The 106,975-nt window shown below is 30.2% G+C and overlaps 4 protein-coding genes and 1 long non-coding RNA gene across 5 annotated transcripts; 3 read left to right on the top strand and 2 right to left on the bottom strand.

The window, feature by feature from the left end:
• The first annotated feature begins 3,370 nt into the window (after positions 1 to 3,370).
• LOC111708204 (uncharacterized) lies at positions 3,371 to 5,749 on the top strand. The gene is made up of 6 exons (XM_023481508.1): positions 3,371 to 3,430; positions 3,654 to 3,714; positions 3,995 to 4,046; positions 4,458 to 4,540; positions 5,074 to 5,173; positions 5,571 to 5,749. The coding sequence occupies exons 1-6, from the start codon at positions 3,371 to 3,373 to the stop codon at positions 5,722 to 5,724; spliced, it is 510 nt and encodes a 169-aa protein (XP_023337276.1). The 3' UTR covers positions 5,725 to 5,749.
• A 2,184-nt stretch (positions 5,750 to 7,933) lies between these two features.
• On the top strand, positions 7,934 to 11,744 carry LOC111708210 (uncharacterized). Its single transcript, XR_002766606.1, has 3 exons — positions 7,934 to 8,128; positions 9,686 to 9,737; positions 11,589 to 11,744. It is a non-coding gene; the product is annotated as an uncharacterized LOC111708210 (long non-coding RNA).
• Positions 11,745 to 12,719: 975 nt separating this feature from the next.
• On the top strand, positions 12,720 to 16,886 carry LOC111708207 (uncharacterized). The gene is made up of 4 exons (XM_023481511.1): positions 12,720 to 12,791; positions 13,469 to 13,598; positions 14,607 to 14,673; positions 16,177 to 16,886. The coding sequence occupies exons 2-4, from the start codon at positions 13,478 to 13,480 to the stop codon at positions 16,367 to 16,369; spliced, it is 381 nt and encodes a 126-aa protein (XP_023337279.1). The 5' UTR covers positions 12,720 to 12,791; positions 13,469 to 13,477; the 3' UTR covers positions 16,370 to 16,886.
• Positions 16,887 to 21,186: 4,300 nt separating this feature from the next.
• Positions 21,187 to 41,156, bottom strand: LOC111708203 (probable G-protein coupled receptor Mth-like 14). Its single transcript, XM_023481507.1, has 24 exons — positions 41,036 to 41,156; positions 40,765 to 40,825; positions 39,662 to 39,769; positions 35,497 to 35,576; positions 35,198 to 35,243; positions 34,937 to 35,011; positions 33,810 to 33,869; positions 33,237 to 33,279; positions 32,829 to 32,880; positions 31,865 to 31,919; positions 31,638 to 31,684; positions 31,345 to 31,377; positions 30,752 to 30,782; positions 30,210 to 30,307; positions 29,436 to 29,471; positions 29,195 to 29,268; positions 28,345 to 28,490; positions 26,508 to 26,626; positions 26,247 to 26,306; positions 25,659 to 25,739; positions 24,878 to 24,942; positions 23,890 to 23,990; positions 23,665 to 23,767; positions 21,187 to 22,138 (listed from the first exon to the last, which is right to left on the bottom strand). The coding sequence occupies exons 1-24, from the start codon at positions 41,119 to 41,121 to the stop codon at positions 21,921 to 21,923; spliced, it is 1,878 nt and encodes a 625-aa protein (XP_023337275.1). The 5' UTR covers positions 41,122 to 41,156; the 3' UTR covers positions 21,187 to 21,920.
• Positions 41,157 to 64,402: 23,246 nt separating this feature from the next.
• LOC111708202 (MAM domain-containing glycosylphosphatidylinositol anchor protein 2) lies at positions 64,403 to 96,832 on the bottom strand (the record flags this gene model as incomplete). Its single annotated transcript, XM_023481505.1, has 13 exons — positions 64,403 to 64,741; positions 66,137 to 66,184; positions 69,633 to 69,709; positions 70,586 to 70,645; positions 71,753 to 71,802; positions 74,946 to 75,076; positions 75,238 to 75,310; positions 77,282 to 77,386; positions 79,675 to 79,772; positions 82,816 to 82,932; positions 87,727 to 87,772; positions 92,790 to 92,849; positions 96,720 to 96,832. Coding segments are annotated over 13 exons (1,070 nt in total), but the record flags the coding sequence as incomplete, so codon positions are not given.
• Between the last annotated feature and the right edge of the window lie 10,143 nt (positions 96,833 to 106,975).

Genomic DNA, 106,975 nt, shown 5'->3' with positions numbered 1-106,975 from the left:
GGGGGGGTGGGGCTATTTTTAATATTTGATCACTTTGCCATGGTGAAAAATGAAAAAAAAACATAATTTTCCAAAACAGAAATAAGAACTGTGTTTTTATTTTACATCTTCTCCTATTTTGCAAGCAATAAAGCGATGTAAGTTCAAATAATAGACGAACAATGAGGAATAGGGGAATAGGGTATATTGGTTCGATGGAGAGGGAAGGGGAGTTGGAGGGGGGGGGGTAGAAGAGAGAAGGGGGAGATTAGAGGGAATCAATTAAAAATTGAAAAGATGAGAACGGTACAAAAAGAATTATATTGCGTTAGAGTGCGTATCAAAGAATATGAAAAATGTTAATCGCAAATTCAGAAGGTTGGTTTAAACCCAGTTTTGAATTCTTTTCTTTTTTTTGTTCAATGTTTAAAAGTTTTGTGAGGGGGGGTGAAAGGGCTATTTATTGATCTATTTCTTGTTGCGTCTATGGCTCGTACCTTATCGAAGTTTAAGGGGAAAAAAAACCACACGGAACCATCGTCAAATTGTGTACTGGAGATTAATATGACTATCTTCCCCCCCATAAAAAAAACATAAATCTAGGGAAGAGTAGAGGTTTCGTGATTGTAACTGAAGAGGTTTTGTGATTAATTTGATTAATATTTTTTTTTTAAATTAATACTTAGGGTCGTATCTGGGTTGATGCAGTATTATTGATGAACACGGATTTCTAGAGCGAGTTGCATCTATACGATACATCCAGACGAATATAGAGATTGTATCACGGTTGATTGATACTTGAGAATACAGTACATCTGGATTGGTATAGTCGAGAACTTGATGGAGTAGGACATTTGCTACGAACATATAAAAAAGATATCTGCTATTTCAATATAAAGTAATTGAAACAGCAGATATCTTTTTTGAAGTCCTTCTCTTTTTACTTTTAATAAGCTTTAAATACAAATCTTCACTTACTAAGCTTTCGGTACTTACAGTAGTGATCTGCTGTACACTAACCTGCAGTACACTAACCTGCAGTACACTAACCTGCAGTAAACTACCCTGCAGTACAATAACCTGCAGTACATTAACCTTCAGTACACTAACCTGCAATACATTAACCTTCAATACATTAACCTTCAGTACACTAACCTGCAGTACACTAACCTGCAGTACACTAACCTGCAGTACACTAACCTGCAGTAAACTAACCTTCAGTACACTAACCTGCAGTACACTAACCTGCAGTACACTAACCTGCAGGAAACTAACCTTCAGTACACTAACAAAATGAATTGTGGGTTTTAATAGAGAGTGAGGACTGACTTAAATGTTTGATAAATTCTTTATTACTTCACAAAGCAACATTTTCCAATTCAACTGAAAAGATATTTTAAGATCTGCACATGTTCCTATTCAAAATCAGAGCTGCTAAAATGTGTGCAATAAACTAAACCCCGATTGAGCAAATATTACTCAAAAATATCGCAAGGGAGTTGAGTGGTGTTTCATGCAACATTTGCAAACTTTGAACATCTGCCCTTCCTCATTTACCCTCTCTAAACCTGGAAACATCCTTGTTTTTCAACAACATAATTGATTAATAATATTTTTCCTTTAAAAACTTCGACTTTGTTTTCTGAAAAATCTTTAAAAATCTGCTGTTTTGTGTAAACAATTGAATACTTTTAACGATTTTCTGAAATCCTGGACCTGTTAATATGAACAGCCAATCCTGTACACGTAAATCTTACTGGTTTTTATTATACCTCAACCTTTGAAGAGCCAGAGAAGAATTTTTTTGAATTTCTCATAAATTTGCTTTTCTCTTGCGTAAAATAAAAACTAGAGGAGGTCACAAAGTCGTACTAGCAATGTTGCATAAATTTGACTTTCACCCACTGCAGTCTAATTTGCAGTGTTTGCGTACTACCCCCCCCCTCCCCCTCCCCCTACCCTGAGTGTTTGAAATTGAGAAATGTAAACCTAACATCCAAAACACTGAAAAAGTAATAAAGGAATTGAGTCTTTGACACAAACTCTGATTTTCTAATCCTTATATCTCTGCAACCCGATGTCGTAGACCTTAGATATTTCAAACTATGAATTCTGTTACATAAAATTATCTTAGTTTGAAATATCAAAAGTCTACAACATCAGGTTCCATAGATATATGGATTAGAAAATTTAAGTTTGTGGCAAAGACTAAATCCTTTGCAAGCAATGTAAGTTCAATATTCACTTGTTTCTGTTTTTTTTCTATAAAACCCAACATAATTAGTTAAACAATATAGAAAACCATTAAATACTATTTCTAATAAACATGGCCCACCTCCCCCCCCCCCCCATTTAACCTTGCTTGTCTAAATACTTCCCCCTCCCCTCCCCTACCTCCCTAACGACGTCAGCCTAAAGCAATTACGTTCTTAAGTTTTTTTTTCTTAGCAGAAGTATGTTGATTCCCAAGCTAGTGACTTATATTTCTTTCATATATTGTAGTTTATTACAAATCCTACTTTTAAATCTTTAAAGGCAGTGTTCACAAAGTGTAAGGGGTATAGGCTGAACCGGAATCAAATTTGTATTAGATCGCTTCTAATTTTACTTTATTTACAACCAATTTCAACCATTTACTTCCTATAGACTAATAATGATCAAATCCAAATTTTATACGGATTCAGCCTATTCCCCATGTCATTTTTCGGGAACACTCCCTTTAAATAAATTTTCTGGCTTAAATTCAAATGATTTAAATGAAAAGTTTTCATTCGCAATAGAGACCCTTATTAATGATTAATGGCACAATGTATCTATGCTGGATACTGGTGATTTTTATTCAGTCGAACTAACTGAGTTGACAAAATCGGTTTGATTTATCTTTGCATTTTATGAAGCAGTTTATTTAAAATGTTTCTTATTAAATACTTTGCTCAGTAAAATTAAACGTTGAAAATTTTTTTGGTTCAATTTTCACAAATCTTTTCATCATTAAAAATTCGATATATTTAAATTAAATTAATTTGTAAAAACTGATTTGAGCTATCTATGTTCTCCAGCTGCAAAAGTTTTACATTTTTTGATTGTACATATCTTCCTAGAATATCTGTTTTAAACAATATTTGTATTAAACAAAAAAAGAAAATTTAAAACTTTTCTCTTATTATCACATTCATTTTTAAGAAGGGAATGATTGCTTATGGGGAAATGTCCCGTTTTACCGTCCTGGTGTCCGAATTTTACCGTCCCGTGGAGTCCGAATTTTACCGTCCCATGGAGTCCGAATTTACCGTCCTGGAGTACGAATTTACCGTCCTGGAGTCCGAATTTTACAGTCCTGGAATCCGAATTTTACGTCCTGGAGTCCGAATACTTTTTAGATTTGTCTAAAATGTCTGATTGCGTAAATATGCTTGGTTTATGTCTCCCAACAGATATGTGGTTTAACCAGGCAGAAAAAAAAGAAAAAAGTTACAAAAATTAACATTCTCTAATTCTTTTTATTTCAAAAAATTAACCATGCACAAATTCTGGACACATAAATCACTTTAAATTGTTATGTAACGGACATTCATTTAATCGCTTAAACAGTTTATTATTGTAAAGATATTTGTTTTTTTTGGGGCCACATTTTTTTTATGGATTCGTTTTTTACTTTTTTTTGTAATGATAAGCCATTGTATCCGCCACACAAATATACATTAGCTGCCAACAAATCTTACACTCTCTGGGAAGGTAAAAAAATACTCATTTTCACGTTTGAATATGCGAAGAAACTCGAAGTTCTTGCTATAAACCCAAAATTTTAATCCCAATTTCTTTGCAATATGATGGATTAATATTTCAAACTGAGACTATATAGTGGAACAGAATTCTTGAAATATTAAAGGTCTACGATATCGGGTTGCAAAGATATAGGGATTAACAAATTATAGTTTGTGGCAAGAACTCAGTTCCTTTCATTTTGAATAATCAAGATCAAAGTTGAATTCACAAACTATCTTCTCACTTTAAGGACCTGGGATTTGGGCTTTGAGAGAAATACTTAAACGCTCATCACAAAACAGGTTTTTTTTACTTTTTTAATATTTAAAAAACATTGAAGTAAAAAACGGCAAAATTTTAATTGCATTACACTTGCACAATGTTCATTTATAGGGAAAATCATTTTACGTTTACTTGTTCAAATTGTGCAAGTATAATGCATTTTTGGAGCAAAAATATTGAAAGTTTTAGTTTGAATCTGATTTGAATTATAAATTTTTTTTTTCTATTTTTGTATTTTTTTTATGAATTGTGATCAAAAATATTTACAGTTTTAGTTTGAATCTGATTTGATTAGAAATTTTTTTTGCATTTTTTTTTATTAATTGTCATGAAAAATGTTTCTTTGTAATTTTTAAACGCAACTTTCGTGTGCAGTGTTAATAATCTTTAATATGCTTAATGAAACGTGTTCTTAATTTTAATAAATTTAGAAGTTGTTTGAGCATAAATGAAAATCTTGTGAGTTCTCCTGGGTATCATCCAATACTCAACACAATAAGACTAGGAGCTGCAGGTATAATACAGGGTTATCCACAAAGGATCATAACTTCAATGACGACCTGAAACCATTTGAATCGGAGAAACTTGACCTGAAGGTTGATTTTCCTGAAATACAGGATGTCAACGGTATTCACGTCAAACTAAACTAAACTGCACAAAAAATTGTTATCTTAGATATATTTTATCATAATTTCTTTTATAGGAGAGCTATTGAGAAGAATAACATGTTTTTGAATTGCTAATATGTAACCGAGTAATTTTTATTCTTCTACTTGTGAGTAAAATCAGAACTAGAGAAGCAACGAGATCACAAAGTCATACGAATAATGTCAATTAAATGTGACCTTTCTTCTATGGTAATCCTGGTTTTCAACTGGATACCAGACTTGGAACAAAGGATTTAGTGACTATATTGACCTTTTTACGTGACATTGAATTATCTAGCCTTAATAATAGATTTTTCTTGACCTCTTCCTTTTTCTAAATTCTTATCAGACTTGCACGAACCTTGTCTACGATGATCATTTAAATGTTTCATGTTTTAAGATGTTGCTCCGCTTGATGTTGTTTATTCTTGGAACCGATTTCAATACCTTGACTACAGTTATCCCTCCAGCTACTCTGAGATGGTCATCATTTCTAAAAAGTAAAAAAGAGAATAATAGTCGAATATTTTTTTTACTCAGAAATTAATTATATAACTCTCTAATTTTTAATTTGACGCTATCCCTACAAAGGTTTTTCCCTCAGTCCACTAACAAAGTTTTATGTCTAGTTAAAAAATTGCTATAACCTAAAACGATAATTCTTCCATGAAACTTAAACATTTCTTAGAAAAATGAAAGCACTGAGATAATTTTTTCATTTTTGAGTTTTCAATTTTGGTTCTCTCACGTCGACAAATGTTTAGAATATTTGGCAAGCTCATATTTTCCGAGTATTGAGTTTTGGATATTTCGCGTTAAAAGATTGTAGGGTACACTGTGTGTAATTGAAATAGATAAAAATATTAAACAATCTCTTTAAATTCCTTCCTGATTAAGGACGACCTCCAGTATCTCAGGAAACATTCTCACTAGCGTTGCTGATCTTTACAGTAGTATTTTCTTCTTAATCATTCCCATCCTTCTCATTCTTCTCTCCTGTCTGGCAAACAAGGTAAATAAACATTGCGCCACAAAAAAAACAAAGAAATAACGGGAAATTTGACAATTTATGTTTATGATTGAGTTTGATAAAATTTGTCTACGTCATTTTTGGAGACAATGAAAAACAACTGATTTTGACAGATTATTATGAAAACTGTTAAAAAAGAAAAAAAATCTGATATTTTTACTATATTTTTTATTTCAATAAGTATAAAGCCTACCATTATGTAGTCGGCATAGATCTTTAAAAGCTTGAAATACATAGATACCTTCCAGATTATAATCTGGTTCAATGTTTGTAGATGACAGAATTATATTTTCTATTAATTTAGGGAGCAGAAATACAAAATATCTCAATGATTACAATTTTCTTAACAATATTCAGTATTCTCATAGGACAAGGGGTGTCTTCTAGGTTTCAGGTAAGAAAAAATTACTGCAATTTCAAGGACGATGATTTTTAGAAAAACTGAAAGGGTTTAAGATTTAAAATGGGGTGTACCTAAGACCTAAGATAAGAAATATCCATAAGCCAGATTTGTTGTTGTTGTGAAAATCATAGTTGCAAATTTCCATTTCAATTTATGACAAATTGAACGCAATTATATCGTGGTATTTAAAGAACTACAGATAGTTATCAAAGTCTCTTTGTGGGTAACCCGTAACCTTTCAGTCTCTAGAGTACTTTAAGTTATATCTAAACTCTAGAGTACTTAAAGTTATATCTAAACTCTAGAGTACTTAAAGTTATATAAACTCTAGAGTACTTAAAGTTATATATAAACTCTAGAGTACTTAAAGTTATATCTAAACTCTAGAGTACTATAAGTTATATCTAAACTCTAGAGTACTTAAAGTTAAATCTAAACTCTAGAGTACTTAAAGTTATATCTAAACTCTAGAGTACTTAAAGTTATATCTAAGCTCTAGAGTATTTAAAGTTAAATCTAAACTCTAGAGTACTTAAAGTTATATCTAAACTCTAGAGTACTTAAAGTTATATCTAAACTCTAGAGTATTTAAAGTTAAATCTAAACTCTAGAGTACTTAAAGTTATATCTGAACTTTAGAGTACTTTAAGTTATATCTAAACTCTAAAGTACTTAAAGTTATATCTAAACTCTAGAGTATTTAAAGTTATATCTAAACTTTAGAGTACTTAAAGTTAAATCTAAACTCTAGAGTACTTTAAGTTATATCTAAATGCTAAAAATGTTCTAGTTACCGTTGAAAAAATCTGGAAAATTCCTGGTGATTATCACAACTATCACTGGATTCTTCTTTACAACTCTGTAGGTTATCTTCATACAGTGGTAACCAGAAAACAATGGAATGATCATCTTAATTTTTTAAAAGTCTCAGGAATCGATTTATTTCTAAATATGTGTCATTCCTGAGTTGGAAACTTTTGTTGGATCTCGAGATTAAGCAGTGGCCATGCATCTTATAGCAAACTTAAACAGATTAACTTTATTCTTCTCCGATATCCCACGGTGGTCATGCCCTACATGGATAACTTAGATCAAATTGCTCCTCAAATTAACAATTGTCCACATTAAATATCGTGATCCATGAACCGTCAAGATCAAAGATCATCCACACAAACATTTCGATCTTTGAACATTTAAAAAATTTATCAGTTATCAAAACAAAATATTTCAAAATCATCATGATTTCTTAATCTAATAATCGAAAAAGACGACAATCATTACTTTCCTGGTTTTATGAATCGAGAGTTTTGGAAATAAGTAATTGACTTATAAAACATTATATTTTAGATATGGTAGTGTTATTATTTCCAATCTAATGGTGAAGGCTAAGAAACCAAATATCGATACTTTAGGCAAAAGAAGCATCAATTAAAAAACAAACTAAGACGACATTCAAACACAACTGTTACAGAAGTAAACCGTTAACCTTCAGTCTTATTATTTAAAAAAATACCGATGCTGATTTTTTTTAGAACAACTGCTAGGTTTTCATATTTTAAAAATTACAAATGTCAAAAAAACAAGAGATATTTCAAATTTTTTAAAACGCAACAATTTTTAATAGAGTGAGTTCGCCAAGAACTCTCAAAGGTTTTATCAAGGTCAATTTTGAATTTTTCAAAATTTTAGTTGTCACAAAGGATGTTATGTTTGAATTGGGGCAATTTAATCTGTTGAATTAAAAATATCAACTCAAGAATTTATTTCAAAACTGTGCTTTCTTTACCTTCTATAGAATTGATATATGAATTGGGCCTATATATTTCGTAGCATATATATAAATAAGTAACATTAACCCCATATCCAAAAATTCGAACCTATCCCTTGAGTAAAATAATCCATTTAAAAATTTCAAAAGAATATGATATAAAGGTACACATCACAGCATAATAATCAATAAAGGAAACTTTGTGGAGGATTTCTTTAACAACAGTTTGAACCCGAACCTAGCAGCATTGAAAGGTAGTAGTATGGATTCTACTTGTGCCTTGAAAAATTAAAATTAGATTTCAAAATTTATACTTTAAGCTTTTACTGAAGATCTTTAAGGATCCTACAACTTATATTTCTAGTGCTTGATCCTATCATCTAGTGCTACTTTAGCGATTACACCTATCAGTGCCATTTCCAGTGCTTGATCCTATCAGCTAGTGCTACTTCTAGTGCCTAAACCGATCAGTGCTATTACTAGCGCTTGATCCTATAAGTTCTATTTCAAGAGCTTGATCCCATCATTGCTATTTCTAGTTCTTGATCCTATCATTTCTATTTCTAGTGCTTGATCCTATCAGTGCTATTTCTAGTGCTTTATCCTATCTGTTATAGTTTGCAAAACGTCGGACTGTGGTTGAGTTTCAAAAAAAGCCCATTGCTATAAGAAATAAATTAAAAATCACTCACTTAATGTGATAAAAATCAAATCCAACTAAATAAAGTCTCAGTTTAAGGTTGAAAGTATTAACTAGGGTAATACCATTACCAGGTTGAAAAGATATAGGGATGATTATATTTGAATTAGTGGCAAGAACTCAATACATTTAGGTAGATAACAAAATCTTAAAATTCAAATAATTTTTTTCCTTAGTCCGACGTTTGTTCTGGTCTGACGTTTGTACCAGTCCGAAGTTTGTACCAGTCCGACGTTTGTACCAGTCCGAAGTTTGTACTAGTCCGACGTTTGTCCTGGTCCGACGTTTGTCTGCTAAGACTTACGTTTGTACCGTCCGACGTTATGACTAGTACCATTTTTAGTGCTTGATCCTATCAGTTCTATTTCTAGTGCTTGATGCTATCAGTTCTATTTCTAGTCCTTGATCCTATCAGTTCTATTTCTAGTTCTTGATCCTATCAGTTCGATTTCTAGTCCTTGATCCTATCGGTTCTATTTCTAGTGCTTGATCCTATCAGTTCTATTTCTAGTTCTTGATCCTATCAGTTCTATTTCTAGTGCTTGATCTTATCAGTTCTATTTCTAGAGCTTGATCCTATCAGTTCTATTTCTAGTGCTTGATCTTATCAGTTCTATTTATAGTGCTTGATCCTATCAGTTCTATTTATAGAGATTGATCCTATCAGTTCTATTTCTAGCGCTTGATCCTATCAGTTCTATTTCTAGTGCTTGATCCTATCAGTTCTATTTCTAGTGCTTGATCCTATCAGTTCTATTTTTAGAACTTGATCCTATCAGTTCTATTTATAGAGCTTGATCCTATTAGTTCTATTTCTAGAGCTTGATCCTATCAGTTCTATTTCTAGTCCTTGATCCTATCAGTTCTATTTCTAGTACTTGTTCCTATCAGTTCTATTTCTAGTGCTTGATCCTATCAGTTCTATTTCTAGTGCTTGATCCTATCAGTTCTATTTCTAGTGCTTGATCCTATCAGTTATATTTATAGAGTTTGATCTTACCAGTCCTATTTCTAGAGTTTGATCCTACCAGTCCTATTTCTAAAGCTTTATTTTAAATTCTAGTTCTTAATCCTACGAGTATATATATTCTTATTATATCTATCCATACAGATCGACTGGATATACGAGAACATCTTCCAGAAGCTGAGGATCACAAAGACAGGTTAGTCATCATAATTAAAATCTTGTTTAAAAAATATATATTAATCGACACACGTAACGTTTTTATATTTTTTCTTTTTTAAAGTTTTAAATGTTTATTTAGTAAAATGGAGAAAACAGAAAGTAATAAATATAGAATTACAAGGTTTAAAAGAAAATACATGGTGAAAACAGGCAATTGGTCTCGTTTTTTCGGGCATATTGAACAATTTTTTTTTCTCGCTACAATACTCAAAAATAGTGACAGGGAGTACTGCAGCAGAAGGAGGTTTACTTGATCCAGGAGAAAAGGGGCGTAATTTATGGAAAGAGTTTGATCTGCCCAGCTGAGGGATTGGAGATTCCAAGGTTGCTTTTTCGGACTTGGAGTGGTCTCCCCATTTTTTCCTGTATTGAATACAACACTTGGGGTTCCTAAAAATGGGGAACCTAAGTCAGAGGTTCCTTTTGCAGAGGATCCAGCACTAGTATTTTCTTTCGAAGATTTGGCTCCTGCTTTTCAGGAACCAGCACTGCAGAGTCCTCTGTTTTGAAAGGAAACCGCGCTAGAGGTTTAAGCTTGGTAGGAACCAACCCTTAGGGCTCCTGAACCTACTCTGGGAACTTCTGATCCTAAGGAATCAGCTTTGAGGGATCCTGATCCTTAGGCACCTTCTTTGTGGGCTCCTGATCCTAAGGAACCTGCTTTGAGGGCTCCTTCACCTGTGGACCCAACTCTGGGGACTTCTTCTGCAGAACCTGTGTTCGTACCTCCTACCCCTGAGGAATCTTCCCCATGGGTTCTAGTTCCAGGGAAACCCGCAGCAAGGTGTTCTTTTCAATCTTTTCTCCTTCTCCTCAGGTTTCTCTCCTGTGTTGTTGGTCTTTGGTTCTTTTGGTTCCATTCTGACACAGGATATGTGTAAGAGAGAAGAACTCCTGGCACCCCCTGAACCACAGCTTTAGTTTAACTCTCCATTGAGACCGGTGTGACAGCAGCGTTTGTATAAATCAAGAACTACAGCCGGCATAAGACATGTTGACAAGAGCAGAGTTAATGGCTTTTCAAAAATGTTAATTTTAGATCTGTAGCATAAATAATGAATTATTTGAAGAAAAACAAATGTACACACCGACTGGCCTTTCGACCGCTCTGTATCCTACCCTTTGCATTGAAAAAAAAATCACAAAAATCCTTTAAACCACTATTTCTTAAAAGTAAAAGAAATCTTAATGTTTTAGTTTCAAAACTGAGAGTGTTAAGGCAGAAAAACTTGAAAGTGGGAACCAAACGTCCCCTCCCCTCCGCCACAGCCTGTTTAGGGTTAATAATGTAACCGCCCCCTCCCCTCCGCCACAGCCTGTTTAGGGTTAATAATTTAACCGGCCCCCTCCCCTCCGCCACTGCCTGTTTAGGGTTAATAATTTATCCGCCCCCTCCCTCCGCCACAGCCGGTTTAGGGTTTATAATGTAACCTCCCCCTCCCCTCCGCTACAGCCTGTTTAGAGTTAATAATGTAACCGCCCCATCCCCTGCGCCACAGCCTGTTTAGGGTTAATAATTTAACTGCCCCATCCCCTGCACCACAGCCTGTCTAGGGTTAATAATGTAACCGCCCCCTCCCCTTCGCCACAGCCTGTTTAGGGTTAATAATGTATCCGTCCCCTCCCCTCCGCCACGGTCTGTTTAGGGCTAATAATGTAACGCATATTATAAAACAATATACAACTTAAAGGAACAATAAATCCCATTATAACTTATTGAGCAGAAGATATTTTTGCTATTTTGATTTTTTGAAAGGTAGCTGAAACTATTCGTCTAGTTTTAGTATTTTACTCTGCTTGGTAAACAATTAATGGATTATATTTTCAGGCAGAAGGCGATACTGGACGATATATTGTCCGACGATTATGTCCATGTGGACGATTTACCGAATTTTGGATTCCTCCTTAACTCTTTAGGTTTAGGAGTTACAAGACAGGAATCAAATCAAAAATATTATATTTACCATTTTTTTCTATTTGATATAAGCTGAACAAAAATACAGGGTTTTCCACTAAACATAATAATTTATGAATGTTTTGAAATTTCATTTTTATGGTTTCATTTGCAATACAAAAAATATTTTCAATCATAATTGTGATTTCAAAGCCAATGCATATTATGAATGAAAGGCCGTTATTTTCTGTATTTCCTTTTCTAAGTGAACTGTGCAATTGTCACAAACTCTTATTTCTTAACATAATAGCTTTTTTATCCGTCGTATAGAACTTTAATATTTCATTCTATGAATACTGCCAAAGTTTAAACTATCATACCTTCAAGTTGCAAAGATATTAGAAAATTTAAGATGTGAGAGAAGGTTTTATGTGTATAAACATTAAAAGATGAGAATAAATAACGAACCATTTAAATATTGTTATTCATAATATAATCTTTAGAAGACAGGACCTATATCCTATATATTTATTATCAGGTTTAGTAAAATCTTTTAGCAATTTTCATTGGCAAAGATGAAGAATAACAGTTGTCAATTGTAATGCTTTGAAAATGTTTTACTTAGAATGTTTGAAGTGCATTTTACAAAATATTAAAGATTTTCGTTAAATTTTTTTTAGCAAATTTCTGCATTCTCTATTTTAAAATTTCTGACATTGTAGCTTTAAGCAAAGGCTAAAAAACAAATGATTTCTTCGATCAAGATAAGAGTAAGGGGTTTCCAGTCCAGATTTTGACTTAGAATTAATAGCTAATCATTCAAAAATGATAAATAATACATTTCGGGATGTCTATATCGAAGAAACATTGTAAGTGGAATGGCTTTATACTGCATAAGTTATAAGTATTATATAGTCATATATATTTAACTGTCTCTGAAGTATTCGAACCCGTTCTTAAATATTTGTTTAACTCAGTAACCTCTCTCTAATCTGAGACTATGGATGAAACAATCTTGTGTTGTTCTTCAAGTCATGTTTATATTCTTATAAAATTAAATTTTATTTGACGGCTATCTAGAATTTTCATATTTCTACCTGGAGTGATAGTAAGCCCTCAGGCTGGATATTCCCTAAGGTGAAGATTTTTTTAAATGCTTTGTAAATGATTGAAAGGAGAGAGAGCTCCTCTCTATATTTAAGTTTTATTAGAAAATTGTTTGTTTAAATGGACTGTCGTTGCATTTTTTAGCTTAAAAAGTGTTTAATTCTGATATCTCCCTTCCATTGTTAATGCAAGAAAATTCTGTAGAGAAACCACAATTTAAAATAATGAATTGTTAAATGCTTCTCTTCTTCATTCTTGATCAAACAAAGCTTTAAAGAGAACCGTTGGGAATCAGACATTTTGTGTACAGTCCCTTTACCTTGAAAAGAAGTAGTTTAATGTTGTACAGTCCCTTTAACTTGTAAACAAGTAGTTTAATGTTGTACAGTCCCTTTAACTTGAAAACAAATAGTTTAATATTGTACAGTCCCTTTAACTTGAAAACAAGTAGTTTAATGTTGTACAGTCCCTTTAACTTGTAAAGAAGTAGTTTAATGTTGTACAGTCCCTTTAACTTGTAAAGAAGTAGTTTAATGTTGTACAGTCCCTTTAACTTGTAAAGAAGTAGTTTAATGTTGTACAGTCCCTTTAACTTGAAAAGAAGTAGTTTAATGTTGTACAGTCCCTTTAACTTGAAAACAAGTACTTTAATGTTGTACAGTCCCTTTAACTTGAAAACAAGTAGATTTATATTTACCAAATTTCAGAATCGAAGCATGGTTCAGGATGCTCAGGTGAGAAGGATAAACACAGGACTCCTTCGGCTCATGTCTACCGGGATACTGGAGTTTATGAGGAAAACTGTCTGGGACAGGGTCTACAGAGAGTTCCATACAGGTATTATATGTACATTGTACATCCCTATATATATACTTTGCTTTTGTGTCCGGGTGTTTTTTGTTTGTTTCTATCCGACACACGTCAAATCGGCTGAATCAAATCTACGGGGTTCAAATTTGTGTGGGACCTCACATGACCCCAGGGAAGGTGGATGCTCATAATCACAACACAAAATTATAAATCCGCAAAATTTTATTATTGTTTCATCAAAGAGAAAATCAGATGGTCCCTTTATAACCTTTATTAGCTTTGTCTCTGATCAAGTATGAATTAGAAATCAATGTTTATAATTCGGGAAAAAAAGTGACTTGCGCTATTCTACTGCAGGAAAACAAACATATAGAAATTGTCAAAATTAAACACTTTTAAGCCTAGAAAAATATCAATATCTTCCATATTATTTATCAGATTATAGTTTCAAGGGTATCGTTGCAAATCGGGTAATGCTTCGCGCCCTTTTTCAAGTAACAAGGTTGTTAAGCTTATTACTAGAACATAAAATAAATAAATAAAATGTATATTTATAAATAAATATGTAAACTTAATAAATTACAAAGATAAATTTTTCGCCAAAAAAAAATTATTTTTACACTTAATAACGAACGAGTCTTCTTGAGATGGGATTTTGTCTGCCAACTTTCTACCTTAGAAATGAATATATTTAATTATGTTTAATGTTTAAAGAAAAGACGATTTCTCGGCAGAAATAACTGTTCTTAAAGATATTCACAAGGGATCTGAAAATACCACAGAATAAAATTGCGACAAAGTAAAATATATCTTAATATGAAAAGTGGTAATCTCTGTTTGTCTATCTATCTGCGTGTCCGATCATAAACCCCCAGACCAAGTTGCTTCGAATTTAGCTCAAAGTACTTGATAGAACCAAGGGAACGTCTTATTCATGAGTTCTAAGTTTAATGGTTTGACATTTAAATAGAAAAATTTAATTCCAGCCAAAGCTAAGTTCCCGAGCTAGCTTACATATTTATAATACATGTCTAGGTTTGATAACTGAAAGGGTAGAGAAGAAATGTAGTGGATATTTGAAGGACAGATCTGTATCCATCAGGTTTATCTAAAATTATCATTTTTTGCAACGATTTTGGGCTGTATTAGAATATCCTCTTTTACATTGAAAGTTAAATATAAAGTTCTTGTATTTAAAAATAGCGCTTTTTGCCTTGTAATTTGAAACAGGTTTTCTCTCAGGCAACATGCTCTGATTTAGAAAATGTACAGGGTTTCTCAAAAGGATGAGACGGTAAAGACGAATTGAAACTCTTGAATATTGTGATCCCAAGTAACTTAAGTTTTCTACCATAGTATTTTCATGACTTTTTTAATAATAATTAAATAATTTTGCGTAGCATGAATAATGACACTAAATCAATAGTTATTTAGTAGATTCCAATTGACTGTGGAGTTATTGGGTTTAACATTCACTTTTTTATGTTGATACTGCTGCGTTCAACGTAGGGTTGTTATTCGTTTTTAAAAACGATAGTTTTTTTTCGTTTTTCAATCATTTTCAAAAGCGATCGTTTCGTTTTCGGAAAAACGATAGTTTTTAAAAACGACCCACTCGCTTTGAACTTTTAGAAAACGAATAACGATCATTTCTGAAAACGATTGTTTTAAAAAAAACGACCGCTTTTAAAAAACGACCATTTTTGAAAAAAAAAATTATCGACAATCATGTTTTTCGTCGTCGTTTTCATTTCAAAAAAATGAAAACATTAACATCCCAACTGCGTTCATAAAGATAAATATAAATTTTCATATTTATTTGAGCTCTCTGTATTGTACAGGGTTTCCCTCTTCATATTAGATAGTTTAGTTTATAGTTGTAAATTGTAAATTAAGGGAAAATTTTAAAAGAATAAATAATTTTTTTTTAAATGTTCAAGGCTTATATATTTTTTTTGCAGAAAATACCAGGTATTTTAGTATTATATCTGCGTATTTTGGCATTAAAGCTTGGAGATAATCCAATATGATAGAGCATAAAGTATATATTAGAGGGGAATTTAGAGAATCTCTCGGTATGATTTTTTTCAGTCCCTTTCAGCCTCAAAGGGAGTTCAAAGTGTACAAATCATGTAAATGTTCACAAATTATATGCAGTAGAGTACATTAATAAATATGTTCCCTAGACTATCCATTTTAATTTCAAATTTGTAAAGCTGTTAAATAAACTTTATAAAATGAATTATAGGTGAATAAAAAACATCATTTGATTTATAATTATAACGGAAAATCATCGTTTGTAAAGTGAAAGGCATAAATTCTATGTGAAATGATCATTGGTCAATTATGAAACTGCAGCCTATTTCATAAATTGATTTTCTTTTAATATTAATTTTAGATTTTCTATATAATGATATTCCAGGGCCCAAAAGGTTATATAGCATAAATATGTGAAGTACACCTACAGTATGGAAACAGTAAAACAAAATGGCCGTTTTACACTTTTTTCTAGTAAATTCCCCTCTAATATATATTCTATTCTCTTTGTGCTCTGTATTTTTAGCTCTGCCTAATTGTTAATGATTGATTAATAAACTTGTTTTAGGTTTATGCAACCTTTAGGTAAACCCAAACCCCTTGATCAAACAATAGTTCTAGATTTCAAACCAAACCAACAGAAACTATCATTAAACCATCTGGCATTTGCATTCATGCTACTGGCAGGTAATTCATTTTTTCAATCTTTTCACCAAAATTATTCATCCTTGTTTCCCCTAAGTTCCTTAACTATCCCTTGAGACAATTAAGTAAAAAACATCCCGTTCTGCAAAGTTTTCTCCAAATCCAAAGACGATGCAATTGTGTACACTCTTTTTCGGAAAATTACCAATTTTACTTTAAAAGTGAAAATTACGAACGTTTTGCCAGAATTTGTCTCACACATTTGTACAGGACAAAACTTAGGGTTCAGAAAAATTGTTCACAAGATTTAAAACTTACAGTTTTTCAATCATAGCTCAGTCTTCTTTTTGAAGAAGGACAAAATGTGTTGAATATATCCAATATGTTACTAGTTAAATTTGTTTCGCACATACTTGTCCGTGAAATCAAAACCAAAGGAGACACGATATGTGTAAACCATACAAATTGAGGTGTAATTTCCTTAATCATGCATGTGATGTCTTGATTTAGTAAATAATGTGAGTTCTAGCCACAAAACAAAATCTATGAAACCCCATGCTGTAGAATTTTGATATTCTGTTAGGTCAAATAGTTTTAACTATTATAGAGTCTAAAACTAAAGAATACGCGAATTTTAAGTTCGAGGTTAAAAGTTCTGTAAAATAATGAATAGCTACTTAAATATTAAACTTTCTTAATTTAAAATTTGAATTTCCCTGGAAAAATCTGAACCAATCAGAGAAAAGGATTTACGGAGAATATTACATAACCATCGCTAATCAGCTGTTATTACGTAACCGAAAACAAAACATATTTCGAGTTACAAGTTACAACCGTGTTTTGGGTTTACATGCAAAAATTAATTTATCTAAAACGTGAAATTTTTTTAACAAGGTTTTCACTTTTAAATTTATCGTAAAGTTGAATGATTCACCGCTTTCTCAGCTGAATAATGATTGAATAATAGACAAATAGGGAAAATGCAGGATTTCAAGATTTTAATCCTGTGTTTAAATATTTAACTCGTCGATATCGGCGAGTTAAATATTTAACCACAGGGTTAAATATTTAACCTCACGGTTAAAGTTCAGGTTTAAATTTAGTCAGAAGTGGCATTTAACCATGAACTTAAAATTTAAGTCAAAACTTTTCGTTCTTTAGTTTTAGACTCTGGTTACACCTTTAAGTTGCAAACTGTAACCTTTAGAGAAGTAATTTTGCGTACTGTACGTTTTGCCGTCTCTAGTCTTACGAGGAGTTGGTACAGTACTTCAAATAAACCGGAGTTTTCAGTTCAGGTCAAGGATATCCCGGGGGGGGGGGGGACATTTCTTAGATCGCCGAACATTTTTACTTGTAAATATAAATAATATAAATTTAATGAAAATATCTTGTTCACAGTTAGGTACATACTACATACAATGTGTCTAATTAAGAATGTTAAAGGGACTGTAAGTGTAATTTCAAGTGACCCTCCATGCAAAGATGACAATGCCCGATTTGCAACGGAACCTTTGAAATCCTTAAAACCTGCTCAAAAATGTGGAAAAGACACTATACCGTTTTTCTGATTTAAAAGGTGTTTATTTCTGTAGGTTTCTCCAGTGCGCTTCCTATAAGCAATAATGCGAAGTCACTTTCACATAGAAACCGCATTGAAAATAAAATTTAAAGAGAAGAAAAACATTGATAGTTTGATTAAAGGTGGTGTCTGTATGTAACTCATTTTAATAAAGGTTGTGCGAAATGTATTCAAGTCTTAATTGTTTAATATCATGAGACCATTGATAACATGGAGCGTTTTATTCTTATTTTATTTTAGAAGAAATTATTTTAGAAGTAAGTATTTTTAGGAAAGCTCCAAAGTTCCGCGGTCATATTTTTTATACGAACTTTATCCCATGGACTATTACAATTATAGACAGGGTTAACTACAAAAGATGTGGCTTCAATGACGACCTGGTTCCATTTAGAAACATAAATTTAAAGGTTGAAGTTGGTAATTAGTAAGCCTTACGTTTCCAGCTGCAGGTAAGAATTTATTTAGAAACAATTTACAGTCATGTCTCTGAAGTATCATCCTTTGTGGATAACCAAGGAGTAGTCTATGTTAAAGCTCAATCAGAATTGAATTGAACGTTTACATTCAAACCCTAAATACAAACAGATAATGAAGGATCAGTAAAAATCGAGTAATTTCAGTTGTAGAATCTGGTATTGTTTGTGAAAATATCAAAAAATATAATTTTAAAACTTTACCGAGATTAATACTAATTAATATTTTGTTTAGTTGCTTATGGAGCAGGGTTTCTTGTTCTTCTACTGGAAATATTCATTAGTAAAGGAAACCCGCAGGTTTAGCTGATATCAGTGAGATGTAAAATGTATGAATAAAAACTACAACCAAATATAAATATGGTTATATATAAGCATGCTGACTTAAGGCTTCGTGAGAATATTGGTTAAATTTGTAAACCAGAACCCTAGATAAATTAGACTAATTCTTCTAAGTTTCAATACTTGAAGTTATCTTAACCCAACTGATCTCCGGGTTCTATTGATTTATCCACCCGGCGTCTGGAATGGTCTGACACGATCCAAAAGCGTTCAAATTTGTATATACTCAACAAAGCCAATTGTGCCATTTAATTTAAAATCGTTAACAAAAATTAACGGTTTATTAAAAATAACAAACGAATGTGTTTCTAAATCCCAGCGACTTTTGTTAATTTGTTATGTTAACATTGCACGAAACTTAAATAAAATAAAAAATAGGTTCATATATTTTGACGCGATTGAATTTTGTCTTCAAGATTTTCTGAAACTGATTTATGAAATATCTTCCTTTAACGAACGAAAAAAATGAGATCGTTGACGAACGAAAACTTCAAACTCATAAAGATGATGGAAAATATGGCGAATAAACAAAATGTTCCGTTCCTGCCTAAATAAAAAACGGCTGCCAGAATTTTTTAACGATTATAATTTATAATCGTAATTAGTAAAGTACATATTAATTCTCGAAATGAATATATCGGGAAAATATGTGTAAGGATATGTGCGATACAACCATGTCCAATCTGATTGGATAATTTAAATACTTTCAAATTGATTTAAAATTCGTTATAATAACCATCAAAATCGATGTTAAAAACCATAAGAAAATAAAAAAAAATAAAAATTGAACAAATGGACAAAAGGGAAACGAACTCGGATCATGAGATGGACAAAAATAATTTGCAAATATTCACTTTTTAAAGAATGTTTTAAGAAAATCATTATTCATTGAGATTGCTTCTGCCCAATGAAGATTAAAAACTAACTAGTTTATATGTAAAGTGTTTAAAGTGGTGGTGGGGGTCGATCTAATTAACGAACTTTTACGTAAATCAGGGGCGGGGCGGCTTTTTAACCCTTTTCAAGGATTGGAGACAAAAATACTCTCTTTTTTCTTAAAAAATACTGAATTACAGTTTACAATTAAATAAAAACTATTTTTTCTGTTCATTTCTGTGAGATCAGTCATAAAATCTCTGATGTATTTAGATTCTCGTACTTAAAGTAAATTTCACAAAACAAGGTCCCAAACCTTCTCAAGTACGCTAACTTTTAGATGATCGAGTTCATGTCCAGGAAGGTTAAATGTTCTCCTATAGGCTGGTTTGTATGGAGGTTTCGCTAATTAGGCGTAATCATTGCAACATTTTGCAAAATTACTTTAGTAGAAATTACGCGAAATTACAGAGCAATTTTGCGAAATCAAAGTTTCGCTAATTATGCGTAATTATTACAAAAATTGTAGTTTCGACAATTTTACGTGAAATCCTGCGAAATTACACGAAATGAAAATTATTTCGCGTAACTGCAAGTAATTTTGCGTAAGTAAATAATCTAATACGTTGGAAACCCTAATTATAATCAACCTTTGACGAGGGGCTTGAAAAAAGTCTACGAGCTCATTGCATGGAAACATTGAAATCTAGCCAAGATATCCCGAGGAAACGGGACATTTAGCAAAAATTTTATTAGGCAGCGCGTTGGGTTGATGGCTACCTGAAAGTGAATACATTTAATTTGGCATTTATATGCGTTGTCACTGGCAAAGATCGGATGGAATAGGTAAAAATATCAAATTTACAGGTTTCATTTTGTTTTGTTAATGATAGGTAATCAAGATAATTAATTTAAGTTAATCCGATTAATATCAAATCTCACTTGGAACTGATTTCCTCAAGTTGTATGAGTTAGAAAATACGATTTACAATACAGAGATACTCACAATTCACATACACATACAAGCATTTCTAAACTTTTTGAAAGTCATTTAAAATTTACAAATTGAGGATGCATGAAAATTTTGTTTGATATTTTTACGGACGACTTTTTTTGCCAAAAAAGAAAGGAACTAAAACTTGACTTAAATAATTTTTTAACTCCATATTTTGTTTATATTCAATCTTAATTCACCTAGCAGAACTCTTACTTTGAAATATCAAAGTCTGTAGCATCAGGTTGTAAAGATATAGGAAATAAAACATTACATTTTTGGACAAGTATACAGTTCCTTTATAATAGAAATAATTTGAAATTCTACTAAACGATATGTTATAGGTATAAACAATTTAGATAATAGTATACAGTATTTTCAAATTATTGTTGAGGGACAAAGCACGTGACTTTCACCGTTCTTTGCATATATATATTATACTTTTTTTAAATGATAATTTGTACAACAGAGAATATATGGCAATTTATGTACATACAGATCAAGTGCATTTTGTATTCTTAAAACTACGAAAATTATTAAAGAAATTGTTATTGATAATGATTTTGTTTGGTTCTCATATCTAAAAAAAGAGTGTTCATGAAATTAGCAGAAAAAGGTTTAGGACTGATCCCAAACTGAAGGGTACCTACAAAATTTTCGCTCGAATTTTTTTTTTTTTGCAGAAAATTTCGCATTAATTCTAATTTCGTTCGTAGGAAAAAAAGTGAATGTCGCGTTTTTTTTTCACGAAATTCCTCATCGTTTTCGCGTCCTTTCCTAAAATTCAATTTCGTGAAAAAATTTTCGTAAAATATTAAAGAAAATTTTCCCGAAAGTTTTAGTTCGCTGGAAACCCATAGTGTGGCGTCAAATACAACTCATCAGAATTTAATCAGAACTTGTGAATTTGCCTCTTTCTATGACAAATTAAATAGTACACAACCAAAAGCCTATTTTTTCTTGCAAGATAAATGACTGATCGAGAAAATAATCATTCTAGTCTTATGGTTTTGGGTAACCCTGTAAGTAAAATATGTCCCTTGAAATAAAGAAGGTCAGACAACCCCCTCCCCTCCCCTATATATATTTGAAGTTCATGAGCACCTTTTTTGAATATTCAGAATTCATATGACGAATCTGACAAGACAAAAAAATAAACAATTGAATAAAATATGAATATAAAAACATATATGAATCCAAATTATATACACAATTACTGAAATTATTCATAACCGTACACTCTAAACTTTAATCCACATAAAAGTGACAAATTTAGAACCACTGCTTTTTTTTTAGAAAGGTAAATAAAATTCCGTTGTGGCTTTAACACTTCTGGCAGTATCAGCAGAAATATGTCAGCTAATCAACTAGGGCTGGCAGGGAGGTGTCAGCTATTCTAGTTACGGGAATGTCAGCTGGTTAGAGGCTGTTAGGGGGGGTGTCAGCTGTTTAACAGATTGGTTACACATGTCAGTTGTTTTTGAGCCTGCAGTGTCAGCTGTTTTAGAGGCTGTTAGGGAGGTGTCAGCTGTTCTTGAGGTTGGTAGGGAAGTGTCAGCTGTTCTAGAGGTCAAAATAGATTCTACCGATTTCTTTCTCAACCACATAGCAAATCCTTCTAAAATGTAATGTTGAAAGGGACTGATCTAAGTTTTAAATTGTACTATAGTTGTGGTCGAATTACAAATATGCCGAACACAAATGGCATAACATAACGTACAAGGGATGCAACCGGCTTAGGTCAAAACTTCGAAGATATTAAAAGAATTTCTAAATATTATCTTGACAATTTGTCAATGGGTTGTATAATTTAATAACTAAATCTCATTAATTCTAAAAATAAAAAAATAGCCAGGAAAAATGCGGGAACAGTTTTAAAGAGATCCAAATAAAAATTCAATTAAAAAACTTAACACCTGCTGCATTCCATTATTAGTAGGTTTTGAAAACGACATTTTATAAATTGTTTCGATGTCTCCAAAGTTCTAGGTTAAACTGTATGTAAAGTGTGTTTGATTTGCATGCTTAACAACAATATTTCACTTATAGAATCCCTTATAACCATTTTCTATGAAATAGTTTTTTGAATGTCAAAAAAAGGTTTTTGTTTGGTAAAGTAGTATATTAAAAACTACCTGAAGTTGTTGATGATGATGATGTCAANACTACCTGAAGTTGTTGATGTTGATGATGTCAATAAAGAACTACCTGAAGTTGTTGATGTTGATGATGTCAATAAAGAACTACCTGAAGTTGTTGATGTTGATGATGTCAATAAAGAACTACCTGAAGTTGTTGATGTTGATGATGTCAATAAAGAACTACCTGAAGTTGTTGATGTTGATGATGTCAATAAAGAACTACCTGAAGTTGTTGATGTTGATGATGTCAATAAAGAACTACCTGAAGTTGTTGATGTTGATGATGTCAATAAAGAACTACCTGAAGTTGTTGATGTTGATGATGTCAATAAAGAACTACCTGAAGTTGTTGATGTTGATGATGTCAATAAAGAACTACCTGAAGTTGTTGATGTTGATGATGTCAATAAAGAACTACCTGAAGTTGTTGATGTTGATGATGTCAATAAAGAACTACCTGAAGTTGTTGATGTTGATGATGTCAATAAAGAACTACCTGAAGTTGTTGATGTTGATGATGTCAATAAAGAACTACCTGAAGTTGTTGATGTTGATGATGTCAATAAAGAACTACCTGAAGTTGTTGATGTTGATGATGTCAATAAAGAACTACCTGAAGTTGTTGATGTTGATGATGTCAATAAAGAACTACCTGAAGTTGTTGATGTTGATGATGTCAATAAAGAACTACCTGAAGTTGTTGATGTTGATGATGTCAATAAAGAACTACCTGAAGTTGTTGATGTTGATGATGTCAATAAAGAACTACCTGAAGTTGTTGATGTTGATGATGTCAATAAAGAACTACCTGAAGTTGTTGATGTTGATGATGTCAATAAAGAACTACCTGAAGTTGTTGATGTTGATGATGTCAATAAAGAACTACCTGAAGTTGTTGATGTTGATGATGTCAATAAAGAACTACCTGAAGTTGTTGATGTTGATGATGTCAATAAAGAACTACCTGAAGTTGTTGATGTTGATGATGTCAATAAAGAACTACCTGAAGTTGTTGATGTTGATGATGTCAATAAAGAACTGAATTTATTTTTCAATTGATCATAAATCGTCTTTTTCACAACCAGTGTCACAAATAGGCTGATTCCCTGCAGAGAGATAAAAGTAAATTTAAGTAATTTAAACCACACCATTAATTAATGAATATATTGTGTTATATTATATGTAAATAAAAGTTTTTATAAAAAAATAATCAGGTTTCTAGTCCTACCGTAAACAGATTAATAACATCCAGTGTAATTACGATTCCACTTCTATTGTCCTGATTATGTTCCAGAAAAGCGCTTATGATCATAAATATCCAGGGCACACCTAAACAAATATTTATAAAGTAAAAGTTAGATAAAATTATAAAATTTTATAATTATCACCTTTTTTTTAAATATTGTTGAAAATAATTTGAATTTAGTTTAAATGGATGGTTTAGGTACAAAACAGTAGAAAGAGGGATCATTCAATAAACAAGATCTTAATAAGCCCGCAATTTAAATATAATTGAGCAAACAAAAGTATCTTTCCAAACCTTTAAAATAATTGCTTAGTCTGCTTAACACTTTATTACTTCAATAAAATAGAAATTGAAATTGAAACCGTTCACATCCTTGCACATTAAATTAGAGATAAACTTCATGAAACCATTTTATTCTTGAAATTGAGTTTTTGCCATAAGAACTATTGTACTTAGTACTAGAAACTGTGTACTTTGTACATGGTACTAGAAACATTGCACTTTTAACTCAGTAGATGTATTGAAGAAACATTGTACTTAGAACTCAGTACATGGTACTTCAACTATTGTATTTGGAACACAGTATTGAGTACCAAAAACTTTGTACCTGCAGCAGCTCAGAACATAGATCTAGAAGCAGTGTAATTAGAGCTTAGTATTTGGTACTAGAAACTTTGTTCTTGGAACTCAGTACTTGGTACTAGAAACATTGTACTCGTAAATTATAACTTTGTGGCATGAACTCAGAATTTTGTACTAAAAACTCAAAATATTGTACTCGAAATTAAACTTAGCACTTGATAATAAGATTGTTGTACTTTGATCTCAGTATTTGGTACTATAAAAACATTGCACTTAATAGGGGGTACTTTTAATTTTGCAATAAGCACATTTAGATGAAGTACTTTTAACTTGTTATTTTGTATTTGTTACATGGCATTTTATTTTCTCTTTGAAATGATTTACTTACCCATGATAATGAGGAACCGAAGCACTAACTTCACTCGCTCAATTGCCTTGTTATTGTCATTGGAACTAGGAAATTAATAATTGTTAATTTTATCTATGAGCAAGATTTTGGCTTATTCCTATTTTTTTAAATCGATTAATATAGTGCAATACATATTTTGGTAAAAATTCATCTTTAAATGGAATGTTTGTGAATGATGAAATATATATAATTTATTTAATATACTATTTAATATTCAATGGTGATTGCCACTAATATTACTTATATCTGTTGCGTATATAAGGAGAAAATTGTTAAAAACGACTGATACCGAAGAACGTAACGTCCAGACAAATTTAGAAAGTAGCAATATTCATCTCGGATCGTAAAAAAATCAATATAATTCCCAACAAATCATTCAGATATTTGAACCAATAATCATCGATAATTTTTGACGCATTCGTATATAGTTGATATTTCATAATATTCTTTATTTGTTTTAAATATGATGCAATTTAAACGACATTGTTTCATTAATGCATTTATTATAAAACAAATAAAAAATGTCAAGAAACACAAGTATCAGCTGTGTTGAGGTCGTACATCGCGTTATAAAGGGATTCGATTTGTTTTAATATACTTAAACAAAGAGTTCTCTTTACTCGATGACCCGTCATATGTTTTAAAGGCAATGAAGGGTCACTTAAAATTACTCTTATGTCGACCTGAAACGAATGGATTAAGCAATAATCTTATCTTTCCTTTCCAAGACTTTATAGAAATTATAGTTTAAAGTATAAACCTCATAACTCTATTTCTAGACAAATTTCGCCAGTGTTTCATCAAGGATCCAATAGTTATCAGAAAACAGGAACAGTTCAAACTAAAATAGTTTCCTTTTAAAAAAAACTTTGTTATTTATCAAACTATTTTTTTTAATTGTCAACGTTAAGAAAGTTTTACTGACTATTTTAAATAAACAAAATATTTTAGCTTTAATGAAATATGGCTGACTTTACAATTCTTTTATTTGAAATATTTTAATAGAACTCAATATTCTTTTCCACATTTTTGGAATTATATAGCGAAACTTTAAGGTACAGGGTTACTCACAAAAGATGAGACTTCAGAGTCGACTGTACGAAATGTATACTGTCTGTTTCATCATATTCATTATTCCCATCAACTGTAAAATTGTTTCTTACTTTTCCAAATAATTTAATAAGTCATTTCAAGACTTCATCCGAGCCAAAAGACTTAACTTAACCAAATGGGATGGTCATATCTTAAAAGTTTCAAGTCGTCTTAAAAATTCCATCCTTTGTGGGTTACCCTGTCAATATGAAGGAATATTTAGATTAAACTATTTATAATTTATAAATTTACACACCAGATGAGGAAAAGTACGATCCCATGAAAGTAAACAAACTCAGCAGTTTGGTAGAAACTTCTAGAAAAAAATCCAGGGTTTTAACAAAACTTATACAAATAAAATAGTCTCTTCCTCGTTTATCAAAGTTTAAATTAACTAAATATATGATAACAATGCAGGCTATAGTGAGGGTAAGACTAAAGAGGGAGAAGGGAGGTCTCAAAAAATAATAAATACTTAAAATTCAAATTTAAATTAAAGAATTTAACCCTAGGTTTCCTGCCATCTTTTTCTGATCCAAGGAAGCAGCGAAACTCCGCCATATAGGGTAGAATAGCAGAACAGCTGCCATAGCTGTCCATCAGGGCTGTCACAATACAGACGACAGCTGGACAACCCTTCATTTAACAGATGAAAACCAGCTGATAATTAATTAAAAACAAATAAGCTACTAATAAACTACTAATTAACTACTAATAAACTACTAATAAACTACTAATAAACTACTAATAAACCAATAATAAACTAATAATAGACTAAAAATAAACTACTAATAAACTACTAATAAACTACTAATAAACTACTAATAAACTAACGATAAACTAATAATAAACTAAAAATAAACTACAAATAAACTACAAATAAACTACTAATAAACTACTTATAGATTACTAATAAACTACTAATAAACTACTAATTAACTACTTATTAACTACTAATAAACTACAAATAAACTACTAATTAACTAATAATAAACTAATAATAGACTAAAAATAAACTGAAAATAAACTACTAATAAACTACTAATAAACTACTAATAAACTAATGATAATCTAATAATAAACTAAAAATAAACTAAAAATAAACTACAAATAAACTATTAATAAACTACTAATAGATTACTAATAGATTACTAATAAACTACTAATAAACTACTAATAAACTACTAATAAACTAATAATAAACTAAAAATTAATAAACTAATAATGAACTAATAATTAACTAAAAATAAAATACTAATTAACTACTAATTACTACTTATTAACTACTAATTAACTACTAATAAACTACTAATTAACTACTAATAAACTGCTAATAAACTACTAATAAACTGTTAATAAACTACTAATAAACTACTAATAAACTTCTAATAAATTACTATAAAAACTACTAATAAACTTCAAAATACATTGTATTTTGATAAACAAGAAATTTGTTCGTGCTTCCAAGACTTTTATGATTTTTAGACTTTAAAAAAACATCACAAAATACTGTGAAGGTTCCAACATTGATTAAAATAACAGATATCGTCTTTTAAAGATTTACGTGTGGTTCGTTCACAATAACCCAGAGGCAGAAGCCCAAAAGAGTTACGCGTAGTCGGCGTAGACATGCTCTCTGTAGAATTACAAGACAGAGAAAGAGCCTTGTTCTACACCGACTACGCTTAACTCATTTGGGCTCTTGCCTCACGGTTATTGTGAACGAAACACACATAAATATTAAAAAAACGACATCTAGTGACCTATCTTTTATTTTAATTAATTTGTTTCAACATTTAAAAACTGTATTCTGTAAAAGTTAATTTGTATCCTCATGGGAAAGAAAGATCAGAAACGAACCAAAACGATCGTTTCTGGTATGTTATTTGTATAATTTACTTTAGTTAGGGCCAGAGAAGCAAATGGGTAAACAATTTTAAAATTTAAAAGACGTCTTTAACTTTTTAAAACTTTTTCAAATCTTCAACAATTCTTAGAAATAAAACCAAAAAACTAGGTATAGCTAACTGTATTAAAGAATTTAGTAAATTTACTTCACATACCAGGAATAATTTCTGGGGAAGTTAATTCTAATTTTTCCATCAATTTCAGTTTTATTATAAATCATTTCATAAAATTTTTTAAATAAGCACGGCGAGCTGTAATTGTGTACACCGACACAACAACTAATTTCCTTTTCTTTTCTTACAGTTTAAAATTTTTTATAATTTTTGAAAATTAAAATGGTGCGAGGCAAAGCTAACAATTTCAAATGTTCATTCTTTTTCTAATCTTGCGCAAAAATTTCTATTGTATTGTATATATTGATTTTTGACACATAAAATAAAACCTACTTGAGCAATAAGGACGCAAATATAGAAATGCTTGTTGTTTGATGCCTGATTAGGGGTCTGCACTACAAGAACCATTTTCGTGATATCCAGAGCCATTGCTGTTATCCAGAAGAAGATGGACAGAAATGTGTACTGTACCATATATCCTTTATAAACAGATTTATTAGATACATTGCTGTTAACCAGAAGAAGATGGACAGAAATGTGTACTGAACCATATATCCTTTATAAACAGATGTATTAGATACATTGCTGTTAACCAGAAGAAGATGGACAGAAATGTGTACTGAACCATCTATCCTTTATAAACAGATGTATTAGATACATTGCTGTTATCCAGAAGAAGATGGACAGAAATGTGTACTGTACCATATATCCTATATAAACAGATGTATTAGATACATTGCTGTTATCCAGAAGAAGATGGACAGAAATGTGTACTGAACCATATATCCTTTATAAACAGATCTATAAGATACATTGCTGTTATCCAGAAGAAGATGGACAGACTGTAACTGTAACTGTAACTGGAACTGTAACTGTAGTTACAAGTAACCCTCCATTAATAAAGCCGCATCCCCGGTTAAAGGGTATCGTTGTGAATTGGGCAAGTGACGAATATAGGTCCTTTTGGAAATGATTTAAAATGTCTGTCATTGAAATTGCTTGTGGTCCTCAACTTAGAAAGAGGGCCTTGCCCAATTCATAACAGTGCCCTTGAACCTTTATCTGATAAATAATGTGGAAGATGTTCTCGTTTTTCTAGATTTAAAATTGTTTAATTCTCAAAACATTCGTTATTGTTACTTTAACAAGAAATCCGCTTGAACTATATTGATTAATATCTTACCAATAAAAGCGCAAGGAGTTGTGTAAAGGTAGGCCTCGGTTGGAATTACCCATTGAATGAACAGAAAGAGATAACTGAATAAAAACAGTTAGAAAATTTGAATTGAAAATAAAATCAAAAGCGAATAAAGTCAGAAATAAATACAATGACATGTGTTGTCAAATAAATCAAAATTTAAAAAAATCAACGTTATTAAGCCGATAAGTAAAACTGAATTAAAAACAAATTCCTTTTTTTTTACCTGATAAATGAGCTGATTAGGAATCCCAGTGTATTTCTAAAGAAAAACAAATGTTATTAAAATCATGATGATAGCGAAATTAAAATTGTTATTATTAGCCATGATATTTGTGCCTATTGCCTATTGCTTGTATATGTTCAAGTACTTTTTATGGTACAGTATTAGGTAAAGAATGATGATGACTTTTTCATTTAAGTTTTGATTGTTGAGCTTTTTCGTATTTATACAAATTTAGAAGTAATCAAAGAGAAGCTTTTTAAATAGACAGCTTCTCTTAACTTCTATGTTTGTGTAATTGTGCTTGTAAAGTGTACATGTCCATGTATTACCTATGGTAGTTGTGCCTGTACAGTGTACAGTGTACATGTTCAAACATTACCTTATGTAGTTGTGCCTGTACAGTGTACAGGTCCAAGTATTACCTATTGTAGTTGTTCCTGTACGGAGTACATGTCAAATAATTACAATGGTAAAATTGTGTCTGTACATTGTACATATCCAAGTATTATAACCTATGGTAGTTGTGTCTCTACATTGTACATGTCCAAGGATTATTACCTATTGTAGTTGTGTCTGTACATTGTACTTGTCCAAGGATTATTACCTATGGTAGTTGTGTTTGTACATTGTACATGTCCAAGTATTATTACCTATGGTAGTTGTGTCTGTATATTGTACATGTCCAAGGATTATTACCTATGGTAGTTGTGTCTGTACATGTCCAAGGATTATTACCTATGGTAGTTGTGTCTGTACATGTTCAAGGATTATTACCTGTGGTAGTTGTGTTTGTACATGCCCAAGAAGATATAGATGAAGATAGTGAGGAGCATAAACATTGCGGAAATGAACAAGGATACAGGATAAAACCTCTTCAAATATCCTTTCCAATAATTCAAACTAATACTAATCTATAACTGTTGCATATCTTGAACATCTTTGTACAGCGCTTCCCCCCAAAAAAATGGAAATTGAGTGAGAATTTTGACATCGTCTTAATTAATTGAATTGCTATTATTTTGATTGATCACCGCAGTTATATGGTAAAATAAAAATAAATAAAATATAGTTCACGGTTTATCTAGAAGAAATATACAGTCTTGTGAAATAGCAAACGAACCTATTTTCTATGCATTTAGGACACCGTTTAACATGTGCCATACAAATCTAGTAGGTATTTGTTTTTAAAATCGTGGGTATAAACAACATAATACAAATACCAATAAAATTAGTTGTTTCCTAAAAGTAAGGGTCAACAACATTTTCGTTAGCAGTCCCTAAAAGGAGATCATTCTGGAGAACTATTTAAAGGATTCCTTGACAAACTCGGAGTCCCCAGTAGTCTCACTAAAACAGTAACAGAAAATAGTATTTTTTGAGTGTTCTAGTATTTCCATTATGCATGATAAAAATCTAAAAAACTATATTCCTTTTACGGAAATATAATTTCAATGAAGTTTATAGATTTTTCAAACTTTTTTATTTCCAATTCCCGAAATAAACATGATTTCGAGATAGTTTGTCAATTTTGAGTTCAAGATAGTCCCAGAAGTTATTAAGCTGGAAGGGTTGAACTCTTGGATCAATGAATTGAACTATTTTTTTTAGTTTCGTTAAATCAACAAAAATTGACTTTTTACAAATACTTAATTCCTTGTTTTATAAGGGACTGTCAGCGTTATTTTAAGTGTTACTCCATGCAAAGATAGTATTTACAATATTACCCTTGAAACCTTAATCGTTTGAAACTCAAACCACAAATGAAAATAAACAGTTACCGGTCCGTTGTAAATCGGACATTGTTATCTTTGCATGGAGGGTTACTTGAAATTACGCTTACAGTTCCTTTACTGATGTAAAAATGATGTAAAAATGATGTAAAAAATAATCTGTTTTGATTATAGATTACCTGGAGCACACTAAGAATTCAGAGGTTACTTCTCTAAAAATTAATATTTTTGAATTCCAACGGTTAAATTTTTTTTATTTGCCTCATTTACACATTTTTTTTACTAGAAACCCGTTTGCTTTGCGGGCCATTTTTATTTTACGTAAATCGTAATAATTCAACAACAGCAAATCCAATGCTTCCGAAAAAAGTACTAAATGATTTTTTTTTCTGAAAAAAACTTTTAAATTTTCTAGGACAATTAAAAAATTAAAATAAGTAATTTCCACGAAAGTATTTTTGTTAAACCTTACCCATTATCTTCAAGTATGTGCCCTAAGCAAAATTCTGAATTATGAACCTGAAAAGGGTAATTTTTAAAAATAAGCAAATCACTTTTCTTCAAAAAATATAAATTTTAGATTTTTTAATTTTAGATTTTAATATTTTTAAATTTAAAATCACAGAAAAACTTATGGCAACCTACATCAAACGTCTATTTTTTACTTGAAGTAAGTCTGCAAAAACACACAATATTTACCGAATTGTTTAGAAATCCATCATTAAGCAGTTCCAGATGCCCGTCTTTGTTGAATCTACAAGTAAAGATGAAACATTTAGCAACCGCATGCATCGGTCGGAGGCGAACACGATTTAGATACAAAATTTAGGAAATTCAGGAACTTTCCAAGGTTTTTCATATTTGACGACACTTTCCCAGAAATAAAAACTGTTGTGTAAAATGGCGCTAATTTACAACGCTTGATCTTGATATCCACGGACAGCTTTAAAATGCTTTATCAATAGATTTCATTAATCCCTGCAAGGTACATTGATATACGGAATATCCAGGAATATAAATCTGTTCAATGGAGACGAATGCTTGAACCCGAGATTCACAGCAATGAGTTCTTACCTCTGGACAAGTCCATATTTTAACAACAAGATCTTGGCGAATATTTTGGAAAGGGGTGCGGACTTTATTTCTTAGAAACGTCGGTTGACTATTATCTTTAAACACATTTAAATACCTATTATCCGGTCATACCGCATCATATGTAAAAAAACAATTAAAAAATCTACAAATTCAAAAAGAATTGGAATAAAGTACCCCATGCGTATCAACATGTGTGTTCAAATGCCATATTATTTAGGCATTCTTCAAGTTCAAGTAAAAAATATTCATTTTTCATTCAAAATTAAGCATTTAAAGGATGGATGTCAAAAACATTTACTTTATATACCAGGTTGAACAATGTTGATTATTTTCTAAACTTTGTGTGTTATTGTTAGAAAATAAAGCAATTATATTTTACAATTATAATTTTTCATGCCTTTATTGAAAAACACTTGTCTGTAGTAGTTAAAAATTAAATCAAACAAAGACATGTTTTGAAAAATATAAAAATTATTGTTTCGATTTGTTTGCAAAGATCAATAATTTCATTTACAGGGTCAAAAGTTTGATAAACATTAGAAAAAATTGATTTCTTTATTTTTTTCACCTGCTAGTTTCGGGTTGAAAACCAAAAAAAAGTTCTTGCGATAAGAATTGTCCTAAAATACGAAGGAACCTATATAACTGTGGAATAGGAAGACGACTGTAAGGTTTAAGTTGTGAGTTGTGAGTTTTATGAGTCCCACTGTAAAGTTTGAATTAGCATATTTAATAAACTTATCATAAGCACTACCTATAATGTTAAAATTTTTTAAATAAGTATAAATCAAAGTATATCTTGTTTTAATGATAAAAAGACTGCTTTGTACAATGTGGAGAATTATTTATGCTTCATGTTTTCCTGTCGTTAATTTTTTATCATTTTTTGTTAATTTTTGTTAATTTTTGTTGCTAACGCAGTTTGAACAATTTCTCCGAATAACGAGCGATTATTTTAATTGCACACATTTTTTACCTGTAGGACAAGTAAACTTTTGAAAACCGAGAACTTCAAATTCCTAAAAATTGCATGAGTAGAAAAAGTAAATTGTGTATAAAATGAAAAAAATATTATTTTTTAAAAAACAATTGAATACTTTTTCCTATTTGACATTAACATCATGTTTATTCTACAGAGTATAACGACAAAGAGTGTAATAAAAAATATTATACGTCATATTTTCTTCTCAAAATGTGATCTTTTCTCTTCTAAATTCTAAAATCAACTGAGATACAAAATGTCAAAATCTTGAAAAGTTTCCTAACATCTCCGTCGATTTTGGAGACATGAAAGTGACAGACCACCTTTGGAAAATACTATTTCTGATGGTAATCGGTGCATAAAGTTTTGACTGAAAAGAAAAAAATACCACGTAGAGCAAAGAACATGTTTATTAGGACACCATAAGAAAGAATTTTATTCATAAACGTTTCAAAGAAGTTTATAAACGCGTTATCGACATCTACGTAGAAATAAATCTACTTAAAAATCCCTAAAATTCAATATGGGATTAGTTTAGTTATTAAAAAATGTGAGAATTATTATAACCTCAGTGTTTTGAATTGGATATCGGGGATCTGGAACACACTTTTTGGATGGGTAAAATTCCTAAATATTAAATTATTATTATTAGTGATAAAAGTTCTTTTTTATTTAAAAGTGATCTCTATGATATTTTTAACGTTAAACATTTGTTTTTTTTTGTTTAAATTATGAATTATGATAGACCTTTTGGGAATATTTTTGCATGTCTAAGGTTTAGACCAACAGGTTTCAAACATAAAAGGATTAGAATTAGAAAATGAGGACTTTACGCAAGCGTTCAGTTTCTTCTGATGCAATTTTTCATCCTAATTTTACATATACAACCTCTCAGTTTATGTTGAAATCAAAAAAATGATTAGGGGCTCAGTTTCACCAACCACAATATGTTTGCCGAAGAACGTAACGTTCATGCAAATTCAGAAAATTGCAACATTCAACTCGGTTCATAAAAAAACAGTTTTATTCCAAACAATTATTCAGATATTACGACCTAAAATCATCAATAATTTTTCGACGCATTCGTATAAAGTTGATATTTCATAATATTTTTAATTAAAAAATAATAATACAACTTTTTTTCACGGTAGGCGCTGGATTTTCTATACCATTCCTGGAAAATATGAAAATGTCGTCTTCACTCTAAAAACGAAACAGGAATAAATGTTTTCAAAAGCAACTTTTGAATCATAAATTTTTTATATATTATGTAAAAATCAACTGTATATGAATGCGTCGAAAAAATGTCGATGATTATAGGTTGTAATATCTTAATGATTTGTTTGGAATTAAATGGATTTTTTTTACGATCCGAGTCAAATGTTGCAACTTTCTGAATCTGGATGGACACTACGTTCTTCGTTATGTGTCATTTTTAACAATATTCATAGTCATATCTAAGGTTTACGATATTGGGCTGCACAGATCTAGGGATTAGAAAAACAGAGCTTTTGTTCTTTGCTATAATTACGAAAGCATGACACGTAAGCAACAAAAGTTTCATAAAAAATACCAGCGCGGCCAATATGACATATTTTGGCCTTATTTTAGCTCCGCTCTACAATCTAATACATTCCCTTATCTTTGTGTGATCTTTTTTGAGGGTTGTTTAATTTGAAAAAATGCAAACTGACCAAGCCTTCCGCAAGTAGTTCCTCTTTGGTACATCTGTTGTGATCCGTACTGTTTCGAACACTTTTCAGAGAGGTCTAGAGAGTTAAAAATAATATTATTCCATCAAAAATGTATATTTATGACTGTTCATTTTGGTAGTTTACTATCAACTTTTACTTCATACATCAAACATGTGATCTTATTCATATTGTTTTTTTAAAGGGAGAAGAAATTTGGAATTTTTATTTTAGTTCAAAACAAAAATAAAAATAAAAAAATACCTGAAAAATGTGGCCCACGGGACAACATAACTCGACGCAGGCAGAACTAAAGAACAGAAAAAAATTAATCATTTTTTAAGAATCTCTATTTTTAACAAAACAACCCTACCTTCTAATTGCACGAACATTTTTAGAAAAAAACTCATTAAAACCCAGTCTTGGGATATATGAATCTTTTGCTTCTGTTAAAGCTGTTAATTAGTGTTGATATTGAACGTTTTCTAGACGACTTTTTCGTCAGCAATTTGAATGCAATTTCCGGAAAAAATTTTATCTGAAAAAAAACTCCTAAAATTTACCTCTTACAAGGACTACAGCCAACTGCATAGTTTATCCTGTTCAGAGTTAGAGTACAGAACTGATCTATACTCTGATTATACTGGAATACAGAACTTTTATTAATATATCCTATTCATGATTAGAGTACAGAACTGATCTATACTCTGAATATACTGGAGTACAGAACTTTTATTAATATATCCTATTCATGATTAGAGTACAGAACTGATCTATAATCTGAATATACTAGAGTACAGAACTTTTATTAATATATCCTATTCATGATTAGAGTACAGAACTGATCTATACTCTGATTATACTAGAATACAGAACTTTTATTAATATATCCTATTCATGATTAGAGTACAGAACTGATCTATACTCTGATTAAACTAGAATAAAGAACTTTTTTTAATATATCCTATTCATGATTAGTAGAGTACAGAACTGATCTATACTCTGAGACTTTAATTAAAATGGAGTACAGAGCCAATATTTCTCTATCATATGATCAGTTACGTAGTAAGACCCGGAATCTATGGCTGACATAAGCCAAGTTTAAACCATATAGTTAGGATATCCAGTGGCCTGGATGGAATTCATGAGACGGAAAACTAAAATTTGCACTTCATCAAAAATTCAAAAGTTGTCAGTGCAGGTTGTCGAGATTAGACAATGTTGATTAAATCTATCACAAACAAAAGTGTTCACATCTGTTAAAGGGAGTGTTTAAGAAAACCGAAAGGGGGTATATATAGGCTGATGTCAGATTGAATTCGATATTGATCGCTACTTTTATCTGTTAAGTCTATAAGGAGAAAATTTTAAAAACGTCTTATACCTAAGGAAGTAGCGTGCATATAAATTCACAGATTTGCATTATTGCATCAAATCGTAAATATTTCTATTAAATTTTAAAGGAATCATTCAGATATTAAAAACCACAATTATTGAATTCAATTTAATGCATTTGTAAAAAGTTCAGATTTAATGATATTTTTTATTTGTTTCAGAGCGACACATGCGACCAAAAAAATCATCATTTATAGTGCATCGTATAAAAAACAAATAAAACTATTATGAAATATGAACTATAAATGAATGTATCGAATTGAATTCGATACTTATAGGTTGCAATATCTGAATGTTTTAGTTAAATATTTAATTAAATCATTTGCGATCGAGTGGAATAATGCAACTCTGTAAAGGAATTGAGTCTTTGCCACAAACTTGAATATTCCATTTACTTTATCTTTGCGAGCTGGCTGTGTAAATCTTTGATATTTCAAACTTACATTACTTGATCTAACAGAGTTTATAGTTTGAAATATCTTAGGTCTACGACATTGGGTTGCAAAGAAACAGGGTTTAAAATATCAGAGTCTGTGTGGAAAACTCAATTCCTTTGTACAACGATACGCTCTGAGGTATACAACGTTTTTTACCTATTTCCCCTTATGGTAACGCAACACATAAAAGTAAAATTAGTAGCTATCGATATTGAGTTTAATTGGATTTGAGCCTTTACTCCCTTTAAGAGATCTGATCTAAATAAATCTCTTTAGGCATAAATATCTTTTAAAGGAGTTAGGATTTCAATAAATATATATCTCACATGTGTCTCATGAAAATAAAGATTTTATATTTATATCTTTCTGTTTTCTAAATCTCTGAATTTGCTATTGTGAAGTGAAGGACAAAAACAAATTGAATTTCAGACTCCTGAGACATGCAACACAACTCATGTTTGAAAATAAACGAATCGTTAAACAAAAAATAACGCGAGGATACCATACAAGATGGTTGATTCAAGATAAAACATATTGTTTAATAATATTTTGAACAATAATATACCTAAAACGATTTTAAATAATAGTTGTTTAATAAACTTGGAAAAAGGGGGAAAACGCATTGAAATGTATTTTATCATCATTATACGTCAATTAGATTATTTGCTGTTGAGGAAGGGTGAAGGTATAATGGGGGGGAGGAATATAGATGAAATTAGGAAACTTTACAATACAATTGGGAGTAGAACGGGGGAAGGGGAACAATAAAATATTTTATTTAGAATGAATTGATTGTATTTCTTTACTTTAATTAGTTTGCTTTTTAATACTTTCTTGGGAAGGTTTTAACATGAAAATTAAAAAATTGTCAATTATTTCGAAAAACATCAAAAATAAATATTAATGGCTAAAGTTCTTTATTGTTTAGATGTTTTTCAAAAAGTTAAAAGTTTCAAAATGCTTGTTTTTTTAAATCTCGAATGACGATGTGTTAATGTGTTAATCGACTATTTTATTTATAATAGGCTACTTTTAATCTTTCATGATGACATTATAATAATCAAAAAAATAACAAATTTTATGTTTAATTTAAAGACTTATACAGTACTAGGCTTTTAGGGCGCTTCGCGCCCATCTTCTATTTCAACTTTTAATTGTGGCTTTATCTCTGAACATTTTCTCTTTGTACAGTATAAAACAAAAACAAAAAAAGTTTGCGGATTTCATAATATTTTTTTTGCGCATTTTCAAAATTTTTCAAAAAATTTTGATCATTCATAAACCTTCCCTGGGGTCACGTGAGGTCCCACAAAAAAATTGGACCCAATCGGTTCAGCCGTTTTGACGTTTATTGGATACAAACAAACAGACAAACAGACAAACACCAAGACAAGCCAAATTTATATATAGATTGACGTATATCAGGGAAATCTAATAAATAAAGTTTAAATTAAATTGTCCTATTTGTTATCATCTGCAGTTTAAACTCATCTTAAGAAAGTTTAAATTTTTCCCCACAAGGTATTGCGAATGAAAATAGTATCGGCTCTTGCGCGAGAAACTGAACTATTTTTTGAGAATAAAACTAAAAATTTAGTATTTTGTATATGGATTAACTTTTAACACCTTGTCAAATCTATCCTCGATCACACCTTAACTTTATTAAAAAGCTTCCAGGGAAAATTATTTGATCTTTTTAAAAAAAAGGAATACAATTGACAAAATTGAAAGGGATAAAAAGTTGAATTTCGATTAAATTGTCCCTTTTCTTTCCCTACTTTTTACATATACTTTCTACAATAATATGAGGGCGTATTTACTATGTATGTTGAATAGTGCATGGCAACTTTAATATCTATTTATATAAAATAGTAGTCTTTATTGCTTTGTTTTCTGTTGGTGTTTGTTTGTTTGTGTGTTCGATCATAACTTAGGAAACCCTTTCACAGATTTGCCTCAAAGGAATTGAGTCTTTGTCACAAATTCAGTTTTTGTAAAACCTATATCATTGCAACCTTATGATGTAAACCTTTAATATTTCAAACTTACATTATTTTATCTAATAGCATTTATAGTTTAAGATATTAATGGTCTACGACATTGGGTTGCAACGATATTAAAATTAGAAAATCAGAGTTTGTGACAAAAACTCAATTCCTTTTCCAAAAAAGAGCTCGGTTTAATTGAAAACTTTTAAGTTGAGTTGGTCGACTTACATTCCCAACAATGCATAACATAATAATCTCTGTTTAGTTGTTTGTATGTCAGATCATAACTTCGGTACCCCTTGACCAATTTGCATTATTTTTTTTGGAGAACACGGTAGTTTATCTTCCAGGTAAATCTGGGTTCCCAAGCTAGTAATTGTTTGTCTGTATGTCCAATCATTATTGATAAAACCCTTGACTGATTTATCACAAAATTTGATTTGGGAAATTGTTAGTTATGAGAAAGTTTTGATTTTCCGGCCAAGCTAGGTTGCCAAGGTGGTTTAAAGTTGTAGGGGGGGGGGTTAATACATTTTAATTGTTTAAAATATTTGGGGTTACTGATTTGACACGATAATTTCAGGATTTACAAGTTTTGATTGGTGTTGAACTATTTAAAACTTTATAATTTAGTTGGAATACTATTTCAGTTTACAAGTCTGCTATACTACACAACATTCAATATGTTATATATCAGCTTTTATTATGTTAAATAGGATTTCAAAAATGTTGTACTCATAAGTTGAAAAATATATTTAAATTATTAAATATATTAAATATATAAAATTCGAAGCATCTTTATACATAACTCTGATCGGCTTAAAATTGAATATGCGGTAAACCATGTCATCTGAGAAAAAAGAAGAAATAAAAAATTATTAAATCTTGTTAGTAAAAGGTATTCCTGCCTTATGAGAGAAAAGCCTCAGTTTTCCCTGATTCTCCTTTATACTTGTATTATGCTTTAAAGGGAATAATTCCTTTCTACGGCAGGGTACCTCGCTATCACTTATCAACTAATTTATAAAAAATTAACATTTCAAACTTTTCTTATGATTGGAGGAATGCTGTATACTACAGTTTAGCCCAGTACTTCGGAGACATTGAAAGAATTTATAAATATAGTTTTTTTTTTAAACCCAATGATACTGGAATACTGAAATTATTTAGTTTTTTTTAATTGAATACTTATATAAAGCTCTTTTAAACTGTGTCCCTATGATGCACTCCTCATATTTCATGACTATTTCTTTATTTTACAAATACCGAGATTCAGATATAATAGTATAAATTCTACTGAAAAATTGTCAAGACGACATATTATAATTTTTTCTGATTTCTTTGTAGTTATGGGTTAAGCTTACATGCTGTAAGTTGTAAAAGGGGTAACCAATGCTTGTAAAACGTGCAAAATAAAGTACAGTGAACAGTGTAGCGTACAGTGTAGTGTACAGTGTACAGTGTATTGTACAGTATACAGTGTAGTGTACAGTGTACAGAGTAGTGTACAGTGTACAGTGTAGTGTACAGTGTACAGTGTAGTGTACAGTATACAGTGTAGTGTACAATGTACAGTATAGTGTATATTGTACAGTGTAGTGTATATTGTACAGTGTAGTGTACAGTGTACAGTGTAGTGTACAGTGTACAGTGTAGTGTACAGTGTACAGAGTAGTGTACAGTGTACAGTGTAGTATACCGAGCACAATGTAGTGTAAAGTGTACAGTGTAGTGTACAATTTACAGTGTACAGTGTACAGAGTATAACAGTGTACATTGTACAGTGTACAGTGTACAATGTACAGTGTAGTGTACAGAGCACAGTGTACATTGTACAGTGTAAAGTGTACAGTTCATAGTGTATACAGTGTACAGTGTACAGAGTACAGTGTACAGTGTACAGTTAACAGTGTATACAGTGAACATCTTCTTTGAAAGTTTAATATAAAATGTAAACCTGATCCCCTTGTTTTCAGCCTATAAAAAAGGCAATAAAGTTTGAAATGTTTTCCTGCGTTATTTCAAGAATAGATATTTTGTCCAGACTGGTTATATTCCTCTCTTGCATCAACCTTTACCGGAGATAAAGAATTTAATATTAAAAACGTAGTATTAAGCTTCTTTTATAAAACGATATTTTTGCCGAAAAAAAATCACATCCAACAATATGAACTTTAGATACTTTTACTCTAACCTAAAAGGTTTTTAAAAATCAAAATGTCACTATTCTCGAAATCAATTTTTGTGAATTTTTAAAAATAGTGATTTCTATATCTCCGCTCCTGTCACACTGGCCATTTCTGCAGCAGTCAAGTGCTAATACCCGTGCTTGCAAAAAAATGATTAAGAATACAATAAACATAAACATGATGCACAGTTTACACTTCTGGTACAGCTTACATTGTCTCTGAAATATAAAAAAATATACGTACCACTGTCAATAATTCATTTTTCAGAAATGAAATGAATATTTGTTTCATATCTAAATTCCGAGTCCAATTATATCTTTACAACATCATTGACTGATTGAACATGCAGAACTCATAATTTGAAATATCAGAGTTTTTCACGATTAATTTGCTAAGATGTATTAGAAAAATAAGAATAATGGCAAGTAAAATAAATTTTAGCATTATTCTCATCTTTTTGAAGAGCTACTGTGAGAAACAGATTAAGATAACTAATTTGCAAAGAGAAGTGTAATTAAATCGTGTTATGTAAATAAACAAGTGCAAATATTTTTAGGATTGGCAATGCGGAAAATACACAACCTGGTTATTATATATTAAACTTATATATATAGAATGATAGAATCCCTGAGTTGTCCAAAAAACTGCAAATCAGTTCAGTTACCGGAAGCATGAAAATATAGCGATTTTTACAAAGTCATTATTTCATGCCGGGTTGATAATATCTAATATGAGAGAAATTGATACATTAGGAAACTGTTCATAAAGCTTACAACCATTATTATTTCAGAATAACCTAACCATTGGGAAGTTGCCACTTGGAAAATTTTCACTCGGGAAAAATACCTTTGGGAAATTGTACCTAACACCTCCAGGTAGTGGCTGAGCTCCAATAGCCCCCCCCCCCCGTATACGCCCCTCCTAACCATGTAGTGACTCACTTAGTCTGGCAATCCTGGTTTTTTTCAAAAAGGGGAGGGGACGGGATTGGTGGGGGTGGGGTTGCATCTTCAAATAGATGTACAGCTCTACAGCTAAAATTTAATTGGCTTTGTAAAAAATGTAAACGAAAAAACATTTTGCTAACGGAAATTTTGTCGGCTTTAAAAACTTCGGTTATTACTTCACGTAGCCATATTTTTTTACCATGTTCGTTTATTGGAATCAAATGTAGATTTCAAGCAAACAATTTACACAATTATAATCTCAACTTTATCCCCCACTCTACATAATGAAAACTTAGAAACAGAAGATAAATTTTTTCATCCTTTAAATGTATTTTACTTGTAAAAAATATTATTAAGATGTTGTGAATCTAAGCCTTCTATGTTGCTCGTTAGCTTGTAGAATAAGTTTGAGTTAGCTTTCATTTGCATTATAATTATTATTCAGTACTTTTATGAAATATGTTATAAACTAAATAGTTGAAAAATAATGTGAATTAGTTTAATTAAAATGCATTAAGCTTGTTTCAATTATGCAAATATAAAAAATGTTCCAATATAATCAAACACAATCAAATCAGTAACTTTTTGCCCTATGCCCATACCTTGCTGAATGTCTAGTTGCGCGCCTTCCTTTCAAACAAGAAGCTTCTCTTTAAATTGCTATTGTTAAAAAGAACGAAAACCTCTTTACAGGTTCTTTAATTCTTACTGCAATGTAAACATGTACTGTTTGATTGTACATTGTAGACTTTTACTGTACTTACTGTATACACAGTGACCCTTAAACAAAGAAGGACAAGATTGTATTACGAGAAAATGCAGTTCATAATCTGGAGAAAATTTGTATTTTGAATTATATATAGGATATGTGTATTGAATTATAGTGAAGGATATAATGAGGATATCTGTATTGTTTTGTAAAAGATTTCATTAGGATATGTGTATAGTATAGTGAAGGATATCCTGTGGATATGTGCATTGTATAGTAAAGGATATCCTGAGGATATGTGTATTGTAAATTAAAAGATATCCAGCCTAAGTATATGTGTATTGTATAGTGAAGGATATTCTGAGGGGGTTTGTATTTTATAGTGTAGAGTAATGTGTATTGTATAGTTAGGTGGATATGTGTAATGTATAGTAAGAAATGGATCGTTTCCATTTTTTTTTTAAAACGATCGTTTCGTTTTAAAACGACGTAGAAAAAAACGAAACTATCTTTTTAAAAACGAAACGATCATTTTTTCGATCGTTTTTCTATAAAACAATTAACTACCCTATATTGAAGGATATTCTGAGGATATGTGTATTGTATAGTGAAGGATATCATGAGGACGTGTATTGTATTTTGAAGGATATCATGAGGACGTGTATTGTATAGTGAAGGATATCATGAGGACGTGTATTGTATAGTGAAGGATATCATGAGGACGTGTATTGTATAGTGAAGGATATCATGAGGATATGTGTATTGTATAGTGAAGGATATTCTGAGGATATGTGTATTGTTTAGTGAAGGATATCATGAGGACGTGTATTGTATAGTGAAGGATATCATGAGACCGTGTATTGTATAGTGAAGGATATCATGAGGACGTGTATTGTATTTTGAAGGATATCATGAGGACGTGTATTGTATAGTGAAGGATATCATGAGGACGTGTATTGTTTAGTGAAGGATATCATGAGGATATGTGTATTGTTTAGTGAAGGATATCCTTATGATATGTGTATTGTATATTGTCAAGTGAAGTGTATCTCAAGGGTGTTTAGCTATTCAAAACCATTTTTGTGTTTTCACATGTTCACTGCTTAGTTCCGGGTCTAAAACTGAAGGAATCGAGCCTGGTATTTTAATTTCTTATAGGTTTTCATGCACTGGGCAGTGCGTAACGGGCTTTCCTAATCCTGTCTTGCGCCCTACTATACCAATACTAGGATTTACAGAAAATGCTAAAACTGGTTCTATGCGCACAAACCATGCAATATGTTGTAATGAGTGCAGGGGAGGGCAGACATAGATCATCCGAAGTTGTGACCCGCAATATTTTGTTTTTAAGCTTAATTTCCTCTCGAAAATAAAGTCAATCCCCGAAAAAAAACGTTGCGTATCGAAAGCGCAAATCCATTTTGTGACGTCAATTGCGGGTCGGAAGCATAGAGAATAGAATATATATTAGAGGGGAAATTAAAGAATCTCTCGGTATGAATTTTTTCAGTCCCTTTCAGCCTGAACGGGAGTTCAAAGTGTAGAAATCATGTAAATGTTCACAAATTATATGCAGTTATGAGTACAATAATACAGTATGTTCCCTAGACTATTCATTTCAATTTTGTTAAATAAACTTTATAATGAATTAGGTGAATAAAAACATCATTTGATTCATAGTTATAACGGAAAATCGTCGTTTGCAAAGTTGAAGGCATAGAGTCTATGTGAAATGATAATTGGTCAATTATGAAACCAGCCTATCTCATGATTTGGTTTTCTTTTAACAATAATTTTAGATTTTCTATAAAATGATATCCCAGGGCCCAAAAGGTTATATAGCATAAATATGTGAAGTACACCTGCAGTATGGAAACAGTACAACAAAATGGCCGTTTTACACTTTTTTCTTTAGTAAACTCCCCTCTAATATTTATTCTCTTCTCATAGAAAAGGTTTTATTAGTTCGGAGATTATGACTCCAAGCTTCCTGATATCTCATAGGACGATGAAGCTGTTAAAATTGTTTCACTTTTCTTAAATATTCCCACTAATAGGCTGAACGTTGGGTATAACAACTGCCTTAATTTTCAATCTCCCATGCACCTATCCTGCCTTGATAGGCTTTATGCCAAACTTAATCTCTCATCAAAGCTGGGAAATTTTGTAAATTGGATTCTCTGACTCATAATCCAGATCTATTTATCTCGATTTACACTGCAGGCACAATTTTGAGGATCAATGCTTTATCTCTTCATTTCAATTATCCCTTTAGGGTATGCAGTTTGTAAAAGAACTGCTAGGATATAGAATAAAGATTGTTATACTATGCAGATTAACAAAAGACGAGATCAACCATGGATCTCGTTATCTGCACCAAAATTCAATACTCAGATGAATTTTGTGTTATTTCATCGTTTTCTAGAAAGCCTAAAAATTATTAAAAATCAAATTGCTTAAATCTAAGGAATTACGAATTTTGCGAAGTTTTTGCTTTCACTCGGAATTGTTTTACAAAAAATGAAACAACACTGTAAGAAAATCCGGGGTAATTTATTTTAAATTGTATGACCAGAGGCGTATTCAGGGGGGGGGGTATGGACCAGTGAAATCTATTGATTTTAGGGGGTTTTCAGGCCCCAACGGATGCTGAGCCCCTCCCTGGAAAGAGAACAAAATTTAAGCCCGCCCCCCCTGGACAAATTCCTGAATACGCCCCTGTGTATGACCTTCTCTTTTGCTCGTTGAATAAAACCTCAACGTACGGTCGAGAACTGTTCAATAATATACATATGATCTCTCATTTTGTGTGTGTTTTTTTGCACCATTTTTGCTTAAAACTAGATATCGTAAACAATATTCAGATTCTTTCAAATTTTCAATTATTTTGTCGCAGATTCTTGAAAAAGGGCTTTCAAAAACACGTTAAGGTTGATAAGACAAAGGTTTAAAGGGTAAATTTTCCACCTTACAGTCGTAGGGTCTCTTGGCATTACGTCTACTAGGCTCTTTAACAAAACAAGTCTTGAAGAATTTTTGCATATTCATCATTCTTTACGATTACGATTACAATTACGATTAAGAAAGAATAATGTTGATCAACACATTGTTATTGAGTGCCAAAGTATTTCGAAGATACCTGTATAGCACTCTTTAATTTTAGAAACAGTACTTAAGCTTTCATAACTCAGCGAAATTTTACTGTAAGTTAATGCACGTTTCAAACCCTAAGCATTCAAGCTAACTCTCCAAGGTGTTCTAAGGAGAAATTAATAATAATTAATTATTAATAATGATTAATAATCATTTTTTATTCAAGTTATAAAAAACCTCCATAGGTTTTATCTTCTCTTATGTTTTCTTAATAATGTTTGCTTGCAGTTATATACTTGGCATTTTAACAAGAAAAAAACTGTTTAACTTTACAGCTATGGCGAATTCATTTACTTTGTCCAGGAGCATACATTTTTTATTTCTAGGGATGAGGGGGGGGGCTTAGTACCCTTTGAGGCCTGAAAACCCCCTTGGAAACTATAGATTCTACTCTGATACAGAGGTGTGCATGCCACTTACGCCTGAGATCAACTTAAAAAAGAGAAGATGATACACAGGTAGTTCAACTAATTGTCTCCAATTCATCTAGTCGTTACTGCTTCAACTAGTCGTTCCAAGTTCAACTTCTTCGCAATATTCATTATTTCCAACTCCTAGATACATTAGCGTAGATTGTTGTGCGCATAAAGGTTAAAATGCAAGCACAGTTATTTTAGAGGTGTACGCATCTTTTGTACTCCATCTTTTACATAAAAAATCAATGAAATATTCTTGTCATAGGAAACTATTATGTGAATTATCAAAATTATCAAAATTATATGCTTTTATCCTTCATCGTCCGTGGATACTAAACGAACACTGATGCATCTATTCTTGTTTACAAATTCCGTCCTGAGAAAACTGGTTTAAATTTGTGCGCAGAGTATACGCAACTTTAATTAATTTTCCTTGCATTATAACCTTGGTTTATGCCGACTAAAAAGCAGAAAATTGTAACAACCCCTTGTACATCATAAACTCGTCATACAAAAAGGTCAATGATACGTTTTACTTCTCGGGGTCAATCTGTAGAAAACAAATTTAACAGATCAGTATCATCTAGTATCTTCTTATTCTGAATTGCGTGCATTAATGGTTCTCTAAAGAAAACAAAACACCCCATACATTTGTACGGAGTACAAGCAATACTTGCCGCAAGGCAATAATGCAAAGAAAGTTAATTGCAGTTGGGTATACTCTGCGTACATATTGGAACCAGTTCTCTCTGGGCGGAATTTGTAAACAAGAATAGATGCATTAGTGTTCGTTTAGTAGTACATCCGTCTTGTGTTTACATAACCACCCAGAGGCAGTACACTGCAGTACAAAAGATCCGTAACCTCTGAAATAGCTTTCCTTGCATTATAACCTTGACTTACCGCAACTCTTTTTATTCATTCAATGTACTCTATAGACGTAGGTAGAACAGAGCTAAATTAATATTTTCAATTTCAGCTGCATCACTCCGGTAAGGTGAAGACGACGAAGAAGATAGATAGCTCATATCTAGGTTCCAACTGCACCGTTTGGCCAAGATTTTCTTAAACACTGTTCTTAACAATCTTTTCAGGACAAAATCGATAACGAAGTTTGCAAACGATGCACTGCTCTACTCTCGTTGTATAAATTCTCAGTAGGAAGCCCTTTGCATTCTCAGATCCATTCAGACCCATTCAAAGCATTCCCAGCCTTGACAGATGTTGAAAGGATCCGTCCATATAGAATCCTAATTGTTAAAGTGTAGAGTAGAATATATGGATGAGATTGCTGAGTACAAAAATATTTATTCTTTGGGAATGTAAACTATTTTTGGCTGAAAAGATTTAGAGTATTAGCAGGTATTCATTCTATAAAAGTATTCTCAATGCAGTATAAAATACTCGAGCTTTAGCAATATACTCTTGTTCTGACATATATTTCAAATATCTTTCTAATCTCAATCTTCACATATAAACTTGTCTTCCAAGCTGACCTGATTGGGCTCAATTTTTCTTTAAACCCGAAAATATATAAGAAACTGAAACCCTAATAGCATTATGATGGTGTAAACCATTGATATTTCAAACCTTGAGTATTCAATCTTCACAGATTTCTTTCGACTAAACAACGGAGAACATTATGAGAATTAAATACTTCTTTAGCAAAATATTTGACAACATCTTCATTATGAATCGGGTATTGACCTCTTTAATGAAGCCTCCCTTAAAATACCAACAACAGTCCCTTTAAGTGCTTTCTTTCTATCGTTTCCTAAACGTGGCGGATATGTTCATATATTAAGTAAAAATTCGGGTTTTAAATTCAAACATTTCTTATTTTAATTTAAGTCGGAGAAGAGATAAAAATCAACTAAAATGTCCGCTAAAAAATTATTAATCTTAGCCGAAGTAAATTATTAATATGATGGCGTCATATCTGATGAGTTTCAGTATAATTTGTGACTAAAATGTCAGAGGAATCTGTATTTTCATAATTCAATTTAAACCAGAAATGCGTATAATTACAAATACTAATTTTTACATTTTGTTTAGAATCATTGTCTGTAAAATTCCGTGAAGTTTAGTGTTGACGTATTTCCATTACTACTGTGACAGTGGTTTATCTTGTTTAATAAATCAGAATTGTTAGACACTAATTATCATTAATATCCCTCAATAAATTTAATAATTACCCAAACACCATAATTAGGACATAAATTAATAAACCTTGTTTCATGTGTCGTCTCGTAAAACCAAAATTAATCAAATAAAACGTAAAATGAGAATGTAAACTCTTAAAAAAAGAAAATAGAAAAGTTTTAGTTTGAATGTTTGCAGTTTGAGTTAGTGGTTAACTGCACATAAATCTGTTGGAATGAGTTTTCTATGGCTTACCTTGTAAAATGTTGCAACTTTTACTTTATTTATTCTTTTTTATGTAATGATTCCGGAAATGAATATCTTATTTTTTGCTGGCTAGTTTGTTGAAAAAGAGTAGTAACTGTTGTTGGCCTTTAGTAAACAGTTTAGTGATACAATATTTTATTTCACCGAAAGACTGCTCTTAAAAATTAAACTTTAAACATTTTTAATCAAGTCCTAATTTGAAATTGTGAGAATTTTAATTTAATTTATTTAATTAAGAGAACAGTTTAAAAATAATAAAAGTTAGTTGTTTTGCAAAAAATGAAAATTTAATGAAGTGTTTTCTTAATTTTAACATTAATTTTACGAAACAAATTTAAAAAATATTCTAAAATGTTTCACAAATGCATAGAATACCGATTTTCTATCAATATAGTCACTAATTTCACCATTTGACCCTATGCTTGCGATGCAAGCTGGCATTTTCCAACTTCAATTCAATTTGATCTATAACCGGTTTGCGTATCCTGGTTTTCAAGTACCCCAGCGGGGATAGGGTTAAGGGAATATGATCTTAATGAATATATGACATACGCGTGGACTCTGATCTTACAAAATTACCATCAAATTCCCACAATTGGAAAAAATATGAAGTTTGATCTTAAACCTAATTTTCAAATAACAACATATTTTCTTGAAAAGTGTAGGTTTCAGGTAGGGTTTCTAATTGGAATTCCGTTGCACGAAATTGCGTGCAACTGTGCGAAATTCCGCGCAACTGTTCTTGAATTGCACTCAATTGTGCGGAATTATACGGAATTGCACGGGAATAGCAGAGCTCGCAATTGCGCGCAAGTAAAATCCACTTGCGTCAGAAACCCTATAGTTTTAGGTTAAATATATTAAGAGGGCTTAAGCTCAGGTTAATTAAGAACTCTTTTCAATCTAAACCTGATCTCTACCCTTATACCAACTCTATCCTGAACCCTACTCATCTCTGCCCCAAACCCTACTCATCCTTTTCCGGAGCCTACTTATCTCTTCCCTTAAACCTTTTTATCTCTACCCTGAACCCTACCTATCTTATTTATGGTCTGAACCTTACATATTTTGTGAACTTTTAAATCAAATATTATTACTCAAATTATCAAATTTTAGTTTTTTCTTTTTAGATAAATTCTATAAAATTGAAAATAAAATTCCGAATTTATTGTAGTTTTCTAAATGTTATTTGAAAAGGTAATAGACCTAAAATATTTCAAACTATGAATTTTGTTAGATCACATAATCAGATTTTGAAATACTAAAGAATTACACAATCAGGTTTGAATTCAAATTTGAATTTGTGACAGACCCTCAATTCCTTTGCATAAACCAAATCGATTTTTGAATAAAAAAAAAGTTAGATCAGATTCTACATATTTTAGATCAATTTTCTTTTTTTTTCGGTCAAGTGTAGACTTAGACGTACCTAAACAATTAATTTAGATCAATCTATACATCTTTCTATAGATCAGAATATTCTTAGATAAAATTCTCTCTATGATCGAAAGGTTCATAGATTAGATTCATAAACAGCTGATTTAAAGAAAGTGTTATTGATTTATAAAAGAGGGTTAGTGTAATTAATCTATTGATGTAAGTATATAGCAAGTGGTACATTTTTTCTTTTCAAGTTGTTTATGTATATTAAATACTATATAATCCAGCTTTCACGTAGCCAAACACTCAATTTATCTCGAAATATTTGCATACCTGACGAAATATTATTTAAATTTCTATATATCTCTTTGGTATTCAAGCATAGTAAATTATTATACTGTTCATACCTAGCCTGAGAGTTATAGCGTTAACTCCAATAGAATTTGTTTCCACTATATTACAAGTTTAAACAGAAGTAAAGTATATGCTGATCTAACTAGTTAGATCTATTTCAAAAGTTGAATATTCCTGCATTGCATTGTGAATGCTCAAAACCATTCTACAAATCAATGAATTCTTCAAGCTGAAAATGTTGAGATCGGAAACTAAAATATTAAGATATTTACGCTAAGATTTATCAGGGTTTTGCCATACATGCCATAGACCGTAGCTATTTTAAACTACCTATGAATAGAGTTGTTAATCGTTTTTGAAAATCATTTTAAACTTTTCGAACGATTTGTGACCGTTTTTATACGATTGTTTTTTAAAAACGATCGCTTTTGGAAAAACGATCGTTTTTGAAAAAAAAAAATTATTGACAATTTTGTTAACGATCGTTAACGAAGGGCCGTCGTTAACGATCGTCAACGAAGGGTTGTTGTTAACGATCGTTAACGAAACGACGAACTTTATAAAAACGATCGTTTTTGAAAAACAAATTACATGCAACTTTATTGAATGTCGTCATGCATGAAGTTAAAAGTTGTGAGGGAGCTAAAACTTCTTGATATTTTCTTAAAAACTACTCAATGATAAGTACAGTTTCCTTATTCATTAAGGTTCGTCGTTAACGATCGTTAACGAAACTACGATTTTTATAAAAACGATCGTTTCTAAAAACGACCATTTAAAAAAAACGATCGTTTCGCTTTCGATTTTTCATCGTCGTTTTCATAACGAAACAATTGTTTTTCAAAAAAAATGAAAACGTTAACATCCCTACCTCTGAATTCTGAAATGTCTGAAATATCAAAAGCTTACACCATCAGGTTGCGAAAAGATATTGGAATGATAAATTTAAGTTTGTAACAAAGACTGAATTCTTTTGTGACATATGTTTATAAATCTATTGAAAAATAACTTTAGTGTAGGATAGACTATAACTTTAATACTTGACTAACAAATATCTTTACCATCAATGCAACCCTATAGATTAGAGATGTCAACGTTTTGATTTTTCTATATTTTAGCTTTCGTTACGATAGTGTTAATCAAAAGTATAAACGTTTGAAACGTTACGTTTCCCATTATGAAATTTTATGGCATAGTGTAACGTTACGTAATGAATTTTCTGCACTTGAATACCTTATACAACGTTAAGCTTTAGTAAATGTTAGCAAAAAAAAAGTAAGCTCCGTTACACTTTTGCATTTCCTGTTTTAAAAAACTTTCCCAACGTTGCGTTAAAGCTTTAGTAATATAACCACAATTTTCTAACGTTCCACTTTCATGCAAGGTAAATTTTTTTAGAGACCTTATGTTACACTTTCACTTGATTTGAAAACTAATAGGTGACAAACGTTTTGCTTTCATAAAACTTCATTTGGGCATAACTTTGTACGTTGCAATGCATTTCTGTGCAAAGAATATTTTTTGTTAATGTTACGTTTTATCTTAACTTTTCCAATATAAACTCTTTTAATTACGTTAAGAAAATTTACTAAAACTTTTCTTACGTTACGATTTATCGAAACGTTATTGTGAAAACTTTTTTGTTACACTTTTTTACAACTGACAATCAAAACTGTTTATTCGTTTCGTTTCTAAGAAAGATTTGAAAAAATGCTCTATACGTTGCGTTGTATTTAAATGTTCAGGCCTTAACGTTTCTTACGTTACACTTCATTAAAAATAACAATTCTTTATGAAAGCATTACAAGATTTTTTCCGTGATAATTACATTCCTACTTTAGTATTTTTCATCCTAAATCATGAACCATGCAAAAAAAATTGTGTTTCCAGTTACCTTCCATTTATGGAGTGGCATGTCCAGCATACATTTAGAAAATAGGAAAACGCTGGTATTTTCAAATCATCAATAAGGTATGCACATTACCATTGGGAATCGAGCATGGCCCTCTTTAAATGGAGGATCACTTGAAATTATCATCGTGTATTTGGCGAGCTTAAAAAATAGACATTTTTGGGACACTTCATAAAATGAATTAAAATTTGGCAAGTTAAACCACTTTTGCAAAAATTGTAGAGATTAGGAAATTATAATTTGTGGCGAATTTTTAGTTTATTTTTGTGTTTTTTTATGTTACTTACAAAGGGAGTAAAAAAGCGGCATTAGCTTTAGTTTACAAACCACGAAAAGAATGTTTTCAGTGTTCATGTTTGGGGTTAAAAAATATCAAATAAAGTTAGACAAATGCTAAATCTTTTTTAACACAAACAACGCGAAATAAAATATAATAATTTTTTTTTCTTTTTTTAACAAATCGATTAAAAAATCAGTTTTTTATTCTTTTCTAAAGTTTCATAAAAATCTATTGATGAATAAAACATAACACGCAGTTTCCAATTGATAAAATATTTTTGCATTTAAGTAAGTATCTACATTTCTAAATTTTTCAACCTAAAACATGAACCATGCCAACTGAAGTTATGATTTCAATTAGTCAAATAAATATGAAACCCAGCAATTGTGTTTGTTCACAGACCCGTTCCACTTAATAAGTTCATTTTTTTGCTATTAGTAAATCATTTGCTTTATAACAGAAAATGCAAATGTATAATTTCTTAAATGTCGTCTTCCTTTTCCGGAGTTTTAGTGGGTTTCATTTAACAATGGCAAATCAAAAACCTTTAATATCCAAGAAACATTTATAAGATTTGAATTATCACTAATAGAATGTTACAAAAAAACTTGTTTACACTTTAGAAAGGAACTAAGTTTTTTTTTCAAATATACTTATCCTTATAGTCTTTCCAACCTGATGGTTTAAACCTTTTTTTATTTCAATACTTATGGTCTACGACATCAGGTTTCAAAGATATAGAAAATGTTTTTAGAGTTTGTGGCATAAACTCATTTCCTTTAAACTTGAAATAAGAAACCGTTAATTATCATTTTAATCTCTTACATTGATAGACTAGAGACGTTTTGAAATGTTTTGATTGGCTGAATTATTGTTACACTTTTGAAATTAAAACTCAGCCCTCATAGCCTAACGTTTTATGAACAACATTTTCATAAGACATATATCTAACGTTAGACTAATCAATTTAGTATTCAGAGAAAACTTATGAAACTTATGATTTACAGAATTACATCTGTTAAATGTTATACGTTACATTATCAAAATTTATACGCTGTATAAAAAAACTTTCGTTTCCTGATTATTAAAATAATAACCCATTTCTAAAACGTTGAACTTTTCATTATACTATAAGGGAAAACGTTTCAAAACGTTTTCATAAAAAGTAAGGCATTTTTCATTTATACAACGTTACACTTTTTTTAAAGTTGAACTTTGAAATAGAAATCCTTTCATTACGATATGCAATAAAATCACAATTAATGTTTCAAACGTTAGACTTTCCAGCTCCCCATGGAAACAAAACATTTCTTAACGTTATGGTCAAACAAGTTGTAGATATTAGAAAAATAACGTTACATTACCACAAAACGCTAACTTTGGGGGTATGTTCATCTAACGTTAATGTTTAACGTTAACGTTAGGTATGAGCTCCTATAACGTTAACGTTTAACGTTCACGTTATATAGAATATATCCAAACGTTTCATATTATTGTAACGTAACGTACAAAAACGTACATTTTACGTTACGTTACACTATCGTTGACATCTCTACTATAGATCATGTTGAAGAACCTCTAACAAGAGGTTGAAACTTTTAAATGATGCAGCGCTAACATACAATATCTGAATTCCCAATGATTATTTTGAAGCAATTATACATGCTTAATCCGACAAAACAGCAGATTCGTATTTTTAAAAACTCATATTTGACGATACCAGATTTTAGTGGTCTTTAATTTGTCTTGTTTGTTTAAATCATTGAACTAGCAAAAAGGAATTAACTTCTGTTGGACCAAAATAGTGATAAAAGAGTAAAAAAAGCTGAAGCTTATATTTTTAATCTATTTTTACCCGATAGATAAAAATTGTTTTGTGTTTTTCAGGATTATAAAATTTTAATTTAGACAAACATATCATCCAACACATGCTGATACAATGTCTTTAGTTTTTAAAAAATGCAATAAATATTTTTATCTGAAAGCTGATCATTTAATAACTTGTATGATCAGCAGAATCTAGCAGAAAAAAAAGAAGAAATGAAACAAATAAAGTTACTAACGAAAGAACCTTAAATAGGAAAACTTTGAAATGTTTTCATCTCAGGAGGGGCTTCATTCAATATTTTAGTTGTGGGGGGTATTTTTTATGTAATTGTTTAAGAACTAGTTTATAATTATGATTGCAAACATTTCTCTACTTTTAAAGAAACCTAGCGATTTAGAATTGTGTTATATTAGTAAAACTGCCGATCGATTCACTGTGGAACATATTGTAATTAACTATTTTTATTTGTTTTGAGTCTTGTTTAATTGTTTTAGTGACTGACAGTATTAATTTGTCAAGACAATAAACTACCATTAACTGTTGATAGGTTTCAATCATTTATAGCTAAACCCCGTGTTTGATTGCAACTGCAAAAACAACGATTTATAAAAACTTTAAATTAGAAATCAAGTTTGAACTAATTCTAAAATTAGTTTATTGGAAGACAAACATACACTACAATATCCATTCCAATATATATATTATATATAAATATATATATATTTACATTTTATTATTCTGTCGCCATGAGTCCCCCAAAAATGTTCTTCAAAGCGTAAGATTTGCAGAATATCCTACGAACAATGAAGGAAAAAAGGAAAGGTTTTTTTATTTTACAAGACTGCACTCATGTTAAAGAGTATTTGATTTGATAAAAAAACATGATACTTGGAATTGAGTCCTTGCCAAAAATTCTGATTTTCTAATCCCTATATTTTGGAAACCCGATGTCATAAACCTTTGATATTTCAAAATTATATTATTTGATCTAACACACGCACCTCTTCCTCTTTAGTAAAAGTAAATTCAACATATATGAAGCATAAAGTCTGACCGCGTCAACCTTGTTGCACCGGCTAGTACTGTTGATTGTCTGCTTAATTAAGCCAATTTCCGTGCGGTACAGTACAAACTGGGCCCGGAAAGGTTGACCCGGCTCGGAAATTCAATTGTACTACGGCTGCCCGTGAACAGAAGTCATAGTTTGAAATATTAATGGTCTACTACATTGGAGTCCAAAGATATAGAGATTAGAAAATCAGAGTTTATGACATTTCAATGTCCTTTACAGGAAAATTGGCCATGGCATCAACTACACCCGGTATGATAAATATTGCTTATTATTGAGAAGACACCTTGCAGATCTAAGATTTGTATTTAAAAAAACGCTCAGTGCAGAACATTTAATTTATGTGAGAATACAATTTGTAAGTGCTTCTCATATCATTATAGGTATACTTTCTCTAAAGACTAAAACAGGGTGTCCTTTGTGTGTATATCCATTATACAAAACAGATTGTAGGTCTCATAGTTGTTCCAAAAATATTTTAGTGTTTCGATATTTCTTCCAAGAGAATTTAGATTTGATTAGATAACTTGAAATCTGGAAACAAATTTCTACAATCAAGAAAAATTGCTCTGCAGATCAACTTAGTATTCTAGGACATTAATTTGACTATATAAAGTTCACACCACTGCCACTTTGTTGAAAAAAATAGATTTCTTTTTAATTTTAAGGTCTAAAACTTAGTTATTTATAAAATACCCAGGAGACTAGAACTTTCGGACCCCCTATTGGCTGCAAACTTGGAAAAGTATTTTTGGACAACCCTACAGACTATACAGTATACACTAAGTATTTTTGGACAACCCTACAGACTATACAGTATACACTAAGAGAGAGTCTAATGGCATCCCATTCTTTAGTCCACACATAAAAAGAAAAAACTTTTTCTATGAAACTTTTCAGATTCTAGCAAATATATAGATAACATACTTTATTGATTTCGACCATATTGCCTAGTTTAGTACAGCAACAGCATGAATAGTTTGGGAAGATCTTAATTTCATATTTTAGTTTTAAATACTTGACATATCTACATATATACAGTGAGATTCATAAAAATGTAGAATATAATATAATAAACTAGAATATAGTATTATTAGTATTACATTTTTAAAGTTTTTAGAACTTATTTAGCAAGGAATTTTTAACATTTCTTAAATGAATTATTTCAAGTTTCTAGTAATTATATCTATTAAACATTCAAGCAGTCACATTTTATAAGAATTTTGGAATCAGAACTGTACTATGTACAGTAAGAAAAGAGTTAAAAGGCTTTAGTTTTTATTTTTTTTCTTCAATATTTACATTATCGGGAAAAAGACTGCAAGTAGCAACTGTTAATTCTTGTATATTTCTCAAAATGTTTAAGGCACAATTTTAAAAATAAATTAATCAAAAAAACTCTGCAGGTCAAAACAATTAAAAGAAAAAAACAGAAAACTGTATGTTTGTTGCTTCTGTACATAAAACTTGTGATCTACACCTGTAAACTTTATCAAACACTTTATCAAAGAAAAAAATGTTCTTTTTTATATTGTTTGTGCAAAAAATTTGTTAAAATTAAAATTGAATTTAAATTATTTCGTAATGTTTAAAAATAAAAAAAATAATTGTCAATGCACATTGTAAATATGCTAATGCTTAATTTTGAGATGAAAGTTCACGTTTTTATTAAATAACTTTGGTTTCTCCTTATATCAGAATATCTTCTTCGAACCACAAGTTGGTCCGGTTTAATTATAGTTGTTAATAATATTGTTTTCACTTTCAAAATTATTTTTTTTTCCCTGTGTTTTATAAGCTTTTAATCCTATAATCAAAGACTAAACTGGTTTTCTTTTTAATATATATATATATATATATATTTCAGTTTTTAACTTCACATTTTTTATTAAAAAAGAATTATACTAAACATAATGTTTCACGCCTATCATGAAGATCCTCAGTAGTTACAATTCTTTGAACAACTCTAAATATATATGTATATTATAATCTGAACAAATTTCTCAATGTTACCGTCAATATGCAAGACCACATTTTTTAAATCACAAAACTTTTAAAGATTTAATGACTGGAATTCTACTAAAATGTTTTCATGGATCAGGGACGGCAATAATTCCCTTATATATTGGGACACCGTGTATATACTAAATAAAAAAAGTGAGGATGACCCCCCCCCCCCCCCCTCGGGGGAAATTACAGACCAAGAACTAAAGAACTATGGTTTAACTAAACTTAATAAACTGCAAGAGCTTACACCATAGATCATATAGTTAGGACAACTGATGTTATTGCAATACAGGAACCTGTGATCATAAATGACCTAAAATCTTGTCCAGATTGTCAAAATAAACATAAAAATCAAGAAAAGAAAATCTTGGTATATTTTCGATAGTTAATGAAGAGTAAGGATTGATCGAGTGTAAGAAAAAGGTGTGTGTGAGATTTTTAATGCCTTCTTTGTGTCTTTAAAATGTACTGGGACAATATGTGTTTAACCAATTTGATTTTTTAATTACATTTAACAAATTGGATTCTTGATATTTTCTTAAATTTTAAAATCACAAAATAAGCAACCTCCATTTTGAACATTTCTAAAGTGTTACTATTTAGTTTTAATTGTTCTAAAAGTCCACATAAAACTCCACCAATCTTTAATAATAATTTTATATTTTGTATTCTAAAAAACTTTAACTCCTCAAAACTTGAGTGCAGTCAATCTCTTTAATCTATGGTTTACACATTACTCATGTCTAAACTCTGGCACTGTTCATCTATCAACTCACAACTTTAAACCAAGATTTTCTCGCCTTTTCTTTATCTTTTTAATAAAGCCAAGATTTCTTATTTATATTAAAACTGATGCACGGGCAGCCGTATATACATTTGAATTTCCGAGCAGGGTCAAATTTTCCGGTCCCAGTTTGTACTGTACCTAGCTCTATGGACAGGACTAGCCGGTGCAATAAGGTTGGCGCGGTCAGACTTTATGCTTTACATAGGTTGAATTTACTTTTACTATAGGGGCAGAGGTGCGTGGAAGCTCAATGTTCTAGGATAATATCCCATGTTTGAAAAGCACTGCTGACATCAATCCCATCATATTCTAGAGAATCCTGGCTAAATGGAAAACACAAATGCATTTTCAACTTTTTGCAATTCTGAGTAAAAATGCTCGAAACAGAAATCTGATCAGAGGTTGGAACTTTTGAACTTTGATAAAGCGCTAAACTGTTTTCTTGTGAACCAACGGGTTAAGTTAATTCACTTTCAATAGCCTAAGGATTCAATCAATTAAAGTTTTGTCTCTAGAGTTCAAATTTAATAAATTTATGTCACGTCTCAAATCTGCCAGAAACCGGCTTCAGTTGAGCGCCGGCTTAAATCTTGAAACATTGAATACAATTTTAAGTGGAACCAACCATATTTGATCCGCGTCTCAAATTTAAGCCGCGCTCAAAATTATTCGAAATTTACAAGAGCTTATTTTTCAGACAGAGCTCTTTCATTGGTCAAATCAGAACCAATTAGAATCATTGGGTCTAATTGTAGACCCTAGGGAATACCAGAGCTTAAAGAAAACTAAACAATGGGGTTTCCTTTTAAAATCTCAGCTCATAAATCATTCACCAATCGAAAAGAAAGCATTCTGTTTTAGGTCAACAAGTGATCACAAATATATGGTCAACATTTTTTCGCGGATTTGGCACTGAATCACTTAAAAATGAACATTTGTTGTATATCGAGTCCTCTGGTGTTAGAGATTAGCGCCATTTAATCAAAAGTTCCAACCTGAATTTTCCAGTAAAAAGTTCAGCGAGACAGTTTGGTGCAGTAATTCTTTTTAACTTAAAATAATTGTAAAAAAATCTTAAAACATCGTTTCATTAATACCTTTCAATTTTTACTGCACTCGAGAGTGAATTTTTTTTGGACAATGGAATAAAAAATATTTAAAAAAAACATGATAATTATAAACAAATAATCAGTTTTCTTTTTATTTGGAGTTTTTCGGAAGATTATTAAAATAATTTAAGTTTATAATTTCAATTAAATTGACTATCGTCGTGACCTTCAGTGATCTTTCATTTAAAGAGGGTCATGCCCGGTTCACAACGGTACCCTTGTACCCATTGTCTGATAAAACATGATGTAGAGAACCTCTAGTTGAAAATATACCCTTGTACCCATTATCTGATAAAACTTGATGTAGAGAACCTCTAGTTGAAAATAATCAGTTTTTAAGATTACTAGCCTTAGAGGGCGCTTCGCGCCCATCTTCTAAATTAATTGTGAACATGTTCTCTTTGTGTACATCGTAAAACAAAACAAAAATAATTCGCGGATTTTCACAAAAAATTTCGTGGATTTTCAAAATTTTCAAAAATTTAATGAAGATCGAATTTTGATGGAGACAAATATTTAAAATTTTGATCATTCATATACCTTCCCTGGGGTCCCTAGATGTCCCACAAAAAATTTGGGCCCGATCGGTTCAGCCGTTTTGACGTTTATTGGATACAAACAAACAGACAGACAAACAAACAAACACCAAGACAAGCCAAATTTATATATAGATAAACATATGAACATCATATTCATTTTTGATAGTATATAGAGTTTTTAAGGCCGGGTACTGTTATGAATTGTACATGCAGCAACTTATAATTACGCGCACCTACAGTTCTTTTAATACAACAAGTTTATTAGTTATTATTTGGCAAAGTTTAATCTGGAAATTGTTTGTTATAAAGCCAAAATTTAAATTTAAAAAAACCTTTCACATTTTACTTTATAAAAAATTGGTATTTCTTAAGTTATATTTAAATGTTTTATAGTGAAACAAAACTGTAGAAAGGAGTTGAGTTTTTGCCACAAACTCTTATTTTCTAATCTCTATAGCTCTGTAACCCAATGTTAGGGTTGTTAATCGTTTTTGTAAACGATCGTTAAACGATCGTTTTTTGTTTCGTTTTCAAAAACAATCGTTTCGTTTTCAGAAAAAAAACGATCGTTTGTTAACGATCGTTAACAAAACGACGAATTTTATAAAAACGATCGTTTTGAAAAACGATCGTTTTTAAAAACGAGCGTTTTGAAAAACTATCGTTTTAAAAACGACCATTTTTAAAAAAACGAACTTTTTAAAAAACGATCGTTTTTAAAAACGATCGTTTCGTTTTCGATTTTTCGTCGTCGTTTTCATAACGAAACGATCGTTTTTCTGAAAAATGAAAACGTTAACATCCCTACCCAATGTCATAGACCTTAGATATTTCAAACTAGTAATAATTATAGATAAATTAATTTAAGTTTGAAATATCAAAAGTTTGAACCATCAGGTTGCAAAGATATTGGGATCAGAAGATTTGAGTGTGTGGCAAAAAACCTTCCTTTTTTCAATTCATTTTCGTTTGTCACACATGAAATGTTAAAATTTAACAACCAAAATTTGGTCCGTTTGTTTGGGATAAGTGAAATAAGACGTAGAATATTCTTTTAAAAACTTACTCTTATATTACCCATTCTTTATGAGAAAAATGGTAAAGAAAAGAAAACTAAATGAATTTGATATTAGCTGATTAAAGGTTATATTGAATCAAAAGAAAGGAAGTCTTCTACGAAACAAAGAGTTATTAGAACAGAATAAAATTCATTGATAAGTTTATAAAGATGTGAATGAAAATGGACCCTAATCGTCCTGAAAGGTTAGGTTTAGGAAGAAGCCTAAAATTTATGTTTGATTAAATTACTTTGAGTTGGACAACTTGGAATTGATACCTAGAGATAGAACTGGAAGCACATTCGTAAAAATAGAAAATTAAAGTTTCCGACAAAGTATTTCTTAGAAGATAATAATATTTGTTAAAACATAATTAAAAACTCATCATAATTTTGTAAGTTTTGTAAACCAATACATTACATCAATATTCTTTTTACAATAGATGTAATTTAGTGATGTGCTCGATTCTTTCTCCTTAAAAGTATTATGTAAAAATCATGGCTTAGGACTAGGTTAGATATTGGTCTTCAATATTCCATTCTTTAATTTTCTTTCTTTTCCATTAAAATAATGACAAAACTTTATCCTCAGGGAATTAAAGATTTAAACTTCACGAAAATTTTATTAATAAACATCATGAGCATAATCTTTTAAAATATAAAAGCGAAAGCTTTGAATTATTTGACAAAACTGCTTAAGTAAGTTTATGCTCTTGCCCAAACTCTGCGCTCTTTAAAGATGAATTTTAAATGCATTTTGAACGGATCAAATTAATTCCAAAAATACCGTCTATGGATATCTTTTTTTAAAAAAGAATTGAACCACGTTATATTGTTTACAGACAATGGTTTCATTTTTTGACAAAACAAAAGGCGTGATTTTCGATAAAGGAACTGATTAATTGCCACATTTTCTATTTTTTCTAATCCTTGTAATTAAAATGTTGTACTGTGTATTTTGGGATTTAATGCATTGACGATTTTCCTAATATTGCCAGCCAGTCGTTTTTAGCCTTTTTATTCGAGAGAGAGAGAGAGAGAATCAAAACCTGTAGAACCCAAGTCTGGCTGTCACTACATAATCATGTGATATAGCCACTTGTAGAATTCTCTGTCCACACTTTCATTTCACCTTTTCAATAGTTTGCAAAACTGTGTGCAAATTAATAAGTATAAATTGTCTAAGGAAATTGTGGTAAATCTAATATTAATAAGGGATGGGGGCAGATTGACAGGTTCTTCTCTCTTCAGATTCAACTAATGGATTAAAGACCACAGTTCTCATTAGATATTCTCATAGTTCTCCTCTTCATACAACATATCAGAGCTCAAAGTCTAAAAGCCCCATTTTTTTAAAAACCGGTTTTAAGACCCTGATCTGGAGATGATCCCAGCTTTTACTCGGGTCAAGTGCAGATCAAAATTTAATACGGTTGGTACTGATATTTAATATCCAGATAGGTCACTACTCACTACAAATACATTGCAGAGCCAAGGTTAGAAACCAGATTTAATGAATAGCAGGAAGTAGGTGAACCGTGCAAGCGTAGTTCAGCAATTGCTCTTGTGCGCTGGTTCAAGTAACACATCATTATATTTTGTGTTGTTTCTTTTTTTCTAAATCTTGTAAAATTTTAACTTTTGTAATTTGACCATTTTTATAAATTCTGCCTCTTTTACACTAGGAAGTCGAACACATGTTTCCTTAATATTGAAAACCTTAAAAAAGGATTTTAAATTCTTAAGTTTGTCCTTTGATGGACGGTAGTTTAAACTGGGGAAGTTTGAAACTTGTTTGAAAAGTTAGTTTTCAGTTTCATGAAAAAAGTAGAAAATATTTCATCTTGTAATAAAATTAGTGACATATTTCAGATTATTTTCAGCTTACTAAATATACCGTAATCTTTTTCAAACTTAAAGTGATTCAAACCTAAAAAGGGGGGGGGGGGGGGGGGGCAAACGGCGCTCCCGAAATTTTTTGGAATTTAGACCTAATTTAAAGTGACTTCTTTTTTTGAGTGCCATGTACAATTCCCAACGTTCTAGTATAATTAACTAAAAACTACCAAATAACAATTTCCTGGGCTAGAAATCTTATCCCCGAAGGTCAAACAAATGTTGGATACAGTTCTGTAGGATGAAAGTCTGAATCAAATGTGTTGGTAGGCTATTATACAGATACAGGAATTTAAAAAACGCTCTTTTAGGTACAACAACTCTCATCTTAGCTCAATTTTTACATTTTAGGACATTTTCAAGATCTACTTATCATTTCCAATTAGTTGACACCAATTATAGGGTTTTTAGCACTATAAGATTAAGAAAGTTTTCACCATTTTAAGTTTACCATTTTGGCTTGGTTGAACGTGTTTTTTAATTATCTTCGTTTTTTAAACATATTCTGTGATATTTTAATCTTAAACTAAAAATAGCCAAGAATAATCCTGTGTAATGATAATCATAATAACAAGATGTTGGTCCTTAATAAAACAAAGGAATTGAGTCTTTGCCACAAACTCTGATTTTCTAATCACTATATCTTTGGAACCAAATCTTGTAGATCTTAGATATTTCAAACTATGAATTCTGATTAATCTGATTTTGAAATATCAAAGGTTTACAACATCGGGTTCTAATGATATTGAGATTTAAATATTTGATTTTGTTTCGCAAAGACTCAATGCCAATCAAAACATATTTATAATATTAAAAAAACCGAAAACAAGTTTGTTAGGAATTTCTTCTAGCTAAATCTAAAGAAAACAGTTTACCTGGAATTTGAAAATTAAAATAAACTCTTTTGTCAATTTTAGATGAGCATTCAGAAACACACAAACATTATACTTTCTACAGAAATTGCATAAAAAAATACTTTATCAAATAATTGTAAACAATTCATGTATTCCATGGATACCTTGGTACAAAATCAACAACATCTTTCACACATTTTCATATTTTTTTTATCAAATATATAACTTTGGAAAAAAATTAATGTTTTCTTAATTTTAAAAGGGAAAATTGAACGTACCATGACAGGATTTTTTGTATACGGAAATCTGAAATTGTAGCAAACAGTAGAAATGCGCAAGTAACTTTTTGCAGAGAAGCCCCAATTAAAATAATGTTTTTTTTTTTAAAGAGTTGAACATGGATATCTCCTTTATTCTCGATGAGTCATAGCATATGAGGGTATAGAGATAACATAAAGCATTCAACACAGTTATAGTTATATTGTCAACAAAGAATAAAGTATTTTTCTCATATTTTTGTATCACATCAGAACAATCAGAACAGGTTTTAGGTTAACAAATTGCGATAAACTGTTAATATGCGACGTTACATTCTCGCGCTTTCAAACAATTGGAAGGTTTTTTCGGAAACATTGAAAAATATAATTACAAGATACATATACACATTTTCAACTTTGTATATTCTTAAAGGGAATGTAGGCAACTTTCAAATGCCCCTCCATGCAAAGATTACAATTTCCGATTCACATTAAGACATTAATGTTTATAATTTCAAAACTGATTATTTTCTATTGTGGTTTCCAAACAAAAGTGACTTGCGCATTTCTACTTCATGAAACTTATAGGACCCAATTATCAGAATAAAAAACTTTAAAAACTAAAAAACAGACTTTATTTTTGTATCTTTGCATGCTGGGTCATTTGAAATTACACTTTCAGTCTCTTTAACAAAACTGTTAAGGGTAAAATTATATTAGTTATTGATTAGTTCGATAAACAAACTAAAATCTGAGAAGGAAGGAGAAGAGTAGAGAGAAGAGAGAAGAGAAGAGAGAGGAATGAGAAACTGGAGATTGGTCTGAAGTGAGAGGAGCTGAAACATTAACAAATATCAAATATCAAATTGTGAAATAATAAAGGTATTATACCAACAGATAGCAAAGGTCTGGTTCACCGACAGAGGGTCAAACGACAAACGGTCAAAAAAGTGACAAAGGGTCAAAATAAAAAGAATATTCATTTTGTATTATATCGGGGCTAGGTTAAATAAGACAATTTCTGGGAGGAGTGCTGCGGCAAGAACAAACTAGGGACCGAGCGCCGCAGCTAGGACAGGCTAGAGATCCTGGCGGGTCGGCCACATGTCTAACTTTGAACAATACAAATTTCGAAATTTTATAAACAAAATGTAACCTTTTTAGTTATAAATAAAGCTAATATTTTTTTTTGGCCATTTTGTCGCAATTGTTGACCCTATATATTTTACCCAAGGTCGTTTCACCCTTTGCTGTGTGTTTGACCCTATATTATTTTACCCCATCAAGTTTGACCCTATGGCATTTGACGCTACTTCCCTAGGTCGTTTGACCAAGGGTTTTAGAGTAAAATGTGAAAATTTATCCGACATTTTCAGAAATTTCCTGTAAAAGGGTACTTCAAAACCGAAAATTGAAAAAAAGGGTCCGCTACCCCTTTTCTAGTGTCTTTGTTTAGATATCTGGAGGGGAAAAATCACAAATTTCAGTCCAAGTAGCCTGTTGCGATAATAGAGTTTTGATAAGCATAACTGACGCCACTTTGTTTAGCTTATACATTAAACATTATTGGTAAGTGTAAACAACATGTAAGCTAAATACATAAAGGTTTTATTTAAGCTGGTATAATACATCTCAGTATGTTAATATGTTAATATGCCATCTCATTTCCAAGTTTTTTTTCGAAAAAAATCCCAATATTCGCCTAAAAAAATCTTAAATTAATTTTTGCCATTAAAAAATGCGTTTTATTCAACAGTCACAAAACAAAAATTGTCCTATGTCAAATTTAGAGCCTTCTAGAAAAATCATCAAATTATTGAGATATCTGAGGAAAACTATGTTTTTTTATAATAAAATAATGGGAGCAATTCCAAAACCCTAAGAGCAGCCAACCCTCCCTCTTGGATCCTTTGTCAGCGAATCAAAGATCTTGGGATTAGAAAATTTAAGTTTGTGACAAAGACTTAAAAACTAAAGCTTAAAGCAGGTGCTTTTTAGTTCTAAAATATACATGTCTAAGGCTTTTAAAAAAGATTACAACTATTTATTGAAAAGTTTAAAACATACATTTTTTAAAGCCTCCCAAGCACCTTAACCAGAAAAGTTAGCAATCAGATTTTTTAATAGTTGACTGACAAATTTAGTTTTTTCGTTTAAAGTACTTTTTTAGCCTTTTTAGGGTTAAGCCTAAAAAAAGTAAAAACTGCTAGTGTGGGAAAAGTGCGTTTTACCGTTTTTTTCGACAGTTTTGGATTCCTTGATCTCCATTGGTAGTTTCTCTAAAATAAAATATTTATGTTTTTAAAAATAGTTAAAAATAATTATTTAACATGATACAGGAAAATCTTAGAAAGAATGCAAGAAGATATACAAATATTATTTTTCTAATTTCCTTTCTTTATATATAGATATCTGTATATATATTTATATAATTTATATAAAAAGAAACTATATCAATATCAATGTTGATTACAAATAAGTTTTAATAAATATTAAACTAATACAAATACGAAAACGTTTGCTTTTCAAGATTTTGTATTCTTCATTTCTAACTAAAAGCACTCTGAACAAGATAAAAGAAAAAGATCAAAGTTAAGCGGCATTATTTTACCGACTTTGAGACCTCGTAGCTCCTTCAGTTTTGAATCCTATCCGATTATATGTTAGAAATTTTTGTTTTTTTTTCAACAGCTTTGCAAGAAGAGAGAAGTCATGATTGAAAACATGTAACATTTTAATCTAACCTTTTAATTTAGTTTTGTAAAAGACTTGAACAGTTGAATATTAAATACACTTGCATCAAGCTTTACATTTTTAATCCTTATATCTCTGCAATCTTCAAGTGTAAACCTTTGATATTTTAGACTTTGACTATTTGATCAAACAAAATTCAAAGTTTGAAATATTAAAGGTCTACGACATCAGAGCTGGGATCTTTTGAATGGTGAATATCGGGATCATGATGCTTGATCCACTCTCTTTCTAAATCTCAAGATTAAATAATGCTTGTTCTCCTTTTAATAACCAATCAGTGGCCGAATTTAAAGAATTTGAGCGGCGGTTTAAATTTAAGCCGCGGTTTAAATATGTTTGGTTCCACTTAAAATTGTATCAAATGTTTCAAGATTTAAGCCGGCGCTAAATTTAAACCGGGTTTTGGCGGATTAAAACCACGGCTCAAATTCTTTAAATTCCATCTCGGGATTAAGGATATCGCAATCTTAAGTTTTCAGCTCTGGTACATTAATAGATTAATAATGAGAGTTTGCCACAAGTTCTTTATTCATTTTATCAATGAGGACAATTGTCCCCATTTAGAAATTCGTATTTCAAATAGTCGGAAAATGTCTAACCGGGAGAACATAAGCCGACGAACCCAGATCCCAAATTATATATGCAATTTGCGGAAAAATGAGAATATATTCTGAACTGGAAAAAGTGTCAATGAATACACCACCATGGAAGTTCAAATTAAACTTAATATATTTCTTTTTGAAAAATCCTTGAATTTAAAGTTTAAATTAGATTTAAAGAATCCTTCTTAAGCAGACATTTTCTAAAAAATATTTTAAAATTAATACAAAGACATTTATCAAACCTGGGAAGCAAATAAGTAAAAGTGTAATCTGTTTATAATAAGATTAACGCAATCAATTTACTTAATCAAGTTCGGGAAAAAAAGCAATCAATCCACATGTTTACAAATTATGTTTTAAGTACTTGATTTGAAATCTATTTGCAATAATAGATATCCAGAGCTGGGAACTTTAGAATGGATAACCTTTATTCCCAACTACTTAATCCAAATATCCACTGTAGAAACTTTTAATTTTAGTCCTTAATCCACTCATTTCTCTCTCTTTGGATATCCGTACATTGTTTTTTCCAATGAGAGTGCATGCATGTAATAGATTCTGTATCAAGTATAATGCTATCTATGTTATCTGTAAATATCTTAATTATCTGTTCATTGACCCTGCCGGGAAAGCCCGGTCAGTTTATCCACCTGTATATAAATAAAACTAGTTCAATAGAATTCTTTGATTTATACAGACGTATATAGAGCCTAGAGTTTGGCTGAGAATAGAGAGCCTTGAGTTTTGGCTAGAGATAGAGAATAGTGTGTTCTTTATTAGACTTGGAGTATAGTAATCGCGTCTAGATTGGGGGATTTTGTAATAGATTCTGTATCAAGTATAATGCTATCTATGTTATTTGTAAATATCTTAATTATCTGTTCATTGACCCTGCCGGGATAGCCCGGTCAGTTTATCCACCTGTATATAAATAAAACTAGTTCAATAGAATTCTTTGATTTATACAGACGTATATAGAGCCTAGAGTTTGGCTGAGAATAGAGAGCCTTGAGTTTTGGCTAGAGATAGAGAATAGTGTGTTCTTTATTAGACTTGGAGTATAGTAATCGCGTCTAGATCTGTTACATGCAGGAATATAGTTCGTAAATTGTATTGACCAATGACAGCCTTGAAAATAAATTCTATCCCATGAGAGAAATCCACAATTTCTAACAAATAAAGAATTTCTTGTCGGCCATTTTGTAAATTTATCCGCGAAGAGGAATATTTGATAATACGTTTGAGATTCTTTTTAAACCAATTTCAACTAATGTATTAATAAATAAATGGGTGAAAAATTAAGTGAAGACCCTTCCAGTCAAGAAAACCAACAAATCTGGCATTCCTATAATCAAATTTGTTGAAATACTTAATCTCGAGACTAACATAATCTCGAGATTATGTTAGTCTCAAGATTAGCAAAAAGAGAGGATTAAGCATTAATCCTGATATTCACCATTCTTAAGTTCCCAGCTCAGGAGTACGGGAAGAAATCATAATCATTGAAGTACTACTGGAGACCCCCATATTTTCATTTCTCATTTTCTGGGTGTCTCAATTGAAAATCTGGGGGTCTCTAATAAAAGGGGGTCTCTAATAGTACCCAATGATGATGATTTCATCCCAGGCTCTGAATTTTATTTTGCTTGTTTCACTAAGGAACTGAGTTGTTGCTGCAAACTCAAATTTTCTAATCCCTTTTTCTTTAAAACCTGATGGTTTAAACTTTTCATATTTCAAACTTAGGTTTTCATTAATCATAGAATTCATAGTTTGAAATAGCAAAGATCTACGAAATCAGGTTGCACAGATGTAGCGATTATAATTTTGGAGTTTGTGGCAAAAACTCATTTCCTTTTTTTATTATTCAACTTTTTATTATCAAAAACGGATCCTTTTACTCTAACATTTTTTTTATTTATTTGGTGAAGAATTTAATTCTGAACAATCCCTTTAGATTTGTTAAGGATGTAAATTGTTTATGGCTTACAACTACGTGAATGTTTTAATGTTTCAACTCTTGAATCTGAGGAGAGGGAAAATGGAAAAGGATTTTATTTCTCGGCTCAGCGCAGAAAAGTGATCAAAAGGTTGAAAGCTATCACATAAAAATTGATGAGGATTTACTTGATTGTTTTATTTATTAAATGTTCAAATTAGTATTACTCTACAGGAAAAGTGAGTTTTTGTGATTTAAATCAAAGACCTTGCTGGCGTTACGCCACTTTAAATCGTCCCTGCAGTGTTGAAATTTAATGAAACTTTTTATAGTAGTCTGAATCTAAGTGCACAGGTTTAAATGAAATTATAGCTGTGAACGGTTAACGGTTCACAACGACAGGGCCAAATAAAATACCGTTAATATATTTACCTCTCGGGAACATATAAAATGTAAATACAGAAGAGTAGGGTCCCCAACCAAACTCATTCTTACTCTTCACTCGTACTCTACACAAACAAAATGATTTGTATTAAAATTTGAATTTTTGCTAATATTACATCAAATAGAAGACATTTTGCCTCTTTTGATTTTTTTTTCCTAATATTACATCAAAGAGAAGACATTTCGTCTCTTTTATTGCTTTTTTCCCTAATATTACATCAAATAGAAGACATTTTGCCTCTTTTATTGCTTTTTTCCCTATTATTACATCAAATAGAAGACATTTTGCCTCTTTTATTGCTTTTTTTTGATAACATTACATCAAATAGAAGACATTTTGCCTCTTTTATTGATTTTTCGCTAATATTACATCAAATAGAAGATATTTTGACTCTTTTATTGCTTTTTTGCTAATATTACAACAAATAGAAGACATTTTGCCTCTTTAATTGCTTTTTTTTTGCTAATATTACATCAAATAGAAGACATTTTGCCTCTTTTATTGCTTTTTTTGCTAATATTACATCAAATAGAAGACATTTTGCCTTTTTTATTGCTTTTTTTGCTGCATTTATTTATTTAAAACATGCAAACCCTGATATCACACTGAACTAGACAGAAGGAGAAATTTATGCAAAAGTACTGGTTAGACTTTGTGACCTTGTAATTTCCCCTTTTTTACATAAAGAGATAAATTTATCCAGTTACATGTTAGAAATTCAATATCACTTCAATATACAGGAGTTATGATTGAAAACAAATATATCCGGAATTACGCATTTACTTTTGTTTTTCAAAATAAATTTTCATTGTTATCATTAATTAACACAAATGTATTAAATATTGATGAGCACTTCCACCAGTGAAAACTAATTTTAAATCACAATCTTTTAAATTTTTGTCGTAAAAATAGAAAATTTAAATTATTTTGTTAAGTTTTCCTGAATGTTCCATTATTCTTGAGTCCCTTGAAGTTGTAGCTAAAGGGTGGATCTCCCCCACTGAAATACAAGCTGGTCATCTTTTGATTGAGTACGCAGTAATTAATTGATAATTGATTTAAAAATGACTTAATTAATTAAATAATTAATTAAATGATTAGTTGGTTAATTTATTAAATAATTAATTGATTAATTGATTTATTGATTAATTGATTAATTGATTAATTGATTAATTGATTAATTCATTAATTGATTAATTGATTAATTGATTAATTGATTAATTGATTTATTGATTAATTGATTAATTGATTAATTGATTAATCATTTAATAAAACAATCAACTAATCAATTAATTAATCAATCAATTTTTCAAGTTTTGATTTTCTAAATTAATTGATAATTGATCAAATGATTAACTGACTAACTGATCAAATGATCAATTGATTAAATTATGAAGTGATTACTGATTGATGTTTTAAATAAATGCGAAATTTATTGATAACTTTAATTTAATTACTCTGATATTGGTTTATAAAGAAAACATTATAGCAGTACTTATGTGTATTAACGCTGTTACATAGCAAATTATTTTATTAGACACTTATTAAATAAATACTTTATAATGATATGGGTCTGTTTAAACTGCACAACTATTGTGATCTTATGCTCATTGTACTTTTTAAGTTATTACTGGATTCTAAAAGTCTGCATGGTTATCACTGTATAAACATGATTTTGACAAATTTAATCTTTAAAATATTAATTTTATTTTATTTTATTTAATTATTTAATATTAATTTTACTCGTCAACGGATACAACTTTAATAAATTAATTTAAACTTTAAAACTGAATGCAAGCAAAGTTTAAAACCTTATTATTTATCTTTATATTTGAATATTAGTGAACATTTGTTTTATATAAACAATATCAGTTTTCCCCTGAAATAATATTTCTCTGCAAATTTTCCACTTGTCTTTATTTTTGCACAAGTCGAGAATATCTTTTCTCAATAGCTTTCTCAATGCTTTATTTAAATAAGAAAACATTTTTTAAATTTACAAGAAAAAAAAATGCACAAATCACTCAACATGATGCCGATTTGAAATAATAATTGCAAAAATAAATACAAATTCTTTTTTAAAATTGAAAATGATTTAGAAACCTACCTTAACTTTATTCTTTTAACCTCCTCCTCTCCTGATCCACTCTCATTAAACTAAACAAAATATTAATTCAATAAAAACAAATATAAAAAAATTTCACAGATCTGAAAACACATAATTTATTGTGCGTAAATATGATATTATGTATTATTTTGTTTAAAGGACCAGAATCACAAGCAAAGTAGGATTTGCGCAGGAAACCCTTTAAACACAAACTTTTTACTTTTCAGTAAACAGTTATATTTTCTTATACAATAAGTTTCTTGCTAACAATCCAAACCATAATTAATGAACTAAGGAAAAAGTTAAGACAAATACAAAAGTTTTTTGTTTTCTTTGAACTAACCCATAATTGGCAGGGTCTGGACTGTAAGAGGTGGTGTACAATGTTTTTCTTTATCAAGACATTTTGTTGTGTAGCATTATTATTAGAAAGGTGAGGCTAATGTTCATTTTATTCTTCTTTTCAACCTGATGGAGTAAACCATTGACATAATTACATTATTTAATCGAATAGAATTCTTTTTTATCTTGTCATTTTTAAACTTTAATAACTTTTTCACTTTTTATGATATTTCCGTTTTGAAAAAAGGTATGGAAAGCTTATTGTGGGAGGCAACTGAATTTAAAAAATCTGCAAAAAAATCGGGTACCCTGCAAATTTTAGCTCAATGGCTTTGGAAATGAGGAGACAGCTTCCAAAAAACCAGGCCGAAAACGTAGTGATCTCTTAGTCATTGGGTTTAAGTGTATAACATTATGAGCTAGAGGGGGAGGCAATAGGGGTTGAGTACTGTGCCATCATTTTTCGACTGATCTCAGGGAACCCTCTCTATTTCAATTTTTAAAAGATAGTAGCACTATTTTTGGTCTGCCCCTCAGTAAGCCAACGTTTGGCCGGCGAAAAATTCAGGAAAAGAGCAATTCTTTGTTTGGAGAATGAGGGAAAAGATTTTGAGCATGGTTTGAAAAATATCATCTAATTTTTGTGTAAGCAAAACCTCCCATAATATGTTTTTAATAAATGTTATCATAAGAATATATATCTTTTTTTCCTTTTATTAGAGAAGACACGAAATTGACAAAATAAAAAAACACCCTGTAGTTTAAAGTATCAACTCAACTTTTTGATTCAAACATTTTTATCGAATGAACAGGGCTCAAATCATAAGTTTGAAGAATTCTAGAATATCTTTGAATATTTTGGTAACATTTTTATGATTCAAGGGGTTTCAGAAATAAAATATTAGAATAAAAAAGGACTTTTTAAATCACAAAAGTTTTAAATTTATTCATAATTCATATGATATATTCAATTTTTCTTCTCAGCTATTGAGTTGCAAGATATGATCATATATGTTTCACTACTTTTTTCAGAGTGCAGAAAGTTTTTATACAATCAGCTACTTATTTCCTATAAAGCTTAGTAAAAAACAACACATCTAATTTGAAAATACGACTTTTAACCCTTTACAGGCAGGGGTTTGAATCTATGCCTAGAAAAATGCCTTAGCATATAGGTATACACTTTTTATTGGCCTAAATGCATAAAAAATAAAAATTACAAAAAACCCTTTAAAATACTGTTTTTTAAATGTCTAACATGTTATTCTAAACTCATCTCACACCAGATTTTAGATATTTTACTAATTATTCCGGAAAATTACAGTCTACATTTTCAAAGGATTAAGAATTTGAATTTTTAAAACATTTTCAAAATATGTTTACAGAGAAGAGTTCTTTGATTAAAGCCTTCAGCTTATTCTTAGAATTATACAATGTTTAATGCATTATTAAACCATCCATTATTGTCTATTTGTCAACCATTAACCATGATCAGTGTAAAGTCGTCTTTAACTAAAACCCCCCTCTCGAAGACACTAAAATCCAAACCAAATAATTTTAGCCTCCCGTTCCTTTGTCTCCCTATCGGAGTGTAAATAACCTAAAGCATTGTGAATCCATCCATTTTCAAAAGTTAAACAAAGAAAATTTTCATTAGTGAACTTAGTGACTTTCGTAATAATCAACTGTCATTTATTTCAGAAGCTTAAAACGTCTTTTAGTACTATTCAACAGTGCAGTTAACCCTTTATCATTCACTAATAAATCATGAGATTTTTTTCATAATAAACATTCATTATAAAATTTGTAAAAGTAACCAATTTATAATTTATGTTATTTTCATGAAGTAAAGCTTAATTGTTATCGATTTTCTTGAGACGTGGTTTATTCTGTTGTGTGTTTGTGGCCGCAACCTGGAAAGATTTGTTGGGGGAAAATATATCTCCCCCACCAGCGTTCCGACGGGCCTATTGTTCAATTTGTCTGGTGTGTTTGCTGTTATCCGTTAACACTATTATACAAATTGCTTGAGTTGTCAGTTCCGTCTCCATGAGTATTCAGTTTTTATGATGATCATGATTTATCCTTTTTTTAAGAGGATTTTTTGAGTGGATCATGGATGATCCTAAATTTTCGAGAGGATCCTGGAGAATCTTAAATCTTATCTTAAATATTTCATCCTTTGCACCATCCCACTCTTTTCCTAACTATCCGAACCCCTTTTAAATGCATAACTGCTTGCATTGAGTATATACAAAATAATTAAGTTTATTTTATTCTACAGGGTGTCCCAATAAACATGGAAATTTAGTGACAAATTTGATATCGTCTTTGATATGAATTAGCATTGTAATAACTAATTTCAAAATATTATATAATATTATTATGACTGCTAGAGTTTATTTTATGAAAACGATAAATTGCTGTGAAGATGTGTCAAATGTCTTTGCAAGACAAACACTGAACACTGAACAGTGAAAACGGACAAGTTTACTCTGTTTGTATACTGTAATTTCCTTGTTTTACTAAGTACAACCATTTGCAGTCAAAACAAATTGTAAACATAGCAGAAAAACATCTTACAAATTTCTCAGTAGGTATCACTATATTAAATCAAAGAATTATTAAAAAGATGATATCAAATTCCTAACTAAATTCCCATGTTTATTGGGACACCCTGTATTTTATGTTTTATTATTAAAATCTCAAAACAACAAAAATGCAAAAAAGAGAAAAGTTCACAAACAGAAATTACCTAACTCAGATTTGATTTGAAATATTCACAGAAAATCCCGCAATTTGAAAATTAAATTATTTTTTAAATGTTCTTATTTTCCTTAAATTTATTCACCTGATGATTGTACAATAGCACTGCCTCTTGCTGTACAATTGGATAATATGACTGTACAGTCCATAGAAGTTCGTAGCTGTACTTCTGGTTGCTGTACTCATCACTGATGATAGTTGGAGGGGCTGGACAACCTGCCAATCAAGCAATTTATCAATCAATCAATCAATCAAGTAACATTGTATTTGTGTAATTGCAAGTTTAATTCACAAAGGTACCCTTTCAACCTGATCGTGTAGCTGATTTTTATTTATGCTTATGAGACTTGTAATGTTTGTGCTACATCTTTGTTTACCTGAGACTTGTAATGTTTGTGTTACATCTTTCTGCAAACTGTTTTCAGCTCTACAGCTATACTCACCATAGTCCTGTAAATATTTATATACTAATTAATTAAATTTATTTATTGATTGAGTGACTAATGATGATTGATTTATTGAAAAAAGAAACATGAATTCAGAGAGGCTGGACAAATCTATCATTATAATAATGGCACCCTAAATTAAGCTTTAGGTGTGTACTGCAGTAATCTATAGTACTCTGGCCGAAGGATTTGTGGGGTTTAGCCGCCAGAGAGTGTTATAACTAAAACCTAGCTTAGGACTGTATGTATAAGAGACAATTTTTACGCCCCAAAAGTGTAGAAAATGATGATAAGTTAAAAAAGTGTTCAGCTTTTTTTTCGGAAATTATCAAATTAAGATTGATTTAAAATCACACAAAAAGAAATATTCAAATAAACAGTTTCACAAAAACATTCAAAATAATGCAAAAATGGGCGACATTAATTTTTTTCTCATTACATTAATTTATTATTTAAGTAATTTGATTGCTATAAAATCCTTAAACATATACACTGTTTTTTTTAATGTATGAGTTCTGTAAAATGGGAACTTTAAAATTGTTTTAAGTTTTAATTCAAATCCAACAGATTTACAAATCAATTATTTGCAAGAGATGGCGGTGTAAACCTTAGATAAGTAAACTTAGCTTAATTGATGTAGTATAATTTATAGTTTGAAATATCTAAGCCCTCCGGCAAAGACTTAGAGATTAAAAAATTAGCATGTGTAGCAAATACTAAATTCCTTTCAAGGAAAGATTGATTTGATCAAATTTATTTCTGTGCAGTTTGGAACTCTAAAAATAATATTTAATATTTTAACTTACACGGAAACTTGACAAAAGATTGATAGTGGTAAAATAACAAGTGTTCTGCATCCTTTTTTTCTGAAGAACCTAGCTAAGGTATAATTTGAAACCTCCTTTCAAAAGGATTGTTCAGGGTTTAGAAAAACACTTAAATTTAGAATTTTTTGAAAATACTTTCTTGATCTTAAGGACCAGAAAGCTTTAAACTCTAGTCAAATTCTTATTTAGAGACAAGAGATATGAACAAGAGAAGGGGTTGAACTACCTTCATTTCAGATCAATTTGGCGGACAAAAAAACCCACGATAAATGATTCAAATATCCAAGAAAAGCCAGTTGTTAATGTTGCGGTTTTTTTTGCCACTTTGAATAGGAACATGGCCTTTAATTATAAACAATATAAAAATAGACTATGCGATGAATTCATAAAAAAATCTTTAAAAATGAATTGAACTCCATTCTGTGTTAGAGCGTCTACATTCTCATTAACATTTTTTAGACTAAACAAATTTTTCTAGAATGGTCATTTCCATAAATAGTCTATGAAATGTTCTGTCTGAAATTTTCTACATATAAAGTCAAACCTATGATTTTATAATCTATTAAATGTCTTTATCAATAAATTCCGAGGTATTTAATAATAAAAAAATGCCTAAATATTTGAATTAATATGAATCCCCTCTAGAAAAATTTGAAAGATGAATTCCATATAAGAGGAGAGCTGCAGCCCTGAATTATTTAATTATTTAGTTGTGAATATATTTGATATCTTGAATACGCATGAACAGGTTTCTTGAATTCCTTGAAATAGGTTGATTCTTTACTATTCAGATTCCACTAATATTAATCTTATTCTTTAGTTTACACACACATATTTTAATTTTATCTATTTATATATATACTAGCCTTAGTTTTGGAAGACAAACTTACGAAAAATATGATTTCAGAGACCATTGAAAATAAACAGGAACTCTCAATCTCTTTATTTAGAAACAAATGGAAAGTAATTTTCATGAAAATAAAATAAGGGTTTCTGATAAAAAAATTTAAACTACATAGAATTATATTTCTATTATTTTTTAAGTTTGAAATATTTAAAAGTTGGTTTGTTACCTGTAAATATTCACTCAAGAACAAATTGTAAATTTTTAAGAAAAGGTAATTTTATTTTTTAAATACTTTTTTTACCTGTATATTTAGTTTGTCTATGCTCAGTTTGTAGGAGTTTCCAACATTATTTGAAACTATTCTTTCTCCATCCAGTATTTTCATAGTATTCTTATACCAGTTTATCTAAATATATTATAGTTTTACAGTATTCTTATTCCAGCTTATCTAAATATATTATAGTTTTATAGTATTTTTATACCAGCCTATCTAAATATATTATTGTTTTATAGAATTATTATACCAGCTTATCTAAATATATTATAGTTTTATAGTATTCTTGTACCAGCTTATCTAAATATATTACAGTTTTACAGTTATTCTACCAGCTTATCTAAATATATTATTGTTTTACAGTATTTTTATACCAGTTTATCTAAATACATTATATTTTTACAGTATTCTTATACCAGCTTATCTAAATATATTATAGTTTTATAAAATTCTAATACAAGCTTATCTAAATATATTGTTTTTTTATGGTATTCTTATACCAGAGTATCTAAATATATTATAGTTTTATTGTGTTCTTATACCAGCTTATCTAAATATATTATAGTCTTATAGAATTCTTATACCAGCATCTAAATATATTGTTTTACAGTATTCTTATACCATTTTATCTAAATATATTATTGTTTTATAGAATTATTATACCAGCTTATCTAAATATATTTGTTTTATAGTATTCTTATACCAGCTTATCTATATATATATTATAGTTTTATAGAATTCTTAAACAAGCTTATCTAAATATATTATTGTTCTATAGAATTCTTATACCAGCGTATATAAATAATTTATAGTTTTATAGAATTCTTATACTGTGGTGGACAAGTGGTCTTACTCTCCGCCTTAATGTCTACTGTAGAGTTCCCTCAAGATGGCAGCTGATATTTATTCATTTGATATAAACCATGTTATTTTTAGACTGGTTGTGCTTTTGTTATATCTAGAAAGATATATATTTAGTTGATTTCAAATCTTTGTCTTGTTAATAGCCGATGCTAAAATACCAGCTTTTTAAAATATACTATAGTTATATAAAATTCTTATACCAGCCTTGTGTTCTATTTAAATCTGAATTTTTACAGATTTAAAAACTTAGTAAAAAGTTTTCCAATTACTTTGTTAGATAAACAAATGTTCTAAGTAACAAAGTTTATTTGAAAGAAAATAGTTTTTTTTGTTAATGCCTTGTGGAATATATTTTTGCATTAACTTTGATTAAGAAATAAAATTATCCTTTGATGATTAGTATCAAGAACTTTAAAAAAACGAAAATAATTATGGTTCTGCATTGCATAAGAAAATTTATAAAAAGATGTTATAGGTCCATGGTATTAGCTTGAATCTTTATATATCCCCTTTTTTGCTTAGAAATTGGAATCATTTTCTTTGAACAGTAATACATAACTGTACAAATAAATAGATTCAGTTGCTTAAAGAGATCTTAGGCGTAATATAAAATAACCGTCCATTTATAGAGTTTCCTTAAAATCTGAGATCCGCTGTTGTATAGTTTAAAATTGATAGTATTTGGGAATTTTATAATTTTGAATTTGCACGGAGTGTACAGTGTACTCGAGTTCTCTGGACACTTTTTTGAGCTGAAAAAAAAACAGATATCTCCGTCGACAATGATTCAAGTAAGTTTTAATATGATTCTGAATTTACAATTCATAAATTGAGGGTAGCTTGAAATTACGTCTCCACTGTAAGCTTTATTGAAAAAAAAATGTTTTATAAGTGCAGGAAAGATATTTTGATTTTAAAATTAGTCCTACAGATGAATAATTGACTAAAATAAATTTTAAAAAACACAATTCCAGAATTTAAATTTTTCTTAATAGTTATGTTTTTGAATAATTAATGATATTTTGTTAAGAGCTTAACCTTTTTTAAAAAGTTCATTGATTTACTGATTGATTAGTTTATTGATTAATTTTAACTAAATACACAAGAAAATCTTGTTTGATCTAGTTGAATGATTTGATTACTTATTTGATTGATCGCATTAACTAATAGATTTTAATTGATTTTAACAAGATTTATTTTATATATTATATTATAAGATTAAGTATCTTTAGTTCTGCTGACTGTTGAGTGATATAATTACTTATTTGATAAATTGCCTAATTCATTGATTTTGTATTGATTTAACTGAATTGATTGATTTTGTATCAATTTAACTGAATTAATTGATTTTGTATTGATTTAACTGAATTGATAGATTTATATTAATTTAACTGAATTAATTGATTTTGTATTTTTTTAACTGAATTGATTGATTTTGTATTGATTTAACTGAATACATTGATTTTGTATTGATTTAACTGAATTGATTGATTTTGTATTGATTTAACTGAATTGGTTGATTTTGTATTGATTTAACTGAATTGATTGATTTTCACCTTTGGTTGTGGATTAGCAAATACAAAGCAGATTAGAGTAACGGATTCCCCGAGAGGAACATGATGATAAACCTTCTCAACAGATACTTCAGGAGGATCTAAACCAAAGACTAAAATTAAACAAATCTTAAGCACTTAACTAGACGGACCATAATAATACCGGCCCGGCTGCTACATGCATTTCTTTACAGAATGTTTTATGATAACATCAGATGCCAATTGTTGCACTTTATGCCATTGTATTTTTATTCAGGGATTGAAATTTTACAATTTTTAAATGTCCACAACTATTTCAACAGATTAAGTCTGTTTATTAGTAATTCACTCCATCTTACAAGACAGAAAGACAAACTCCTGAATTGATGGAGACATGTATTCCCTCTGTGCTCAGCCCAATCTAACAAATTCTAGCCGTAGCGCTCTGCTTCTGATCAGTCAGTGGCGCTTCAGAAAGCCTGACCTAGCTAAGAATACAAGAAAATGAACTACTTAATTTTTCTTGTAACTCAGGAGTTTTGACCTATAGAATAATGTATTTGGCGCAGCTTGTATTTTAGGAATGAATTTTCAATTCCACAGTTTCTCTTTCAGAAATTTCTCATAGCACCCTCTTGAAAGGTTTGCTTATTTATCTTCAAGAAACTGAGTACAAAGAAGTTGTAAAGAGTTTTTGGTGTAAAGCGTTAATCAACATTCCCCCCCCCCCCCAAATAATCTTAATAACCATATTTTATAGCCCTGATTTAACTATATTTTAGGCTTTGTTTCCTAGTTCAATACAATACAATCAAAGGAAAAATAAAGTGATTACAAGAATACACAAACTTATGTTAAAAATTGAAACTGTTTCTTTACAACTTTTGAATGAAAAAAATGTTTGCAATTAATTACTAATTCCTTGCAAAGTGCATTGAGTGAAATTGATCACGCAACCTTTAGAAAGGTTTTAAGAATTACATTTGTTTAGTTGCCAACTTGCCACGCCACTAGAATTAAAAACTACATCCTTATAATTACCTATTTTTTAATCAAGAGACAGGATTGAAAATTATAACGGAAAGTCTCTGGTGCATACTTGTTTAAATGTAAGTTAAACATTACGTTTAGTCTTTGCTGCTAATTTACCTGTGGATCTTTAATTGGTTTATAAGATTTGAATGTATAGATACATAGATAAATAGATCCTGCTGCCGTTGCAATCTCTATTGGTTCCAAGGGTGTAATGCAAGGAAAGTTAATTGCGGTCGTGTATACTCTGCGTACATATTGAAACCAGTTCTCTTTGGGCGGAATTTGTAAATAAGAATAGACGCATCAATGTTCGTTTAGTATCCGAAGAGTTTAAAAGCATTAAATTTTAATAATTTTGATAATTCACATAATAGTTTCCTATTACCAGAATATTTCATTGATTTTTTATGTGAAAGATGGATCCCATGTCAGGCTTTGACATCCGTCTTGTGTTTACATTACCGCCTAGAGAGAGTACACTGCAGTACAAAAGATGTGTACACTTCTGAAATAACTTTCCTTGCCTTACATCCTTGATTGGTTCTAATTACTCACAAAGAACGTAAGTATGCTCTGATTGGATTAGACGCTACCGGAAAGATAAACCAAGGATGGATATATTTTACACATTTTTTTATTTTGAAAAAGTTGGTAGAATCATATTTTTTCGTTAAAATCCCTCCTTGAAAAAAGTAACAAGGGTCTAAATAATATTAAACCTTTTTCTTTTTAGTATCAATTATTTTGTATGCAATTTAATCTCAAAGAATCTGTTCATTAAAAAATGCATTTTTAGTTATCAGAAAATATGCAAGTATCTTTCTGATGGTTCATTAATAATATGATCTTCTTTATATTAAACATACAAAAAACAAGTTTAAAACATTTTAGTCTTGAGTTTTGGGACATTCTATAATTAAACCAGGATCTAGACTTTAACTAAATCAAACTGAGGCCAAATTTAAAAAATTTGAGCCGTGGCTTAAATTTAAGCCGCGGCTCAAATATGGTTGGTTTCACTTAAAGTTGTATTATATTTTTCAAGATTTAAGCTGCAGCGCACAATTGAAACCAGTTTTTAGGGGATTTGAGACTCGGCTTAAATTCATTAAATTCGGACTCTTGCTTTAAAATATAAGGTATTTTCTTTAATACTGCAGCCAATTCTTCAAGAAAAAATAATAGAATTTCAGGCAGTGTAAAATTGAATTCAAGACAGTATCAAATTAAAAAATGGTATCATATTGAGTTAAATATGGATAATAATGATGCGTTTGTGTTTAAAAGAGATAATAAAAAAGAATTTTAAAATGTTAAAGGAGGTCAAAAAAATGATAATCCCTATCCCCCCTCCCAGATTGAAGTGACCGAAATTTAAAGTACACAACGTTCTTCAGAAATGTTTATTTATGAAAGTATAAAAGTGCAAGAATTTATCAGTCTGCTTGTGTGTGACGGTATTTTCAGGGATTTCTCTGTATGTTAATATTTTGATTTTACACATTCTTTTGCCCCTCACAAAATAAAGAAAATGAATCGATTTATATATTTTACTTGTTTTTTGATTGATTAGATAAAATATTTTTTTGATGTCAGAATATTAAAAATTGTAATTTAAAATAATTTTTCTTGGTAAAAATATGAAACATACTTTCATCAATGACATTTTGCTTAAAGCTTTAGCTTGATTTGATTCTCAGAAACAGTAATATATATTTTACAATTCCAATAGTCTGTTATGAAAATTTGAATGTTTAGTTTGGCCCCTTTATCTTTGCAACCCAATCATTAGACTTCTGATATTTCAAACCATAAAACGTAGAAACGCCAAAAAGAATTAAGACTTTTCTCGAATACTCGAATATTTAATCTTTGCAACCCTTTGGTACAAACCTTTGATATTTCAAACTTATATTAAATAAGTTATTTTATTCAAAGTTTGAAGTATCTAAAGTCTGCATAATTGGATTGCAAAGATAAAAGTATATTAGAAGTCATCAGTGTTTGTGTGAGGCCAGGGTTGGGTTGAGTCAGATCGGGATAAAAAAAATGTCCTCCACAAGTTTTTTCTCTCTTATTTTAAAAGTTCGCAAAAAGATTAAGTTATTTATAACTATACTTATTACTTACAGAGTACATCTAGCTGAATAGATTCCACAGTTGGTGATGAACCTACTCCATTATCTGCATTACAAAAGTACTCCCCAGCAAAATCCCGTTTCACTCCCTCTAGTATTACTGTGTCTCCTAAACAAAATGGAGGATTTAGTTTTATTTTTGATTAATCGTGAAATAACTGAATTAAATTACTATGATATAAATGTGAGAAAACACCTTCATAAAACACCTTCATAAATACCTTCATAAAACATAATTTTATAATATTTTAGATTAACTTTTTATTAATTTACAATATTCGATAGAAAAGATACATTTTTATAAATTCTTGTATTACAGATATAATATGAATTTAAAGATAATTCATTTCATTCAAATATAGTATGACAAAACAAGCACGCAAGTTCTTCAGCGTAATTTCAATTACCCCTCCCCCCCCCCCCCTCCCCGTAAAAGATTTGCTTATGTCTGATTTACTATTATTAGGAAACCACAATTAGCAATTATAAAGTGTTAGATCGTACTCAGATCGTTTATGAGAATCCTAAGTGAAACGTTATGAAGGGGAAGTGCCACCTGAAATAAAATTGACAGTAAAACTATGATTTTCAAATTCTTGTATCTTTGCAACCCGGTGTCAAACCTTAAATATTTCAAACTATGAATTCTGTTGGATTGAATAAACTAAGTTTGATATAGCACGGGTTTACACCATCAGGTTGCAAAGATTAAGGGATTAGAAAATTTGAGTTTGTGTGAAGACTCAATTCCTTTATCAAATTATTCTATAGTTAAGAGCTTGTCTTGAAGAAATGCACCATAACAAATCCACCAATCAAAAATATGATATTGTATTTCTTAGCAGTGCTTTTATTTCTCACAAGCCTACACAGTTAAAAATATTTTTAGAAGGGCACCATTAAAACATAAAAAAACCTTACATTGAATTATAAAACATAATTTATGAAATAGTACCATACATTGAACTTCATGTCAAATTAAAGTAAATTCAAAGTTAGATTAAAATCTTACATGTTTACAAGATTATAACTACTCATTTAAAAGAGAAAAAACAAAAAGGTTTTGAATATCTAATGCAATCAAAAAAAATTTCTTTTCTTATACTTGGGCCACGCACCTCTGACCCTTACGTAAAAGTAAATTCAACTTAATGTCTGACCCCGTCAACCTTGTTGCACCGGCTAGTCCTACTGAGTGTCTGCTTTATTATCCCAATGTCCGGGCGATACAGTACAAACTGGAACCGGAAAGGTTGACCCGGCTCGGAAATTCAAATGTACTACGGCTGCCTTTTGGGCCGGCGTCAAATTAGAAAAAACTAGAAGAGGTGCAAGGTCACAATATGATTGCCAAATAAAATAAATCTCGAACATAAACGTTATAAAACCCAGTAAGTAGCATATACACAATATTTTGAACCCCTGTACCATAATATTTTTTAAACACTCAATCATTTGAAATATTTTGCTTACTGAACTATAAAATGTACACTGTGTTGTATGAATGTTAAAGCAACTTTTTCCACCATTTATATTTCTGGAAGACATTAAAGGATTTAAAGAGAGCTGGGGATAGAATTTCTTACAAACATTTTATGACAATAACACAGAACATTTAAACTTTTTATATCAACCATTTTGATTATTTTAAAAATAGTTTATATTGCTCAAATGATGTTATCTTTAATCTTGTAATTTAGTTTTTATATTTTCCTTTGTGTGGTTTGAATGGAGCATGTACAGCAATTACTATCATGTCAATCATGTTTTCCTTATCACGCTTCAGGGACACACCCCTTAATCTACTGTTAGAAAATTAGTCTCGGAACTACAATGCTTATTTTATAAACAAAATCTCAGTACCTGCTTCCCGATGTGTTTTTTAAAGAGGTTGAAATACTCCATACACGATGAAGAAAAACAAATTTTATATTTTCACATTAAATTTGGGTTTCCCTTGCTTAAAATCAAAATCAAGACCTACGAGGTCATAAAGTCAAACCAGTAACTTATCATTAATTCGGTATTTTCTTTATGTTTAGATAGAAGTGAATATACACAAATAACTGACTGAGATTGAAATTTTTTGTTGTGAACTTACAAGAAGTTAAACACGTTACATAAACCTCAGTCAAATATAAAAATAGTATTAAGCGATTAAGAGTTAAAAAAAAATTCATCCTAACCTTCAGTGTACTGTCGCAAACACTTTCTTAAAGGGACTGTAAGCGTAATTTCAAGTGACCCTCCATGCAACGATAGAAATGTGTGATTTACAATTGTCACTGCAAACCAAGATGTGCATGTTCTATACAAAAATCTAGCAGTATTTTGCCAATTACTCTTTTTAAACTTAGACAGGAAACAAAACTGTTGCAATTTTTGTCAAAGTTATACAAAATATGGCCGACGGAGCCACGTGACCAGATAATGCAAGGCCATTGATGGAAATTCTGGTCACGTGATACGAACGGAGCCAAGTGACCAGATACTGCACTGCCAGTGCCACAGAATACCTAAAATTTTTAATCACCTCTGGGTTATACTAATTTTCAAATTTGTTTTAGTACAATTTTGACACAGTTTTATATCAATTTCTCGACATCAGATAGAATTAATAATGGTCGCGATCAATTTCTAAAATTTTAGGCTTTAGCATATACCCCCTTTCATATTACCTTAACAGTCCCTTTAAGTGAGTTTCTCCATTGCTTATTATAAAGTAATAAATGCGCAATTCACTTTTGCAGAGCAACATGAAATGAAATAAACAGTTTAAAGAAAACGAAACATTGATATCTATTTCATACTTGATCAGACAAAGCTTTCAAGAGTACCGTTGTAAATCGGGTATTGCCATCTTTGCATGTAGGGTCACTTGAATTTACGTTTACAGTCCCTTTAAAGGAATTATAAAATATATAATATTGGTACAATAGAAAACCTAGTGCAGAGGAGAAAAGCAATATTGTGAAAACTAAACATTTCTCTAAATATATTAGAAGGAAGACATTTGATTGCACTATAATTTAGAGGACAGCTTGTTGTGCAGGCATCCTGGTTCTAGAGCTGGGCATAATAGAAGTTTTTTATCCTGGTTCTAGAGCTGGGCATAATAGTAATTTTTTATCCTGGTTCTAGAGCTGGGCGTAATAGTAATTATTCAACCTGGTTCTTGAGCTGGGCATAATAGTAGTTTTTATCCTGGTTCTAGAGCTGGGCATAATAGTACTTATTCAACCTGGTTCTAAAGCTGGGCATAATAGTAGTTTTCATCCTGGTTCTAGAGCTGGGCATAATAGTACTTATTCAACCTGGTTCAAGAGCTAGTCATATTAATACTTATTTCATCCTGGTTCTAAAGATGGGCCTAATCGTACTTATTCAGCCTGGTTCTAGAGCTGGGCATAATATTACTTATTCAACCTGGTTCTAGAGCTGGGCATAATAGTAGTTTTCAACCTGGTTCTAGAGCTGGGCATAATAGTAGTTTTTCTTCTGGTTCTAGAGCTAGACATATTAGTACTTATTCAACCTGGTTCTAGAGCTGGGCATATTTGTACTTATTCAACCTGGTTCTAGAGCTGGGCATATTTGTACTTTTTCAACCTGGTTCTATAGCTGGGCATAATAGTAGTTTTCAACCTGGTTCTAGAGCTGGGAATAATAGTAGTTTTTCAACCTGGTTCTAATAGTAGTTATTTATCCTGGTTCTAGAGCTAGGCATAATAGCAGTTTTTTATCCTGGTTCTAGAGCTGGGCATAATAGTACTTATTCAACCTGGTTCTAGAGCTGGGCATAATAGTAGTTTTTTATCCTGGTTCTAGAGCTGGGCATAATAGTACTTATTCAACCTAGTTCTAGAGCTGGGCATAATAATACTTATTTAATCCTGGTTCTAGAGCTGGCATAATAGTACTTATTCAACCTTGTTCTAGAGCTGGGCATAATAGTACTTCTGCAACCATACTTATTTAAATAACATGATTGACCTGGCCAAAAGCATAGTTTAAATTTTCAATTTAACAAACCTAATGATACATGCTTACAGGTTAAAGATATATGCAGAGGTTTAAATTTAATGGTATAATATAATCAAATATATCTTGCAGAATATATCTATTCATCTTTCAATTATATTGTTATGTTGATTTTTTAAATCTATATTTGTTTTTCTTAAATTCATATCCTGCATAATAAACGTTTAAGCACTTTTCAAAATTTGTTCTAAAAGTTTTTATTTCAAGTTTGTTTTTCAAGGTGAAAAATGCAAAACTTGAAACGGTTGTTAAGTTTACAAAACTTACTGCAACATGATTCAAGGAAACTTAAACGTACTCTTCTTCCCTTTTTATTTAACTAAAATCTTAATTAGATAATTAATTCAGCGGATAATTAGTTTATAAATCTTTTATTGGAATAAAAGGATAAATCAATGTTTTCATTTAATTAATCAATTTCAATTTAAACAAAAAAAGGTCCAATTTATGTAAAAGTACTGGGAAGACTTTGTGACCATGAAGCTTCTCTAGTATAAAGTCACTGGTCAGTTGATTATCAGAATTTGAAACGATGTTATTCTTCTAAAAGACAAAGAACTATTGAAAACATGTAAGATTTCAATTTAGCGTAAAATGAATTGAGTCTTTGCCACAAACTAGACCTTACCTTAGGTATATATTTCAAACTATCTGTAAGATCAAATAATCTATGTTGGAAATGTCATATCAGGTTTCAAAGATAAAGGGATTAAAAAGTTTTCGTGTTTGGCAAAGATTAATTGCCTTCATTGAATTGTTTTAAATTAGAAATATCGATCAGCATGAACCCTGAATCAAGCTAAGAGTGTTAAATAAGTTAAACTTACGTCCATTTACAAATATTCATCTGTATAAATTTTACCTTGACTTCGTAGCTGCCTTGACTCTCCAGGAAATGCTTGGTTGTGCTAAAAAAGAAAATAATTAACATAAAAATATATTTGTTTTAAAATGCTTGAATTAATTCTGGGAAGACAGTCCAAATTCTAGAATAAAGTGGGAATTTATTGTGGACATTAAAATTATTTATGATTATTGAATTCCACAATAAAACTTAATTTGATATTTTTTAGTTTTCTCTAAAAAACCCAATCCACTCAACTTAAGTTTTTTAAACTAAGCTAAGCGATTCTGCCTATTCTATTCATAGCGTTTCTGTTCATAGCTTTATAAGATGTTATCAAAATGATATTTAATGAGAATTAAAATCAGAGTGTTTAGCATAAAAACTAATCTGTCATCGGTTATTTTAAATATTTCTATCAAAACAATAAGATCGATTCTAATAACGAAGCTCACTACTCAATTATTCATTCATAAATAGTTAACAGCATAGGTTTATTAATATATCTTATCTATTTTAAAATGCTGTGTCTAAAAATACCCGTATATTGTTACACTGTAACCATCTTTCAATTTGGAAATTGTATTTTCTTGTTTTACTTTGCTCCTTTTATATTTCTGAGTTTGTATTGAATCCTGGCTGCGTCCAGGTGTTGTGTGTTTTGTTTTTATTATTTAGTTTTTGGATCCTTTAATTTGATTTCCAGACTCCAACAAAACATCTTTTCAAGGATTTTCTTGTGACGCACAATTTATTTCAAAACTTGATGAGATTAGAAACCTTTACAGGGATTGCAAGCATAATTTCATGCAAAGATATAAATGCCTGTGTTGAAAGTAAGGTTTTTCGTGGTTACTTTGAATAAAATCCATACAACAAGTTTTGTATGGGTAGGGGTGTACGTGTATAATGAGTAATTGTTTTTTTTGACGTTTATTGAATAAATCTTTCTCATACAGTTACACTCATTCAACGTTACATAACTGAAATATATACAAAATGGATATGACATACTTGTTGATAAATATGCATACACTTATGCAAACAATTTCAATGTTATTTAAGGTTTACAAACTATTACCTTTTATATTGACAAATTAATCTTAGAAAACTTATCTCCACACCTTATAAGTTTGAAGTTTATAATTTTGAAAACTGATTTTTTCTATTGTTGTTTTTCTTGCGCATTTCTATTAAATAAAAACTAAAATTATTAGATTTTAACGCTTTTAAACAATTAAAATCAACCATATATTCCACATTATTGAACAGGTATTAAGGTTACTGTTGTGAATCGGGCATTGTTATATTTGCATGTAGTTTCAACCCCTTTTAAGAAAGCGTAGACTAAAAAGTTTTATATTTGCAAAAATCTGCATGTCTCCTCATAGAGAAACAATAAAATTCAAGAATTTTCATAAAATCAAGGCCAAAATTTGCTTAGATATTGATTATCAGGATACAGCTGGGAATCTTGCATGTAACTTTTTTAATTATGTTGAAAAAAGTAAGATTCAGATGATCCCTTTTAATAAGTCAGTGATCCTTCATTATCGAACCCATTTCTATCTATAAAATTTATGTTTTTCGTATCTTTGAAATAAAAAAAACTTTATTCGGTCTATTCAGTTTTAATCCATAAAGATTTGATGTTGGATTTGATAAATATTCATATTTAGACTAAGCTGAAATAATCCGAAAAGACAAACTTAAATCTTCTAGGTTTCTGCGCCACCAAAAAACAGAAAAATGAATATATATATATTCTAAAAATTACTCATCATGGTTTCATACTGGATTTGCAAGTCCCAATTGCGTGGAAGCTGAGGCTGGAAAGTTCTTTTGTTTACATATGTTTTTCTACCCAGCGTGATCCGTCTTTTGTTGGAATTTCTTATTCTCTATCCAATAAAAACTGTCAATATTTAGTTAAATATTCAGTAACTAAATATTTCCCAATACATTTTTCCACTTTCCAATATAGTATAGCGAGCTGAAAACAGAAAACCTTAGGTTTAAATTTAATTTTTCTTTTAAATAAGTTCGGTTTTAATTTTTGTCTTTTGTCCGTAGCATTTTTAGTTTTAGAAAAAAGCTGCAGATTCAAGAAACCCTCCACTTAAAGAGAGTTTTATTTTTTTACAACGTTGCCCTTGAAACTTTTTTGATATATGCTTTTTTTGTTTAAGTGGTGTTTTTTTTAAAATTTCCTAGAATGTTTCCAAGACATAAATACATAGTACAGTCTCTTAGATATGCATTTTTTACTTAATTTGCATATCAATGTTATTTGACACAGTCAGTGCAAATATATAGTTTTTGATTTATGAAGAGCTCTTATTCTTCTACACCTTAGTCCTTATACATCTCCTTAATACCTTCATTACACCTCAAAATAAAAGTGTCAAGTGGGTTTGTGTGTTCTTAAAAAGATAATAACAATAATCTGAATTGTGTTTGTGCGTCTTTTAGTGTATATTGGAGTATATAATCATATTGGGTTGGTTTCATCGGAAAAGATTTGATTTGCCAGGTTTTCACTTTTCTTCACTATAAGCTTTATCCTTTGATGGAATGAAAGTGGAACCTGCCCCAGCAGGGGGGGGGTAGTAAAAGGGGCGTTGTTAGTGGGTAGAGCTTGCCTTGCCTTATTTTTTATCAAACTTGACTGCAATAAAAGAGAATATACCCTTTGACAAATTGTTTTTCGCGTTTTACTTAATGAAAACATCAGAGAGCTATATTATACTTTTAGCAGAATTTGGGATTAAATATACCCTGTCACGCAGCTATTAAATATTTCAAGTAGGGAGCTCGAGAAAACAGGCAAAATAATTAATGACTTCATACATTTAGTTACTTTTAATAAAGTTGTAAAAAAAATCAAACTTTCAACATTTCTTTATCAAAATGAGAAATCAAAAAGAATAGGTATTTGATCATGACATTTCCGAACATTTTCCTATCTTATTTTGTTTCTGACATTTTCCCATTCTTGCATTCGTTACATCGTTTAGTAGATGAGTAATGGAAGTACTATGAAGAAAGACGACATTTAATTGAAAAATTAATAAATTAGATTCGAATAACCTCAGTTTATTATAGTTGTAAAATTTCAACTAAATTTACAATTGTCATTTTGCATTAATTAAAGATACATATCCGAGACAAATTATATCATTTTAATAACACATATTTGGAAGAGTGTGTATCTATATGTTTATATACACATCCCTCTGTATCCTTGAAACCCCGTATCCTTTATATCCATGTATGCCCTGTATCCTCTGTATCCTCAACACCTATTCTCCTTTTGTAAGATTTATGATGTATCGAAAGCCATTATAGCAGGGAAGCAGCCGTTTAATGGCTTTAGGTCAGATTCATATATTCATATTCATACCTTAGAAATACCCAGGACATACTTCATCTTCGCTTTACATAAATATACCAATTTATGTAATATATGATTATACAAGCTTTGGAAACTTAAGGGGAGTGCCGCCAACAAAAGTCAGGTGGCAAGTACTTCACATATACATGTGCTTGAGTTTTTTTGAGTTTGTTTTATTCTGTAGACCTCAGCATTGCAAATAATTGCAAGGGAGGGATTACCTTACTCCTCCTGTACTTGAAAACAAGGTTGGAAATTTAATCCCGTTTTATTTCAAAGACAAGGGATAAAATTCCCATTTTATCACATATAAGAAGTAGGATTTGATTTTTGAACTTAAAGGGTCTTTTCATGTAATTTCAAGCCACCCTTTATTAAAAGATTTTAATGTGTCCGATTCACAGCAGAACCATTAAAATTTTTTGCTTTGATCTTTGTTTTTCAATCAATTAAGTTTGCGAGCAGCTGTCCACCATACAAGTGATTTATACAGCTCAGAGAAAAGGAAGGAAATAAAGACAAAAAACGACTGCATATTCCTCATTGTTTACCCATATATGGGTATTGGTGTGAATCGGTTATGTAACGTTTAAGTTGAGGGTGACTTGAAATTCCGCTTAATTCTTTTATTTCACACATTTCAGTGCATTTTATTTTTCTACGTTATCGTAGTATAATTTATATAATATATACTTAAATAGATGATTATGTTCTGTTCTAATCTATTCTAATCTATTCTATTGTGTTATTTTCTGTTCCATTCTGTTTTATTTTATACTAAAACATTCTATGTTCTAATCTTTTCTATTCTATTCTATTCTGTTCTATTACCTTCCTCTCCTGTTATATTCTGCTCGTTTCTGATCTATTCTGTTCTATTCCATTCTATTATCTTCCTATTCTGTTCTATTCTGTTCTATTCTGTTCTTTTCTGTTCAATTCTGTTCTATTCTGTTCTATTTTGTTCTGTTCTGATCTATTTTGTTCTATTCTGTTCTATTCTGTTCTATTCTGTTCTATTATGTTCTATTCTGTTCTATTCTGTTCTATTCTATTCTATTCTATTCTATTCTATTCTATTCTATTCTATTCAATTCTATTCTGTTATATTCTGTTCTATTCTGTTCTATTCTGTTCTATTTTATTCTATTCTGTTCTATTTTGTTCTATTCTGTTCTATTCTGTTCTATTCTGTTCTATTTTGTTCTATTCTGTTATATTCTGTTCTATTCTATTCTATTCTGTTCTATTCTGTTCTATTCTGTTCTAATCTGTTATCTTCTTATTTTTTATTCTATTTTATTCGATTCTGATATATTATGTTCAATTTTGTTCTATTCACTTCCTATTATGTTTTATTCTGTTCTATTCTATTATATTCTATTCTATTTTATTTAATTCTATTCTATTCTATTCTATTCTATTCTATTCTATTCTATTCTATTCTATTCTATTCTATTCTATTCTATTCTATTCTTTAATATTCTACTCTGCAATTCTATTCTATTCTATTCTATTCTATTCTATTCTATTCTATTCTATTTAATTCTATTCTATTCTATTCTATTCTATTCTATTCTTTAATATTCTACTCTGCAGTTATATTTTATTCTGTACCATTCTATTATATTCTTTTTTATACTTTTCTATTCTATTCAATTATATTTTATTCTATTATAATATTTACCTGTCTAGACCAATAAACTGCAGGCTTAGGGTGACCGTCAGCTTTACATTGCAGCCGAACCTAGAATATCAAATATTTTGTATTCATTGTATTTATTGCAAATATAGGAAATATTGTAAATATTGTCAATGTTGTAAATATTGTTTACATTGTTAATACTGTAAATATTGTAAATACTTTAAATATTGCTAATGTTATAAATATTGTAAATTTTAAAGATTTACAAATGAGTTGAGTCTTTGCTAAAAACCCAAATTGCTAATCGCTATATCTGAGCAACATTATACCTTGCATACCCCTTTGATTTTTCAAACTTAGATTATTTGATCTAATAGAATTGATAGCTTGAAATAAATAAGGCCTTCGATATTTGGTTGTAAAGATATAGTGATTTAAAAATCAGAGTTTGTGCCAAAGACTAAATTCCTTTTGCATCACTTTGTAAATTTTGCGACTCTAGCAAATATTGCAGCTATTGGACACTAAATATTGTCATTATTATTCTTAAACTATATTTCATGTATTACATTAAGCTAGAAAAAAAGATACATCAATTCTCAAACTCAGGTAGACTTTTTCTCTCTTTTTCAATTAATTGAATTGAGGATTGTAAAACAAAATTGAAATTCCTAAAATAAGAAATAGAAAAACAGTTAAGCTTGCTAATGGCCCATATTGGATTAGGTTGAATATTAATGAAACCTAAATTCTAGAATATTGGAAAACTTAAAGAAGAACAGTTAGGTAGAAGGGAGAATATACAGCTAACAGTCAGGGTAGAAGGTAGAATATACAGCTAATAGTCAGGTAGAAGGTAGAATATACAGCTAACAGTCAGGTAGAAGGTAGAATATACAGCTAACAATCAGGGTATACAGGTAGAATATACAGCTAACAGTCAGGTAGAGCTAACAGTCAGGGTATACAGGTAGAATATACAGCTAACAGTCAGGGTAGAAGGTAGAATATACAGCTAACAGTCAGGGTAGAAGGTAGAATATACAGCTAACAATCAGGGTAGAAGGTAGAATATACAGCTAACAGTCAGGGTATACAGGTAGAATATACAGCTAACAGTCAGGGTAGAAGGTAGAATATACAGCTAACAGTCAGGGTAGAAGGTAGATTATGCATCTTAATTCAGGGTAGAAGGTAGAATATACAGCTAATTATCTTTTTAACAATTATTTGTTGTTTATTAAGGATAACAAAATAGTCAAACCTTCAAAGACTGATTGATTAAAAAGTAAAAAATCTAAATTAAATTCTTGAAAGATTCCATCTTATTTCTCCCGAACTGAACTAAGGGAATCAATCAAGCTAACCTTCCATCTACCATAGATTCTATTTTATTGTAATATACACTTACATCAGAAATATATGTGTTCTTTATACAGATTCAAATCAATCTTTTTTCTATTCTACCACCACTTAACATACAAATATTATTATCATAATAGGGTCTTGGGATAATTCAAATAAAGAAATTATACGTAATTTCGTTTCTAGAGTTGAATGTTAGAGAGTTGAATCTGAGTAACAATTGGGAAGTATTTATTTCATTTTCTGTGCAGAAAAAATCCTTAAGTCAATTGATCAGACAAAGGTTTAAAGGGAACCGTTTACACTGGGAATTGTCCCTTTAATATTAAATTAACAATTCCTGTTGAATTGGTTTAACAAATTAAAACAATTAACATATCTGAATAATAACTTTGAATCTTTTCTCTATCCGATCTCTTTACTTGCATGCAGGAATAATTTTAGAATTGCGTGCAAAGTTTCTAAAAGCAATTTGCGATTAAATTCAGATTTTTATTGTTTATTCAGTAAATTTTTCTTTCCTTTGGTTTGAAATTAAAATGTTTCATATTTGTACTTTATGGTTTGGGTAAATTCCGTATAATGTGGTTTGCGGTTTTATTACATAAACAAGCATTCTAGAATTTGTTAAAAATACTATTATATATATATATATATATATATATATATATATATATATAAGAGGATGAGACAATTTAATGACGCCCTGAAACTCTTTAATTCTGATCGTTAAACTTGGACTGTGGTCTTAAATATAGTTTTTTTTAAGTCCACGACATGACTTGACAAAAATGCAAAAAGTTTAAATGTATACCAAACCATCAATTGACTGACTTAAACGATTTTTGTTTTAAATAAGATTTAGAAGCTAAACTAATTACAAGAAATAGAATAAAAAAATTACAGGAAACATTTTTTAAAGCTCGCTTATAAAAAAAAAACAAAAAAGAATTGAGCCGGCCTTTATCACAAACTCTGATTTTCTAATCTCTATACATATATGTAGAAATATATATATACATAGATAGGTGGTTTATATTTATACATATATGTAGAAATGTATATATACATAGATAGAAGGTTTATATATACGTATATATAGAAATGTATATATACATAGATATGAGGTTTATAGATATACATATATGTATAAATGTTAATATACATAGATAGGTGGTTTTTAGATATACATTTATGTAGAGATGTATATATACATAGATAGGAGGTTTATAGATATACATATATGTAGAGATGTATATATACATATAGATAGGAGGTTTATAGATATACATATATGTAGAAATGTATATATACATAGATAAGAGGTTTATAGACATACATATATGTAAAATGTATATATACATAGACAGGAGGTTTTCCAATACATTAAGTGCACCTTAACACTTGTACTTATTAATGTATTAGGTACTCACTCTTGAATATCCGCAATTTAAAAAGAGAAAAGAAAAAACAGACAAAAAAAAAATCTAGGAATTTTGTTTGTGTTTTTTATTATCATATTAAATTTAAGGTGGTTAAACTGAGTATGCAGTGTTGTGGACAAATTATTTAGGATTCATTTGAGACATATGAAACTTTTCCACGATGTACAATTACTGAATTAGAGCGCAAAGTCGACGTTCAAAATCGTACTTTTGGGTAGATAGGTTTTGAGAATTTTTTTTTAAATTATGAAATAACGACGACAAAAAATGTAAACAAAATTTCCCCTTTTTTAATGGAGGGTAACTTGAAATTACAAGGATAGTCCCTTTAATCTTCGGTCATTGCACAACCACCAAAAGCTTAGTTGAGGGTGAAGGGTAAGGGGTATTTCACCGTTCTGTATACAGTGTATAGTGTACAGTGTACAGTGTACAGTGTACAGTGTACAGTGTACAGTGTACAGTGTACAGTGTACAACCTATGACCTCGGTAAAAGATAAAATAATAAGTTCAAAGTTTATCCAGTGGTTTATGAAGATGTTTCCAATATTCCAATATGTATTCTAAACATCTTGGTTTTCTAATAAATACTAAAATAACTTTAAAGTTTTTAGACATAAATTTTTTCTTTATCGCTAAAGCTCGGGACAAAATATAATCTATATAGGCAAGAACTTTTAAGATACAGAGATTAAAACTTTGTTCAAAAACACGCGTCCTGCCAAAATAAAATAATTGTGTATCCTCCCAGGAGTCTATTTCCCCCCTTGAAGGAATCTTAAAGATTGAATGAGATGCATCATTTGGTATTCCTTTGATCAATATTTGACAAGTGATTTCATTTTAGAAAACTTTCTATAGAAAGAAAGCAAAACACAGTCATTCCCAGTAGATAATCGATTTTGTCATTTTCTTTTTGCATTTTACTGAATCTTTTGTTTATATTTTTTTATTGTTTAAAAGTAAATTAAATTAAAACTCTTCTTCTTTTAAGATTTTGAAAAGAGAAAAAGAATATTTTTGCAAATGATGAATTAGTAGGATTTCTACGAATTTAGCATTAATTGAATAGGTATCGAATTCACTTTGTACGGATAATAGATATATAAAAATTGGATTCTTTTTAAAACTAAAAAAATTATTATTCGACTTTTGACTTACCGTAGAACCAATCTCTACAGTAACCACGCTACCAGGATGAAGGGAGTGTATTGAAGGAGGAAGATTTATCTCCAGATTGTGAGATATCTTCAGCACTTCATCCTTGCTGTTCACTAAAATATTACAAGCTTAGGTTAAAATATTTGTTATTTATTAATAAATTAAGCCAAGATTATGTAATTTTTGAAAAAGTTTTAAGTTATGTGGTTTTGATAATAAAAAGTTAAGGGCCAATTTTGTTAATTTTTTTACCACGGGCCTTATTTCTGACCTGTACCCTATCCTAAGCATAAAAAATGCGTAATATGATGTCCTAAATTAGGTTTTTGTTTTTTATAAAACTAACAACTTAACCCTATCCCCGCTGGGGTACTTGAAAACCAGGATACGCTGGGGGGGGGTCAATTTGACCCCCCCCTCTAAATCCCATGTTTTATGTCCAAATATGACAAATGATACATCATTAGAAAGCTCTTGTGCTCTACTTTTAGAATCTGCAAAAAAATTTGCAAATTTGCGAAAATTGAATTTTTTATCGCAAAATCCAGTTTTATAGTAAAAATATTTGCAAAAAAAAATTTGTCCAAAAAATGAGAAATTATACATTTTTGAAAAGCCCTTGACCATGCCATTTCAAATATGCAAAAATGTTTGCAAAATTTTAAATAACCTGATTTTTAATCAAGAAAAACTAAAAATGTGCAAATTTCCTTTGACAGGTTTTTTGCAAAAAATTTGCAATTTTTTTTTCGCAAAACTTGTGCAATCCGTTTCCTTATGTCATAGGCTTTCCAAAAAGCTAAATTTTATCAAAATCTGACAAGTGAAAGTGGGTCAAAACAAAGATTTAGTTTGCTACAGGCAAAAGCAGTCATTCAGGCAGTGTGCCTGAGGACTCAGGCAGTTAGTATTAAAGCCCGGTTTTAGGCCTAAAGGGTGGGCTTTGGGTATGTAAGAAAAGTCAGAAAATTTCAACAGCCTCAGACCAATACTTTTTGAGTTATGTAGAAAAAACTACAGGGGGGGGGGTCAAATTGACCCCCCCCCCCCAGCGGGAATAGGGTTAACGGATCTTTCATTTTGATTACGAAATCAGTTTTCACAGCTCTTTAAGGTAATTTTTTCAAGCACAACGAATATGTATATTAAATATTTGAAATATGGCATTTTTCTGTATATTAGGATATATTATGTTTTATCCCTGCAGGGAAAAAAATTGTCCAGGAAGGATATGTATGCACCAACATTTAAGTTCCCTTTGTACACAATATTTATATTTATTAAATGGACGGAGCTAGAGTGGGAGATTATAATGAAAAGTTTTAAAATTAGTATTTATGATTAGACTTGAAACATTACTTCATGCTTGGTAAAATGAAGCTTTTAAGTAGAAATAATATTGAAAAAAAAGTATGTAATATTATTATTTTATTTTAAAAAATTCAAAGAGCAGGGAAATATTTATAGTCTTATATTGTTTTTAAATATTTGTTAAAAATTTTTAATACATCATCATATAACGTTTAAATGGCTTTATATTAGTATTTGTGTTTGTAAACACACTAAGAAAACTTTTTAAATTCTCATAAAACAAATATTCTGTCCTTTTTGGTATTCCATATCATCGATCATATTGTGTGTATTAATATATGTAAATAAATAGACCAATGAATAAAAACAAGAAATTATATGTAGTTTATTCACTATAAAGTGTAAAAAGTACAGAGTAAGTAGACAGACAAAAGCACACCGTACACCGTACACAGTGCGCAGTACACACACACTATTCAGTACGCTGTTCACAGCACACAGTTGACAGGTGACAATAAACAGTAGACTGTAGACAGTAAAAAATAGATTGAAGACATTAAACAGTAGACTGTAGACAGTAAACAATAGACTGTAGACAGTAAACAGTAGACTGTAGTCATTAAACAGTAGACTGTAGACATTAAACAGTAGACTGTAGACATTAAACATTAGACTGTAGACAGTAAACAATAAACTGTAGACAGTAAACAGTAGACTGTAGACATTAAACAGTCGACTGTAGACAGTAAACAGTAGACTGTAGACATTAAACAGTAGACTTTAGACAGTAAACAAAAGACTGTAGACATTAAACAGTAGACTGTAGACAGTAAACAGTAGACTGTAGACAATAGACAGTATACAGTAGACAGTAGATAGTAGACAAGAAACAGTAAACTGTAGAAAAATACATATTACCAACACTTGTTTTTATATAATAAATTTAATTATATAAGACAGAGAAGGTTTATACAATTAAATATTGGATATCTAATTGCTTTGTCTATATGACACAGTTGTATGCGTTATTTATATTTTATTGTTCATACACTTATTATTTTTATTCTACGGGAACAGAACTTTTTTTAAATATATTATACACATTTCCAATTAAAGAATAATGGATACTGCACTAATTATCTAAAAATTAATTTGGATGAAGTTTTATTTGAAAGGAATTGAGTATTGGCCACAAACTCTGGTTTTAAATCCCTATATCTTAACAACCCAATGTTCTAGACCTTAGATATTTCAAACTATGACTTTTGTTATATCAAACAATCAAAGTTTTAAATATCTAAGGTTTACATGGTTTGGTTGTGATATATAGGTATTAGAAAATTGGGATTTGTTGGAAAGACTCAATTCCTTACTGGTACAACTGTTCGACATCATATCTAGTTGAATTGATGGAGAAAAAAGTTGATGGAAGGAATTTATTAAATTATCAGAAAACATCGGAAGATCACACATTAAACTCATTCCAAGAAAAAATGGAGCGAAGCGCCCTAAAAACTTGTAATATAAACTCCAGAAACATTCAAAGAATTCAAATACTTAAAACCAGAATAACGATGTGCAGGCTTATGTTCAAAGCTTTCACCATACTTAGATTTACATTTTCTACAAAAATACTAGTTTTGACAATATATTCGTGTGTATCGAATATAGTTGAATGTAAAGGAAAGTAGATTCCAAAGATCTCTAGAAAACTAATTAGAAAATAAAACACCGCAACAATCTGGTGTCCTGAGAATCAGGCATCTGTGCATAAAGAATCTAGAAACTTGTTTTTCCTGAGGATAAAAAACTTTGGTATTTCCAAACAGAAATCCAATTCCAGAATATGTATACATAGAATTCATGAAGGATTGTTAATGGGGGACATTCTACAGATTCAATGGAATTTATATCATTTGATTTCTAGTAAAAAAATGCCGTTTTGAAGAAAAATCTATTTCTAAGTTTAAATGAAATATAAAACTGTACTCTTAAGCATATAAACAACATATTTAAATTATTTAAAGGGCTGAAACGTTTAGTAAATGTAGCTTTTGTAAAAAGCCTTATAATAATATGAATATTTATGATCTTGTGGAAGACGATACCTGGCCGCCTAAAACAAGTTCCACAAGATTCACCGGAATGAGATAGAACGGATACGAGGAATTGTAATTTCAGTCTAACGCGTGTGATGTTGATATTAACACGTTTTTGAACCCTCTAGTAAACGTTATAAGAAATATATACTGGAAGTTACTTTGTGCGTTTCATTAGAGATCGACCTCACGTCCTCTATAGTCTGACATTTTAAATTTTTTAAATTGATTTGAATGATATGAGTTGAAAGCAATCCTTTTCATCATCCTTTGATTTCAAATAGACAATTATAAATTACATCTGAGGTTCTAAAAATAAAATTTTAGATTGGATTTGCTTGGTTATTTTTGAATTGTGAATCCTTTCTAAAAAAAATATTTTCTAAGTTTCCTGAATGTTGAGTTCAGTTCTCCCGGTAATGTAAAAATATCTTGATCTCAGGTTGATATAAGGTAATAGAGTGCAAGATTAATCATTATATGAAATCTAAGCTGAATGGAGGAAGTAACTCAATTTTCCTGATATTCACCAGTTTTCTAAGTTTTCAACACAATTTACAAACTTTCTACATTATGTGGGTCTACCTCATAGCATAGTATATATTGTTATATGATGACATACAGAAGTTAAAGAAAGTTTTATTCAAGAAAAATTGAAAAAGCTTATTTTAAGGAACTGATTTCTCTCTGATTCTCTATTTTTCTAGCCCTGATATCAGTAATATGTTATATGTCTTAGACCTTTTATTTTAAGGAACTGATTTCTCTCTGATTCTCTATTTTTCTAGCCCTGATATCAGTAATATGTTATATGTCTTAGACCTTTTATTTTTCAAGCTTTTAATTCAGATCGATCATATAATCAAAGTTTGAAATTAAAAAAAACAAAAACAATATAAAGTTCAAAATATGGATTAGAAAATCACAGTTTGTGGCGAGTCTTCAATTTCTTTGTTTTTAATGCAAGGAAAACTATAAATTAATCAAAACATATTAAAAGGAGAAAATTGTCAATTGCGTACTTACACATTATTACAAAATAATAATTTATGCAAAATTAGGTTAGATTTGGGTCAACATATCACCATTAGGTTAGATTTGGGCCAACATATCACCATTAGGTTAGATTTGGGCCAACATATCATCATTAGGTTAGATTTGAGCCAACATATCACCATTAGGTTAGATTTGGGCCAACATATCACCATTAGGTTAGATTTGGGCCAACATATCATCATTAGGTTAGATTTGGGCCAACATATCACCATTAGGTTAGATTTGGGCCAACATATCATCATTAGGTTAGATTTGGGCCAACATATCACCATTAAGTTAGATTTGAGCCAACATATCACCATTAGGTTAAATTTGGGCCAACATATCACCATTAGGTTAGATTTGGTCCAACATATCACCATTAGGTTAGATTTGGGCCAACATATCACCATTTCTTCAAGAATTGTATAATAAGGGGAATATGCCTTAAAATCCTAAAAATACGTATGCAAAGTTTAATTTTTTTTAAATCCCCAATTGTTAGTGTCCGATTTTGCAAGGAATTTAATTGTGAAATGTTTAGTTTTGGTTATTTTTATTAAATAAATCGTTCCAGAATAAAAATCCATTTAAGATTTTTAAAATTTTCTCTTGCTCCTTCAATACCTAGGTAGACTTAAATTGAAAAGTGTTCTAACATATTCTAGATATTTAGAGATAAGACACATGAAAACTTTTAAACTGAAAGAGATCTTAGATTTGATATTTGAGTATAGAAACTGTGAACCTATCTAGTTTCTAACTTGTGTTCAAACTAAAACAGCAATTTTAAAGTATGTTTGCGTAATACAGATGTAATAGAGATACTGTGGCCCTCAGAATAATGTAGAATAGAAACAAAACTTTAAAACTAAACATACTTATGTCAGTTATATGTAGATTCGAAAAGAAAGTAAATGCTCTAAAGTTTTAAAGACTTTGTTTGAAGAAAATTAGGGAGGAAGCATAAACTATATAGGATGGTCGCTAGTATTTTTTTTCGATCCTGTGTTTCTGCAAACACCAAAAGACCATAATTATACAATGAAGAACTGGTTTCGCTCTGGAGGCTTAGTTATTTTTTCTGACTAGGGGGGGGGGGGGGATTGCAGTAGAGAACATGTTTTACAAAATCTCTATTCACAAAAAAAGATATTAAAAAAATAAAAATAAAAAATGAAATAGTGTCTACTAATAATTTGATTCGACATTTACAGGATTTGTTTTTTGCTGGCATCTGTGAAACGTTTTACTAGCAGATCTTGAACCAACACTAAAGTAAGTTAAATATATTTAAGCCTGAAATTTTGGAAAAGGCTTAAATGTATTTTTTCAAATTTAAAAAAAATTTCGAAAAATTTTTTAAAATTTATTTAAACCCCTGAAATTTGGAGAAGGCTCCAATATTTCAGAAAGGTCTGGTGGTTTTTGAGAAAACCTGGCGGCGGAGCGGCGGTAGCGGACGGTGGTACCCTGCTACTTTGAGAAGGCTCCAATGTAAAAAACTTTGAAAAAGACTACGTAATCTACATGCTGTACACTGTACTCTGTGTATATTGTATATTTTCCAATTTTATTTTACAGTCTCATCCTTTGTGGGTAGAGAAGAATAGTGCTACTGGTGGCGCAACGCAGTACAATGATGGATACAGCTAGTACTTTGTGCTTAACTAGCTATAATAGTGGGGGTATGGGAATTGATAAACAGAACTTTATAAGTTTGCTATCTTGGTTCTCAGACATGTTATGCATTCATGATAAATATGTTATGTAGTGATTAAAAATCAATGTTTTCTATTTGTGCATAATTTTGCATATTTTTTCTCTTTTCTTTTGGAAACCTGTATTTTCAAAAAAAATTTATTTAAACAAATTTAAACTACACCATTTATATATGTATTTATATCTTTGTGTGTGAATAAATCTTTATAATAATAATAATAATGCTAGAAAGCTAGATAGCTAGATAGCTAGATAGCTAAAAAGCTAGATAGCTAGATAGCTAGATAACTAGAAATCTTGGAATGAAATTCATCTTTCAATTCTTGAATTCAAATTCTAAAAACTGATAAAAAAACTGTACAGGTGTACATGTATTTGATACATACGTGTTAAATATGCAGTACATACATGGTATATGCATGTGGTACAGGAAGCAAAAAACAAATGTGTCATCTCTCTTTTTCACATATTTCCACTCCCCCTCCCCTCATCACCCCTCTCATACTCCATCCCTCCCCTCATTCCCCCTCTCATACTCCATCCCTCCCCTTCATCTCCCATCTCTATTAGTACACGCGCGGGCAGCCGTAGTACATTTGAATTTCCGAGTCGGGTCAACCTTTCGGGTCCCAGTTTGTACTGTATCGCCTGGACATTTGGTAAATAAAGCAGACACTCAATAAGAACTAGCCAGTGCAACAAGTTTGACGCGGTCAAACTTTAGATTTAATTTACTTTTACTAAAGGGTTAGGGGGTGCGTGAGTATGTATTTTTTTATAATAACAAATGATTTGTGCCTGGAATTGTTTGGTTATTCTACTATACGTAAATCTAATTCAAGAATAAAAGTGTCAATACAAAATTAAATATTCATATTCAAAACTTCAAATTTTTTTAAATATGCACTTTATGCATTTTTATATAATAACTTAAATGCATGTTTTCTTCACAATATGTATAAGATGCGTTGCATTTAACTAATATGCAAATAGTTTGATGTTGGAATCCATTCTAAATATTTGAAAACCCTTCAGATGTAAAGTTTCCCTGTTAAATATGTAATGTACTATTTTCATCTTTTAAAAATAACATCTTACAGACAAATAATTTTTATCTGCTTGATTATTTACTAAATTGCATATTTCTGCAAATTCATGAAATATAAATTATTATTGAAAGTTAGCAACTTTGATTAGAATAACATAATCCTTACTTTACAATTCTGAAACACATGCAAACAAGCATAGTTACCAAAATATCATCTATGTATATATTGTGACAGTTGAAACTTAGAAGTTTTTAATTACTAACTTTGGTAATGGGATTCATTATAAAAGGAATTGAGTCTTTCCCACAAACTAAATTTCTAATCCATCTTTGTAACCTGCTATTTTAGATTATTTGATCTAATAGAACTCATGGTTTGAAATAATATCTAAGGTATACTACATAGGGTTGCAAATATAAAGGGATCAGAACTATTTGTGGCTAAGACTCGAATCCTTTGTTCAATTTTACGTGACATTTACTTTGTTAGTATAGTTAGTACGTGACTGGTTTATTAGTAATGAAAGCTCAAATGTACAGAATATTTTTTTATATAAGATTAGATTAGTGCACATCGTACAATTTATTAAGTACTCTATTATAATGATTTGCGGAGTTCTATACTAATTTGTTTCACACGAGCAGGAAACTTTTAGTTGGGATTAAGCTAAACTAAAAAGTCTCTAATCGATATAATTTTTAATGAAACTTTTGAAGCCAAAGGAACTGAGTGTTTGACAACTCTGATTTTCCCATCTCTATATTTTTGTAATATCATGTTAGAGCTTAGAAATGTCAAACTATGAATTCTGTTAGTTCAAATAATCTGAGTTTGAAATATCTAAGATTTAATCCATCAGGTTTAAAATATATAGGAATTAGCCAATTTGAGTTTGTTGCAAAGACTCCTTTCCTTTATTGAAACAGGAGCAACGGTATAGCACATTGTTTCATTATAAAATGGTAAAACATATTTCTTTTCTGAATATGAGGATCCATAAAATAGGAAATAGATTTTATTAAATCAATTCCTGATTGCAAAGGATAACTTGGATTTAAAGATTTGAATAAAGTAGTTAAGTTAGTTTAGAATGACAGCTTAATGGTTTACTTTGAACTGGAGCTTCAACTTTAGAAATTCCTTTTCCTGGATAGTTCAGACTTAGATTCGAATATATTTTCATAGATTTATTTATAAACATCAAACATAATCATACTTTGATCCCCTGATTTTGAATTGACTCTAAGATTAGTGTACTTCTAGACTCAGAAGTTAACCAAGAAAAACTATCTATCTCAAATTTAGATTTATTTCAGTGACCTAACTTTGACGCTAAAACTGAATGGATTCATTAACCAACAAATCTGCTTTTATGGCAAAACGGTAAAATCTAATTCAAGAAATATAATTGGATAAAGGAATTGAGTTTTTGCCACAAACTCTGATTTTCTAATTCCTATAACTTTGCAATCCGTTTTCCTAGACCATTGATATTTGAAACTATTAATTCTGTTAGATCAAATAGTCTAAGTTTGAAATATCAAAGGTTTACATCATCAGGTTGCAAAGATACAGGAGTTAGAAAATGCGAGTTTGTGACAAAAACTCAATTCCTTTATAACCGTAAAATCTGATCGAATATAAACATCGTAAACATAGATCTTTTAGATTTATTACAAAAAATATGATTCAATAACATAACGGTAACATCTGATTGGAGAGATGTAACTTAAATCTGATTGGATATAAAAAACGTTAAAATCATAATGAATATGTTAAAACAAAAAATATACATATATATAAACAAGTTTGATATTTAAATATATTTAATAGTTGAATACTTTTTATTCTAAAGATAAAGTTTTGCTTATTTTTATTTCTTGAACTTTCTTTAAAAGGATTAATTATAATTCTTATTAAATCCTTAATTACAATAAGGATGAAATGAATTAGCTGAGATAATTAAACACGCTGTCAGAGCCTGAAGAGTGTACAAAGAAACGATTAACAAATAGTTGAACCCGTGATTAATCAAATCTTAAACTTAATCTTATTCTTCGAATTAACAGAGAAGCAAGATGTTTCAGTTAAATAATAGAACTTCATTTTAATTTTATTTCCTAACATTGAACTTAAAGTTCATTCTGATACAATTTGACATTTGACATTTTTCGGTCTTTTTCCTGAAAGACATTTGACGCGGAAAATACAATTTAAAGGGACTGTAAGTGTAATTTCAAGTGACCTTCCATGCAAAGAAAGCCATGATTTACGACGATACCCTTTAAACCTTTGATGGATCAAGGATAAGGCAAATTGCCATTATCTAGATAAAGCATCGAGTATATTTCCCGCGTTTTCCCGGTTCTGGATTGGCTGATATGAAAGTATTTAATATAATTTTTATTTTTCCATTATGGCTTTAAAATACCGCAGAAAACGATTATTTTCATTTACATTTTTACATTAGTGACATTAGTGTATGTTGTTTGATAATTGAAAAAAGTTTAGACTGAACCCTGTAAAAATAAACTTTTTTTTGTATCGAGATTGGATTAATCAGTTTCAATTAGTTTTTGATTGTATATATTTCTTTATTTCTTTGCATTTAATAAAAAGTTATTAATCTTCCTTCATGCTGTATTAATGTATTAAAATGTGCAACAGAATTGAGAGGTGTCTTAGATAAATGATTAAACCTCGGAGAAAAAACTGTAGGCCTGAGAAATATTTAAAATATTTAAAAAATATTTAAAGAAATTAAGTCTAATCCACAAAATCTGATTTTGTAATCCTTATAACTTTGCTACCCAATGTCGTCGACCTTATATATTTCTAACCATACATTATCTTTGATAAAATTATTTAAATTTGAAAAATCTAAGGTTTGCACGATTAGGTTGCAAACATGACTTTATTACATCTGAAGATAAAAGTAGGGCATGTTAAGATAAAAGTAAGGCATGTTAAGATAAAAGTAGGGCAGATTAAGATAAAAGTAGGGCATGTTAAGATAAAAGTAGGGCATGTTAAGATAAAA

This window comes from Eurytemora carolleeae, unplaced genomic scaffold, assembly GCF_000591075.1.
Source record: "Eurytemora carolleeae unplaced genomic scaffold, Eaff_2.0 scaffold855, whole genome shotgun sequence".
Lineage (NCBI taxonomy): Eukaryota > Metazoa > Arthropoda > Copepoda > Calanoida > Temoridae > Eurytemora > Eurytemora carolleeae.
This window is presented reverse-complemented; position numbering and strand designations above follow the sequence as displayed.

What these genes read in the sequence shown, in the direction of transcription:
- LOC111708204 (XM_023481508.1), top strand. Translation starts at nt 3,371, where the DNA reads ATGTCTGATTGCGTAAATATGCTTGGTTTATGTCTCCCAACAGATATG. An exon ending in ATCTTACACTCTCTGGGAAG is followed by an intron (nt 3,715 to 3,994) that starts GTAAAAAAATAC and finishes TCTCACTTTAAG; the next exon opens with GACCTGGGATTTGGGCTTTG. An exon ending in AATAAGACTAGGAGCTGCAG is followed by an intron (nt 4,541 to 5,073) that starts GTATAATACAGG and finishes TCATGTTTTAAG; the next exon opens with ATGTTGCTCCGCTTGATGTT.
- LOC111708207 (XM_023481511.1), top strand. Translation starts at nt 13,478, where the DNA reads ATGGTTCAGGATGCTCAGGTGAGAAGGATAAACACAGGACTCCTTCGG. An exon ending in CTACAGAGAGTTCCATACAG is followed by an intron (nt 13,599 to 14,606) that starts GTATTATATGTA and finishes ATACATGTCTAG; the next exon opens with GTTTGATAACTGAAAGGGTA. An exon ending in GACAGATCTGTATCCATCAG is followed by an intron (nt 14,674 to 16,176) that starts GTTTATCTAAAA and finishes AACTTGTTTTAG; the next exon opens with GTTTATGCAACCTTTAGGTA.
- LOC111708203 (XM_023481507.1), bottom strand. Translation starts at nt 41,121, where the DNA reads ATGTTTATGTTTATTGTATTCTTAATCATTTTTTTGCAAGCACGGGTA. An exon ending in AGAAATGGCCAGTGTGACAG is followed by an intron (nt 40,826 to 41,035) that starts GAGCGGAGATAT and finishes TCTCCGGTAAAG; the next exon opens with GTTGATGCAAGAGAGGAATA. An exon ending in CTATTCTTGAAATAACGCAG is followed by an intron (nt 39,770 to 40,764) that starts GAAAACATTTCA and finishes TTTATAAATTAG; the next exon opens with TTGATAAGTGATAGCGAGGT.